The sequence below is a fragment of the Prionailurus bengalensis genome, chromosome F2 (assembly GCF_016509475.1).
Source record: "Prionailurus bengalensis isolate Pbe53 chromosome F2, Fcat_Pben_1.1_paternal_pri, whole genome shotgun sequence".
In the NCBI taxonomy this organism is placed as follows: domain Eukaryota; kingdom Metazoa; phylum Chordata; class Mammalia; order Carnivora; family Felidae; genus Prionailurus; species Prionailurus bengalensis.
Genome location: NC_057353.1, coordinates 6,190,429 through 6,312,324, shown reverse-complemented (window position 1 = coordinate 6,312,324; position 121,896 = coordinate 6,190,429). Strand labels below are relative to the sequence as shown.

At 42.4% G+C, this 121,896-nt stretch overlaps 1 protein-coding gene, 1 long non-coding RNA gene, 1 other non-coding gene and 1 pseudogene across 5 annotated transcripts; 2 read left to right on the top strand and 2 right to left on the bottom strand.

Annotated features, from left to right (window-relative positions):
• Positions 1-1,483: 1,483 nt before the first annotated feature.
• Positions 1,484-111,077, top strand: ATP6V1H (ATPase H+ transporting V1 subunit H). 3 transcript variants are annotated; one of them, XM_043601071.1, is made up of 14 exons: positions 1,484-1,738; positions 3,069-3,217; positions 9,701-9,803; positions 16,302-16,391; positions 21,426-21,539; positions 22,211-22,315; positions 25,417-25,470; positions 39,012-39,109; positions 46,870-47,062; positions 62,313-62,491; positions 64,866-64,991; positions 69,105-69,206; positions 86,309-86,422; positions 110,728-111,077. In XM_043601071.1, exons 2-14 carry the CDS (start codon positions 3,105-3,107, stop codon positions 110,786-110,788), a joined length of 1,452 nt encoding a protein of 483 aa, XP_043457006.1. In that variant the 5' UTR covers positions 1,484-1,738; positions 3,069-3,104; the 3' UTR covers positions 110,789-111,077. The 3 variants fall into 3 exon arrangements, with proteins under 3 accessions (XP_043457006.1, XP_043457008.1, XP_043457007.1); XM_043601073.1 differs by lacking the exon at positions 86,309-86,422 and having other exon boundaries at positions 1,502-1,738; XM_043601072.1 differs by lacking the exon at positions 25,417-25,470 and having other exon boundaries at positions 1,503-1,738.
• On the bottom strand, positions 19,042-19,777 carry LOC122496114 (annotated as a pseudogene).
• LOC122496185 lies at positions 41,886-41,989 on the top strand. Its single transcript, XR_006300721.1, has one exon. It is a non-coding gene; the product is annotated as a U6 spliceosomal RNA (small nuclear RNA).
• LOC122495411 lies at positions 47,067-51,353 on the bottom strand. The gene is made up of 2 exons (XR_006300439.1): positions 48,908-51,353; positions 47,067-48,666 (listed from the first exon to the last, which is right to left on the bottom strand). It is a non-coding gene; the product is annotated as an uncharacterized LOC122495411 (long non-coding RNA).
• Positions 111,078-121,896: the final 10,819 nt, after the last annotated feature.

Here is a 121,896-nt window from a genome sequence, read left to right as displayed (position 1 = left end):
TTAGCACTTTGCAGTATTATGTAGAGTTTTTTAAAAAAAACTTTAGGGCGCCTGAGTGGCTCGGTCGGTTGAGTGTCTGACTCTTGATCTCCGCTCAGGCCATGATTTCATGGTGTGTGGGTTTGAGCCCTGTGTCTGGCTCTGTGCTGACAGCATGGAGCCTGCTTGGGATTCTCTCTCGCTTTCTCTGCCCCTCCCCTGCTCTCTCTCTCAAAATAAAATAAAACTTAAAAAAAAATATTTTACTTTAGAAATACAACATAGACACGATGTAGGGCCCCTCTGAACATTTATACTAGTGTTTATCCTTTCCTCTATGTTTGTGATAGAATAATGGCCCCCTAAAGATTCTACTTTCTAATCTCTGGAACCTGTCAATATGTTAGCTTACATGGCAAAAGGGAAACATGGTGACATATGTCATTAAAGTTAAGGACCTCGAGATGGGGAGAGTTGCTTGCATTAGCCAGGTGGGCCCAATCTAATCCCATGAACCCGTAAAACCAGAGAACCCCTATCAGCTGTGTTGACTGAGTCTCAGAAGGCGCTGTGACGTTGCTGACTTTGAAGGTGGAGGGAGGAGGACATGGGCCAAGAAATGCAGGCAGATTCTAGAAACTGGAGAACACTGGGAAATGGATTGAGACCCACGTCAGGCTTCTGACCTGGAGAACTGTAAAAGACTAAATTTGTGTTGGTGTAAGCCAGCAAATTTGTGATAATTTGTTAAAGCAGCAATAGAAAAATAATACATTATATCCTGTTACTATGTGTTTATTCACAGTGCTTTAAGACTTGGCCGAAATTTAACATTTTTAGTAAAATGTCTTGGTTATACATCCCTCTGAGTGCTAATTACATATAACTGACTCTTTGCAGTACTGAGTAGTATTACTCATTATCTTAAGACAAACAGGGTAGTTGAGGCCTGGACTGGGGCAATCTTGCTCAAGTCAGGATTGTCAAATTTGCATTTTCAGTAAACACAAAGTTTTTAGTATAATTGCAAATACTACGTGAAATAGTATTTGCTCAATCTGCAACCCGAGGGCAACCTAACTTTTGTGACCCACGTCTCAGCATCAGTTTCATATTTAAAATTCGAATAAGAATGCCTGCTTCATGGAGCTGTTAAATCCACGTGGAAGTCCATCTATTTAAAAGCATTAAATGAAATATTTCAAAAGAACGGCGGTTAAGATTAAGTTTCGGCCTGATTCTCTGCCTTGGGCTGGGGACCTCGACCGCCCCCAAACGGGGCTCGGGGTTTCGGGGCGGTGATCCCCACGTGCCCACCTGCTCCCCTCCCTCTGGAGGGGCCAGCCTGGGCACAAGCTCTGCGTCCCTCCGGGGCCTGTGTCGCCGGTCGCGCGGACTCCGCCAGCCCACCTTGAGCGAGCCCCCCCCCCCGCCCCCCCTAAGCGCAGTGCGGCTCCCTGAGCTGTTTTGGATCCTCCGGGCTTCCGCCTTCCGCCTTCCGGGCTGTCACGTGCCTCCTCTCACGTGACCGGCCCTTCTGTCATTCCGCTGCCGCTCCGGCTTCTTTCCACCTGGGCCGCCCTCAACGTCTCCTGGGTGCGGGGACGTCTGCCCTTGCCGGGGCCGCTCCGGCTGGAAACCCCACTCGGCTCCGACTCGGCTGGCGCCCCCAGCCGGGCGGCGCCCCCGACGGCCCACACCGCCGCGTCCTCCTCCCTGCCGCCTTCGCGTGCGTTGTCGGGTCCCCTGGATTCGCGAAGTAAGCCCGCAGTCGCGCCGTCTCGTCTCCCGCCCCGGCCGGAGGGAGGCGACCCCCTGCGCTTTCCCCAGCTTCTCTGGCGCCTGCTGCTTTCTCGCCGCGCAGGCCCGTCCAGCCCTCTTGCGGCCCCGGGCTTCCAGATTTCTGTCCTTCCAGGCCTCAGCTGGGTTTACGGAACTGGAGCTCCTTCCCCGCGGGGGCAGGAATGGGGGTGGGGGGGGGGGGAGGACAGGTATACTGTATACTTTCCCCAGGATTGGGCCTCGGCCTCGGCCTGCTGCAGGTTCGAGTTGTTCGGGGACCCAGAGGGCCATCCGGAAGCACCTTCACCTACCCCGGGGGAGGCCGCTGCGCCTGAGTCCGCTCGGTGTTCAGGGTTCCAGCCTGACCCGGCCAGAGCCAGTTTTCCCTCCGCCCTACCTGTGTGTATTGCTTGGGTTGTTTAGGCAGCAAACCCTCAGATGTAGAGATTAAGTTCCAAGCTGACTAAGGTCATTGGGATTGCAGAATAGAATTTTGGGTATGGTTTTAGCTGCTTTGTGGCCGTGGCAGCGAACGTCTGGTCTGTGAACCAAAACGTGTATATTTCGTATCGAGAGAAAATCAGGCCTGAGCATTTACGCGTAAATTTGGAAGTGAGAAGTACGTGAAAGCTCATTATTGTAGGTTGTTGTCACCAGACCAGAATCCCATTGTTGCTTGTACCTAAATTGTAATTGGTATTTGTTCCAAAACTTCCTCCTAAACTTGATTTTGAAAATACTCTGAACTTTGGTTGAAGAAAGAAAATTACATTCCCACCTTAGGGTTTTTAATTTGAATGAGTAATTTTAGAAGGCACTTGTAGTAGTTGTTTTTTTTTTTTTAAATAATGATGCTTCAAAATGATGGTTAGTAAATGTAAAAATAAATGGTCTTCTCTCTACTGTACAGGTTCTTATTTTTTTCCGTGTCAGGAGAAACTTGTTCCCAGTTGTATACATTTAATCTGTATTCCTATTTTATTGAAGCCAGACTTCTGATGTTAGTTTGAAGAACTTAAAAGAGTTATTTTGAAAAACCTTACTGCAAGATTAATGCCAGTAATTAAAAAACTTTTCCTGGAAAAGTAAAAATCTTCAGAGAACACTTTTATGGAGCGGGGCATAATTAGGCAAGTTTTGAAATCTAATGATTTTCATACTTAGGACATCTAACATATTTAATGTTTGAGTTGAATGGGGAGAATAGGGCGATAACGATGATGTTGATAACAATAATAATGATAGCAGTAGTTGTTAAAAAATGGTAACACCTAGTATTCTCATGTTACTTTGCCTCAGAATTGCAGATCTGTTGAAAAAACATCCAAGATCATAACATTTAGATGACCAAAATGGATATCCGAGGTGCCGTAGATGCTGCGGTTCCGACGAACATTATTGCTGCCAAGGCTGCGGAGGTTCGGGCAAACAAAGTGAACTGGCAGTCTTACCTTCAGTAAGTACCGATTTGCTGTGAATCAGGGATAATCATGTGCTTTTGCATCGGACTTTTTCGTGATCATGCCTCAATGAGAGACGTGATGGAAAAATACTACCAGACATGGAAGAAAACACTTCCTCCTTTAGAAGTCTTACCTGCCGTAGGGAGACAGGATAGTGTGGTGGAAGGAGCTAGAGGCTCTAGCAGGGGAGCGGAGCCCCTCAGAGCCCTTTTGATCTTCCGTGTCTGGAAAGTTGTACCTTTTGAATGAGCGGGAGAGGTGGGAGGCGTGTTCATGGGATTTGGAGGGGGGAAGGGGATAGTGGGCAAAGCCTGCCAGACTGGCTCGTTGTGCCTGGGTGATCAACGTGGGGAAGCCGGTGTTGCAGCGTAGCTCATACAACTAGTAAAAGGTGTAGATATTTGAATTCCAAGACCTGGGTTTGAAGTCTGGTTCTTCTGTCTACTAGTTTGGTAATCTTAGGGGAATCATTTAACTTCTTTGCAGTTCATTGAAGTAAAATGAAATGGGGAATACGGATCTCGCAGAGTTGTTGCTGAAATAGCATATTTAAAGGATTCGCACAGTTGAATGTATGCAATAGTGTGTTTAATGCACTCTCCATAGATTTTAGTTCTTTTCCCTTCTTTCTTTTTTTTAAATTTTTTTTTTTTTCAACGTTTATTTATTTTTGGGACAGAGAGAGACAGAGCATGAACGGGGGAGGGGCAGAGAGAGAGGGAGACACAGAATCGGAAACAGGCTCCAGGCTCTGAGCCATCAGCCCAGAGCCCGACGCGGGGCTCGAACTCACGGACCGCGAGATCGTGACCTGGCTGAAGTCGGACGCTTAACCGACTGCGCCACCCAGGCGCCCCCCCTTCTTTCTTTTTTTAAAAATTTAATTAAATTGTTTTTGATTTACATCCAAATTAGCATCCAAATATAGTGCCTCAATGATTTCAGGAGTAGATTCCTTAATGCCCCTTACCCATTTAGCCCATCCCCCCTCCCTCCACCCCTCCAGTACCCTCTGTTTTCCATATTTAAGAGTCTCTTATGTTTTGTCCCCCTCCCTGTTTTTATATTATTTTTGCTTCCCTTCCCTTGTGTTCATCTGTTCTGTGTCTTAAAGTCCTCATATGAGTGAGGTCATGTGATATTTGTCTTTCTCTGACTGACTAATTTTGCTTAGCGTAATACCCTCTAGTTCCATCCACTTCCCTTCTTTCTTATATGTATTAAGATTTAGCATGCTGGTGTTCCGTATTTATTTGTAAAGTAAGGCTTCGTTTCTTCTTGACGATATTTTATCATATTGACTTCATATCTGTTTTGGTATATTTATAACAGTGATTTATTAAGGAAATTCAGTTCAGATTTTCAGATACATTTTGAAAAACAAATCGAGGAATCTTTAGATTTATATTTAGGAGTCTGCTGTAAGAGGCACATACGGCATACAACGATGATGCACTTATTTCGGTTAATTTAGTCACTCATTAAACATTTATTGTCCACCTTTCAAGTTTGAGGCCTATTTCGAGGCTTTGAGGCTTCAAAAAGACAAATATAGTCTGGTAGGGAAGTCAGTTATAGAAACAGATCATTTGGTATGTTAACTGAGAGAGTAGAAAGGTGCACCGGGAATGGTGGGTGCACAGAAAAAGGACAGCTAATCCTCCCTCCAGGAAGTTTTTCTGGAGGGAATGTTCAAACGTAGGGAATTAAAAGCAGCGTGCTGGGTGGGGAATAATACACGTTTTGGAGGCAGGCAGTGGGGTGGGCTGAGGCCGGAGAGGCAGCCGGGAGCCAATTGTGGAGGCTCCCCAAGGAGCACAGTTTTAAAATCCCTGTTGTAGGAATTGGGAATGACCGATGTTTGTAAGTGGGAGTTGGATGTCAGGTTGCCTTTTGGTTGGATTGTTCTACTGACAAAACGTAGAGGGTGGGTTTGTGGAAACAAACCTAGAGCTATGATAAGGCTGTAGCCGTATCCAGGCTGTTGGGATGGATAGGATTGGATAGATTTGAGAAAGTCTTTGCGATCGATTTAATCTATGAGGGTGAAAAAGAATCTAGGATGATTCTGGATTCCCACTTTAAGGGACTAGATTATTGTGGGGCAGGAGGAGGAGGGACTTTCTGATATTCTCTCTGTTCATCTATATCTGTATGATTTAAATTTAAATCCCGTGTGAAATTAGGATTTTGAGCTCTGTTTCCTAGTTTTAGTCCAGAGTGTGTTTGGACTAGAGAACAAGGGGTTTCATGTTTATAAAGCTTGTCCCTGTTTATAACCTAAATAGAATGGTATTATTATTAATCAGAAAGCACTGGCTGACTGGCAGAGGTTCCCTAGCATTGGTATCTGGAACATTTTTAGTTCCAGGGGGATATTTAAGTGCTTTCTCCCTGTTCCTCCTTTTCAAAGGCCTCTGTACTACTAAATTGTAGTCTCTCTCATTCTTTTTTCTGTCCTGTATTCTGCTGTCCGTCTCATGCGTTTCTTTTATAAAACCCTTCTACTTTGTACGTCTGTGCACAAATGTTCACCAAGTGTTAACCGTGTGCCTGCTGTTGAGCCCCACCGCCCTGAGACGTGCACTTCCGTCTGCTAGTTCCTCCCTAGATCACATGGCTCATTAACTCCCTTCAAGTGGGTGTCTGCCCGGGTGGCCTCAGAAAGGACTTCACTGTAATCTACCCAAAAGCTATCCTTTCCTCTGTTGTCACTTTCTAGCTCCTTACCCAGCTAAAGTTTTTTTCATAGCATTTAGTGTCCTGGCATTGTGTGCGTGTGTGCGTGTGTGTGTGTGTGTTAAAAAATTACTTATTTTTGTGTTTGTGTGTTTTTTGTTTTCCCCACTGCAGTCCAGGCTCAAAGAGGGATGTTTAATTCACTGCTGTGTCACCTGTTCTCACAGGTGCCTGACACGCAATAGGCTGCCTGTTGATCTTGGCTGGTTACATCATGAGTGAGCAGAGTAAATGTTGGGCAGTGGTGGAGACAAGTGTTTGGGAAAGGAGTACCATACTTGGTTGAGTCACATACTGTTTCATGTTACTTTCATGGCAGCACTGTGGCCTAAGGTTTTCTATCCCTGTCTTATGGAAGAGTAGATAGCCATTCAGATAGGTTAAATAACATGTACATACTGATGTAGGTTTTAACTAGCTGATTAAAATGATTTTTCTTTCTTTCTTGTTTTTTGTTTTTGTTTTTGTTTGTTTGTTTTTAGAGAAAGAGTGTGTGAGCAGGGGAGAGGGGCCTAGGGAGAGAGAGGGAGAGAGAGAGAGAGAGAATCTTAGGCACACTCCACTCTCAGCGAGGAGCCCAGTGCAGGGCTGCATCCCACGACCCTGGGATCTTGACCTGAGATGAAATCAAGAGTTGGGTGCTCAACTGACTGAGCCACCCAGGTGCCCCTAAAATGATTTTTCTTGAATGCCTCTACCTTGGTGCCAGGTGGAACTGCCACTCAAGTTCGCAGTGACTGATACGAAGGAGTAAATGTGGTCGGATGTGTGCTTGAGAAAGCTGGCTGGCGCTAGTAAGAGGGGTGTGGAGGAGGGGTGGATTGGAAGCAGGGAAACGTTGGGTGGGTTGTTACCTTAAGGCTGAGCTATTCCAGAGGCAGGGAAGTTGAGAGGAGGGCGGTATTAGGTGGGGGGATCGTTAGGACTGGTGCCTGAGTGGCTGTAGGTCATGAGAAAAGGGACCCCCGTTCCTAACTTGCTAGGTTATGGGACTGTCAAAAGAAGATTCAGAGACAAAAGAATTTAAGCAAGGAAAGGAAAAGGTTACTTACAAAAAAGGAAAGAAATTCAGACCTCGGAAGAACTGGCTTACTGCAGAAAACCACACTTATTTAAGTGGAAAAGAAAGCTGTGAAATGGAAAGGTCACCAAAGGTAACCTTCCTTGTACAGTTTTGTCGTGGGAGAACACCACAACTTTTTCTCATGATTATCCTATAATAATATGCTTTGATTTGTTGGCATGGCAAAATCCAGGGGTGAAACTGTTTTAGCTGGGAAGTTCAGGCTTATGAGAAAGACCGTATGTATTTTGGGGCCAGAACTGGACCTTGTTATCTTGGTCTACCCCAGGGTACGGAGTGCCTTTTTTCCTGCCTGGTGTATGACGTGCTTAGCCACAGGGGAAACAGGGCAAAGTGTCTTTTTTTTTTTTTTTTTTTTTTTTTAATTTCATTATCCCATTAGCCAGGCTGGGATGGAATGTGGGTAGGGATATATGTTAGTGACCTCTGCTGTGCCCCTCAGGGTCTAGGGTGCTTGTGTGCTTGCTCTGTGGGAGGAGAGGTCCCCATGTTAAGTGGGGACTGTGGGAGGTCGGCCTGGGCCGCAGCTCAGACTGGGCCTGAACTCAGCAGCACGGAGGGTAGCCGGGAGCACTCAGGGAGGATTCAGGGAGTGCAGATGAAGACAGCCCCCCACAGAGCCTGAAGCACAGGGTAGGAGACAAGGAATCTGTGAAGAGCACTAATGAGAAGTGGCCTGAGAAGGGCAAGAAGAATCTGGAAGCTCAGGACGAGAGGGTCAAGAAATGGCCACGTTGCCACCTGCCTCAGAGATCTGGAAAGATAAAGACTGGAAATTCCCCTCTGGGTTGGTAAGGAAGGGATTGTTGGAAAAATCCAGCAGGTGAGAATAGTTCACACACACACACACACACACACACACACACACACACACACAAAGAGCACATGCGAAAACAAAGTTACAGTGCTTGCAACTGAAGAACTGAAGGGCAGCAGATTCCAAAGTCCAGAAGCAAGTGAAAAGTATATGAAATAGTGTTTAGTAATAGTGTATATAAAACCCAGAAAGGGATAAAGTAAAACGCTGAGATTTTGAATACTCAAAAGTCGAGATCTTCTCTGGAGGAGGGTCGGGTTGTGGGGAGGGGTGTCAGGAAGTATGAAAGTTCAGCTCCCTTGTCTCGGGGAGGGCCCGGCTCTGAGGACCTCACCTTCCCAGACTCCCCTGTGTGCTCAGAAACCCGTTCTCTTCAGGACTTTGCCTGAGTCTGGGCTGGGCTCCTAACCTTTCGAAGCCTGTGCCCCCCCCCCCCCCCGCCCCATCCCTGGTCTCCCCTGGGAGCGCTGCCTCCATTAATCTCCTGCACCCCAATCTCCGTGTCGAGACCTGCCACCAGGAAGCTGGCCCAAGACTTCTGAAAAAGGACTCCCATTTCTGTAACTGTGCATATGGTGAAACCTGCCTCAAATTCAGTGTTCCTTGGTTGGCCTTTCGTGGAACAGTAGCCTCTCAACATACTCCGGGGCAGGGGGTGGGGAAGGGCGGTTTTTTAAACCACTCAGTTAAAAGACATCTATTGATGCTATTTGAACGGCAAAGCATATTACATTTTTTTATTTTAAACTTGCATTTCTGTCGTGTTTACGCACGTCAGGTGGTGCTTCTTGCTTTCATAACCGCTCAGTGGAGTCGGGCAGATACCATTATAACGGCCATTTTATCGGTGTGGCAAACATTGGTCAGAGGGATAGAGACCTGCCGAAGTTTCACAACTGCAGTTGGAACTCTTCCTCAGACTGGCACAAATTCCACACTTTCCCCACCAGACTGATGGTCCGACAAGGTCGGCGTGTGTCCCGAAGTGCCCAGTGTCAGAGACTAACAAGGATGTTTTGCCGACACATCTTTTCGCAAGGAAGGGTCAGACACGGGTTTGCCGTGGCACGTTTGTGTCGTTGATGAGTGTGTCTGTGGCGAGGCTGGGTTGGAAGGGAAGGTGACGATGGTCCCGTGGTGATGATACTGAGTGTATCTCAGTATGACTCTCTTGATGGGAATCTCACTGAAGGAAAGAAGTTGGGAGAGAAAAGGAAGATTCCAAGGACGGAGCTCGGAGAGAAGTCTTGCGCCGCGAGGAGCCACTGAGGAAGGAACCCCTGAAAGAAGTGGGAGGAACACCGGATAGTGTGGGGTGATTGCTGTTAGGACAGCGTGTCAGGAGGGAGAGGTTATTTTTTGAGAGAGGGGGAGGAGCTCATTTTTCTGCCGGAGGCAGTGATCGTAGAAGTTCGTGTAGAGTGGCTTTGGTCTTGATGGAGTGGAAAGCCGAGTGAATTGGGTGGCTGGGAGGGGGGTAGGGTGAGACTTCGGACGGTGCTAAGAGGCGTCAGTTATTCATTGCTTCCTACGGGCCAGGCGCCGCTCTAACCACCTTATGTGGGTAATTTAATTTCATCCTCCGATCAACCCCTACTGGCAATGTGGACGTTGTTTCCATTTTGCAAATGAACTCACTCAGGTCCAGAGAGGTTGCATGTTCCATACCTGGTGGAGCTAAGCTTGCACCCGGGTCTGTGTGATGCGGGGCCTGTGCGCCGACCCCGGTGGTTAACCACCGAGGAGAGAGGAGAAAGATGGGGAATTCCTGTGTCCCTTCGTCGCAGTGTCAACTCAACTCTTATTGAAAAAAACCAACTTCCTCTTACTTTCTAGGGGGCAGATGATTTCTGCTGAAGACTGTGAATTCATTCAAAGGTTTGAGATGAAAAGAAGTCTTGAAGAGAAGCAAGAGGTGCTCCAGACTGAAGGCAGTCAGGTGATGGATATGAACATATTACGAACACCTTCCTGTGTCCCTGAAAATTCGAGAACAAAATTTTAATGACTTGGTGATATTTCCTTGTAGGTGTGCATCATGATTTATCTAAAAATCCTTTTTTATTGGAAGACGTTTAAATACTTTCCAAATCCTCTTTTTTGGAAGACATTTAAATACTTTCCAGTTTTGTTTGTTCATTTTGGGAAAATGTTATGTTGGGTGTGTTTATTCAGTTTATTCCTCCACCCTTTTTTACATGTTTTTCATGGCACTTTCCTTATGGTTCCACACATAGGGTTTTTCTTTTTAATTTTTCTTTTTCTTTAAATTTAGTTAACATACAGTGCAACATTGGCTTCAGGAGTAGAATTCAGTGATTCGTCACTTACGTACAACACCCAGTGCTCATCCCAACGAGTGCCCTTTTTAATACCCATCACCCGGGGTGCCTGGGTGGCTCCTTCGGTTAAGCATCTGACTTCAGTTCAGGTCATGATCTCATGATCCGTGAATTCGAGCCCCGCATCGGGCTCTGTGCTGACAGCTCGGAGCCTGGAGCCCGCTTCGGATTCCCTGTCTCCCTCTCTCTCTGACCCTCCCCCATTCATGTTCTCTCTCTGTCTCAAAAATAAAGAAACATTAAAAAAAAAATTTTAGTACCCATCTAGCCCATTTCCTACCCACCTCCCACCGTTCAACACTCAGGTCTCTGTTGTTAACAGTCTCTTGTGGTTTGTTTTCCCCCCTCTTCTCTTTTTTTCCCTTTTTCCCGTGTGTTCATTAATTTCACATATAACTGAAATCGTATGGTATTTGTCTTTCTTTGATTGACTTATTTCATTCAGCATAATACATTCTAGGTCCATCCACATCATTGCAAATGGCAAGATTTCATTCTTTTTTGATGGCTGAGTAATATTCCATTGTGTATATATATCACATCTTCCTTATCCATTCATCAGTGGATGGACATTAGGGCCGTCTCCATAATTTGGCTGTTGTCAGTAGTGCTGCTGTAAACATTAGGGTGCATGTACCCCTTTGAATCTGTGTTTTGTATCCTTTGGGTAAATACCTAATAGTGCAATTGTTGGATCGTAGGGTAATTCTATTTTTAGTTTCTTTTTCTTTAAAAAAAAATTTTTTTTTAATGTTTATTTATTTTTGAGACAGAGAGAGACAGAGCATGAATGGGGGAGGGTCAGAGAGAGAGGGAGACACAGAATCTGAAACAGGCTCCAGGCTCCGGGCCATCAGCACAGAGCCCGACGCGGGGCTCAAACTCACAGAGTACAAGATCATGACCTGAGCCGAAGTCGGCCGCTTAACCGACTGAGCCACCCAAGCGCCCCTCTTTTTCTTTTTTTTAAAGTTTATTGTGAGAGAGAGAGAGAGAGAGAGAGAGAGAGCACACACACACACACACACACACACACACACACGTGTGTGCGTGCAAGTGGGGGAGGGGCAGAGAGAGAGAATCCCAAGCAGGCTCTGTGCCCTGAGGTGGTGTCTCATTGTGTTTTGATTTGTATTTCCCTGATGATGAGTGATGTGGAGCATCTTTTCATGTGTCTGTTGGCCATCTGGATATCTTTGGAAAAGTGTTCATGTCTTCTGCCCATTTCTTGACTGGGTTGTTTGTGTTTTGGGTGTTGAGTTTGATAAGTGGATAGATACTGGATACTAACCCTTTATCTGATATGTCATTTGCAAATGTCTTCTCCCATTCTGTCAGTTGCCTTTTAGTTTTGCTGATTGTTTCCTTTGCTGTGCAGAGTTTTTTATCTTGATGAAGTCTTAACAGTTCATGTTTGCTTTTGTTTTCCTTGCCTTTGGTGATGTGTCTAGTAAGAAGTTGCTGTGGCTGAGGTCAAAGAGGTTGCTGCCTGTTTTCTAGGATTTTGATGGTTTCCTGTCTCACATTTAGGTCTTGCATCCATTCTGAATTTCTTTTTCTGTATGGTATAAGCAAATGGTCCACGTTCATTCTCCATGATGCTGGCCAGTTTTCCCAACACCGTTTGTTGAAGAGACCGTCTTCTTTCCACTGGATATTCTTTTTCTCATTTTGTCAAAGATGAATTGACCGCATAGTTGTGGGTCCATTTCTGGGTTTTCTATTCTGTTCTGTTGGTCTACGTGTCTGTTTTTGTGCCGGTACCATACTGTCCTGGTGACAACAGCTATCTAATGTAGCTTGAAATCCAGAATTGTGATGCCTCCAGTTTTGTTTTTCTTCTTCAGGATTGCTTTGGCTACTCGGGGTCTTTTGTAGTTCCATACAAATTTTATGATTGATTGTTCTAGCTCTGCGAAGAATGCCGGTCATATTTTAATAGGGATTACATTTAAATGTGTAAATTGCTTTGGGTCGGATAAACATTTTAACAGTATTTGTTTTTCCGATCCATGAGCATATGGAATGCTTCTCCATGTCTTTGTGTCCTTTTCAATATCTTTCAGAAGTCTTCTATAGTTTTCAGAGTATGGATTTTTCACCCCTTTAGTTAGGTTTGTTCCTACATATCTTATTATTTTTGGTGCAGTTGTAAATGGGATCATCAGGGATATTGGCCTATAAGTCTCCTTTTTAGTGGGGTCTTTGTCTGGCTTTGGAATCAAGGTAATGCTGGCTTCATAGAATGGGTTTGAAGTTTTCCTTCTATTTGTTTTTTGGAGTGGTTTGAGAAAAATAAGTATTAACTCTCCTTTAAATGTCTGATTGAATTCCCCTGGAAAGCCATCTGGCCCAGGAATCTTGCTTGTTGGGAGATTTTTAGTTACTGATTCAATTTCTTGCTGGTTATGGGTCTGTTCAAACTTTTTCTATTTCTTCCTGTTTCAGTTTTGGTAGTTTGTGAGTTTCTAGGAATTTGTCCATTTCTTCCAGATTGCCTAGTTTGTCGGCACATAATTTTTCATAGTATTGTCTTATAATTGTTTGTATTTCTGTGGTGGTGTTTGTGATCTCTCCTCTTTGATTTCATGATTTTATCTATTTGGGGTCTTTTTTTTTTTGATAAGTCTGGCTAGGGGTTTATCAATTTTGTTTATTCTTTCAAGGAACTAGCTCTTAGTTTCATTGATCTTTTGTACTGGTTTTATTTTTGTTTCTATATCATTTATTTCTACCCTGATCCTTATAAATTACCCTTCTTCTGCTGGTTTTAAGCTTTATTTGCTGTTCCTTTTCTAGCTCCTTTGGGTGTAAGGTTAGGTTGTGTATTCTGCTTCCTGAGATAGGCCTGAATTGCAGTATACTTTCCTCTGAGGACTGCCTTTGCTGCATTCCAAAGGGTTGGGAGTGTTGTTTTCATTTCCATTGGCTTCCATGTATATTTTAATTTCTTCTTTAATTTGCTGGTTAACCCATTCATTTTTTAGTAGGATGTCTTTAGCCTCCATCTATTTGAGGGCTTTCCAGATTTTTTCTTGTGGTTGATTTCAAGTTACATAGTGTTGTGATCTGAAAATATGCATGGTATGAGCTCAATCTTTTTGTGCTGTTGAGGGCTGATTTGTGACCCGGTATGTGATCTATTCTCAAGAATGTTCCAGGAGTGCCTGGGTGGCTCAGTTGGTTAAGTATATGACTTCAGCTTGGGTCATGATCTCATGGTTCATGAGTTTGAGCCCTGCATCAGTCTCTGTGATGACAGCTCAGAGCCTGGAGCCTGCTTCAGATTCTGTGTTTCCCTCTCTCTCTGTTTCTCCCTCGCTCATGCTCTGTCTCCCTCTCAAAGATAAATAAATATTTTTTAAAAATTAAAAAAAAAAAGAAAGTTCCATATGTACTTGGGAAGAATGTGTATTCTGTTGCTGTAGGATGAAATGTTTTGAATATACCTGTTAAGTCCATCCGGTCCAGTGTGTCATTCAAAGCCATTGTTTCCTTGTCAGTTTTTCTGCTTAGATGATCTGCCCATTGCTGTAAGCAGGGTGTTAAAGTCCCCTACTATTATTGTATTATTAATAATGAGTTTGTTTATGTTTGTGATTAATTGATTTGTATATTTGGGTGCCCTCAAGTTGGGGGGCAAAAAATATTTACAATTGTTTGATCTTCTTGATGGATAGACCCCTTAATTACGATATAACGCCCTTCTTCATCTCTTGTTCCAGTCTTTATTTTGAAGTTTAGTTTGTCTGATACAAGTATGGCTAATCCGGCTTTCCTTTGATGTCCATTAGCATGATGGATGGTTCTCTGTCCCTTTACTTTCAATCTGTAGGAGTCTTTAGGTCTAAAATGAGTGTCTTGTAGGCAGCATATAGAGGGGTCTTTTTTTTTTTTATCCATTCTGATTCCATAGGTGTTTTGATTGGAGCAGTTAGTTTATTAAAATTCAGAGTAATTATTGAAAAATATGAACTTAGAGCCATTGTGTTGCCTGTAGAGTTGGTGTTTTTTGGTGATGTTCTCTGTTCATTTCTAGTCTTTGTTGCTTTTGGTCTGTTTTGTTTTGTTTTGTTTTTTCTCTATTCAAAGACTCCCCCTTAGAATTTCTTGCAGGGCTGGTTTAGTGGTCACAGACTTCTTTAGTTTTTCTTTGGCTGAGAAACTCTTTATTTCTCCTTCTATTCTGAATGACAGCCTCGCTGGGTTAAGGATTCTTGGCTGCATGTTTTTCCCATTCAGCACGTTGAATATATCCTGCCACTCTTTTCTGACCACGCTTCTGTGGACAGGTTTGCTGCGAACCTGATCTGTCTTCCCTGTAGGTTAAGGACTTTTTTCCCTTGCTGCATTGAGGATTCTGTGTATTTTGTGAATTTGATATGTCTTGGCTATGGTCTACTTGTTGAATTTAATTGGGAGTTCTCTGTGCTTCTTGGATTTTGATGTCTGTGTCCTTCCCCAGATTAGGGAAGTTTTGCTTACATAAACATTCCCCGACCCTTTTTCTCTCTCTTCATCTTCTCAGACTTCTGTGATACAAATGTTATTCCTCTTTAATAAGTCATTGAGTTCTCTAAGTCTTGTATCATGATCTTTGGCCTCTGTATCCCTCCTCTCTTCAGCTTCACTATTTTCCATAATTTTGTCTTCTGTATCACTCATCTGCTGCTCTGCCTTGTCCATCCTCGCCGTCATGGCATCCATTCGAGATTGCATTTCTGTTATAGCATTTTTAATTTTAGCCTGACTAGATTTTAGTTCTTTCCTCTGTAGAAAGGGATTCTCTGGTGTCTTCTATTTTTTTTCAATCCCAGCTAGTATTCTTACAATTGTGGCTTTATTTTTAGTTTATTTTTATTTTTTGAAAGAGGGGGTGCAAGTGAGTGAGGGAGGGGGAGAGAGAGAGAGAGAGACAGAGAGACAGAGAGAGAGAGAGAGAAGCAGGGCTCATCCAAAGTGGGGCTTGAGCTTATCTGATTCAGGACTAGAACTCAGGAACTGTGAGATCATGACCTGAGCCAGTCAGATGCTTAACCGACTGAGGCACCCAGGCTCCCATAATTGTGGTTTTAAATTCTATTTCAGACTTTGTCTGCATTTCTGAAACATTTTTTAGAATATATTCCTAGAAGGGCAATTAAGTTTCAAAGTAAGTATTATTTTTAAAGTTGCTTAACTGTTTTTTTTTTTTTTTTAGAAAAAATTTTCCACTTTGTATTCTTTTTTTTTGAAGATTTTTTTTTTCAACGTTTATTTATTTTTTGGGGGGACAGAGAGAGACAGAGCATGAACGGGGGAGGGGCAGAGAGGGAGACACAGAATCGGAAACAGGCTCCAGGCTCTGAGCCATCAGCCCAGAGCCTGACGCGGGGCTTGAACTCACGGACCGCGAGATCGTGACCTGGCTGAAGTCGGACGCTTAACCGACTGCGCCACCCAGGCGCCCCGTCCACTTTGTATTCTTACTAGAATATAATGCAATTCTGCTGTCTGTCAGATTTTCTGATAGTGGGTGGGGGGGCTACTGATGACTGAAGGAGCTTATACATAACTCAGCCCGATTCTCACAACAATCCTGGGAAATCTGTGAGGAGACATACTGATGGCTACGTTTTTTGTTGAATTCCAGAGATTGTCACACAGTTGGTAAGATGTAGGATGGGGACAGGTCATAGCCTTCTGATTCTAATCCCTAGTACTCTTGTCGCTGGAGTCTTCTGCTTCCCAGTAAATGCAAAAACAAAACAAAAATAAAAGCCAAAATCAATGATAATTTTTGGTTGTCTTCATAGCTTCATGTTTACGTTATCATGGGCAATCAAGAGTTATCGTTGCTAGGTCGATTTAAAAGTAGTAAATGTTTGGAAATTTATCACTAAAAATGATCACAAGTCTGATGCAAGGTATTGTATGTTCCTCCCCTACTTCATCACAATATTTGTAAAGCATGTGCATTTTCTATAATTGAAATCTTTTAGTTAATAGCATTTGTGTTATAATTTGTGCAAGAGAAATATTTTACTGAAATTCCATTACAATGCTGTGTTTGTAGTTGAAAATGAGAGTTCACATTACTTTCATTTTTTTTCCAGTGTGCTAAAACATTTATAAATTTGATGACTCACATCTCCAAAGAACAGACAGTTCAGTATATACTAACTATGGTGGATGATATGCTGCAGGTAGGTATATTCTTTATTTAATCCATTTGGTGACTTCGTTGTTTTATATCCTGCGCGGTAACAACATTTTTGTACGGTGTCACTTATACTGTGGATTTCTTCTGAGTTGGAATTGCTAGTAGTGTTAAAGATGGGAATGCCTCCACACAGGCTCTTTTTGTTGTTTTTCAGGATGTCCAGTAAGTAATTTGTATTTTTTTCGTAATACCTCGGAATTCTTTGTTCAACACCAGTGATATTGGGTAAATCATTTGAGGCTCTCTGGGTGCTCTGTGTCCTTCCAGGCAATGTGGCTTCTTCTCTTTCAGTCATTCAGCAGATTTCGGTGCCCCTGCCGTCCTCCAGGCCAGTGCCAAGCGCTAGGGGTTCAGTGCTGAATGTAGGCAAGGGGCTTCCTCTCAAAGATCCTGTCTCTTTGGAGAACATTTTGCTTATCATCTGAGACTTTTCCAGTTGCGTAAAGTTCCTATTTACTTTTACTGTCCCCGAACACAGAGGGGCCTCCCTTATTCATAGTTTTGTATGTTCCACCAGAGTATAGTCTAGATTGAAATTGTTGGTGTACAGAGCAGTTCTTTTCGAGAAAGGCCACCTGGGCCGCTAAATCCAGTGCCTGACCACTTCTTCGGGACTTGAGGAACGGTGCCGGTGTGGTTGCTTGTGTGGAGCATTGTTCTGTCAGTTTACAAAGAAACACTTACTGATGGCCTGCTATGTGCCAGGCGCTGTACGAATTGTTAGTGAAGGTACAAAAGTTAAGAAGAATGGTGTTGTCTACCTAGGACCCTCATTTATAGGAATGTAGTGATTTTATAATGCGGGTAAGGATCCGTGTCCAGCCTGGGCTGATGCAGGCCTGTCTGAGAATGACTTTGGTCTCTCTCAGCGCTTTTTTCTTCCATAGAGTTAAGAAAAATGAGGAATGATGTGGTCTGCCTTGGTTATCCTGCTTACTGGATAGGATTGCACCTAGAATGAGCAGTCTTGAGTTCGCGTGCAGACTTTGCTTTTATTTATATGTGTATACGTATATACAACACACACATGCGTGCACACACAGATATCCTCATTTAAAAAAAATTTTTTTTTTTTCAACGTTTATTTCTTTTTGGGACAGAGAGAGACAGAGCATGAACGGGGGAGGGGCAGAGAGAGAGGGAGACACAGAATCGGAAACAGGCTCCAGGCTCTGAGCCATCAGCCCAGAGCCTGACGCAGGGCGAGAACTCACGGACCGCGAAATCATGACCTGGCTGAAGTCGGACACCTAACCGACTGCGCCACCCAGGCGCCCCTCATTTTTTATACATATATCTGTAAATTAGAAACCAGGAGTTCACACTATCTCCAGTTTGATTTCAGCTCAACACCAGAGTTCATTCGAGTCTGCCCTTTCCACGTTCGTAACTCTCTTCTGTGGCAGTGAGATCGTGATCCCTTCTTATCCTTTGTGTATTTACTTGTCTGTTCCGCCCTATAGCACAAGGAAAGGAGTTTCAGAATTGCTGACCCATACAACTGTGAAAAATGAGCCCTTTAACTAGAGTTCAGTATTTGTTTGCAGTACTTTTTCTTTAAGCCGAGAATATGTAGTCAGAGTATTGTATTCAGAATAGTTATATTATTTTTCTTGAAATACAGTTAGAGTCACTTGTGTTTTTGGGTATTCTGCTTATCTTTTTCTCGTTCTTGTTGATTTTTATTATTTTTGATTATGTAAAACACCAACATGCTTCCAGAAGTCAAAACTATATAGAAAAGATACAGTCAGAGAAATGTCACCAAACCCTAACTCCCCATCCCTGCGTTCCCACCTATCTCTTGTTAGGTAACCAGTATCATAGATTTCTGGTTTTATCCTTCCTGGTTCTTTTCTCCTCCTGCAGAAATAGTCAGATACATGTAATATGTTTTTATTTCCTTCTCTTTCTTTTTTTTTTTTTTCAAATGTTTATTTTCAAGAGACAGAGCATGAGCAGCGGAGGGGCAGAGAGAGAGAGAGAGGGAGACACAGAATCCGAAGCAGGTTCCAGGCTCCGAGCTGTCTGCACAGAGCCCGCGCGGGGCTCAAACCCAGGAACTGTTAAGGTCGTGGCCTGAGCAGAATTCGGACGCTTAATGACTGAGCCACCCAGGCGCCCCATATTTGTGTCTCTTTCTTACAGAAAACATGTAGTAAATATAATCTCTTGTATTTTGCTCGTCTCACCTAACAGAATATGCCAGAAATCATTCCATGTCAGTTCATAGATATTTCCCATATTCTCTTTTGATAGCAACAGAGTACTGTTTTGTTTTGTTTTTTCTTTTAAGATTTTATTTTTAAGTAATCTCCACACCCAGTGTGTGGGGCTCAAATTTCCAAGACCAAGCGTCACACGCTGACGGCCAGCCAGGTGCCCCTCAACGAAGGACTCTTTTAGTGGATGTACCGTGGTTTACTTAATAGTCTCTGATGTGATGGACATTGAGGTTGGCTCATATACATATTTATTTTGGTTTAATAAAGTTTTTATTATTTTTTTCATTTTTATTTTTTTTAAGAAAGAGCAAGTGAGCAGGGGAGGGGGCAGAGGGAGAGAAAGATAATCCCAAGCAGACTCCACTCTCAGTGTGGAGCCCGATGCACAGCTTGATCCCACATCCCTGGGATGGTGACCTGAGCCAAAATCGAGAATCAGATGCTCAACTGACTGAGCCACTCAGGCGCCCCTAAAGTTTTACTTTTCAAAACGTCCATTGGTTTGGGCCTCCTCATGAATCTTCACCAGCAGCTGGGACATCCCTGACTTTGGTGTTTCTGGTGTAAATTACTTGGGCTCTGTTTTGAAACCAGTTAAGAAGTCCTCTATAAGGAGCCCTTGAAGGACTTCCCTCGCCAGGGAACCACGACTTTCAGTCTCAGCTAACAACTAGGGTTTATAACCTTTATAGTTGGGAAGTTATTTGGGGTCTGTCATGTGTCAAACGAGACAAGGTTATTGGGCATGTCCCAAACTTTGCCTTTGGACCACGTCTTTTTGGCTTTGCCTTCAGATTTGTTCACTGGGTCTTTGTCTTTCTTGGCCAACTTTATGGTATCTTCTTCTTCTCATTGTCCTTGGGTGGTACCACAGAGCTGGGGGGAGCACCCTTGCTAAGATGTTGGACGAAGAGTGGTTCCAACGTTTTGTAATTAGAAATAATGAGGCCCAGAATAACCTTGTGCAAATGTATTTTCAGATGGTCAGGAATGTACTTCATGGTAAATGGCTAGAAATAGGATTTCTGCGTAGAAGAGAACTACATACGTAGTTTTGTTAAGATATTGCCGTATAATTCCATTTTGCAGTCCCACCGACGTACGGGAACACCTGTGTCTCTACAGCCTTGCCGACAGAGGGCATAGTCAGACTTTCACATTTTTGCCAGTCAAGATGGATCTAAAGTTGAACACCTTCAGATGTATAGTTTTATTTCTTCTCCTTGTTGGCCTGTTTTTACGAAGTGTATGTGGAGGGATGAGACTTAGGTAGCTGACGTTATCCTCGGCTATTGATTAAGCATATTTTATAAATTGATTTTATTGGTACAATTTTAGTAACCTTGAGAAATTTGCACATGACCCCTATCGTTTGATTTCTTGTGCTGTTTAAAAAATACTGTAATTATAAATGTTATCCTATTTTTTTTTTTAATTTTTTTTTCAACGTTTATTTATTTTTGGGACAGAGAGAGACAGAGCATGAACAGGGGAGGGGCAGAGAGAGAGGGAGACACAGAATCGGAAACTAGCTCCAGGCTCTGAGCCATCAGCCCAGAGCCTGACGCGGGGCTCGAACTCCCGGACCGCGAGATCGTGACCTGGCTGAAGTCGGACGCTTAACCGACTGCGCCACCCAGGCGCCCCTGTTATCCTATTTTTAACCAGTCATTTCATTCTTTAATATTTCTGGGTAGAATACTTTCGGACAGAATTGCTTGCTTTTCCTTATGTGTTTAGTGTTGGGCACATAATTTTGAAGATGACGTTGTTTTCTGTGCTCAGCTATCAACAGGAATTGTTAAATGCCTTTGAGAAGAAGGGCTTTTCCCATATTCTCTTAAAGGTTTGTAGCTTGAGTACCTAGAACAGTGATGAATGGAAGATGCATTTTTAAGCAGGAATTGAAACCACAAAGGACTAGTCAAGGGAGATGGGTTTTAAACTTACTTAAAATGTAAAAAATAGTGTCTCTTCTTTCTGTATGTAGGGTCCTTGGTTTATTTGTGTGCCAATGATAATTACTGTTTTAACTTGAGAAGTAATCCACTAATGGAGTAAATGATGACTTCTGCAAATTTTGAATCCCTTGATAAAATCATTACCATACCTTGCAATTGTTATTCCAAACTGTGATGACTCATTACTTAAGGAGATATTAGTCTGCTCCCCAAATAGGTAGGTAACTGTAAGCACAGACCAAAATTTAAGCCAATGTGTTTAAAAAGAACTAAATGATCTGAAAATTGTTTGTGTTTTTTTGTGATTTTACCAAATATTGCTACTTGGCAACCATATTCATTTAGTGAATCAGAAAGTATATTTCAGCCAGTGAAACGTACAGAAAACTTAGGTGAGAGGTAGCGTTTGCATGATTTGAACTAAGAATTAGTTGTTCCTCAGATCCTGTCTATCTGCCTAGTGTTCCATGCTGTGTTTTGCTGTCTTTATCTGCCCTGCTTTTCTGTCGTGATTGTCAGGAGCAACCCGATTTTATTGGTGTGGAGACAACATTGGGAAGCGCAGGTCAGAGGTGCAGGCTCAGAAGTGTAACTTAAATTGCTTTTCCCCGCATGGGTGCGGTCTGCTAGCTTGGCTCACTTGATTTAAAGCTAATCATGATAATTAAAGGTATTTTGAAGTATCTATGCCTGCCCCGTCACCACCCCCGACCCGTAATAGCAACTGGCAGAAGAAGACACACTGATGGGATCCAGAACGAAAAGTTGAGAAACAGTGCACAATAGAGAGATGCATTCTGATGAGTGATATCATTTCTTTTCTTGTTTCAGGAAAATCACCAGCGGGTCAGCATTTTCTTTGACTATGCTAAGCGCAGCAAGAACACTGCCTGGTCCTACTTTCTGCCGATGCTGAACCGCCAGGATCTCTTTACTGTTCATATGGTAAATTTTGAATTGATTAAATTTCCGATCTGGGGAAGAAACACTCTTGGGCTGTTTATGACTTAGTAACCTTCCAGTTCCCCCGAGGAGTAATGGCTGTGATGTTAATTTTTCAAAGCAGTGTTTCCATTGATGTTTAGTAATCTGGGGGTATCGGGAAGACAGAGGAGATGGGATTGCTCTGAGAGAGTTAAAGTTTTGTAGAGTATTTGTTGAGCTCATGAGCATGAAAGCCTTTGGTAATTGCATGTGCAAAGAGCTTTTGATTGTGACAGGATTAACCACATTTTGCTATAGAAATTAAATTTTGTTTAGTTGTTTTTTTAATGTTTATTTTTGAGAGAGAGAGAATATCTTTATTTTTTTATTATTATTATTTTTTAATATCTTAAGCAGGCTCCACGCTCAGCACGGAGCGTGACGAGGGGCTTGATCCCACGACCCTGGGATCGTGACCTGATCTGAAATCAAGAGCTGGACCCTCAACTGACTGAGTCACTGAGGTGCCCCCCAAAGTATATTTTCACAAGTGAAATCCAAACTTATTTTGGAGGAGTTGGGTATTAAAAAAAAATCTTGCAGCAGAATGGTTATAAGAGTCCTACTTTTTAAGGTATATGATGTGATTTTTAGAATCAACATGGCATTCAAGGTCATTTCTTATTTTTCAGGCAGCAAGAATTATCGCAAAGTTAGCAGCTTGGGGGAAAGAACTGATGGAAGGCAGTGACTTAAATTACTATTTCAATTGGATAAAAACTCAGCTGAGTTCACAGGTAAAAGATACTTTTTCTAGTATCTTTGAAAGGAATGTGACGCCCATATACAGATTCTTATGGTAATTGTATAAATGGTAAATAAATAAAACGTTATATTAAAATAATGCCATTTTGAACTACTCTTAGGTATGGTAGTATGCTTCACTTTTTCTTTCTTTGACCACGTTCAGCTCAAACTTTTCTGTCTTTTCTGCCACTTGGGGTTTTCCATTCATGCTTTTCAGTGGATGAGGAGGATCTTCCTTCCTGGGGGCTAACCACCATCACACAGGCGGGGGACCGGAAAGGACTTGCACGGCTCCAGAGGGGGACTCATGTAAGGCTTGCAGGAAGTGGAAAGAAACAGTGTAGCAGGAGACGGGGTGCAGGCCCCGAGGCTAAGAGACTTCAGGTGCAGCTCCCACGTCTGCCATGGGACCCCAAACCTCCGAGATTTGTGCGGGAAATCTTGGATTTGGGGAGAGCTCTTCATTAGTTTGTAGCTGGGATCATTTATGTCCTTCTGGTCACAGAGTCACGGCAAGCTGTCGACCAGTTACACCAATAAACAGAATGGCGCCAGGTGCCGCCGCCAGGGACTTTTAAACTGCAGACAACCCGTTGCAGATCAGGGGTCAATCCAGTTATTCTGGTCTTGCCCAAGAGTCCATACAAGGCTGCCAGGCGCCCCCCGGGTAAGCCTGGAGCTGCCGGGTCTAGCTGCGAGGTCACCGTTACTGTGGCACCGTCCCAGATGCACCGTATCATCGTGGGATTGAACATTTGGGCCTGAGGTTAGACGTGAAGCCTGCTTGTGGCCATCTTGGTTGCTTTCAGACCTTTCTAGCTCTACTTCCCCATGGAGGAAAACAGCTTGCTGGTTGAATGACGGGAAGAATGAAAGGTTTTCTGTTTTTGTCGTCATGGTTCCCTAGAACAGGCAAAAGATAGGACAGTTATGGTGGCTCAGTGGTTCTTTCCTTTAGGCTTCAGTGACTGATAGCAGTGATAAGAGGGAGACTGGGAATGGTTCGCAGAAGAGGGGTGAAGCGAAGGTGGGTGGGGGAGGAGTACTGTGGGGGAGAAAGGGTAGAAGAGAACGAGACTTTGGCGTGGGGATGGCTCCCGTGAAGAATGGGACCAGGAAAGTAATACTGGTAGTGTTTTGTCTGTGTTATAAAGGTCTATTTGAAATAAAGTTTTGGAAAGTTGTAATTCAGATTTCAGGTGACATTTTAATAGATTCTAATTTGAGGCATAAGAGAGAGACACGATGACATTTTCCTTGGGTTTATTTTTTTGTCTTATCGTTGTTTGCCTTTTTGGGGAAGTTTAATTAATTGCCTTTTATATTTGGACAGGGATATTTTGGAGTGTCTTGAACACGATTAATTATTTTTTATATCAGTAGCATAAATTTTAAGTCTTTTTGGCTTAATTTTTAAAAGTATTTTTTCTAAGAGCCACAGATTGGCAAGTTTTACTGAGTTTGTGAGGTATTTAAAAAACACACTTAGAACACGAAAAATAGGGAACACGAAAAATAGGTGTGCAAGGATCAGATTTTAAATTTCTAAGCGTATGGCATTTGGGATCCGAACGCTTAAGCTTCCCCTCTCCCCTCCCTTTTTTTTTTCTTTTTTGAAATTAGTCCTTCCTTTGAACAAACTTTATTTGTTTTAGCGTTAGCTTTATGGTGATGATAATGAGGCTCTATTGTAACTGGATTCATAAAATGAAAATTGGTAGGAAGAATGTATACAGCAGTTTGCCACTAACATTTTGGGTTGCTTCATGCTAGATTTTTCCTCGCAAGAATAACATTTATACCATGCCTCGCAGATGATTTGTCGCTTCTGGAATGATTACGGTTATAACTGTGTCCAGGAAATATCCTTATCATCGCTAGTGGAAGCAAAATATTTCAGTGTCTAGAACAGTTTTCATTAGAACTAAGCTTCTTGGTATTAGATGAATGCTTTTCTTTATCTTTCTGGTGCATTCTTTTTTATCACCTAGTCTTTGGCTTTCTTTGGTTATGGTATCGCGTTTCTGCTCTGCACGTCCTGCTACGAGGTGACTCTTCAGAGTGCCAGGCCCCGTCTGGCTTTGCTTCTCAGAGTCTGGTCACTCCTTCTGCTAGGATCTGAACTGCATTGTCTTTCTTGCCACGGGCAGACACTTCTTCCACAGCCTTCTATCAGGGTCCAATTACCGACTTCTTGTTTAAAGAATGAAACAGGATTATTTGGGATTCTATTTGCTACTTTGCTTAAATGTCATGTGATGGCACTGTATCTGGAAGGTCTCTTCTTTTCTATCGTCGTTAGTGTTTTCTCTCTCATAAAAAGGACCACAGTTTCATAATTTTAATAGAAATAACATTTTCAAAAGTCCAGAATAGTTGCAAGTTTGGGTTTTTGGTTGACTTCATAGTGACATTTAGGAACTTTTTCTCTTTTGGTAGTTTAAGCATCGTAGATAGGTTGGAGGGCTTCATGCCTGGCATTTAGTACATAATAAATAAAATTGGTTTGAATAAAACTGAATAAAAATATCCTTTCAGAAATTCATTACCACTTTTCTCTTGCACATTTAGCTTTTGACCTTCTACCTTTCCTTTAGTCATTTCTGTAAGTCATTTAGACATTATGTAACGTGTGAATTTCTGATTGTCATTATAAACTTACTAGCATTGCTATGGATAATCTAATTTTAAGTTCTGTGTAGTATCTTCCCATTAATTAGGCACCTGTTTTGAAAGCATTGCCACAGAAAAGAGTGTAGGTAGTTCAGCTTAAGACAATCATCTTACCTGAAAATCAGTTCAATAAGTAAATCCTGAGATTGGAAATTTGCACCAGCTTCACTTAATGAAATTTAGCTGGAGCTTAGTATTCAGTTTATTATTGTTCCTTTTTTAATTATTAAGTTATCTGGGAGAGTGTAATATTTAGAGTATTTCATGTCGCCCCCATGCTTTTTATTAGCTGATGATATTCCATTAAGTAGGGTTAAGAAAAAAATTATGAAATTTGCTTAGCTCCCTTTTGTAAGCTGATAAATTCAGATAAAAATTAAAAACAAAACTAAGTAATAAGTTATTTATTTCGTAATAGAAACTGCGTGGTAGCGGTGTCGCTGTTGAAACAGGAACAGTCTCTTCAAGTGATGTAAGTATATTCCTTCTTAATTCACTGGCCTCCTAACACCATGAACATAAGTTATTTTGAGTCATTTAAAATTTTAACAATGTTTTCTAGCTCCGCAAATGTACATCTGTGGATTTGATATCGCCTCCGGTTAGGGTAGTAGCATTGTAAAAATCGTATGTGTGTGTACATAGGCACACGCACACCATTTATAAATATTTATGGTCTCTTGGGAGACTGGAGACTTGTTCTTCCTTGCTGCTCTTCTTTTCGGGTCACTTCATCTCAGACCTGAGAATGAAAGCAAGAGTCTGAATTCAGATCCACAACTGGAGTGAATAATTGTAAAGTTGCTGATGTCGAGCTTCAGTTGTCTGATAACCTCTCCAATATCTGTCTAACGGATACGTGAACAGTATGTCAAGCAGTGGAAAACAGTTCAGTGATGGCTTTGAAACTCGTTACTTGCACTGTGTTTCTCAAGGCTTTATGTAGGGCTACATGGTGGCCAGAACCCCCACCAGCCCCCTTGTTTTTTTTGGCCAAACTCTCCCCACATTTTTGTAGAGCCAAAAGGTTAGAGGTTGAAATGAATCCCGTCTCCCCAAGTTTCCTTCTTGATTAGAATTATCTTCCCCACTTGGGAACAGCTTATCTTTGTTGCACTCAGAATAGCTCAAGAACAGGCAATGAGTTTGGACAAGTAAGGGCCGGCCTGAGTAGAGCCGGTTGAGACAAAGGGAAAAAGAAACTTAGAAATGTAGGTGAGGCGCGTCTGTCTTCATTTGTTGGAAATATATCTGGGGAATTGGAAAAAGTCTTTAGAGGACAGTGTCTACAACCTGCCTATAGTACCTAAATGAAGCTCTGTGGAAGCCATCTAATGTTCCTACTGATTACCAATACGCCCATAATCTGCATGGGATGTGTTTGTGTGCCCTGAGACTGTAGATGGTTGCGGAACCCATTTTCAAAGCCAAGAGCAGGGCTTCTCTTGGGGCATGGGTTGAAGGATTTGACAAGTAGCATGTTAGGCCAGAAAATAGCTGTTAGCCTTCTGAAATGGAATCAGAACAAGGTGAGCAATCTTGTGGTCAGAGTGGGCTAATAAGCAGGTGCTAGGTTAGAAGTCCAGATATTCCGCCATAAGCGCATGTTTAAATTGAGAGTCTTTATGACTTGAATTTCTGCCAGTTTGAACTTTTGAAAAGTTATTTAATTCATGTGTTAGACTTACTGGTAAGTTTTTTTAAAGGTGTTTTCAGAATCATGTATCTTACAAACTTACTTGCTTGTTAATGTGTTTGTAACTTATTAAAGCTTACATAATGAGTTGCAGGCTCTGGTGACATGCATTCTCATTTTGTTCTTTTCTGTCCAGTGTATTGGGGGAAAAGAACTAATTAATTCAGTTGGCAGCATATTAGTCAAAGTGGTTTACCTGGTAGACTCCTCTCCATCCCTGCCTAACAGAATTAGCATCGGGTAATTGTGAGTGAGGAAAAGAAGGCCTTTGATTTTGACCTTTTTCCCTTTCATACCCTTCAAACTTGAGCACACTTGCTGTCTCTTCCTGAAAGTTCCTACTTTTTCAGATGGCTATCAGTTTGGAAGGCAGACTTTACTAAGTTGAGCATAAGGTGTTAAGCTTTCGTCTGCTACTTGCATTTTAATAGGGGAATCTGGGTTGGTAACTAATGTTTATTGAGCTCTTACTATGTGTTCAGTACTGCTTTGCTCATTGGGCATCTACATCTCTTTGATATTCACGCTCCCTCTCGGATGTAGGTCTTACCGTAAGCCACACTGTATAGATGTGAACAGTGAGGCTGCACGGAATGGCAGCACCGTCTTGCCCAAAGTCATTCAGCTAATGAGTGACAAAAACCCCGAAGAAAGGAATTGCTTGCCAAGGGAATTCCTTTTGAGGCAGTGGAAGGGGAATTGGGTCTGGGGGCATCCTCCACGTTGCAGAGCCTGCTCAGACTTGTAAAAATATGGGTAGTATATCTTAAAATCCCTTTAGGTTTTCTGAGCATAGAAAAGGTTTGGGAAATTGCATTACATGATATTGCCACTTGATGTCAGTATAAAACACAAGTTTTACACTTCAAAATGTGAACTACGAATGATCTAATAGTCTTCTCTCTTAAAATGGCCACGGAAGCCTCATCTTGAGTTATAAGTGGGTTATTACAAACATTTTTGTTTAAATGGCATCACATAAGTGGGCTTGCCTTAGAATGCATTATGTTGTTTTTTCCCAAATATGAAAATGTTAACCAACATCAGATCTTACACACTCACCTTCTTAAACTGTTTGGTTCTTTACTGGCTCTTGAAAGTGAGTACTCAGTCTTCTGTCCTTCTGAGGGAGCCACACAAGCCATGGAAGTTGGTTGGTGCTGATGTCCTGATAAAAAGGCACATACTGTGATCTGTCACGAACGGCAAGACTTAGAAGGAATCTGGGAATTTCGTGTTTGTTTGCTCGTTTTCTTTTCCCTCTGTCTGCCTTCACTTGCACCCGTGTGTGAGGGAGCAGGGTGACTTCTCATTTGGTCCTGATCTCTGGCCATTTTGTTGTAGATCCAGTTTAGCATTAGTTATTGCTAGATGAACATTGTTTCACTGATGGGAGTAAGTAACTGCAGGAAGTTGATGTGTTCTCCTTATTCCTTATTTCATCTTGCCTTTTAACGTTCTGGATCCATTCTGTCCACCCGAACTGTCCATGATGATGGAACTGGCCATTGTGGGAGCCACCGTGTGGCTCTCGAGCACTCGGAAATGCGGCAAGCGCGACTAAGAAAGTAAATTTTCAATTTTATTTAGTTTGTTAACTTTTTTATCGAAGTATATATCACATACCATAAAATCCACCCATCTGCGCAGTTCAGGAGGTTTTAGTATATTTACAGAGTTGTGCAGCCATTACCACAATCTAATTTTATAACATTTCAACCCCTCAGAAAGAAACCGTGTACACGTTAATAGTCATTCTTCATTCCTGTTCCTTGCTCCCACCCTCTAGCAAACACCAGTCTACTTTCTGCCTCTCTCTTCCTCTTCTGGCCGTTTCATAAAATTAGAGCGTACAGGCCGCGGTTGTCTGTGACTGGCTTCTTTCACTTAATGTAATGTTTTCAAGATTCATGCATGTTTTAACACATATTTATAATATTTGAGAATGAGAGAAACGAAATTTAGGTTTTTTTTTTTCGGCTTTTGGCAAGATTTCTTAAATTGTCTTCGGTGGTGGTTCTAATATCCTCATTAATATGAAATTCGTTTTACTCTTGTAATTTAATGCTGTGCCCATGTGACACTTTTCAGTCTTCCGCAAGAGGTAGAGTACTCGGTTTAGTTCTTCACCGCTTCATTGTTGAGCACATCAGAAGTATCCCCGAGTAGCTGAAATGAGTCAGGAATTCCCGTGTCACGAATCCATACGGTTTGGGCCTCTTAATTTAACTGCGGTCTGCTCTAGCTGGTGAGTCGTGAGGTCTGTGAGGACCCAAAGTAATTCACAAAGGATGTCTGTGTAAGTTTGACCTGAAGCGGATCTTGGAGGATTTTCATTGTTCAATTGCCTTTTATCTTCCTGCCACCAAATTAATACATCTTACTACACACTGGGGACCCTTAAAATGTATGCACAGAATGAACGTTAAGGAGGGAAGATAAGAATCTGTGCGTTTTGTTTCTCTGATCATATTTTTGGAAGGATTATCCAGAGGTATATTCTGGCAGTACAAAAGAAAATTGAGTGGTAAGGTATTTCAGTACAAGACTTCCTTGTACAAATCATTGTCAAAGCATAGCAATGATTACAACAATAAGTAATCTAATCCTGTACGTTAGATGTGTTCTTGGAAGTTGTATACAAAGCAATAATTTATAAAGTAATATTTTCTCAAGTTCATAATGATTTTTCTGCATAGTAAGGAATCTCGTTGGATGACTAAGCAAATTAGGTTGAAAGCAATGCTTGAAGGAGGTTGAGAAATTTGTAAATTAATAGTGAATTGTGTTTTTTTGGTAAAACTTAAGTCTAAGACTAAATTATCTCAATTTGGGCATTAATTTAATCTAGGTATTTTATGAGTATTGACTAGAAGGTCTTTTTGCGTAAGCCAACTTCAAGAGGATTTTTGCCCTTCTGTATTTTAGTTCCTGCATATGAGGTAATAAAAATATACCTTACCATTGTTTTGCGCCTTGCAGAACTGATGTGAGTTCAGATTTGAGTAGCAGATGTTTTCCTTGTAATTTGTTAGGGCTGATATTTCCCTTTATTGATGATAAAACAGTTTTGAAGAGTTTAAGTGATTTGCCAAAGATAATTTGGCAAAATTCTTGATAGGCAAAGCCTCTCCCCTTTTCCTTTCCTTCCTTTGTCTTTTTTCTTTTCTTTCTTTCTTTTTTTTTTTTAAATTATGTCTTAACTTACACAAAGTAAAATACACAGATTTTAAATGTTCAGCTAAAAGAATTGAAATGTCACATGTCCTCGTACTCAGCACTTCCTTTGGCTCAACTCTTACCAAGGTTGTGGTTATCATGGAACCTTGTACCATAGATTGATTTTGCCTAATCTTGAACTCTGTTGTATTGGAATTGTATTCAGTATGAACTCTTACGTATCTGAATTCACTTGCCAATATTGTGCCAATGAAATTCATTCATATTGCATTTAGCAGTGATTCATTCTTTTTTTTTTTTTTAAGTTTATTTATTTTGAGAGGAAGAGGGAGAGGGAGAAAGGAAGAGAGAGAATGAGCAGAGGAGGGGCAGAGAAAGTGGGAGAGAGAGAGAGAATCCCAAGCAAGCTCTGTGCTCCATACTGAGCCTGATCCCACGACCCTGAGATCGTTACCTGAGCTGAAATCAAGAGTTGGATGCTTAACAGACTGAGCCACCTAGGTGCCCCTAGCAGTGATTCACTCTTTTTATTGCTGTGTAGGAATCTATTAAATGAATATTTTCTATTCTCTTGTTAATGGATATTTGGGTTATTTCTAGTTTTGGGCTGTTGTGAGTAATCTTGCTGTGAACATTCTTGTACATGTCTTTTGGTAGATGTAATCACTGGAATCACTTATGTCTGGAACACTTAATTCTAGGATGGAATTGCTGGGTTGTAAAGTATATATAAATTAAGTAGATACTGCCCATCCGTGTTCTAAATCAATTTACGTATCTGTCAACAGAGAATGAGAATTCCAGTCGTTCCATTTCCTTACTGACATTTGGCATTGTGTTGTGTTATTTCTTAAAGCGAACGTCTGTGATAGAGTTAAAAATCACACACATAGGTGCACATACTCGTTTTTAGTTCTATGAGGAAGAATTCATGTAATTGTTATGAAGCATTAAATACTTTTCGGACTGTTGAAATGGGCAGTCCTCCATTTCATGTAAAACTGGCTTCTGGAATTTATTTCATTCAATTTTGTGTTTGAAAAGTTCAACTTAGTGCTTCACCAGGTCTGCTCTGGTGTACATTTCACTGTCTGTGGGACAGATGCCTTTTACTGCAATACAGACGTGTTATTTCAAGTGCCCATGATTCCAGGATTTAAGTGAATATTATCTTTGCTCTTTCTTATTTAGTCTGTACTTAAATCCCAGCATTATAGGGGGGCACCTGGGTGGCTCAGTCGGTTGAGTGTCCGACTTTGGCTCAGGTCATGATATCGCGGTTTGTAGGTTCGAGCCCCGCGTCGGGCTCTGTACCGACAGCTCAGATCCTGGAGCCTGCTTCGGATTCTGTGTCTCCTTCTCTCTGCCCCTCTCCCACTTGTGCTCTGTCTCTGTCTCTCAAAAATAAGTAAACGTAAAAAAAAATAAAATTAAATCCCAGCATTATGAAGATTAATATTAAAAATGTATCTATAAACATTTTATAACAGTTTACTTGGTACAATCTCACCGTAGTTTTTATGTTTATCTTTTGTTGCCAATTTACTTTGTAACTCCTCAGTTTTCAAATTAGCTTGTAAATCTGCAGAGTATGGATCCCTGAGACCATATTTGCCAGGAAGGTGAATTTTATCTGTTGCTGTTTTCCCTTTGCTGTGATTATTCCACCACGATGTAGGAGAGTTTGCATTTCAGCGACATTGGAAAATTTACCCAAGTGATATTCTCTTACATGTGTTGAGAAGTAAACCTATTTCTCTATACCAGTGAGGTTTGCTGCAGTGAGAGGGCTTGTTGTGGCCAATTCTCAGCCCGGGATGTCTGGTGTAGCACAGAGAACTCTAGCTTAAGCATAAGAGAGTGGACTCCTAGTGCCAATCCAAGATTAACTCGCTATTTTAATTTCAACAAATTATATCACCTTTTTAAGCCTCATTTTGAAAAATTGGTATCATAGTATTTCCCTTTTATTTTTAATTTTAATTTTTGTTTGAAGGGGCTTTGAAAAATACATGGGTTAATAAATTGTTTTTATTAAAAATTCTTAATTTATTTTTTGACAGTTTTTTTTTTTAAGTTTACTTATTTATTTTGAGAAAGAAAGAGAGACAGTACAGGGGAGGGCTAGCAAAACCCAACATGGGGCTCTATCCCATGAACTGTGACACCATGACCTGAGCCAAAATTACCTGGCTTAACTGACTAAGCCACGCAGGCGCCCCTACCTTAGCAATTTAAATGGCAACTATTATCTGCCTAAGTGAGTGCTTTTATCATAAATATTTTCTAGTAAAATAGGATGATATAAGGTGCAGCCAGAATTGACTAGCAATTCATATTAGTTCTTAAATTGAGATAAAAGAAAATACTAGACAATTTCATAAGATCCATACTACCAAACAGATTCAGTTTTGGCTCCAAAAGGAAATAGAATAATAGTGCTATGTTGTATGTATTTCTGCAGTATTGTTATCAGCATAATATTTTGGCCAAACTTTCAGTTACTGAACCATCTCTGTTAGAGCCCCATTCATTTGGAATTTGTGTAAGATAGGACGTTTGTTTGTATTTCTCGTTTGTTCGTTCAATCAAGAAATAGGTATTGAGGTACCTGGGTGGCTCAGTCGGTTAAGCATCTGACTCTTGATTTCGGCTCAGGTCATGATCTCATGGTTTGTGAGCTCGAGCCCCGTGTTAGGCTCTGTGCTGACAGTGTGGAGCCTGCTTGGGATTCTCTCTCTCCCTCTCTCTTCTGCTTGCTTGCTCTCTCTCTCTCTCTCTCTCTCTCTCAAAATAAATAAACTTAAAACAAAGAACCATGTATTGAGTGCCAACAGGTACAGTGCATGGTTCTGAAAGAGTAGCACTGAACAGGATGGGCAGGACTCCTGGCTTCACAGGCCTTCATTTTACTCAGGGAGGACAGCATTAGACAAGTTAATTAGGCTCTTTGATTATTTTAGTACCCTTGTGGCAAGGCTTGTAGGAAAGGAGCACGGGTCCACGAGGGGGCGGGGGGGGGTGGTCTCATCTGGGGCCAGTTTGCTCAGGCTTCCTGAGGAAGCAGGGGATAAGCCTGCGCCTCCAGTGGAGGGAAGCGTGTGGAGAACATCGCAGGGGAGGGAGAGCAGGTGGGGAGATGAGGCAGGTCCAGGACATTCAGGGCCTTAGGGATCACAGAGGGCTTTAGAACTTCTCCTTGGCAGGGGAAAGAAGCCACGGAAGCATATTAAGAGGGGGAGTCACATGGCACAGAGCAGCCACGGGAAGGAGGCCAGCCTGGCACCGGGCCTGGTAAGCAGTGCTTACCAGAGCGTCAGCACTGCTCCCTCGATGGCTGCACGCCTTGCTTGTTTACTTTCCTGGGCTTCTGTCACTTGTCTCCTCAGCAGCAGGTGCCTCCAGAGATCCTGTGTAACAGAATGGAATTGCTGGGTTGTAAGGTATATGTAAGTTTAGTAGATGTTGCCAATCAGTGTTAAGTCAATGTACAGCTCCATCAACAAAGTATGAGAATTTCCACATCTCCCTCTCTGCATTTCCTGTTTCCTTTTCTTTTTTTTTTTTTTAATTTTTTTTTTTTAATTTTTTTTTTTCAACGTTTATTTGTTTTTGGGACCGAGAGAGACAGAGCATGAACGGGGGAGGGGCAGAGAGAGAGGGAGACACAGAATCGGAAACAGGTTCCAGGCTCTGAGCCATCAGCCCAGAGCCTAATGCGGGGCTCGAACTCCCGGACCGCGAGATCGTGACCTGGCTGAAGTCGGACGCTTAACCGACTGCGCCACCCAGGCGCCCCTCCTGTTTCCTTTTCTTAACAGTATTTTTGTTGCATTGGATTTGTCAGATTCCAGTGCGCTCTGTAATTTACTGTGTGTGTGTGTGTGTGTGTGTGTGTGTGTGTGTGTGTACTTTTCCTCTTTCTGCATTGGACTGTAAACTCCCTGATGGAAGGGATTGTGGTCTATTTGTTCATGGTCATGTGTCCAGTGCAAGAACAGTGTCTTGCACATAGAAGGCACTCAGTAAATACCTGTTGAATGAATATTGAGTATAGACCTGTAGAGTCTTTCTGGGGAATAGTTGAGAACTTAGAAAGATGGAGGCCTTATGTCCCTTACTAGTTTCTGACCGTGCAGGCAATCTGAGGTTGTAGCTGTCAAGCAGTTTTTCTACAACTCCAAGGGCAAATGGGCTTCTTCGTCTTTGGTTGGATTCTAAGGACAAATACATGTGAAAATAAAGTGGAATCCCTTCTGCTTATCAGATAATATAAGCAACCAAATAGACGCTGTTGAATTAGGGAATACTTCTTCAAAGTTGAGAGAGCACAGGGGGGTTAAAATCTTTATGTAAATGGTTAAAAATGCAGTAGATCTCTATGTATAAGATTAAATGGAAAAAGAAACTTGTAAGTGAAAGTTATAGTATAATCTTATTTTTTTTTTCAAAAAAGAACGTATAATGCATAGAAACTTGCTACAGTATTACACAGAATATCTACTAACAGTGATTACATCGTAGGAATGGTACTGAGGGATGAGAAGAGGGATGTTTTCTTTCATGCTTGTTCTGTATTGATTGAATTTTTAATCCTAAATATGTGCAAAGAATTTCATGTAAAATTCAGGTCGATACAAGTCATATTAATACACAAATATTAATGAGATTCTGTACTATTTGTCTAGTTTCTAACTGTACCTAGTACCCGGAAGCAGCTTACATAGTGATGGTGCCTGTCACCCTTGGGTGTTCCAAGCATGGGGTCAGGAAAGGTCAGCTGGAAAAGCGAGGCTCTGGTACTGCTCCAAGGGACGGCACGGAGATCTCTTTCTTGTTTGATTCTCTCTTGTGGCATTTCTGTGTGGAAGGAGCAATCTTTGATTACCTCAAACACTGCTTCATCAGCGTCTGTGATGGTGGTTTGTGATAACATCCTGCAAGATAGACTGTTTCTCTGCCTTTCGCTTCTTGTTCAGTTTGTCTTTGTTTGAAATCTTTTGACATTTCAGGGTTTCCTAATTAGCAACTGCAGCTTTTTCAAGAATACTTTTTATTTATTTATTTTTAAGTTTACTTATTTATTTTGAGAGGCAGGGAGGAGCAGAGAGAGAGGAGGGGGAGGAGAGAATGAATCCCAAGCAGGTTCTGCACTGTTAACATGGAGCCTGATGTGGGACTTGATCCCACGAACCATGAGATCGATCATGATCTGAGCTGGAATCAGGAGTCAGATGTTTAACTACTGAGCCACTCAGGTGCCCTGAGAATACTTTTTAATGTCCTGATAGAATCGGAAATGCTAGCAGAAAGAAAAATATATACAGCAGGAAGATCAAGATTGTGTTCACATTGAACCGTATGGAGGACAGTTGTACATTTCTATAATTATCACAGAAATCAGCTTAAGGGAAATGACAGTATGGAATTTGGGGGCTTCTATATTTTGTCCTTTTTTAAAGAAACAGTATCTTGGTAGGCAGAAAACTAAAATCACTTCACTTGGACAAAATATATGTTAAAACTTCAGGTTCTTGGGTGCCTGGGTGGCTCGGTCTGTTAAGCATCCGACTTTGGCTCAGGTCATGATCTCATAGTTCATGGGTTCGACCCCACATCAGGCTCTGTGCTGACGGCTCAGAGCCTGGAGCCTGCTTCGGATGCTGTGTCTCCCTCTCTCTGCCCCTCCCCAGCTTGCATTCTGTCTCTCTGTCTCTCAAAAATAAATAAACATTGAAGAAAAAAAATTTTTTTAACTTCACGTTCTGCTTTTTTCCTCTTAAAGCCAAATGGCGTGCATGTGTGCGCGCCCCCCCCCCCCAATACTCACACAAAGGGCAAGAATAGAGTTTTATGTGTGGCACAAGGAAGCAATTAATTCCATCTGGAGAAATGAGAATACAGTAGTAGATGCAGAAGCAGATATGTATTGAATATTGAATGACGGATACCACCGAAAACTCTTTCGTACATGAACTAATGAAGTTATACCCACATTCCATGGGATTTGTCCTGTTATCACCATTTTATAGGTAGGAAGCTCATTCAAGGTCACGTGGCTTGTAAGTGGCTGAGTGTGATGGGCTGGCGCGAGAGCCTTTGTTCCTCACGCTCATGCTGTGTATTACCGCCTTCCGTTCATGGCGGAGGAGTTAACAGTTGGTCTAAGACTTGGCAGCAGGTGAGCCAATGCAGACGGAGAAGAGAATGGGGAGAGAGCTGTGCAGTCAGTAGTCGGAGGTAGAGGTCTGGTTCTCAGGTGAAAGTAACTGTAGAAACTCTTAAGGTCACTGGTGATCCAAGCATTATTATTGTCATTATTAGTGGGTGATAAGATACAAAAGTAAAAATTTGGTGACGATTCTTTTAAGGAACGTTTCTGGGGGCGCCTGGGTGGCTCAGTCGGTTAAGCGGCCGACTTCGGCTCAGGTCATGATCTCTCGGTCCGTGAGTTCGAGCCCCGCGTTGGGCTCTGTGCTGACAGCTCAGAGCCTGGAGCCTGTTTCCGATTCTGTGTCTCCCTCTCTCTGGCCCTCCCCTGTTCATGCTCTGTCTCTCCCTGTCTCAAAAATAAATAAAACGTTAAAAAAAAAATTAAAAAAAAAGAAACATTTCTGTATTGGGAGATAGAGAGATGCAGAGGTTGGTACAAAGTTTAGGGACTTTAAGGTGGGAAAGGATTGAGTATATTTAGAGGCTGAGGAGAGGAAACCAATCCGAGAGACCGAAGGTGTAGGAGAGGGGTCTGATGGACGACACATCACGTGGGCGGAATGGGATGTACATGTTGGCTGGGGCTGAGGGTCATGGACAGGAAGTTTTCCCGTCTCCTAGGCGAGAGAGGGGCAAGAATGGCTGTAAGTATAGTTCAGTTTTTGGGGTGAGATGTTGGCAGCTGGGGAATCTCTTAAGTAATGGTCCATATATTTTCTCATAGTGCTGAGAGTGAGGGAAGAGAGTGGGACAGGTTAGCGGTGAATGTGTGAGTGGCAGAGAGAACAGTCTAGAATTGCCTGACGGCTTTGCAGGATTGTATGATTTTCTTTAGCAGTATTGAATTACCTTTGTCTGGGACTAGAGACGGTGATTTGTTGGCTTGATCGAAGCCTTATTTAGAAAAAAAAATGGTTGAGTAATTTTTATACATGAGAGTAATAGGGCAGTACAAGTGACAGGTAAGGAAGTGATATAATTTGTTTAATTGAAGGCAGTAATTCAATTATCTGCCAATGTTGCCTTTACTGTATACTTTGAAAGTGATTTTGGGACTGGCATTTGGACTCCCTCATTATGTATAATAGGCGTGAGTACAGTTTTAGAGCCAGGATCTTTAATATGCGCATTTATAATATGAATCGGAAGCTGTATGACAATGAAGAATCCATATTTGAAATGTATCATGTATTTCAATGTAGCATAGTAAAATGGACAGGAAAATAGGCTTACAGTGAACCAAGAAATTTATGTGTTGAGGGGCGCCTGGGTAGCTCAGCTGATTAAGCGTCCAGTTCGGCTCAGGTCATGATGTCACGGTCCGTGAGTTCAAGCCCCGCATCGGGCTCTGTGCTGACAGCTCAGAGCCCGGAGCCTGCTTCAGATTCTGTGTCTCCCTCTCTCTGACCCTCCCCTACTCATGCTCTGTCTCTCTCTCTCTCTCTTTCTCTCTCTCTCTCTCTCTCTCTCTCTCAAAAAAAAAACCAAAAACCAAAAACCAAAAAAAACATTAAAAAAAATTTTTTTTTGTTGAGAGGAAGTTGATGATAAATGGAAGAGGAGAGAGTGCCCTAGGTTGCATTTTTATTCATTATATGCGGAAACCTTGCTTAGGCTATCCCTCTAAACAAGAAAAATGGAATTCATCTTTCAAAAAGGATTACTACCTTCTGACTAAATTGGAAAAATAACGTGTTTTCCCATTATGGAAGATTATTTTAGAACTGAAAATTCACTTTTTTTTTTTTTTTTGGTCATTTCTGTTAATGTTTTGAGTTTTCAGGCAAATTGTATTAATGGATATATCGTGCTTTTGGGAAACCGTTCACTACTTTTAAAATCTAAGATAACGTTTTCTTGATATCCTTTGATACTTCCACCAAATGTACTTATATCGTTGTGTTTTTGTGATCGAATGCCTGGAATTTCTTTGAAGTGTTAGGTTTTAACGAACTTTGAAAACACAGAGCCTAGTAGCAGCGTGTATATTAGGTTTTGTGAATTTCTATAACATCCGTGATTCTCTCCATTTTCTTTTCTTTTATTAGCATGTTCTTTAAGGCTAGAGTGCAGCTTCCTCTGCTCTCTCTGTTCTTCTAGATGGGGGGCGGGAGGTTCATGGTAAATATTTGGACAAGAACCCAGGCCGAGTGTTGCTATTAGCTTTACTAAAATGGAGGTGCCTGCATTGTTCCTGGGGGTATTATTCCTGTCTATCTCAAGTTCCAGATTTAACCTCAGTTTTTCTAGAACAGTGCTGTGGAACTGATAGCTGTTAAAAATGATAGAGCACCTTTTTCAAATGTTTCGACTTCTTATGTGCTGTATGGTGGTTGTTTTTTTGAAGTCCGCATTTATTGCATTTCTGTGCAATGCCTGGCTCTATGCTAAAGGCATTACTTAACTTAGTCCTAACAACACTCCTTCGGGATGTGTGGGGTGTCATCCTCATTAAGGACAAAGGTTATCGAGTATTGGGAAGGTTCAGTGACTTACGTCTGTTTAAGTACAGGCCCATGTCCAAGCGTAGAGTTTTATCTTTTTAATCTTATTCAACATTTCTACGGTTATGAAGAGCAGTATTGTCTCTACGGTGCCCCCGGTCAGGGCTAAGTGAGACATTGCGAGATAACACTTACCAAACCATAACAAGGAAAGGGTTACTTTTTTTCCTTGATTTCCCTGTGTGCTGAGTACTCTTGAGCTATGTAGGTTTAACCTGGCAGAGAAAAACAGCCCCATCTCTAGGAGGTAGAGAGAAAAGCAAAAACGAAGGTTGGTTTTTGAAGGTATATTAGGGGCTTTTGGACGTTCTGATGATAAGAACCTCTAGCTAAAAAAAAAAAATCCAGACTTTCCGTGTATGCACGATCCACGCCTTTAAGTGCTCTTCAACCTGAAACCTTGTCCTTCTGCTTGTGTAGAGTTCTCAGTACGTGCAGTGCGTCGCCGGGTGTCTGCAGCTGATGCTTCGGGTCAATGAGTACCGCTTTGCCTGGGTAGAAGCGGATGGGGTGAGCTGGTGAGTGCCCTTTCGCTTTTAACGTCGAGTAACATTTAAAAGCTTCCCTCCTTGACATTTGCAAAGAAATTAATGCACTGAGTCATCTAAAGGGAGTTTTTTGTTTTTTTTTTTTTTTAAGGCTGTTTAGCAGTGGATTATGCTAACCTTCATGGAAGTCCGTAACTCCTAAATGAAATGTTTCCCCTCCCCCTCACTTGGTCTGTGCTATTTGTAAGAGGTTAAGGACTCTTAAAAGCCTGATGCTTGACAGAACAAATTCTAGGTACTCAGAATAGAAAAACAAAAAACAAAAAACAAAAAAACAATTATAAAATATCTTGTGGTAAATGCAGGCAAAAATCAGCAAGAAAAGGTCTTATCCAGAAAAATGAATGTGACCCATTCTTTGTAATGCTGTGTAATTAGCCCATTCTCTGTGGGGTCCTAATCTGCAGGCTCAGAAACCTTGAGGGGCTGCCCTCTCAGGTTAGCAAATGTACTTATATGAGAACTCCCCCCAACACCAAAACAAACAATGCTCTCTTTTACTACCAGAAAGTCTATTTATTTATTCATTATGGGAGATCTCATGCTTTTTTTTTTTCTTTAATGTTTATTTATTCTCGAGAGAGAGAGACAGAGCGTGAGCAGGGGAGGGGCAGAGAGAGAGGGAGACACAGAATCTGAAGCAGGTTCTAAGCTCTGAGCTGTCAGCACAGATCCCGATGTGGGGCTTGAACTCATGAGCTGTGAGATCATGACCTGAGCTGAAGTCGGACGCTTAACTGACTGAGCCACCCAGGCGCCCCGAGATCTCATGCTCTTCAATTAGACGCTCTTTTGGGTTGATGAAGATGTTTATCTGTTGGAAAATGCTTCAGGAAGCTAGTTTGTCCGCAGAGGTTCGCTGGTGAGAAAGAGGACCCAATTGATCTCCTGCTGCTGGGCTGTCACACGACTAGGCTGGTGCCTCCATTTCCACTGTAGGCATGCACCTGCCAGAGGGGTCTTCCCAGCCAGTGTTTGCATGACACTTCCTTAGCTGGGTGACTTTCTCAAATGGCTTTCCTTATGAATTGCCTAGAATTGTCATCAACTACTCAATTATCATCGACTCAGTAAATTAATAATCCTTTTTTAAAAAAAGTTTATTTATTTTGAGAGAGACCGAGCACAGTGCGGGAGGGGCAGAGAGAGAGAGAGAGAGAGAGAGAGAGAGAGAGAGAGAGAATCCCAAGCAGGCTCCATTCTCAGCATGGAGCTTGATGTGGGACTCAGTCTCACGAACTGTGGGATCATGACCTGAGTGGAAATCAAGAGGGGGACACTTAACTGCCTGAGCCACCTGGTGCCCTAACAAATTAGTAATCTTATATTAACATGTAAAATTTCAATCTTTTTATACTTATTTAGCCTTCAGTATGTCAGGAAAAACAGTGATCACAATTTGCCATGTGGACAGTTTTCAAAAATATATATATTTGGTCATTTTATGGATAATTGATAGACTTATAAATAAAACAATAGTGAAAAACAACCATTAGAAATTCTGTAAGAATTTTTTCATGGTAAGTCTTTTTGTAGTAAGTGAGTTTTGGTGCACCAACATCATAAAAGATGAAAGAAAACCATCACATATCCTTTTAGCAAAATGGAATGGTGCAGGCTCTTGTTGCAAAATATCGTTGGAGGCTTTCACGTTGAACAGCTAAATAGGTGAGAATACCCTATTTCCTTTCTTTGTCCTTAGAAACATATTTTCACTTATTGCCTCTTGAGTTTGAGAAAATGCATTTATGATACAGTCAGCTGAAAACTCACAGTTTGAGGTTTCACGTATGTGACCAATTTTATCATCATTGTTAATAGAATGCCGTCTGTCTCTGCTTTCAACTTCTGATTCATCTAATAATTATGAGACACCTTCCTCAGGTAATTGTCATTATGGATGGAAAATAAAAAGTTCTGAATTCTTTGAATTTGCAGTGTTCACACAGTGTCAGGAGACTCAGCGGAAGGACTCAAGGGACCCAGCATGTAGTCATTCTCACGGCTGGGATTTATTTTTAGAGACACAGTGGATCAGGCCGCGTCTGGAGGAATCCATGTTAGGCTTCCGTATGTTCTCTCCCCGCAGTAGTGGGGGGTTGCACGGCCTACTTTTTCCCCAGTGGTGAAAATGTAGCAACATTTGTGTGACGTTTCTGCCCAGGAATCCCTGTAGAGAGTAAACACCTGTGGTTTTCAAATTTTTTTTTAATGTTTATGAGAGAGAGAGAGAGAGAGTGCGCGCACACAACAGAGCATGAGCTGGAGGTGGGGGGGGGGGTCAGAGAGAGAGGGAGACACAGAATCCGAAGCAGGCACCAGGCTCGGAGCTGTCAGCACATAGACGCGGGGCTCCAGCCCACAAACCGCGAGATCATGAGCTGAGCCGAAGTTGGACACTTACCGGACTGAGCCACCCAGGCACCCCAAGCACCTATGGCTTTTATTGGAGGTTTATCAGACACCCTCTGCCTACCACGCAGCAAAATTCCAGACTCCAGAATATATTGTTTAGGTGCAGTAAGCCATCTCTGTCATTTAGGGAGAGTTTTGTATCAGTGTAGGAAGTTGTTTACCACTAAAGTTCCTGGAAGCCAGCCGAAGGCTGACTGTGGACGCGAACTTTCCTAAGAATAGCAGTTTCAGGACTACGATGTTGCTTTTCTTATTGCGCAGAAACCTAAAGGTAGACTACGGAGACGGAGACGGTGTTTCCAGCCTTTTTACCTTCGTTTCGAATGATGCAGTGCTCGCCTCAGCAGCACACATACTAACATAGGAGCGACACAGAGATCAGCTTGTCCCCTGTGCAAGGATGACATATAAAGTTGGAAGAAGGATGCAATATTCGGGGCAATGGAGTAGAAAGGATAATTATTTCGTTATTATTATATCATCTTCCTAGGTGATTGCATCATTCTCCGATTTTCTTATATTTTAGTCTTTATTTTTAAGCATAGTTGGGAATAATGAATGTATAATGATGCAATAATATTTAGGATAATAAAATACTGTAATTGTTCAAATTACGGGCAACCTAAAAGCACTGAGATCCCGTAAGCGCATCTTAGGTTTATGAATGGATCCAATAGACCTGTATAGTGTTTGAAGAATAAATTGAATTTCATTCTGTTACATACAAAATAGATTTTTTTTTGTTCCCTGGAAGATCTGGAAAACAGAATAAAAGTCGTGAAACAGCAATTTCTACACATAGTTAGAATTGCTCAGAAAATAAACCCAAATACCGAAGTTAACCAAATGTGGCTATTCTAATTACTGCAGTATTTCGGAGGACAGTAAGCAGTATTATTAACTGTTTCAGTTAGCAACAAGCACAGGGACACATTGTGTTCAGCATATCCATTTTGACATACTAATGACTGCTCATTAGATTTAAAGTAATCAAAAATAATAGAGACGTTTAGGTTGAGAGAGGGCGTTAATCAAGGTATAACATGTTAACTTGCTGATAGTATAGCAATCTAAAAAAGTCACTTAATCTTTTCACCTTTAAAGAAACAAACCATGTACTTTCTACTTGTCCATTTCTTTTGTTTAGAATTGAAAGGTTTCTTTGTTTCTTTTCTTGTTTTTGGAATTCCTCAAATCACAATTAGGAGTCATGTGAGGAGAAAACCTCAAGTATAGCCTTTCTGGAAGAACGGACCATAAGAGACTCTTAATTATAGGGGACAAACTGAGGGTTGCTGGAGGGGAGGTGGGTGGGGGTTGGGCTAGATGGGTGGTGGGTGTTCAGGAGGGCACTTGTGCTGGGCGCTGTGTGTTACCTATAATTGATGAATCATTACATTTTACTTCTGAAACCAATATTACTCTATATGTTAACTGACTGAATTTAAATAAAAACTTGAAACAAAACAGAACTCCAGAACATTTTTATCTGTATAATTTTTTTTATTTTTTTTGTTAAAAAGCCTATTATGTGAATGATACAACACTATTTCTGGCTATTTATATTCCTATGTAAGACTGAAAATATACTTTGCATTATCTTGCATATTGACTTCACTAGAAAGTCTGAACGTTACTATTGATTCATTAAATACTGGAGCTAAAAGAGGGCTTTTCTAGGACAATTGCCTCCACAGATTCAACTGGAGTTGAAGTATTTTATAAGTGTAAAGTAGTATATAAGAAAGTCTGACATAAAGGAAGGTAATTTTTATTTTTTTTTTACTTTTTTTAGGATTAAAAAAAATTTTTTTTAATTAAAAAAATTTTTTTAACATTTATTTTTGAGAGACAGAGACAGAGTATGAGCGGGGGAGGGGCAGAGAGAGAGGGAGACACAGACTCTGAAGCAGGTTCCAGCCTCCGAGCTGTCAGCACAGAGCCCAACGCGGGGCTCAAACCCACAAACTGCGAGATCATGAGCTGAAGTCAGACGCTCAGCTGACTGAGCCACCCAGGCACCCCTAAGATTTTTTTTTTTTTTAAACATCAGAACATTATTAGGTGATGCTGTGTGATAAGGTGTGAGGTGCTCGTGGGTGTAAAGAGCATCAGCCAGCTAAAAGTGCACAAGTCAGCCAGTAAATCCGCTGTTTGGTCTCCCTAGCCCTGCACTGGCTTGATTTGTTTTTTAAGCCTTAATTAAAAACACAGGATACTAACTAATAATTTTGGCCTCATGGACCTTGGCCTTCTATTTTGGATTTGACAGTAATTTGTATTTTTTGGACTCTTTGCGTAATGGTGCACTGTATATTATAGGGAATACAAAGAAACGTATGTGGTCTCTTTCCTTAAAAAATTATAATCTAGTTGGAAAATATTAAATAGCAAACCAAGGTAGCATTTAGGATCCTATAGCATCATTGAGTAACTTTTTCAGTGACTTTAAAAATAATATTAAGCTCCTCGGTTTGAGAGGGGTAGTTGAGAGATGGGGATCTGTACTTATCCATTCTTCAGGTCTCTGCTCAAGGGAGAATCCTTCCCTTGAATCCACTCTGGGAATCCTGCCTCCCCACTGGACTCTGAGCTCCTTGAAAGCATGGGTAGGGTCTGTTTTTGCCCCCCATTATGTCTCCCACGCCTTGCACTGTACCTGCCACGTAGATTTTCAACAGATGTTTGTGAAATTACTGTATTCAGGTTTATCTTGGGCCTTTGTGTCCTTGGAGTCCCCTTAGCATGCCCTTGGACCTCCATTGTCTTTGGAGTTAGGGTTCCCTGCCCCTAAGGGAAACCCTTCCTTACTCTGGTAAATAGGAACTTTATTTTGCTTCATTGGAGTTCTTTCGGTGGTTACTATTTGGATGTAGAAGACTTACTTATTTTTTCAACACAATCCTGTACAGTGTAGACACATATTGAACTCTGAAATTTCTCTGCAGCGTTCATCATTGTTGATTGCTCCTTCCTTTGAAAGCTTTCTGTCTTTATTTCAGCGACAATGCGAGCTGTTTTTAAGCCCTCTGGTCACTTACAGTTTTTTTTTTTTTTTTTTAGAGATAATTTAATATCAAGAACTTGTTAATTACAAACTTGTTAACTAGGTTTCTGAAAACAAAAAAACTCTCAAGTGTCAGAGACAGTGGAAGGTACAGACACAACCCCTAAAGTTGGGGAACAGATAAGAGATTGGAATTACTAAAATTCATACGCTTCAAGGAGTCTGTGTAAACTGAAGTTTAAACCAGGGCTTATGTCCCTGAGCTCAGAGGAAGGGCCTCATAGGTCAGGGACCTAAATGGCTGGTGTTGGTATCGCTGAGGGTGTGCAGTGAGGCTGTGCGGCCAGCGCTGTTGCAAAAGGAATTCAGCCGGTGCCACGGAAAAAAAACGGCTGCCGCTGCCCCGGTGAAGAAATGTAGCTGGAGTGTTACCCCCCCCCCCCCCCCCCCCCCCCCGGGAGCAGGGAGCCAACAGGACAAAGCCTCTTGTTCCTCTGTCCTGGCGGTCAGCCCCTAGCGGCTCTTGCTGGCAGACCCAGCTGGCAAAGCAGAACTGTGGCTTCCGGTTCCAGCCACAGCGTCACGGAGCAAAGTGTGGAAGGCTTCCCTTCATCAGTGGAATAATCAGAGGGCAAAAGGAAGCTGGGTACCGGGGTACTGATGGGATAAAATGACTTTATTTTATGTAAGATATTTTACGTGATGTATCCTACTGACATCAGTATTAAAAGCAAGTCTTAAGTAACAACTCAAAATAGAAAAGATGTGAGGGAGAAATCACGCATGAGAAAATGAAGGGCAGTTCAGCGAATTTGTAACTGTATAGGAAGGAATCCTAAAGATGGGAAAATGGCACAAATGCAAGCCTTCCACTAAGCTAGCGGTTGTAGATTGTGAAGTCAGATTTTAAACATTTCTTTCTTTCTTTTAATCGACTTTTGGGAGCACTTTTATGTTTACAGAAAAATCGAAAGTGCAGAATTTTCTTATCTACCTGCCCCATAGTTTTCACTGTTAAGAACGTCTTACATCAGTTTCCTTCAGTTGACGAGCCGATACTAATATACTCTTACTAACTAAGGTCCCTGTTTACATTACGGTTCAGTCTTTGTGCTGTGCGTTCGGTAGGTTTTCCTCTTAACCCCTTAAGGAGTTCCCCTTAACCCCTCTGGTCATTTTTTAATGATCTAATCTGGTAGTTTCTCTTCTTTCTTGTTTAAATGTAGGCATTTCCTGTGGAAATTTCCTTAGTTGTTTTCCTTGATGTAATCTCTTTCATTTCCATATAGCTTTCCCAATTTCCTTATCAGTAAAATGGGAGGTTGAATGAGAAACTTCTGAGGTTTGGGGCACCTGGATGGCTCAGTTGGTTAAGCTTATCAGACTCTTGATTTTCGGCTCAGGTCATGATCTCACGGTTTGTGAATTTGAGCCCCTCATCGGGCTCTGTGGTGACAGTGTGGAGCCTGCTTGGGATTCTCGTTCTCTCCCTTTCTCTTCACCCCTCCCCTATTCACACCTCACTCTCAAAATAAATAAACTTAAGAAAAAAAAAAAAGAAGCTTCTGAAGTTTTACCCCCAATGGGCTATGTCCTATTCAGGCTCATGACAGTTTTTTTTTTTTTCCAAAATCATCCTGTTTTCTCTGTATGAGTCTCCTAAATATTTTTAAAGCTAAAAATGAACCTCTTGGTTACCCAGACTCAAAATCTTGGTATACCTTAGGACTTCACCAAGATGTACAGCTATTTGTGTTACCAAGTCCTTTTGATTGTAACTTCTTTAATGTCTGTCCGTCGGTCTTACCATTTCCTCTGCTGTATTATTGCAAATTTATGTTTCATTTCTTACTGCTTTCCAGCAGCAAGTGCTGCTGAATGCTGAAATCTTAAGAAAAAAGAATTTTTTTTTTTTAAACTTTAGAGGGAGTGTGTGCAAGCAGGGGAGAGGAACAGAGAGAGAGAAAATCCCAAGCAGGATCCAATGCCAGCACGAGCCTGATGTGGGGCATGATCCTGCAACCCGGGGGTTGTTACCTGAGCCGAAATCAAGAGTTGGACCCTCAACTGATTGAACCACTCAGGTGCTCCAGAAATCTCGTGACCTTAGGGAAGACTTAAGTGAGGCTGTGCTGGAAGTGGCCGTCTATAAGTAGGCGCCTAACTTGCTTGTTATTTCTGGCAGAAAAGAAAACGACATAATTCAGAAGGGCTTGTTCCAGTAGTGCAAAAAGAGAATAGGCAATTATTTCTTCTCTCTTGTTGCACGGTTGTAGTAAATGTTTTCTTACTATGTGTTCCTTTTCAGCATAATGGGAGTTTTGAGTAACAAGTGTGGCTTTCAACTCCAGTATCAAATGATTTTTTCAATATGGCTCCTGGCATTCAGTCCCCAAATGTGTGAACACCTGCGGCGCTATAATATCATTCCTGTCCTGTCTGATATCCTTCAAGAATCTGTCAAAGAGAAGGTGACAAGAATCATTCTCGCAGCATTCCGTGTAAGTGTTTTGTGGGGGTTTTTTTTTATGATGTGTGTGTGTGTGTGTGTGTGTGTGTGTGTGTGTGTACGTGTGAGGCATTTTCCCTGTGGAGTATATATTTGAGGGCTTTTAGCAGGCGGGAAAAAACTGATTGTTCTCCGTGTAGTTATCAAACTATGGGTGTTGGTGAACATAGAGGCAAACCTCACTAATGTATATATATTGTGGGATTGAGGCAAAGCCATATAATAGGATGGGGTTGGGGAGAAGCCATTAAATGGATAAAATATATGAGTTATAAAAAGCTCGTGGGAAATGTCATTGTATGATGTTCATGTGGACGAAATCCTCTTTGGTTGCAGTGTGTTCCAAGAGACCGTTGAGGAAGTTTTTTTCTCTTAAAGGGCCCTTATTTTAGTACAGAGTTGTAGTTCAGATTCTGGATATAATTATATATATATATGTATATAAAACTCCCTTGAACAGATGAGGGAGTTGAGAACGAGATGGGGAGCTGAGCCAGACTCTGAAAGCTAGGTCTTCTGGCTGCCAGGCAACTTAACACTGAAATAAAGTATTGTTAATTGCCTGCCCAGACCCAGTGCATTTGCTGTCGTAGTTGTGTGTCGATTATTTTGTTGGTCACCTTAGGATTTGTTGGGCTTCTGAGGGGTAGCTTGGCCGACCCTAGCGTCTTTTAAGGATGCCACTGGAGAGTAATAATAATGGGCTGTTCAGAGACCGCTCACTCTGTGCCATGCATCATTCTAAGACTTTCCATTTGTCAGCTCATTTAGTGCTTACTGCTGCCCTAGACCATGGCGATTATAGTTTTCATTGTTAGTGTGTTGGTCTTCTCATTTTACAAACGGGGATACTGAGCCAGAGAAGGCACATTGCTGGTGGGCATGCGAATCCAAATTAGCTTCGCGATCTGCTTTTAACTAATATTTGCTCTTACGTTTTCCTTAAATAAACGACAACAAACCAAAAATAAAAAAGTAGTACAGATGTATTACCTACATTTAAAAATAGCATACACATTACGTGTGCCAAACATAGTTACTAACATCTTTCAGATTTTTCTAAGCACACAGAGAGAAATACATAATTAGGCGTGTAATTTTGTTTTATATTTAAAAATAAAATGGCATCGCATTATAAATATCGTCCCGTGACTTTATTGTTGACAATATGCGATGAATATGTGTTCATTTTCATACACATGGTTCTCCAGTAACTTTTAATGTCTGTATTCTACTGTGTTGATGTAAAGTGGTTTCTTTAACGAGTGTCCTATCAACGGGCATTTGAGGTGCTTGCAGTTTCTTTTACCTGTCTGTCCACTTCTGTCGGATATAGTTCATTTTTTTTTTTTTAAACGTTTATTTTTGAGAGACAGCGAGGGGCAGAGAGAGAGAATCCCAGGCAGACTCCGCAGGGCTTGAACCCACAAACCCAGGTCAGGTGAGATCATGACCGGAGCTGAAATCAAGAGTCAGACGTTGAACCAACGGAGTCATGAGTCACCCAGAGGTCCCTCTGTTGGATATAGCTCTATAGGTGGAATTACTGAATCTAACAATAAACGTTCACAGTCTTGATAGGTAACATCAAATCACCTTTCATGGGGCGCCTGGGTGGCGCAGTCGGTTGGGCGTCCGACTTCAGCCAGGTCACGATCTCCCGGTCCGGGAGTTCGAGCCCCGCGTCAGGCTCTGGGCTGATGGCTCAGAGCCTGGAGCCAGTTTCTGATTCTGTGTCTCCCTCTCTCTCTGCCCCTCCCCCGTTCATGCTCTGTCTCTCTCTGTCCCAAAAATAAATAAATGTTGAAAAAAAAAAAATTAAAAAAAAAAAAATCACCTTTCATAAATCTGCAAGTTTACAGTTCCATCAACTATATCTTGAGGGTGCCTGTTTTTCCATTCTTCCACTGGCATTTAATATGATCTTTCTTTTCATTGTTACCAAAGATGAGGTGAAAAGTGAAATCATTTAAAGTTTGTATTTTGTTAACAGTGAAGCTGAGCATTGTTTAATACTTTTTATTAGTTATTGATATTCCTCCTATAAATTGCTTACTGATAGCATTGGTCACCTTTAAAATTTTTAAACCTGATGTGTAGTAACCCTTTTCTAGGTGTTTGTAGTTACTAATAATAATAACTAATGTTTATCGAGAGCTTATTTTGTATCAGGTGCTGTTCTAATTGCTTTCAGTGTGGTGCTCATTTAATCTCCCAAGAACTCCATGCGCTGGGCGTTAGGCCACAAGTGGTTAAGGCGTTTGCCAGAAAAGCTAGGAAGCAGCAGAGCGGGACTTCAGTCTCAGGCAGTAGGACTCATGCTCTTAACCGTCGTGCTAACCTGTCTTCGATGCTGAGGATAATAAATGTTACAAGTTATTGGGTGATTTGCATGTGTTGACTTATTTAATCTTCATTATTATCCAATTATTTTATTATATGTGAGGAAACCAAGGCTTAGCAAGTAAGTAAGCCTCAGTTAGTAAGCATTACGATTGGAATTCCAGCGAGTGCTGTCTGCTCCAGAGTCACCACTCTGTCATCTCCTTTTTCTCTTTTCTTGGCGCATTTTCTCAGGAATCTTTAGCATTAAAGGAAAGAGACACCACGAAAAGGAGAACTGTAGGTCACATGAGAGAGGAATTCTGATTCCCTATTTGAAAATACATTCTTTAAAAAAAAAATTTTTTTTTTTTTAACATTTATTTATTTTTGACAGAGCACGAGCAGGGGAGGGGCAGAGGGTGGGGGACACACAGAATCCGAAGCAGGTTCCAGGCTCCGAGCTGTCAGCACAGAGCCCGACGCGGGGCTCGAACCCACGAACTGTGAGATCGTGACCTGAGCCAAAGTTGGATGCTTAACCGACTGAGCCACCCAGGTGCCCCCAGAATACATTCTTTTTAATGTAGGAACTGTTCTGTGGCCCTTGAGAATTTACTCTTAAGAAACAGGGGAATGTGGTGCCTCACACTGGCTGTGCCATTAGGTTTTCTAGCAAACTGTTTATGTGAGTGGTCACGTCCAGATACGGTAATAATCAGTTCTTCAGTCAGAGCAGGTTGTATTAATGAGACTCTACTTTGAGGTGTTTTAGTAGCTGAATTGAATGTACCTTTTCTGCTGCTTGAGTGTTTCATCATCCATATTCTTATTTCTTTAGTATTTCATCTTTACTAGATGAAAAATTCTAGAATTAGGATCTTCCAACAGTCTTCTGTTGGAGGTGGAGGGTGAGAACAGGAGGTTTTAGGAGAAGCTTCAGAGAGGAGAAGGCTTGAAGAGATTTTGGAAGGATGCCTAGGAGTGTTTTAGTACAAAGTTGGAAAGAGGTTGATAAATGTTAACAAAGAAACTGACTTCTGGAATTGTCAGTAATTTGATCTTGTAGGTTGATTATTGCCCCCCGCTCCCACCCTGAAGCGAATGTTAAAGGAATAAATGGAGTACATAAGTCTGGCTCTTTTTCTTTTTTCTTTTTTCTTTTCCTGTGTGAGAGAGAGTGTGCTTAAGCTGGGGAGGGGCAGAGGGAGAGGGAAAGGAAGCATCTTAAGCAGGCTTCATGCCCAGTGTGGAGCCCCACGCTGGGCTCGATCTCACAAGTGTGAGTGAGATCATGACCTGAGCCAAAATCAAGAGTCGGTGGCTTGACCGCCTGAGCCACGCAGGCTCTCACAGTCTGGCTCTCGAAGATACGATCCTGGTTTGTGGCCACCGGCTCTCCGAAAGGACAGACCTGCTCTGTAAAACGGAGCGTTTGCTCTGCTGCTCTGTAGTACCCTTCTAGGCACTGGCCTGGTGGGGCCAGCACAGACCCTTCGGCCCCTGTCGCTGACTCACCCTAACGTGTGTTCATACTCTGGGGGCGCTCTGGGGGTGTCACCAAAGCCCGGGGCCTCTGAGCGAGGCTCCTTGAGATCTGCTTGTGCTACTTTATTGTGCGCTGTGCCTCCTTGGATGGACGTGAGGCAGGGCTGGCTGCTCTTTTCAATTCTGTTCATTTTGGTCGAATATGAGTTACTTCCTTTCAACTCAATATATTTATTTTTTGGAAAGCTTAAAGCTCCTCCTATTTGATTTGTCTTCGTTTTGATCTTCTCCCTCGTTTTTCCTTCTTCTAGTTCTGCTGTAGTTACAGGAATCTTTGTTTTATTAAACTTCCCTATTCCAAATTAAGCACCTGCCATGTAATAAGCAAATGGAAAAAAATTTGATCTTCTTCCCGTTTATAAAAATAATACGGTGTTATGGTTAAAAAAGATGCTATGGAAAAATATGAAGAAAAAAGTGTAAATTAAACATAGTTTCACTCTCAGATATGGAAGCCTCTTGTTCATACCCGTAACTTACGATCTTTGTTCCCTTCCCACATCGGGGAGCAACCCTGGATGCATTGCAGTGGGCACCGAAAACCCGAATGGTTGGAGGGGCCCGGGTTCTCCTCTCTTCACGGTTTGGGCAGATCGCGCTTGGCACCAATTTCTGCAGAGAGTGCGTGCACTCAGGTTGGTGGTGGTGTGTGTGCCCGGCATGCACAGTGGAGGCCGAGTTTGCTGGGCCGTCGGGCCGGCCCCTCTGCCTTCGGGAAGTTCGCTTCGCGTCTCCATGCTTCCGCTTTGTTCGCGTGTCTGGTGAGAGTGATATCATCTGTCTCCAGTCTCTCCTCGGGCTGTATGCTCCTATGATAATGCCCTTTGAAAAACTAAATGTGGGCTAAAGAGCAGACCCTCAGTAAGTATTGTGACTACATGAGGGACCGAACAAAACACTGAGGTAGGAGTAGAAGAGCCTTCTATAGGAGTAGACTGGTGGTACTGGATTTAGTGATCTTTTTACGGGTTTCTTTATGGACTGAGAAATTCCTTTTAAAGGTTTTGGCTGCTTTGCTTGGTTCCCATGTTTAAAAGTGTAACAGTAAAATTCTACAAGAGAATATCTGCTTGCAGCTAATTCTGCATTGACAATGAACTCACCCTAGAGTGTCCTACATTTCGTCTTCATGAGTGTGTTAAGATTACTGATTATATTAGGATTTCATTTAAATAATCCGCTTAACAAAACACTGTGGGAAGCAAGACTACAGGGAGAGAGTCCCAATTTTCTGTTAGTGCATGGGCTTTTTTCTAAATTGGAAGCTGTTCCTAAACTTGTCGTGAAAAAGGTCTTTTTAGAAAGTAAGATATATTTGGTGTTGCTAAATTGTTAGGAAAGTTAGTACCCTGACTCAGTGTCTTTGCAGTTACATTGTCAGAAAGATGTCTTGGATTATTATCATTATTATTTTTCTTTGTGTGACTTTCTTTTCTGTGAAATGGGTCAACAGCTGGCTAAGTAATTAACATGGAAGTGAATAGTATTTTTCAGTTTATGTCTACCTATCCTTTTTTGTATGTTATATTTTCTTAAGTTAAAATATTTACTGTTCCAAATGTTGATGATCGTAAACATTTATCCTAAATTATTTTTTCTGATCATTTGGTGATAAGGGTGCTTGTCTCTTTAAGGTAAAATACAGGTGTGGGAGAGAGAGCTGCTGTAGAGGTCAGGGTCTTATTTTAGCTGCTCTGTTCCACAGAGTAGATTTCTATATTGATTTTCATTTTAGACCATTATTGTGTGAGATAAAAGGGTCATTGGAAGCAGCAACCGTTAATATTGTTATGTCTTAGAAGAGAGGTGTTAGTTGACGTTAGTTGAATCCTACCTTTGAGATCCTCCCTCTGTCTCCTTGTCCCTCTCCTTCTCCCACCCACTCTCCTGTCTCTTCCATGAATTATTTATTCACCTATCAAATGTTTCCTAAAGGCGATTATGTAATAGGCAGTGTGTTGTTAGTTACCGAGCGTGTGGAAGGATGAGTAACATAAGATACGTTTTCTCATGATTTCGTTTTGTATTTAAACGCTCATCTTTATGGAGTGACTTCGTGAAGTCACCATGAAGAATGTTTACAACATAAAAGGCTCAAAAAGTCCCAGAGAACTAGAGAGCCAGACTGAGGCTCTCAGTTTTGTTTTGTTTTGTTTTTGTGTGTGTGTGTGTGTGTGTGTTTTAAACCTAATTTGGGACTTCTCTAGCTTATCTGCTTTTTATGGAAATTTGAGAAGTACAATAGTGTAGCCCTTTTTCTGATTTTCCTTTCAGTATGGTGTATTAGGAAGAGTGTATGCTCTGGGGTGGATGGATGCAGGCATGAATTTGGCACTAGGCTGTTGGGAGAGTGGCTTGAACTCTTAGAGCGGATTTCTCCATCTGTGAAAGAGTAATACTTAACTCACTTCAAGATTAGGTAAGGATTCAGTGAGGTAACAGGAGCCCGGCAGTAGTAAGCATAAAGTTTTGTATTTATTTCCCTGCCTTTTCTGCCGAGGAGAACATAGAGTGATAGCAGTGTGCCTGTTTAAATCATCTACCTCTATAAATTGCATTCTTGCTGAGTTAGTGTTGAACGTGGGCAAAGATCCAGTGCTGACCTGTTTGATTCAGAAGAAGCAGCATGGGGGCACCTGGGTGGCTCAGTCGGGTAAGTGTCCAACTTCGGCTCAGGTCGTGATCTCACAGTTCGTGAATTTGAGCCCCACGTCGGGCTTTGTGCTGACAGCCCGGAGCCTGGAGCCTACTTTGGATTCTGTGTCTCCCTCTCTCTCTGCCCCTCCCCTGCTCATGCTCTGTCTCTCTTTCTCTCTCTCTCTCAAAAATAAACAAACATTTAAAAAAAAGCAGCATGAATATTTTATTGATATGTAACACGATTTGAAAATTTTATTTAAATTATATTTACAGTTTTAATTTTGTACCCACAGCACATGGAACTAATTACAAGGGTGATTTCGGGGCTCTGTCTAATTTTAATTTCAGATTATGTAAACTAGACCCAGTCTGTTGGCAGGACTATTAGATTTTTAGACCCTGCTGTGCTAAATTTGGGACGGTACAGTCATTAGGAGAATATACAGAGGGCTGGAAATCAGAAGAATGTCTTTAGATATCCAGAACTTTAATGTACACAACTGAGTTAAAATTAAGTCATTAGAAAGGACATAGTAAACCCATTTGACTTAGACCATCAGCAGGTGAAAAAATGACGTGTCCTTTTTTCTTTATCATTCTCAAATTCATAAAACCTTTAAAAAAATTCACCGATGAGGTCAAGGATGATCTAGTCATGTATTTTTTCCCACATCTTGAAACCCAGGCAGGAAATTTTTGTGCTGAAGGCTTTAGGAAGCTTGCCGAGCTGCTGTGAGCTGAAAAAGTCTAGCAGCTGCTAATTATTTTGTTTCCCATTTGGCTCGGTGGATTTTATTTTTGAAAATGTCAGTCTCACTTATTCATAGTAGGTGCTGGACTTCAGGTCTCTGCAAATGTTATTCTATTGGTTAAGTTGATTTGTCAATCTTTAGCTCCTAAAATAAATCAGCATGTTTTGAGCTAGTAACTGAAAAGACACCGAAGATCATATTTGTGGTCTAGAGTTCTACATACATTGTGAGTTTTATTTCTCTTTTTGGCTCTGCTTAGTCAAGAGTCTACGTAGTGTGTCAGATAATAAGAGAATTTATATTTTTACTTATCTTCCTGTGCAGGCGGTTCATAGTTGGAACCCTTTCGGGGAGGTCCACCCTAGTTTGAGTGTGTGGGGTGCTGTTTCGCCCAGAGCTTTGGCGTGGAGGTATCGCTATCAAGAAATCGTATTCCCTTGGGGCGCCTGGGGGGCTCAGTCGGTTAAGCAGCCGACTTCGGCTCAGGTCATGATCTCACGGTCCGTGAGTTCAAGCCCCGCGTCGGGCTCTGTGCTGACAGCTCAGAGCCTGGAGCCTGTTTTGGATTCTGTGTCTCCCTCTCTCTGACCCTCCCCTGTTCATGCTCTGTCTCTCCCTGTCTCAAAAATAAATAGAACATTAAAAAAAAAAATTGAAAAAAAAAAAAAAAGAAGTCTTACTCCCAAGTCTGTACCTCATTCCCTGTCTCAGGAACTTACGCATTACTCAATAGATACCAGGTCTGGTGAGGTATAGTAAGATTGAGTCATTTTTTCATCTTGGGCTGAGTCTTTATACAGTGATACTTCAAATATGGTGTGCGTGTGAACCGTTGCTTAGCTGCGTATAGAAAGGAAGAGTAAACAGGCAGAAGCTTACAGTACCTTGACGGAATAGTTGCATACCTGTCGAATTTAATAATACAAAATTTGAGATTACGTTGTGCATGTCTTTTTAAATTCATTTTTCTGGAGATTCATTTTTATGTTTTATACAAGTATTTGCACTTCCATGGCTGGAAGGTCAAAAGCAAACGTAACTGGCCTTCCCCAGTTTGAGATGGTTTGAGAGACCCTGCTTTAACATATAATTTCACAAGGCTAGCGGTTGTGGCGAAGGAAAGATCTGAGTTGTCACGTGATTCCACTGCACTCTTAGTGAAGTCGAGATTTCTGCACCGTTGCTTGGACAATGGCAGAAATTACATTTGCGCTTTTGATTTTGTGGAGGTGAAGATGCCATTGAATTTTAGGGCTTTTTAAAAAAATGTTTATTTATTTTGAGAGAGAGAGAGAGAGAGAGAGAGAGAGAGAGAGGGAACACGCATGTGTGCATGCTTGAGGGAGAGGGAGAGAGAGAATCCCTGACACGGGGCTCAGTCTCATAACTGTGAGATCATGACCTGAGCTGAATTCAAGAGTCGGCTGCTTAACTGACTGAGCCACCCAGGCACCCTGAGTTTTGGGGCCTTTAAAGAATAAGCTCCTGCCAGATGGTCTAGGTTTGTTTGGGCAAATTCAGTTTTTGTTTTTGGGTTTTTTTTTTTAGTGTTAATTTATTTTGAGAGAGAGAACAAGAGCCAGGGAGGGGCAGAGAGGGGGAGAGAGAGAGAGAGAGAGAGAGAGAGAGAGAGAATGAGAGAGAGAATCTCAAGCAGGCTCTGCACTGTCAGTGCAGAGCCCAACATGGGGCTCAATCTCTTGAACCTTGAGACCACGACCCAAGCTGAAATTAAGAGTTGGACGCTCAACCGACTGAGCCACCGAGGTGCCCCACAAATTCAGTTTCTTATTTCATGATCCATTCGTTCGTTTTCATTCTTTATTAACGAAATGGAAATGAAATTAAACGATGTTTTGAAGGGAAAATGATCAGGCTCATTGATTTGACTCAGGATGGAAGAAAAGGGGAGAATCAAGTATGACCTAAGTTCCAAAGTTCCGTTATCTTGGAGAACTGAGAGGAAAGGTGGTATTAGAAGAACACAGTAGTGCTGCTGTTAGTTATTATATTGATTGTGTTGAAGTTATTGTTGAAATCGTGAGTTATGATAATACCTTCATTAGGAAGTTTAATTCTTTAGTCAGCAAATATACAGTGAAATAACAAAGGATCATATGAGCAAAAGTGTTTTGATATGTTTCTTTTTTAAAAATTATTTTTAAGATTTATTTTTATTTTTGAAAGAGAGAGAGCGAGCGAGCATGCATGTGTGAGGGAGGGGCAGAGAGAGAGGGAGACAGAGGATCCGAAGTGGGCTCGCAGCTCAGGGCAAAGAGCACGATGCGAGGCTTGAACTCACGAACGGTGAGATCGTGACCTGAGCCGAACGAAGTTGGATGCTTAAGTCCCGTGTTTTGATGTGTTTCTGAAGTTAGAAGAGATAGTAAGAAAAATAACTGGAAAAAGCAACAGAAAACTTTGTAAAATAATAGATAAAGTCTTTAAAAAGCAAAGGAAGAAGGGAAGAGTATCATAAAGGAAGAGGTTATCAGAACTTAGGTCTCCCCCCAGCTTAAGGTCTTTAACTGAATTTCATTATGGTCAGGGAACATATTCTAATAAGTTTCAATTCTTTGAAATTTGAGACTTGTTTTAAATAAGACTTATGGTGTGTCACGGTGAATGTGCCATGTGTGCTTTAAAAGAATGTATATTTTGCAGATGTATAGTGTTCTGTAAAATGTAAATTAAAGCAGGGTGGTTAAGAGCGTTTTTCAGCTCCTCTCTGCACTGATGTTTTGTTTAGTGGTTCTATCAATTGCCAAGAGTGGGAGTTGTTAAAATCGCCAGCTATTATTTATGGATTTGTCTGTTTTTCCCTTCAGTTTTGCCAATTTTTGCTTTATGTATTTTGAAGCTCTGTTATTAATACATCTGTGTATGTTACATTTTCCTGATGTAACAGGAAAATTTCCTTGAGTCGTTGTGAAATGTCCTTTATTATTGGTGATGCTTTTTCTCTTGATAACTACTTTATTTGGAATTAATATAGACAGGCCAGCTTTCTTGTCTTTTCTTTCAGTTTCTTTTCTTTCTTTTTGACGTGCCAGCTTTCTTATGCTTATGGTTTTCCATCTTTTGATTTCAGCCTGTCTACGTCTTATATTTAAAGTCTGTCTCTTTTAGACCACATATACTTGAGTCTTGAATTTTAATCCCCAAATCCTCTGCCTCTTAACTGGAGCATTCAGTTCACTGGCATTGAAAATAATTATTGGTACAGTTGAATTTAGGCCTACCATTGTACTATTTCTGTTGGTCTTAATCTGTTTTTTGTTCTTCTTTCTTTCATCCTTGCCTTCTCTTGAGGTAACTGAATCCCTTTTAGAATTTCATTTTAATTTTTCTGTTGACCTTTAAATGTTCTTTGTAGTGTTTCCTTTTTTTAATTAAATTTTTTTATTAAAACATTTTAAAATATTTTTATTTTTGAGAGAGAGAGACAGAGAGAGAGAGCGCGCGCAAGTAGGGGAGGGACAGAGAGAGAGGGGGACACAGAATCTGAAGCAGGCTCCGGGCTCCGAGCTGTCAGCACAGAGCCTGACACGGGGCTCGAACCCACAAACTGTGAGATCATGACCTGAGCTGAAGTCGGACCCTTAACTGACCGAGCCACCCAGGTGCCCCTGTAGTGTTTATTTCTTAGAGCTTGTTTTGGAAGCACAGTATATGCATCCTTAACTTTTCCCATTAAAGTTAACATTGTACTCTTTTATGTAAAATGTAAGAACTTGAAATCATACAGGTCTCTTCTTTTTTATTCTATAGTTGACATATAAATATATTTACATAGGTAAAAAAAAAACCTGTATTACAGTCTTTAACTTTTCCTTTAAACAGTCTTATTTGTATTACAGAAGTGAAGAGGGAAAAATATTCAACTATTTACCATATCTGTTGTTTCTCCTTGTGTCCTGAAGGTTCAGCTTCCCATTTGGCAGTCTCACTTCTGTCACCTGCAGAATTCCCTTTAGCTCAGGGCTCATCAGTCTGTAGTAGCTCATGGGCCAGTTCTGGCCCACCATCAGTTTTTGTAAATAAAACTTTATTGGAACACTTCTGTGCTTTTTTTTTTCTTCTGTATTTTGTATGCCAGCTTTTGCATTATAATGGCACAATTGAATAGCTATGATGGAACCCTCAAAGCCTAAAGTATTCATTATTCGGCCCATTTTAGAAAGTTTGCCCACCCATGCTTTCGCATGCCTTCTACCACAGGTCTGCTGGTGACCAATTAATTTCAGTATCTGAAAATTGGTTGTTTACCTTTATTAAAAAAATCGAGATATAATTGACATACGACGTTTTGTTAGTTTCAGGTATACAGCATAACACTTTGATATTTGTATATATTGTGAAATAATCACCCCAGTATGTCTAATTAACATCCATCACCACACATAGTTACAAATTTTGTCTTGTGATTACACCTTGTAAGATCTACTTTCTTAGCACCTTTCAGATATACATATAGTGCTATTAACTGTAGTCATCATGCTGTACATTGTATCCCTAGGACTCCCTTATCTTATAACTGGAAACCTGTACCTTTTGGTCCCCTTCACCCATTTTGCCCACCTCTCATCCACTGCATCTGGCAACCACCAGTCTGTTCTCTATATTTATGAGTGTGTTTTTTTTTTAATTTCAGTTTTTTAAAGGTTCCACATATAAGTGCGTTCATACAGCATTTGTTTTTCTCTACCATTTCACTTAGCATAATGCCCTGAAAGTCTATCTGTGTTGTCATAAGTGGCAAGATTTCCTTTTTTTAAATGGCTGAATAATATTCCATTGTGTATATATACTCCCATTTTCTTCCTTTTTTTAAAAAATGTTTTTAGGGGCGCCTGGGTGGCGCAGTCGGTTAAGCGTCCGACTTCAGCCAGGTCACGATCTCGCGGTCCGTGAGTTCGAGCCCCGCGTCGGGCTCTGGGCTGATGGCTCAGAGCCTGGAGCCTGTTTCTGATTCTGTGTCTCCCTCTCTCTCTGCCCCTCCCCCGTTCATGCTCTGTCTCTCTCTGTCCCAAAAATAAATAAACGTTGAAAAAAAAAAAATTTAAAAATAAAAAAAAAATGTTTTTAATGTGTATTTATTTTTGAGAGAGAGAGAGAGCGAGAGAGAGAGAGCGAGTGCAAATGGGGGAGGGGCAGAGAGAGAGGGAGACACAGAATCCAAAGCAGGCTCCAGGCTCTGAGCTGTCAACACAGAACCCAACGCAGGGCTCGAACTCCTGAGGCATGAGATCATGACCTGAGCCGGAGTTGGTCGCTTAACTGACTGAGCTGCCCAGGCACCCCTGTGCCCCATTTTCCTTATCCATTCATCCTTTGTTGGACGCTTAGATTATTCCCGTGTCTTGGCTGTTGTGAATAATGCTGCAATAAATATGGGAGTGCAGATGATCTCATTGATACTCTGTTTTCATTTCCTCTGGATAAATACCTGGAAGTGGAATGGCTGAATCATATGGCAGTTCTATTTTTAATTTTTTGAGGAACCTTCATAGTGATTTCCGTACTGACTGCACCCATTTATTATGTTCTCATCAGTAGTGAACAAGTGTGCACTTTTCTCCATAACCTTGAAACCACTTGTTATCTTTTGTTTTTTGAGGTGATATTCCATTATGGTTTTGATTTGTATTTCTCTGATGAGTCGTGATATTTTTATGTACCTGTTAGTCGTTTGTATGTCTTTGGAAAAATGTCAGTTCAGATCCTCTGCCCATTTTTAAATTATTTTGTTGTGGTTGTTGTGGAGTTGTATGAGCTCTTCATATATTTTGGATGTTAACCCCTTATCAGATAACATGCTTTGCAAATATTTTCTTTCATCCACCAGGAAAACTTTCATTTTTTAATTTAATTTATTTTATTTAATTTATCTTATTTTATTTTAGTTATTTTTGCTGTGCAGAAGCTTTTCAGTTGGATGTCACCCCACTTGCTAGCTTTTGCTTTTCTTCCCTGTACTTTGGTATCATATACAAAAGATCATTGCCAAGATCAAGGTCAGGGAACTTTTTCCCTTTTTTTGTTTGTTTGTTTTTTTAGGAGGTCGACAGCTTCAGTATGTGTAAGTCTTTAATCCATTTTGAGCTAATTTTTGTGAGTGGTGTAAGACAGGGCTCCAGTTTCATTTTTCTGAATGTGATTATACAGTTTTCCTAATGTCATATATTGAAAAGACTATCCTTTCTGTATTGAGTGCTGTTTTATGTATGTATATATTTTTGAGAGAGAGAGAAAGAGGTAGAGAGAGAGAGAGAGCAAGCAAGGGAGAGAGAGAGCGCACATGTGCATGAGCAGGGGAGGGGCAGAGAGAGAGGGGGAGAGAGAATTCTAAGCAGGCTCCAGCACTGTCAGTGAGGATCCCTATGTGGGGCTTGATCTCATGACCTGTGAGATTATGACCTGGGCTGAAATCAAGAGTTGGACACTTAACTGACTGAGCCACCCAGACAGCCCCTCCATTGAGTACTCTTGGCTCCTTTGTCAAATATTAGTTGATTGTATATGTGGGGTTTTATATCTGGGCTCTCTATTTTGTTCCATTGATCTGTGTGTCTGTTTTATGACAGTGCCATACTGTTTTGATTAATAAAGCTTTGTAGTGTAGTTAAGCCAGGAAATGTGTTTGTTCTTCTTCCAGCTTTGTTCTTCTTTCTCAGGATTCCTTTGGCTACTCAGGGCCTTTTATGGTTCCATACAAAGTTCAGGATTGTTTTTTTTCTACTTCTGTGAAAAATGGAATTTTGGAATTCCATTGGAATTTTGATAGGGATCGATCTCTAATTTACATATGCTGAGCTAACTCTCTTAATGTGTTTGTTTAGCATAATTACTAGGAATATAATTTGCTTGCAAAAATAAATTTAAAAATTTCATATTTTGGTACAGTTGACTTGGAATTGTCATTACAGGATTAGTGTGTGTGTGGGGGGTGGGTGTGTGTGTGTGGAGGGGAGGCATTTGACAGGCCGCCTTTACCATCTTGGTGAAGGTAGCTTTCTTGAGAGCTTGTCTGTTTTTGTCCCTAAGCCTGAGCATAGTCTTTGCTTAGAAATACTGGTTCATTCAACGAACAGTTTATTTTTATAAATAGAGTTGAACAGTGTAGGGGTTAGGGGAGCTGACCCCCTGTGCTGTCGGAAATCCATGTATATCTTTGGACTCCCCCAAAACTTAATTATGAATAGCATACTGTTGACTAGAAGCCTTACTGATAAACAGACGATTAACACATATTTTGTATGTCATGTATCTTATGCTGTATTCTTACAATAAAGTAAGCTGGAAAAAAAACTTTTAAGAAAATCCTAAGGAATAAAAATGCATTTCCAGTACTGTACTATAATTATCAAAAAAAAAATCTGCAGAAGAGTGAACCTGCACAGTTCAAATCCGTATTAAGGGTCCAGTATATTTAGGATTCCTTTGCTCTTTTCATAAGTATTCTTCTAAGTAGAAAAATTACAGAAGAAAACGAGGGAATTTGCCAGAATGTCACAAAACTTTTTTGATAATTGTTCAGGCAATGTCCTTTGTGCATTTGCAGGTTGATGAGAGGGGAAAGGGTGACTGACTGAGAAACTCTAGAGATACTTGAAGAAACATTCTTCCTTAGCATCCCAAGTACTAGGTGGCCAACAGATGAGAAGTTCCCTGGGTATGCTCAGAAGCAGGGCTGTGAGAAAGGATCTGATGGGCTTAATTGTAAACACGTCCAGTGTTTCGAGGCCCCTCTGGTTCCATGATTTTAAATGTGTGGTTAAGCCAGTAAGTAAGCAAGCGAGGAATAAGAAACACGCTTTTGATATGGGACAGGTGCTCAGGAAAGAGATGAGGATTTGTGATATAGTCTTCGCTTAAGCTGAGAATAGAGGAGGAGAGAGGGCGCAGGAGGTAGTGCAGGGGTCTAAGACTATCACATAAAGAAATCATACGGTTTTCTCACATGTTTGTCTAACTCAGAACTTTTTGGAGAAATCGACCGAAAGAGAAACTCGCCAAGAATATGCCCTGGCTATGATCCAGTGCAAAGTTCTGAAACAGTTGGAGAACTTGGAACAGCAGAAGTACGATGATGAAGATATCAGTGAAGATATAAAATTTCTTTTGGAAAAACTTGGTGAGAGTGTCCAAGACCTTAGGTATGTTATTTTAAAAAATTCTCACAGGCTGGATATATTGGGCCTCGTTGGACTTTCCTAGTATTTTCAGAAAGTCTAAATTTGTTACTAACTATAAACCCAAAAGATTTCACTGAAACATTATGTCTTCTGTTAAGAATTGGGAATATGGGGGGTGGGGGACAACTGGCTCATCACCATGGTAACAGTTGGTTAGAGCTTTGTGTTACGTCTTCTCTTTTGGGGAGGTTCCCACCCTTCTCTTGTCTGAAATCTGACTTAATCCCACAGGATGTTGGTGTCACTCTGGAACCCCTTAACAATCTCCCCCTGGTTTAGAATCTTTTTAAACAGTACTCGTTAATTTTTGAAGGATGTTTGGCCATAAACGGAAAGAGTATTTTTTTCCCTGCTTTTTTGAAGTTCCTATTGTGTTCTTTATTTTTGATATTAAAAATTACACAAATGATGTACGATGCAGTAAGAGAAAAAAGAATCCTTACATAGTTCTAGAAGGGACTCCATACCTCTTCCACCTAGTCATCCCCGCCCCCACTTTTGTGTTTGCTTCCAGAAAAACCTTCCTAGCCCTGCTCCCCTGACACGTGTGTGCATGTACACACACAAACGCATATACAAATGAGGTTCTACATATTCTTCTGGAACTGTTCATATTTGTTTAATAATGTATTGATCTTTCCCGTTAACATATATATCCTTTGTTTTTAAACTACTGATACATTTTTAAAAGGGAATTACTGTGTAGGAGTAGATCTTTCTGTGTAGGTGGTTTGGGTTTGGGAGCCAGGCTGAACCCAGTTTGAATTGTCTGGCCACTTTGTCCACACTTGGCCTTGACAAGCTTCTTGACTTTGTAAAGCCTCAGTTTTCCTTTTGGTAAAATAGCAATAAAAATTCTAACCTGGTAGGATTTGTTGTGAGGTTTCAACTATCCAGCAAATGCCTTCGGTGTAGTATGTGTTCCAGAAATGTATTTACCAGATAATTCAGTGCAGTTCTTAATCCCAAGGCCCAAGTGCTGCTGTAGAGATGGGATGTGTCACCGAGACCAGTGGTCTATCATGGGCGTTGTAGAGGGAGGCAAATGAGTTTTGTCTTTCTGTAATTTCAAATGTCAGTAACTGGATTGTAATAAACTAGCCTGGCCAGCAGTAGACTTGAAGTTTTTACAAATTTTATTAAGTTCATTTTTATAAATCTGTTATCAGTTCTTCTGTAATAATGATTTGAGATCTCTTAAAAATGAACAAGATTAGTGATACTTAGCTTTCTAAATTATTTAATCCATGTTAGCCAATTATTATTATGTATTGATTCTTCATGTTGAGTTTGGTAATTTGAAAAATCCTGCTCTTCACATTAAAGCCAGTCAGGTGATGGGTATAGGTAAAAGAGCTTTGTCTCTGTTTTTGCTGTTAAAGGTTTAGGCTATTCATGTTAAACAGCATTAGTTTATTTCTTACACTGATTGGCCTTATATTAAAGTAAATTAGTACTTTATTTAATAGAACACTCTATTCAACTTAACCAGTAAAATTCTGGCTATACTGAATTACCAGTCAGTATTTAAATGGCTAAATCTTTTTCAACTTTTCACTTGGAAGGATGTCCAGCCATGTCCTTTTAAGTTTTCACTTTTCACTTAGAAGGGTGCCCAGCCAACCATTGGCTGACAACACTAAACACTTTGTATAGAATGAAGCTTTGAATAATTAAGTTACTTGATACATAGTGAATGATTTTTTTAATTGCATTGCACTGCAGTTTGTTTTATGCAGAGGTTTTTGTTTTTAATTTATAATGTTAACTTAGTGAATTACCTTTACAGTGTTTGTAATCACGTTGTGCGATATTATACCCGTATGTGTATTTTTCATTGCATAATACACTATAGTGGTTTATGACATTTATGGTATTGGAATATGCTATTTAAGTAACATATTTTTATATAGATTCACATTAACGCATCTAGTGGTCTGGCAAATACAGTATTTTAAGTGGCGTGGTGGAAACTCTGCTAGATTATCAGACATTATACTGATTTTACTTTATTTATTAGGACAAAGATTTTGAAAGCAAATGCTCCTTTCAGTAAACCTCATTTTGAGCACTCCAGTTTGGCAGGGGTATTGGACCTTAGGACCTTGAATAAATTTCACATGGTTTATTAAAGATTATTTAAGCTGTTTAAACTTCGTTTAGTGGTAGTTTGTTAATGTACAAAGGATGGTCAGTCTTTGCAATTAAATCATCAGTGAAGAATTTTTGTTTTTCTTCTCTTGAGGTATGATTAAGATGGTAAAAATGTCTTGCTTAATTTTGGAGCAACTCTTAGATTTTTCTTAACTTTGAGATCCTTAAAATTTTTTTGTAGCTCATTTGATGAATATAGCTCAGAGCTTAAATCTGGAAGACTGGAGTGGAGTCCTGTGCACAAATCTGAGAAATTTTGGAGAGAAAATGCTGTGAGATTAAATGAGAAGAATTATGAGCTCTTAAAGTAAGTTTTAAATTTCACTTCACACTCTTAATACCTGTTGTTCCACCTCCTTGCCAATGTACTTTTGTCACTAGTGATAATAAATTTTAAAAAATAATAAAAAATTTTAGTTATTTCATGATTTTAATTTGTATTTTCTTCCTTCCTTATGTGGTTGAATACCTTGTCATCTGCTTATCAGTCATTTGGATATCTATTTTTCCAGAATTGGTTGTTCAGGCATTTAAAAAAATTTTTTTAATAGGAGATCTGTATGTATTCTGAACAAGAGGTCTTATATCTGTTCATCTCAACTGTTTTCTTCACTCTTTGGTTTTAGTGTGGCTCCATTGATTAATTTTTTCCTTTATGGCTAGTATTTTTTTTTAGTGTCCTGGTTAAGAAGTTTTTCCCCATATGGGATCATGAAGATGTATTTCCAGGTCATCTGCTGGAAGATTTACTGTTTGAACCTTTCACAACTAGATCTCTATTCCATCTAGAATTGGTTTTGGGTAAGGTACAAAGTAGGGGTCAAGATACAGTTATTTTCATTATGTAGATGTCTAATTGAACCAACACCATTTTTAATAAAAATTTTTTAAATGTTTATTTATTTTTGAGAGAGAGAGAGCGAGAGCGAGCGAGCACAAGTGGGGGAGGGGCAGAGAGAGGGGGAGACACGGAATCTGAAGCAGGCTCCGGGCCCTGAGCTGTCAGCACAGAGCCCAACTTGGGGCTCGAACCCACGATGCTTGCATCATGACCTGAGCTGAAATCAAGAGTCAGATGCTCAACATACTAAGGCACCCAGGTGCCGCATTTTTTGGGTTATCTTGTCACTTACTTGATAGAGTCCTTGGAAGCACATTTAAAAATTTTGATAAAGTCCAGTTTATTATTTTTTTTTTGTTTCTCATGCTCTTGGTGTCCTACTGAAGAATCCATTGCCAAAACCAAGGTTTTGAAGATTTACTCCTCTGTATTCTGTAATATTTTTATAGTTTTAGCACGTACATTTAAGTCTTAAAAAAATTTTTTTTTTATGTTTATTTTTGAGAGAGGGAGAGAGACAGAGTGTGAGTGGGGGAGGGGCAGAGAGAGAGGGAGACACAGAATCCGAAGCAGGCTCCAGGCTCCGAGCTGTCAGCACGGAGCCCGACGCGGGGCTCGAACTCACAAACCGTGAGATCATGACCTGAGCCGAGGTCGGATGCTTAACTGACTGAGCCACCCAGGCGCCCCACATCTGAGTCTTTGATCCTTTCGAATTTTATTGTACATGATGTGAGGTAAGGGTCCAACTTCATTCTTTTGCATGTAGCTATCCAGTTATCCCAGTAACATTTGTTGAAAAGACTATTTTTCCCCATCGCATTGTCATGGTATCCCTTATTGAAATTCAGTTGACGGGTGGACACATGGGTTTATTTTTGGACGTTTGGTTTTGTTCTGTTGATCTACATGACTGTTCTGATACCAGTATCCTTACTGTCTTGATTACTTTTACTTTGTAGTGTGTTTTGAAATTCAGAAATGTGAGTCTTTTGCCTTCTTCTTTTTTTCTGTATCGTGTTTAATCAGTCTCCCATTGATGGATATTTAATACTATTGCCAGATTTTGCTGTTAGAAATAATGCAAGAATTCCTCTCTCTCCCCTGCGCGCACACACACACACACACACACACACACACACACACACATATCATACTGTAACTTTTAAAATGAATAGATTTAAATTTTTAGAATGTTAGGTTTACAGAAAGATTGAGGGGAATGTACAGAGAGTTTTCATATATTCTCTCTTCCCCTATTATTAACATCTTGCATTAGTGTCGTATGTTTGTTACAACTGATGAACCAATATTTATACATTATTTTTAACTGAAGTCTGTAAGTTACATTAGGGCTCACTTTTTCTGTTGTCTAGTTCACTCTGTGTTATATGCTCTGTAGGTTTTGACTGATACCACATGTCCCCTATTACCGTGTCGCCTAGAATAGTTTTGCTGCCCTAAAAATTTCCCACGTTCCACCTACTCGCTCTGCTCTTCCTCCCTCTCCCTGAACCTCTGGCAACCACTGGTCTTATTTCTATCCTGTAGTTTCTCCTTTTCCACAATGTCCTAGAGTTGGAATTAGATAGTATATAACCTTTTCAGACCGGCTTCTTTCCCTTAGCCATGCACATTGAGAGTTCCTTCATCTTTTTTTGTGGCTCGGTAGCTCATTGCTTTTTATTTTCTCTTTGCTTTTTATTGCTGACTGTCCCATTGTACGGCTGTACCATGGTTTCTGCATCGAAGGACGTCTTGGTTGCTTCACGGTTTTGGCAATCACTGTGGATAAAGTTGGTCTAAAGTTCCACGTGCAGGATCTTTTTTTTTAAAAAATTTTTTTTTTTCAACGTTTATTTATTTTTGGGACAGAGAGAGACAGAGCATGAACGGGGGAGGGGCAGAGAGAGAGGAAGACACAGAATCAGAAACAGGCTCCAGGCTCTGAGCCATCAGCCCAGAGCCTGACGTGGGGCTCGAACTCACGGACCACGAGATCGTGACCTGGCTGAAGTCGGACGCTTAACCGACTGCGCCACCCAGGCGCCCCCACGTGCAGGATCTTATGTGGACATAAGCTTTCAACTCACTGGGGTGAATCTGAAGGGAGTATGGATGGCATGGTAAGACTCAGGTTTGGTTTTGTAAGAAAGTGCCAAACTGCCTTTCAGGGTGGCTGGACTTCTCGGCATCCCCGTGAGCGGTGAATCAGCATACCCGTTGCTGTACGTCCTTGCCGGCATCTGGTGGTGCCCGTGTTCAGGGTTTTGCCATTTTCGCAACGAAGGTGGATAGTGTTATCTCCTTGTTTTCCAGTGATGCGTGATGTTGGTCATCTTTTCGTTTGCTTATTCGCCAGCTGTTTTCTTTGGTGAGATGTCTGTTCGGGTCTTTTAACCATTTTTAAATGGAGTTGTTTTTATTATTGTTGAATTTTAAGAGTGCTTCGTGTACGGCTCAGCCGTTTGTGCGTCTGACTTTGATTTAGGCTCAGGTTTTGATCTCACAGTTCGGTGGCGCGCTCTCTCTCTCTCTCTCTCTCTCTCTCTCTCTCTCTCTCAAAATAAATAAATAAAACTTTAAAGAAAAATACTCATTCCGATTGGTTGTCCCAGTTATGCTCTGTTTGTGGAATGAGTTGAGAAGTTTTCTTCCTATTTCTGTGCCCTTGAGCAATGTCAGTAACACGAGTCACCTGTTCCCTGAATGGTCTCCCTTCACGTTCGCTCCGAAGTAGATGAAGGAGGTCTCTCCCAGTGGATTGGATTCTGGGGGCGTGCACCCGCCCCCCCCCCCCCCCTTCACTGCGGAGGACACATGCGCCCCCTGGGGGCGATGAGTCCTCTCCCTGCAGGTCCTCGAGGAGGCAGAAATCTGCTCCAGCTCCCGGCAGAGGGGAGCCTTCTGTGTGTCTGGTTGGCTTCCGTTGTCACAAGCACTGTCGGGCTCGGCAGTGGTGACACTCTGCCCGTGTGGCTGCTGTGGAGAAAGTCGGAGGACGGCAAGGGAGCCGGGGGTGTGAATCTGGGCTGCCGTCTTCTCCGAAGACGTTCGCTTGCTATGTTGCGTTTAGTCTTACCTGTGAAGTTCAGGTTCAGGTCCTTCGTGAGACTTGGAGAGAGAGGGAGAGAGGGGATGTGTGTGCTCGGGGCGCACCTTCCGTCTTGATCGCAGCTTCGAGTAACTTCTTCATACCGACGGAAGGCTTACACATGTTTAACTTTCAGAATATAGTTGTCAAGGATTCAGTGGTTGTCATGTATTAACTCACCATTAACTCAGTGTAGTTGTCTGTCTTGAGAGAGCAGGGGAGGGAGTTCCTGGTATTTTAGGAATTGGGTGAGGTATACATCGTGAATCTGAAAGTAACCTGTTACATATGTATAAAAGCTGAAACCTCAAACTTATGTGTGATTTATTATGTGTAGTGCATTGTGCATAATAGTAAGATCTGTAGAAAATACGACTATATTTATAAATGCCTGTTTTCAGGAGATACTTGCATTATACCTGTGCTCTGTTGTGCTGTATGGAACAGCTAGAAGTCAATCTCTCTTTGGATTACATGTATTTCAGAATTTTGACAAAACTTCTGGAGGTGTCCGATGACCCACAAGTCTTAGCTGTCGCTGCTCATGATGTTGGAGAATATGTGCGGCATTATCCACGAGGCAAACGGTAAGGGAAAAGCCATTAACTAGTGTTTCCTGCACCATTCAGCTTAAAATCCTAACTAATGTGCTTACCTTAAAGTAGATTAGTTTAGCAGAGGTGCTAATGGAGTAAGGGAAATCAAGATGGCCATAATATGGGGCATCATGGTAAACCTTGTTAAAAACGGGTAGTATAAAAGTATCCGTACAACTGTAATACTACTGTGTAGTGGCCAGCAGAGGTCACATTAGAAATTTTATGTTCAGGATTTTCTTTGGTTTTTATAATTGACATTTTTTTTTTTTACGTTTATTTATTATTGAGACACTGAGAGACACAGAGCGTGAGCAGGGGAGGGGTAGAGAGAGAGGGAGACACAGAACCCGAAGCAGGCTCCAGGCTCCGAGCTGTCAGCACAGAGCCCGACGTGGGGCTGGAACTCACGAACCGCGAGATCATGACCTGAGCCGAAGTCGGTCGCTTAACCGACTGAGCCACCCAGGCGCCCCGGTGTGTATGATTTTAATTCAGTAGCCATTTTGTGTCTGCTGGTTATTTTTCGACTACTACCGGTAGCTGCAGAGCTGATGAGACATTATTATTGAACTTGTCAGATTCACAGTGTTGAAGAAAATATAACAGCCGTAAAGAAAAGTTGTAATAGATGTTACAGAAGCATGTTTTCCAGAGTATTGAAAAGAGAGGAATTCATGTGGGAGGAGACAGATAAGGCTTTACAGAGGAGATGATGCTGGCTACATAATTTAAGATCACTTAGACACATTAACAAAGAAAAGACAGGCTTTTGGGGGGAATGTGAGAAACTAAGGTACCAACATTATATCAAGGGAGAAAAGTTTAAACGATATACGAGGGCTGTTTGATGTTATGTGGAAAAGCGGAGTAGGCCTTGGTTTGAATTATTGCTCTTCTGCTTGCGAATTGGTTTCCTAATCTATAAAATTGGGGTGGTAGTCCTATTTCTTTCTCATGAGGCTGATGTGAGGACTGAATGAGCTAACCCAGTACAGAGATGAGCAGTGCCAGTAGCTACATGGTCGGTACTCGGTAAGTGTTAGCTACTTTCATTACTGTTATTGTTAGCATTTTACATTCATTAAAGCCATCTATAATGAGACATAGAACAGCGCTTGTCTTATTTATCACAAAACAGTGTCCTGTGGGCCCAGAACGTCTTAGAATGTGAGCAGAAATTGACAAGAGCCACAGATGCGATTGCATACCTTAACGTTCCGCAGTTACTTCCCAGCTTCCTCTTTTTCCTTGTAGTGCATAAATATTTAAATCTTTTTTCTCAAATAATTTTTTGAAGTTTATACGTTTTGAGAGAGACAGAGTGGGGGAGGGGCAGAGAGCGAGGGGGAGAGAGAGAACCCCAAGCTCTTCTGGGGGGTAAATGAGAGAAGAATTAGGCGTGTGTGTGGAAACGCCTCAGGATATTGGTACTTACCCTAGGGAAAGTGGGACATTATTTAGTGTAGCTCCTGGAGTACTCGGCGTTTGAACTGCAGAATGTTTTCCTTCTGACCCAGCAAACCCTTGTGACTGGTCTTGCGTAGGACTTGATTTCAGGCGGACTTCAGAGGCAGACGGCATGGGTGTGGCGGATGCAGAAGTCTGTGTGGTAAAGCTCTCCGTTGCATTTTTCAGGTGTGTGATTGTATTCTTCGGCTCCAGGGTCGCTGCTTGGTTCCATTTATAAGTTCTGTTTCTTTATTGTCCTTTCGTTCGTGTGTTATTTTTCTAGTTTTGTTCCGTTGTCTGTGTTCTCTTTCATTTCATTAAGCTTCTGTAAGATGATTATTTTGATCCTTTGTCAGGCAAATTTAAGATATATCTTTCTATGGGATTAGAAACTGTTCGTTGCCTTTGGTAGTGTTAGACTTACCTAATTCCTTGTGGTCTGTGTAGCCTTGCATTGATGCCTGTGCATTCGAAGGAGCTAATACCTCTTCAGTCTTTAAAGACCATTTTCAGCAGTTAATGGCCTCTTCTCTGTAGTCTGGGTTAACGGATGGGATTACCTCTGGAATCACATTCGTGCTGGGTCAGAGCGGGTTATGCGCGGCGATGGGTCTGCAGCGGGGTCCACGGTTGGCAGGTTGGTTGGTCCTCAGGTGTCTGGGACTGTCTCCAGTCCCTTGTTCAGTAGGGTAGTGCTGGGACAAGGTCCACTTCAGGCTCCGTGGCTGCGTCCGTAGTCAGCTGTCCTCTCACCAGGTGTGTGGATGGGTGCACCTCCTGCCAGGTCCCAGGAGGGGACCAGTCCCTGGTCACTGGTGGGTACCTGGGTGGGTCCCAGGGTAGGCCCGGGCTGTGGCTGAGAGGGGCTAGAACCAAGCTCCAGGGCTATTTCCGGTTTCCTGGCTGCGACTGAAGTCTGCGTACTTCGCGTCGGAGGCATGGATGGGCATTCGTGCCACCAGGCCCCTCGGGTGGGTTGGACTACTCCCTGACTTTGGCTGGAGGAACTGGGGCCGAGTTTAGGACCGTTTCAGGGTCTCCTGAGGCACAGAGGTGAGTGTCCCCCCACCAGGTCCCTATGTCGGCAGGACTGCTTGTGACTGCAGCTTGGAGGGAATCGAACCTAGTTTAGGACCCTTTCAGGATCTCGGGGGTGCAGGTGGGTTACTGCTCACGGACTGGCTGGGAAGGGCTGGAGCTGAGTCTAGGCCTTTTCAGGATCTCTGGGAGCATTGTCAGACGTCTCCTGCTGGGTCCCTGAGACTGGCTGGCCTGCCGGTAGACTACTTCTGTGATAGGGATAAAGCCACCTATAGGACCCTTCAGAATCTTTAGGGGTGCAGGCTGCAGTCTCCTGCTGGGTCTCTGTGCCAGCACGAATGTTTGGGGACTGGCCAGGATGGGCTGGAGACCAGTTACCGTGCCCTTTCAGAATTCGACAGAATCTGTTGGGTCCCAGCGGGTCCCAGACCTCAGCAGAGAGGGGCTGAAGCCTGTTGAAGAGCTATTTCAGATCCACACAAGTGGGACTGAGGTTTGCGTGCCTGTTAGCTGACGGACGGGTAGGTGTGACTCCTCCGGGGTCCCTTGGCGTATTTTGTTGGTGGCAGAACCAAAGCCATTGGGACCGTAGCAGAATTTGCAGGGCACAGAGCTGTTTCTGGGCCTGTGGCTAGGACCACAGTCAGTGAGTGAGCTGCCTGGGTGTGAGCCTGCCTTCTCAGAATGTCTTTCCTGAGTTGGAGAGTGCACCAGGTAGCATCCCGAAGTTCCCATGAAGGTGCTTTTTCCATGGTCGGATGCCAAATTATTGCTGTTGAAGAGGGGAGATGCATTTGAAGGATGTCTTTTATTTAGCCATCTTGCAGACGTCATTCCTATAGCCCATCTCTGCAAGTTTTACAGCAGTGCTCTTGTCCTTCTTGTCACTTGACCCTTCTAGACCAAAGCTTTGCGTGCATTTAGTCACTGACTGGAAAGTGGTGAAGTTACAGCTGCTGGGCTGGGACACATGGATTTGGTAGCAGTGGAAGGGTAACAACCTTAGCACCTGCAAACAGAAAAATACCTCATTCCCCAGAGACACAGGGGAGGGAGAATATTAATCTTTATTTTTCAGTGAATTTTCCCTAGAGCTTTCCTCCTGAAGATCTATGAACCGTTGCACACTTTATGTTTAATTGACTGCTGCGTCTGTCATCTACCTCCAGGGAGCGCTGTCACGATTTCATGGCCATTCCCTTTAGCCTTATTGAGAAACCTATTGGAAACGAAAGGGATAATAAGAGGTTTTGCACCTCCCAAGCAAAATACCTGTCAGTAGCTCTTTATGTCAATCCCTCAGCCTCCCTCAGCCATTCCAAGGGGCAGATAAATGTCACCCATCTGCTACCAGAGATAAGTAGGTCAGTCTTTCCTAAAACCAGGAGTAGACTCAGCCATTTGACTTGAACTGAGACCCCTAAGGTTTATCATCCATCTGGGAAGCCACCCGAGGGCACCATCAACTTCTGCCTTCACCTGGTCCCCGCCTCACCACCACCGCCGATGAAGATCTCATTTGGGTGGCCCAACAATTGTAAACACTTTCTTTGCAGAGGCCATGAGTATCAACCCCTGGTGTTATACTTCCTGTATGAAGGCCAGGCATTAACTTGCTTCCCTTCCCAAAACTTACACATTAAGGGTAGTCATAAGGAGCCTTTTATTTAAGGAAACGCTACCAGTTGATCCTGTGGTCCTTATATGAATGTGGAGATTTCTATTAAAAGGAGCTACCTTTGCTGATTCAGTGGGGTTTCCCAAAAAGAAGTGATCAGTGATACCGTATGCCTTAACACTGGAAGACACTCAAGTTACCTTCAACTCATTGGCCAAGTTAGGTGACAGAATTGCTCTAGACTTCCTTCTTGAGCCAAAGAAGAATCTGCACATTTTTAATGTGTCCATTTGTACCTGGTTTAATGCCAAGTATAAAGGTCAATACAGAAACTTAAGGGGAAAGCCATTGAATTTTAAGTAGACCTTGGTGCTTTATGGCATTTTTTCAGCTGGTTAGGCCTAGGACCTTGGGGGACATGGATAAGATCAGGACTGCAAGGTTGGCTTTTTTCTGGTGCTATTTGATCTCTGCTTGCATCAGCCGGATTATTCACAGTGACCAGTGGAGTGACGTATTCAGGTAAATGTGCCAGAAAACAAGATAATGTAGAAATAAGGGTATTTGCGGGGAGGTATTTATCTCACCTTTCTGCCCTTCTTGCATATTGAGGCACTGAATGCCCTTTTCAAGTAGATGTCTTCCTAGGAACAAAGGATGCTTACTGTCCATTATGAGAGTTGTGGGTTCCCTAAGTTCAAGGTTCCTCTTCTTTACACTGTGTGTGCAGGGCTCATTTAGCTCTCTTCAGGTTTTCCTACGGAAATTGTGGCTTGGGGAACCAGCACAAAGTGCTAATATTCTTACTGCTGCTGTTACCTTGAGTAACAAACTATCAGTCTCTGACCCAGGAGTCTCATGTCTTCTACCCGCATTTATGAAACTGTGGCGGCTTTACTTGCTTGCAAGTGGGATGAAAGCCAAGACCTTTTGTAGTTCTTAACACTGTGATATTAAGAACTATCTAACATTAATACCATTTAAAAATAGCCTATTATGAAAAAATTGAGGATCTTTAGATAAGATAAAGACAAATTTTACTCATATATATATACACATACATATATATACATATATACACATATGTACATATACATATACACACATATATATACATATATATATATATATACACATATAGCTAATAGCCAAGGTCCCTAGCCCATCTAAGATATGTTTTATATGAAAAACAGATGATAGATGGATCCTTCCTAGATATGTAACTGGGCTTATTTATAGTACTCTTGGAAAGGGAAGCTAAAAAGCAAATCTAGATATATCCTCATTCTAAAATCATAAAGCTGGTGAAAAACTTAAGAACTTAACCTTCTTACAGTAGCAAGTTGTTACCACCAGCTAGTGTTTCAGATGTGTCTTATGGATACACTGTTTTTACACAACATCTGCTGCTGCTCCCAAGCCTGTTGTGCCTTCACATAATCCATCGCTGCCATATCCCTGCTTTTCTCCCTTTCCTACTGTCTTCCTGGTGAGGGATTGTCTCGCACTCCAGGCTTTACCTTCTTCAGGCTGCGTTATCGCTGGTGGTATCCACTGTATCCCTCCTCAGTGCTGAAAGGCTACCTAAGAGTCTTTTTTTTTTTTGCCTGAAACTCTGGCATGCTACTGTTTTTCCTATCCTTCCAGTGGCTTTCATGGACCCATGGACTAGTATATATATTGTTTTTTGAAGCCCCTCACCAGTATATCTCAGAGTAACTTCATTTCTGTACGGTTTTCTGCTCCCTCTTCTTTGAGATATATTTTCAAAGCATTTTCTTCTTTTCACATAGCTCCTGAAGACTCTCATTCTCTTTGAATCTGCTTGAAAAAATATAGCATTTTCTCTCTGTGAAGTCATTCCCACATCTTCCTACATGGGAGTGTTTCTCAAACTTAATAAATAGTCAGTGGGTTAGCAGACCCATAATTTGAAATAAATATTTTAAAAATTAATCATTACTCAAAAAATCTAATTCACGTTTAAATTACTGATAACTCTTTGGTGCCAGTTATAGACATTATTTTGTGTGTGATCTTTTTACTGAGGTATCGATAACAATGCTTGAATCATACACACTTTCTCTATGCACTTTCTTATTGTTTATTGCTACTAAATTTGAAAAACTGTTAACTCACTGCAGTAAGTTGGCAGGAATGGCTTCAACGGTTTAAAGTCTCTTGAAGATAGTTCTGGATATTCAGATCGTATGTGGATTCAGACTTCTCACTGAAGTCTGCTTTAATAGTTCGTGTACCAAGTTGACCAAGTTCGTGTACAAGCAATGGAATGTTGCTATGTGTGAGACAGAGACAAAACAACTTTGTGGCTGCATTTGGCCATATAAAAGTATTTCTTTAAACTCAGTTGTAGCTTGTGGATGTGGTTTTTAACTGTAGTTCTCATTGTTTTCCTCCATGAATAAAATAAAAACATTAAGATTTGGGAAAAATTCAAACTTTCAGGGATGTATCCATTTTTACCACAATGCAGTCACCGAAAAGTTACATTGGTATCTCAGATTTGACGCTGATATTTTTATTCGTGTTTTTAACCTATTCAAGATGACGACTGCATTGCTAAGTTACTTAGAATAATGGAAAAGGATCTTTACTGGTGTCGTCGCTAAAAATACTGTCTTATGCGTCACATACTGAGGAAACCAATGGTGATCATTCCCTACTACGTAAGGAAAAATCATGCCAGCAGGGAAATTGAATAAGTTCTTTCCAAAATACAAAAGACATGCTTCCGTTTAGAAAGACAGTCTTAAGCGCCCCGTGTTTTTCTTCACTCAGTGGTTGTAACTTGATCAAATTCACACTTGTTCTTTTTGACACTAACAAGATCAGTAGGCACGTTGTTGTTCCAAGGCAGTAGTCAAATCTCTTTCTCCATGGAGCAGTAACTCTCCCTGCTACACATAACTAGTCCTCTGTCAGTGGTGAGCCCATGAACTTCGTGTCCCGATTATGCCCTCCAAAGATATCTTTGGAGTATGTCCTCCGTACATGCACGGTACCCGTGCTAAGCTAGTGGGCACCACAGACATCAGCACAGAATTACACAGTGGTTAAGTGCACAGACTAAACTTGTCTGCTTAGGTTCAAGTCCCAGCTCTGCCACGTGATAACTGTGCAACTGTGGCATGTCATATAGCCTCCGTGTGCCTCAGTTTCCTTATCTGTAAATGTGAAGACCAAATGAGTACATATGTAGTGCACTTAGAACAGCACTCAGCACATAGTAATAAGTACTGTTTAGGTGTTTGATAAAGTAGTGAAATGGGTAATTTTGTCCAGTTGTTAAAAGCATCTGCTGTCCTGCATGATAGCAGTTTCAACTGACTCTTGAACAACACTGGTTTGAGTTGTGTGGGTCCACTTAAGTGTATTTTATCTTACGATTTTCTTAACGTTTCCTTTTCTTTAACTGTGTTATAAGAATACAGCATGTGATATAACATACAAAATATGCGCTCGTTGACTGTTATTAGTAAGACTTCCAGTCAGCCATAGGCTATGAGCAGTTACGTTATGGGGAATCAAAAGTGGTATGTTGATTTTTAACTGTGTGGGGCGTTGGTGTGCAAACCTCCCCCAGCCCCGTGTTTCAAGGCTCAGCTGTACTCTTCTCCACTATATGTTTTTGACATCATGTGATTTTAAACATTACAAAGAAAGGAAATGTGGCTTTCTCTAAGAACAGGATGTTCTTTGTGGTGGACTTTTTTCCTTTGGTGGGTTTCTTAGGAACGATTTGTACCCTTCATCACACGGCAGGAATGTCAGAACGTTGTCTCATTTTGAACTTTGTCCCTTTCTCCATCTCACACAGTAAAATCAATCAGGTGACAAGGTTTCATATCAGAAATGTTTTGGAGGCGACAGGTGAATGTCCTGCTGGTCCGGTGATAAGTATTTCGGTACTAAATACCCTATTTCCTGCCTGTCATTTTCTTTCATCACACTCAGATTTGTCTTTCCAAGCACATTTACAGACGATATTCAAAACGGGGTGCTGTTCGCTGCTGTTTTACATATTTGTTGTTATTTTCACGACTCCTTTTTGTAGTCTAAAGAAACCCTTTTTTTAAAAAAATTTTTTTTTTCAACGTTTATTTATTTTTGGGACAGAGAGAGACAGAGCATGAACGGGGGAGGGGCAGAGAGAGAGGGAGACACAGAATCGGAAACAGGCTCCAGGCTCTGAGCCATCAGCCCAGAGCCCGACGCGGGGCTCGAACTCAGGGACCGCGAGATCGTGACCTGGCTGAAGTCGGACGCTCAACCGACTGCGCCACCCAGGCGCCCCTAAAGAAACCCTTTTGATTCAATAGCTTGTTTTTGTAAATTTGGGTGGAGAGCACAACATAACAGTAATTCCCCTCCCCAGCTGCAAAGTTAATAATCGTTGTCGATAAGTGGAAATAGCATGAAAAGTAAGGGCCCAAATGAATTTGCCCCGTCAACTGTGCCTGCCAGTTCAATTCTTGTAAAGGGTCCACAGAAACAAACACAGCTTCTTTTTTTTTTAATATATTTTTTTTTTCAACGTTTATTTATTTTTGGGACAGAGAGAGACACAGCGTGAACGGGGGAGGGGCAGAGAGAGAGGGAGACACAGAATCGGAAACAGGCTCCAGGCTCTGAGTCATCAGACCAGAGCCCAACGCGGGGCTCGAACTCACGGACCGCGAGATCGTGACCTGGCTGAAGTCGGACGCTTAACCGACTGTGCCACCCAGGCGCCCCCAAACACAGCTTCTTAACCTTATTTTTCAAATGTGTATGATGGGGTGCGAATAAAACTGTTCCGGTGCTTTGTCCTCAGAGGGCACCAGACCACCGGTGGCCCTGACAGACGCCCAGAAATCGCACTTCGATGACTAGAGCCCGAGAGTTGCTCCCGGGAGAGCGTGCCCCTTTGCCTGCAGAACTCGGTGGCACGAGTGGGGGCTAGTGTGATTGCTCCGACCAGCAGAACGTCGCACGGCACGCCCTCCTAGGGCTTGTGCTAGTGCACCCCCCACCCTCCCCCCTTGCCTGGCATGCCGCAGCGAACACGTCTCTTTCCTTTCCTTTAAGGAGTGCGGCATCTGAACGGTCTTCCTAGGGGCGCCTGGGTGGCTCAGTCGGTTGGGCGTCCGACTTCAACTCAGGTTACGATCTCGCGGTCCGTGAGTTCGAGCCCCGCGTCGGGCTCTGGGCTGATGGCTCGGAGCCTGGAGCCTGCTTCCGATTCTGTGTCTCCCTCTCTCTCTGCCCCTCCCCCACTCATGCTCTCTCTCTCTCTCTCTCTCTCTCTCTCTCTCTCTCTCAGAAATGAATAAACGTTAAAAAAAAATAAATAATAAATAAATGAACAGTCTTCCTATATCCGAGGAAGTTCCCGCCGTCCAAGGCACATGCTCCCCTTCACTGTAGAGGATAAAGGTGCCAGCACCGGCCACATGCCTCCGGCCTAGCTCAGCCGACCCGATCCCCCTGCCCTGGACTTCCAGCAGGAGTGAGGGCTGGAGGGCAGTGGGGATAAGCAGGCATCGCCTCCAGGCAGCCTCCGTGGCCAGGCCCCACGAGGAGGGAGGCAGCAGCACCCGGTGTCTGGGTGCCCGCGGTGTGAACGTAGGCTCCTGCGCCTCGCCCGAGTAGCACACTTGCCGGGCTGCTACTTTGGTAGCCTGATTGCGATTCAGTGTGGACGAGCCTTCACGCTTGGCTCCCCAGCCTTCCGAGCCGTAGCTGCCTCTCAGGGAATTCTTTCACTGTTTTAACTAGGTAGTCAAGTTTCTGTGTCTGCAGGTAGAAATACTGACTGATGGAGGAGTTCTTTTTTTAATCTGGTGAGCCAGTACACTGCCATTAAAACAGAACACAAAAACGTGTCCGATTTTCTGTGCACAGACCAGTGTCCCGTACGTGTACTCATTCTGTAGCATCTTCCAGTGTGTGCATAGAGATAACCTGGTTGTGTCCCCCCGCCCCACCGGACTGTGAACTCGGAAAAAGAGAAACTCTGTCCGACGAGGCATATTGTTCACCACGCAGTAGGGCATAATAAATTCGAGAGAAAGAGCTACCAAAAGCATTCCTCATTCTTTTAAAATGCACACTTTTGTATGAGGTAAGTATCTCTATTTTTCTTCGTACAAAGCCTAACATGGCACATACGAATAAAAGTTAGTAACGTGTTCTGAGGGTGGCATTAACTTTTTATCAGTAAAACCCAATTAATTTTTCTCTTCTAAATGAGAATTATCACGAAAAGTAACATTCTTCCTATAGGAAACTTGAAAAAGACAGAAAAGAATAATAAAGAAAAAACAGTACTGCAGCCCTGAGGTAAAAATAATGGTTTATTTATTTTTGTTTTTTTTCCCTCTATGCATACATTTTTCTCCCAAAATGTTGATTATAATATCTCTTGTGACCTATTTTTATTCATTTTTTTTCGTATTTCCCATCGACAAATTTTTAAAAATATAAATAATGCTACCTACAGATAAAAGTATTCCAATTTGCTCAGATCTTACTAGTGGCTATTTGATATGTTTCCAGCTTTTCATTATTATAAAAACACAGTGAACGTCTTTGCAAACATTTCTGATCATTTCCTTTTTTCCTGGTCCCTTAAATACATTCCTTGAGAGAAAGTATATAAGTACTTCTGAGATCTTAAAAACATTATTAAATGTAGGGCAATCCAGGCTCCAAGCAGCCGCATGCGAGAATAGTGTCTTTACCACCCTCGCAGCAGCAATGAATGTATTCATTTCTCTTTAAACTCTCACAGGGGAAACTGGTACCTGGTGCTTTTCAATTTGTATTTTGATTGCTTATGTGATCTGTGGGGAATTTAGTTGCCACATTTACGGCAGACATTTTAAAAGTTTGCTGTCTACAGTATTATTCTGTTCATAAGATTTTTATCATGTATGTTTCAGTTACCATATATTGAAATTCATTAATTCACTAGGCATTAATGTTTTACATTCCAGTGAAAACCTTTGTGGTTTCTCTCGCTACTTTTATGCTTAGAAAGAACTTGCCCATTCGGAAGTCTGATAAATATTTTCCTGTATTATTTTTGTTTTTAAAAATGTTAAGGGGAACAAACTAGAATAATACAAAATAGTGAACAGAATAGTGATTTCTGTGCCGTTAAACTTGTAGACTCTAGAGGGTGTATTGTTACATGGACGTGAGAGTACCTACTTGCGTGTAAATGAAATCATACGTGCAGCTTAACCATTTTTAGAATATGTTGTGGAATCATAATATGTTATAATGTGTTACAGTGTGATATGATTGCATTAGCCACGAATTGAATGCTAAACAGTAGAATCCTTACCAGGGTCTTTTATGTGACTATGTTAAATATTACAGAATTACATTGAGAGGACAAAGACCTTTACGACAAACAAAAATGGTTCTGTGCTTTTTAGGATTTTTAAAGCTTACTCTAAAATTGCGTTTCTGTGTTTCACCAGCTGGTACATTCCTTAAAAGTTGTTAACCAGTACTGAGCTTGTTAACCATATATTATAATATTCTAGGTCTTTAAAGCCTAACATGCTACCAACTCAACTTGTTTGGAAATACAGTTAGCAAGTTTTTCCCTATTAGGCAATAGCTTGTAAACAAAGTGCTCGGATCTAGTTCTAAATCAAATCATTTAAATATCCTGTCTTTTTAATGATGTCTTGTGTTAATATATTAACTGGGAATCCTCTTTTCTCACCATTTTTTCACACGTCAGTGATTTTGGACATCCTGTATAATCTGAAAGAAATTGGTGTTTCAATTAAATTTAGAAGACGGGAAATGTCTGTCTCTTTTATAGCAGTGAGTTTCAGTGGGGTGGAGGTTGTCTGTCCAACTCTGTGAGACCTGTTGGAATTTCCAGAGTGGAGGGCAGTAACGTTTATGGTTTGAAAATGATATAATAATATAATATGAATACTTAATAATATATATGCTTAATAATATAATATGAATACTATGAAACAATATAATAAATATAATAATGTACATTATTAAAAGCCAAAATCTTCAAAATTTACTTGCTACTGGTAATATGAGAAGATAGTATAAAGGGGCAAGGGTTTAAAATGTCAAAAAACCACTTTATAGAAGGGTAGGCGGCACATTTGCTGTGAGGATTACATGAGGCAAAGACTATGAAGTGTCAGCAAGCTGACACCTATAACAATGTTACTGTTGTTGTTATAAATGGTATATGATCTCTGTTTTTTAAATCCATCATATTTCACATACAATATGGCAGCTTTCTGAGATTATATTTCCTCACATACAGTTGATCCTCGTTTTTTATGCATTCTGTATTTGTGAATTTGCCTATTGGTTAACATTTATTGATAATCCCCAAATACTCATGCTTTCGAGATCATCTGTGGACGTGTGCAGAGCAGAGGAAGGAACGTTTGAGTTGCTGGACGCACAGCTAGGCAAACAAGGCGATACTCTGCCTTCTTGTCTTAGCTCTTGTGCTGTAAGCCGGTGTCCTTCTTGGGATTCGTTTAGTGTCATGTATTTTGCATTTTCGTGCTTTTTGTTGGTGATTTCACTGTGTGAAATGGCCCCCGAGCATCGTGCTGACGTGCTGTTCAGTGTTGCTAAGTACAAGAAGGCTGTGATGTGCCTTATGGAGGAAGTACATACGTTAGATAAGCTTCATTCGGGCAGGAGTTCTAGCGCTCTTGGCCGTGAGTTCAATGTTAATGAGTCAACAACGTTGGTTAAATCAGTGTCTTCAAACAGAAACGTGTAAAACAAGGCTTTGTATCGACAGGTTGATAACAAAGTCGTGACCAGAGGCTTGCAGGAACGTAATCCTGTATTTCCCCTAGGAGTCTCAGTATTCACTAAATCAGGGTTCATGGTGACTTTAAGAGAACACAGCTACCATAAATAATGAGAGTCGGCTGTATTTTCTGTGTTGGAGGTATCCAGAGGGGGCCCGGTAAAGAATTCCTTTCCTACTTGCCTGAATTCCAAACTATTTGAGATACTTGACAACGGAGATAACAGATAGAGGCCAAACTAGAATCTTCACCGATAAAGTCACTTTTGGAGAATGTGCTGTGCCTGCCTGGTACCGAACCCATTAACCCCGGGGGGCACTGGACAGCGTGGAAGAGAAAAGAGGGAGCGGATGAGTGTCTCAGAGTCCTGCTTCCAAACTCTCGAAGCACGGAAGTCCCTCTGAGAGGGGCAGACGGGGCTGTTGGGTTAAACAGCAGGACAGAGAAGCCGGCCCTGCCAGCCCCCCCAAAGTGGCTCATCCGTACCCACACAGATCGGGCAGCTGAGTAGGCAGTTTGCAGTGAAGTAAGAATGGCTTTGGATCTGTCCCCCCAAACCCCTTTGAAACTCACTCTGTGATGATAATCTTTCCATGCCTTTGGATGAAAGCCTAGGTGGGTTGTAGTCCTTTCCCCCTCATGCCGAGATGACAGCCCCGTGATCGTTCTAAATCACGGAAAGCGTCTCGTTGAAGACACTTAGCAGTCCTTCTCGCTGCGTACTCACAGGAAGGACGTCTCTCTTTGCGGTGCCCTCAGCAGGTACAGGCCCACAGTCCCTCCTCTTCCTGGCTCTGTTTCCCTGAGCTTACCTGCCGTTGCCTCAGTCTTCCTGAGGCCGGTGAGCGGAGAAGGCGGAGGCGACGGGGCGAAGCGGGGGTTTTCTTGCTTGCTCTTACTGATGGCTGCTTCATGTTCCCCCCCCCCTGCTGGATGTCTGAAGCTGGTAATTTCTCTTGGGAGCACTTTTTTGGGTTCGTTGGAGGCCCCTTTTCTGGGCCACCCACCGCAGCCCCTGTGCTTGGGCCGAGCCGCCGTGAGCTTCCTCCGGCTCGTGGTGCCACTCAAACTTCTTGACACCCCAGGCTCTGGGAATGTCGGCCGATCCTGACACAGCCCCCTCTTCTTTGCGGCTGTGGGTTACTGTGACCTCTCGGGCTCATGCCGCTGTCAGGCACCAGACCACTGTCCTCCCTGCCTCTGTGTGTGGTTTGCTTGGCGTGGGGTTGGAAGCCGTCAGCACCTTTTTCTTTTCTGCAGGGCAGGGACCTACCTCGGGGCCCGTCACGTTCTACAGAACACTCAGAAATCGTCCTTCCCCTCCTTGGATCCTTTAATGTTGGAAATAGAATTTAATCCCTAAGGGGATTAAAAATCACGAGAGTTCTTTATAAATTCTGTATGTGACGTTCTCTCACGGTTTCCCGTTAGTGTCTCATATCTGTTGATTTGGCATCTCAGTAGGTACTGAGGCAGAGGAGCTCATATTATTATTGTCATCTTATACACGTGTACGTATCCGTTTCAGCAGTTCCAAAAAATTCGCCTGGTTACAAAGACGTCGGGTAAACTGATGCCCAGTTAAGTCATCAGAGTAGGCAGGTCCGTATTTTGCAGCGCGGCAGTGGGGGCGTCTTGCGCATATGTGAGAGGAAGGCACGTTGGGCCTTGTGACTCTCTTCTTCTTCAGTGTCACTCTTGACTTGCGAATTTCTCTTTTAAATCTCCGTTCTCTATGGTTTATCCCGATGGCCAGCCTAGACTACTCACAGCTCTTGGAAGAGTTCATCACGGGAGGTGCAGAGATGACAAGGCGGCAGGTAGTGAGTGCTGTGTAAATGTTTGCTATTATAATTATTTGGAATTCTAGTAACAGTGTGCTAGAGCAGTTGAGGGAGGGTTATCTTCACTTTGGCTGCAGTAAAGGCCTCTGTTTTTTGAAGGCTTACCAGTCCTTTAGTGATGTCATTTGGAGAAAAATAAACTGGGTGATAATAGACATTGTTGTTAATGTAGTACATATTAATAAAATGTAATAATGTGGCTAATAGATGTTTGACGAGGGCCTTCTGTCTTGAGCCCTTTGGAACAGAGGGTAAGCAAAACCACGCATAGATTTGCCTTTCATGGATCTTCTTGTATAATGAGGGAGACACATGTAATATTTTTTTTTCTTTTTTTTTTTTAATTTTTTTTTCAACGTTTATTTATTTTTGTGACAGAGAGAGACAGAGCATGAACGGGGGAGGGGCAGAGAGAGAGGGAGACACAGAATCGGAAACAGGCTCCAGGCTCCGAGCCATCAGCCCAGAGCCTGACGTGGGGCTCGAACTCACGGACCGCGAGATCGTGACCTGGCTGAAGTCGGACGCTTAACCGACTGCGCCACCCAGGCGCCCCATGTAATATTTTAAAAAGTCATTCAGGTACACAGTTGCAGCTCATGAATACAATGAAAGGAAGATACGGAGTGCCACGAAAGGGCATATTTGGGGGATTAAAGTGGAGAAAGAGAAGGCTTCTTTGAGGAAGGAACAGTTGAGGCAAGATCTGAAAGGTGAATAGAAGTTATGTGTCATATGAAGTGGGAAAACTTCTGGGAGAGAAAGCAGCATGTGCTAAGGCCCTGTGGCTGAAGGACCTGAAAGAAGGTCAAGGGAGTCTGTGCAGAGAGCACAGGTAGGCGACCGTGCTCTGTGAGGCACTTGGACAGGAAGTCCAGCCCAGATTGTGAAGAACCCAGTCAGCCGTTGTTTTGTTTTTAATCAGGGCAAGTGACAATTCAGATTTTTGGCAAGGTCACTTTGACCACAGTGAGGAGAATAGGTTGAAGGGGAGCAGCCCCTGCGTCCTCATCACCCTCACCGTGATCACTGTCATCATCATCATAGCAGCGGGCATGGGCTTACCGTATTGCGGGGACCTGGGCTTTACGGCCTTTGGGCTTAATACCATACCGTGAAGGAAGTGTCCAGGTTCCCTTCATTTGCCAGGAAGGGATTGACTAGATTAAATGACTCAGTGGAACATATCGGAGAAAGAGCAGAGCTGATGTTAGATAAAGTGATGTGTTAAAGCAGAGGACCTGACACATGACAAGCGATTAATGTTCGGTTATAATTATACTGTTCTTTCCCCCTCGATGTCAATACATTTTTCAAAAGAGATGTTTTAAAAAGGAAGTGTAAAAAGGTATACAGATAAAAGCCGCTCTCTCACGCTTGCCCCATCTGCCCATCCTCGGGACCGTCTTCCTCTGCCAGACAGGGTTCCTAGTGCCTTATCGCCGACTGTGTGTGGAGGTGCTGCTCTCCACCGACGGTGAGGCTGCGGGCTCCACGTTGCCGGGTGGACGTAGGAGCCCCCACAGCTGTCCCCGCAGCCACACCCTCGCAACAGCACACAGAACCTCTTTCTGTTCGTGAAGCGAATCGCGTCTTCACTTCATTTTTGCATCTGTGGTGACCGGGGGTTTCATGGTGGTAGGGGACACAGCGACAGAAAGCAGTGTCGGCTGGCAGTCCTCTGGGTGCCCTTGACAGTCGGAACTTCCTCCTCTGTTTCACTGGCCAGGACATCATGTGGCATATCGCATCATTGTAAGAGAGGGCGGCTGTCTTAAAGATGAGTCTTTCTCAGGAAATTAACATGGCTTCCACCAGGTGCTTTTTAACCCTGTGTTCCCTGCTGTCTGCATCTGAGCTGTCTCCCAGCACGGCAGCCGGTGGACTTGATAGTGACCTGATACGGGTACAGACACTAGATGGTGTTTAGTATACCGGTTTTAAGCAAGCCACGAATACCGGCAATGAAGAAGTTGTAACACTCGGCAGCTTAGAAAACGGTGATCGAGAACAGGAGCCAGAAGACTGCAGCAGGCTGTGAGACACCCAGGTAGATGAGATGTGCCTGGAATAGGAAACGAGACTGACAGCCGGATTCACCAGTGGGCATTCAAGAGAGAATATCTTGGAGTACGTTGAATCTGTGATTCAGGAAAAAAAAAGTTTCAAAGACGTGTGTTGGTTTACTTACATATTATTGTAACTTTCCTCTTTAAAGTCCCTTGTCACTTTGCTACACGGGCCTTCTGCTGGCTGACAGTGGGAGCTGGGACGTAATTGCCGCATCTTCACAAAGTGCCTTCTGTTCCGCAGGGTTATCGAGCAGCTTGGCGGGAAGCAGCTGGTAATGAACCACATGCACCATGAGGACCAGCAGGTTCGCTACAACGCTCTTCTGGCCGTGCAGAAACTCATGGTGCACAACTGGTACGTGCTGGCTTTTTCTTCCCCCTCCCCCACCGAGCCGCAGCATCTCACTTGCACCTTGCAAAGTTCTTACGCGAACGCTCTGATGAATGATGGCTTTTTAAATCAGCACTTTTGATCAAATACCTAGAAATATGTTTCGGCCGTCGAGGGCAACGACGTCATTTTTAAGATAGCAACTGCGTTGATGTTCTCAAAAAATGAGTATTCAAAGTACTAATGTCAAAAACACTTGCAGAAGTAACTAAAAGGACATTCGCGGCTTGAGCGAATCAGTCTTTTTTGGAGTTGAGGGGAATCCGGTTGGATTACTGATCAGAGGCTTTACAATTTCACACGGCTTAACTCTTTAGAATATGGTTAACCTGAACAGTTTTACGTTCACGTGAAAACACTACGATTCAGCTCTCACATTTCATTCATTATAGCCTTTTGCTTTTGAAATGACCACAGTCATGTTTTTCTCTCATTAGTTTTTACTTTTCAAATAAAAATTGTTGACTTTTTTGTACCCACTTAAGATAGACCGAAGAGTGACTGTTAAGATAGAACGGTGAGCCATTGGTGTCCGTGATGGAACCTACCAGAATTCCCTTTGCCATGGCTAATTTTAGCTGCGGGTTGGGTGTTTAGTGCCTTCAATGCTCTACTGAACAGTTCACATACCTCTCTGTTCTCCACCGTTTGGAAGGATGCTCTGGTGGTGGGCTTTCGTTAAGGCGCTGTGAACAAATACACGTTCCCTGTTACTGACGGTAATGCTACAAGTACGTTCAAAGGAAAGAATGAAAGGTACATTGGTAGGTGTGCATTTGAGAGACGCAGGGAAACACAGTATAGGGGACCGTCCGGGAGCGCTGCTGTGGCATCTTATTTTACGTATTATGGTCTCGCCACTGAAGCACTTTTCTCATAAATACTGACACACATGTACGCATTCTTTCAACGATTCTTTTGAGCACTTACTTGGTACCCTGTTACTTTAAATGCCGGGCTATGGATATGATGGAGGTAGGTGCAACTTCGCATAGGATGGATAGAGAAGGCCTCTGGGAGTGGGCCAGAACAGCTAGGCTGACACCGTCGTGATAAGGAACCAGCCGTGCAAGCCAAGTTATTAGGGGCAAGCGCTTCAGGTAGAGGGAATGAGAGGGGAACCAGCCCTCGGCTTCTTTAAGAGCAGTGCCTGGAGACGTCCTTGGTTGTCTGGAGACAAAACAGGGGTGCTGATGCTACTTGTACAAGTTGCTAGAGGCCAGCCGTGCCGCTAAACATCCTGTAGTGCACGGACAGGCCCCCGCAGCGAAGAAGCGTCCTGCCTGCCGCGTTAACAGCACCACGCTGGAGAGGCTGTAATTGGGAGTGGTATGAGGGCCGGCATGGGGAAAAGACGGGCAAGGCGAGATTGCCAGGGAACCGGTCGCGTAGGGGCCTGTAGGCCACCATTTGACTCTTTCACAAGACGAGTGGAAAGCCATTGATGACAGTATTTGATTTATGTTTTAAAAAGATCTCTGAGGCTACTCTCTAGTGAATGGATTGTGGAGGGGTAAGTGTTGAAAGCAAAGAACCGTTTTAGTGGTTCTCACTGCGGTTGAGAGTAGAGATGGCCGGTGGCTCGGATCGGGACACTGAAAGTTGAGATGACAAGCCATAGATGACCTTGGATAGATGTCAGAGCCCGTGCTGGCGGCACTTGATGGACTGGAAGCATTTTTACTTGTTTTTGTATCCTCGGCTCAAGAAGAAAGGGATCAAAGCAGAGGGCACTCAGAAATGGTTTTTATCTAATATTTAGCAGGAGGAAAAAACTTTTCAAGTCTGTCAGTAAAAAACAGAACATTAGACTGATTTTCTCTCCTTGTTTCACTTTACCATGAGCCCCGTTTTCAACACAAATGAATTACTTAGTAGTTTTGTATCTCTTGGTACCTCTTTCTCGAAATTGAAGAATGTTGGCATTTAGTAGAGTTCGAGGCTGTTGCAGCCAGCACACTTACATTTGTCTTGTGTGAAACACACTTTCATTTTCCCTTTTTGTTGATAGTAGGGTTGCTGAAGTATAATTCCTGTTTTGTTAATAAAAAAATTCATTAAAAAATTTTTTTAATGTTTCTTCATTTTTGAGAGAGAGAGACAGAGTGTGAGCGGGGGAGGGGTAGACAGAGAGGGAGACACGGAATCCGAAGCAGGCTCCAGGCTCCGAGCTGTCAGCACAGAGCCTGATGCGGGGCTCAAACTCACAAACTGCGAGATCATGACCTGAGCCGAACTTGGACGCTTAACTGACTAAGCCACCAGGCACCCCTAAAAGAATTTCATTGTAATAGTTCTTCCTGATGAAGTATTTATTGTTGGGCTTAGCTTTTTTTTTTTTTTTTTTTTTTAAATGTGTATTTCTGATATGGGAGGAAAGAGGGGTGTGAGATAAAATGACCTTTTTTCTTTGCCAGTAGAGGAAATTTTTTGGTTGAGAATTTTTGTTGTTTCAGTGTTCATGCATTGAAGGTGATTCATTTGCAATTGGAATATTTCCTTGAGTTTAGGAATTTGATTTAGTTTCTTGTTACATTTTTCAACGCATGATTACAAAAGAAAAAGTAAACATCTTTATAGTTAGACACTGGTTTCTTAGCTCTCTGACTAGCTGATGAGCAAATATCCTTTTCCCCCCTAATTATGTGCTAAGCTCTTGTAACTTTGTTTTAATTATGGTAAATCTCCTTGAACGGAGAAGCTTAATGTCAATATTTTCTTACACTTTCTCTTTAAAGAAATTTCCATATGAAGAGAAATTTTGTTGTGACATGTGTATCTCCATGTCTCTTTGTGCTAGAGAATGAAAATGGCTCAAGTAAATAGCAGTTTATTTAGAATATCAGATTAACGTGAGTTCGAGTAGAATGCAGTTTGGAAAGTCAGTCTTCTGCAGAGGGTACCTTCCAATGTGAAAAGGATTTTGAATCTGTATCTTTATGCAGGTATATCCAGTTTGTCTTACTAAGTCGTGCTGGCAGAGACTGCCTTTCAACTTGCCTAAAGTAGACGCTCCCCCCCCCCCCCGCCCCGCCCCCCAATATGGTACTGGTGTGCTAAAGATGTCTGCTGATTGAATGTTACAAAATTTTCTTGGAATTGTTTATTCTCACATCAAAGACAAACATGAAAACAATTGTCTTTGTTTCCTCTTAGCATTTTGTTGGCTTTACTTAAAATGAGTTTCTGTAAATGATGATGTTGGTACTATATAGTGAAATAAACTAGCTGAAAATAGTTAAAATATAATCATAGATTTAACAGTGGGAGGAAAGTCTGCCTCAGTGGTAACAGCAGCAGCCTCCCATGCCATTTTCGCATGCTTCTGTGGACTTGTTTTGTTCCTGGGCCACACTTTGAGACTCCCAGCACACTCTGGATTTTCTTGTACTCGTCTACCCGAAATGATTTTCAGATTTCTTAAATACTGCATTACTCCGTAAAGCTTCTGTTTATGAGTCTAAGTCATAATTTTGGATATAGTAAAGTTAATATTTTACTATTTTTTTTGTTTTAAACATAAGTTTAAAATTACATTTAAGTATAAATCGGACACTCGTGAGATGATAGAACTGGGCTGTCAGTGGATCTTGATTTTGATTCTGTTTTAGGGAGTTACATGTTAAGTTTTTGACAATGCAGAGGTGGATTTGAGCTTACGTAACGCGGGAGTATAGAGTTGTGTATCGTGTGAAAATACTCCATTCTTTTTCACGATCGTGTGGTTGATTTCACAGTTACATCATGAATTTTGCTGGTCTTGGAATGGCTAGGGTTTCTCCCCTTCTACTTGACACCTGCATTTACGTGGAAAATGTAGTGTGGAAATGGGTATGGAAAATCCTCCTCGATGCGGATGGGGAGCAGAATGGTGGGGGGCTGGAGTGGAGCTGCCAGGGAGGGAGGGGACGCTTGGCGCACCCTGGCGTCTCCTCAGTTCAGGGGGTCTGGAGCGGGTCAGTCGCACTTACGGCCCTGCTTCCAAATGGCGGGCAGCTCTCTGACCTTCCCGTACCCGCTGTGTATTCGTGGTGTGCTCCTGTTCTTTGAGCAGCGCTGGACTTGTATGTTAATAAACTTGCCAAAAAACATATAAACAGTGACAATGTACTCTACAGAACTTTTATATATACCCTCGGGTTCTACTTTATAACTTAACATCATAAAATATCATCATTTTCTCCTACAGGATGATCTTAAATGTAATCAGCCTCTAATTCAGAAGCCACAGTATGTGCATATGGACAGCTCAGGACTTCAGGAAAGAAACACTGAATTTTGTAGGTAGAGGATCTTGCGTAGAATTTTCTATTATTCCTAGGTTATTTTTCAAATTTTTTTTAAAGCAGAGTCATAAGTTTTAAGTGGTGTTCTCCCCAGATACTTTATGTATAGGTAAACAATGTTACAGAGGACTCACCAAGCCAAGTGTATGACTGATACTACTTTGTTCTCTGATGTTTATGTCTGCTTAGAATATTTTAGTTATTCAGTAAGTATATAGCCATAAATCCGGTGATTAAAATAGCTACTTATGAAGTGAACTGAAGGAAAAAACCCTTATGTGCATTAGCCTTTTAGCATTAATTGTCATGTTACTAAAATATTCCGTGTGATTTTTAATAAACATACAACATTTCCAGGTTTAACATTTTCCAGGTTTAATTTAGAAATTGTGGTCACTCATTGGGTGCCTGGAATTTTCCATATTATTCTTACATTTTTGGTGGAAGAACCTTTGAAAATGTCTTTGGTATCATATGTTTTGTGTATTTTTTGGAAAGAAATATAACTCAATTAAAAAGTATATCAAAACCAGTTCCAAGAAAAGAGGAATTCTTTATAGCCAATTGTCTCACCATCCGATCGAATAGCTCCCAGTCTGCCAGGTAACCTTGCTTCCACTTTGCTAGTTAGACAGAGCTATTTTGAGGCTGTACCAATTTGTCTGGACACTATGTACCACTTAATTACAATTGATTTGGAGATGCTAGCAGGACATAAATCTGAAATTGTTGCAAAGTACCAGCCTAAATAAACATTTGGGAAGGTCAGTAGTAAGCATTTAGACAGTAAAGAATATAAAAACACTGATGGATAATGGAGTCTGTGTACTTTATAATTAAGTATAAAATCAAATGCAGATTTCACGCATAAATGCATGTGACTAGTGTAAGTATCTGTGGATCAAATTCATGTTGCGGTTTTATTTGATTAGGATTAAAACAGACAAACAGCTGGTTGGGGTTTGGAAGGGTCAGTTAAACATGAACAAAAGAAAAGTCTTGCAAGGGAAGGCAGAGAAAAATGAACTAACTTGCTTTGCTTTTAAGTGCTTTTTCTCCTTTCGGTGGGTGGGACAGTTACTTTTGTGGTCACATGAATTCATTTCATGGGCTGTGTGTGTGTATGTGAAATAATCAATAAAGCTCAATAGAATACATTATGCTAAAAACTAATTAAATAATAGGGGTGCCTGGGTGGCTTAGTCGGTTAAGCGTCTGACTTTGGCTCAGGTCATGATCATGGTTCATAGGTTCGAGCCCCATGGTGGGTTCCGTGCTGACAGCTCAGAGCCTGGAGCCTGCTTTGGATTCTCTCTCTCTCTCTCTCTCTCTCTCTCTCTCTGCCCCTCTTTTAATTAAAAAAAGAAAAAAAAAAGAAAGGTTAAGCAAACTTTCTATTTACTCATCTAAGAGATTTAATTACTTTTTTGAATTATTTTATTGGTTTCCTTTTAAGTATGTTATCCAGATGTTGCATCTTGATGGGGGGGGGGGGAATCTCATGGATAACAGAAATGAATTGATAGGTTTTCTTACAACTGAAATTTTGAGGAATTGACTAAAAAAAAATGATGATAAGCCTGTCATCTTAACAAAGACAGATTTAGATGTAAATATCCTTTAATTACATTTTTTAATTTTTTTTAATTTTAATTTTATTTATTTTTTTCAATATATGAAATTTATTGTCAAATTGGTTTCCATACAACACCCAGTGCTCATCCCAAAAGGTGCCCTTCTCAATACCCATCACCCACTCTCCCCAATTACATTTTTTTTAATTCAAAGAAATTTTAATGTTTTATTTATTTTTGAGTCAGAGACAGAGCATGAGTGGGGGAGGGGCAGAGAGAGAGGGAGACACAGAATCCGAAGCAGGTTCCAGGCTCCGAGCTGTCAGCACAGAGCCAGACGCGGGACTTGAACTTACAAACCATGAGATCATGACCTGAGCCGAAGTCGGACACTTAACCCACTGAGCCACCTGGGTGCCCTACATTTTATTAAATTTGCGTTTTAAAAGAATTACGCAGTGATGCATTGGGTCCCTACTAATATATCTAACCTCGTATGAATTAAATAATGTTCATCACTAGTCCTTACTTGTATTTTTAAAAGTGAGTTCAGTGAAAAGCTACCAAAGTGTCAGTACAGGGCTCAGAGGTGGTCCCAGAAGATCAGGTTTCTTACACCTACACACCATCAAAGCTCTAGCACGTGTCCCTGGGCTTCTCTGTACCTTCAGAAGATTCTTGCCCCACTTTCCTTAAGGGCAGGTATTGGCAGATGCTTGAGCGAAAACGGTGTTTTGGAGGACGGTGTTCCCCACCTTGCCACACAGCCCAGAGATATCTTGCGAGGAAACATTTTAGCATTTGGCTACACCGTGCCGTTCGTTCTCTGTGTGGCCAGTTACTTGTCCAGTGGAGGGGTCTTTGCTGGTATCCCTGTAACTGTTACTCTCGTCTCTAACTTAGGCGTGGGCGAGATGCCTGTTAGATGAGCGAATATGTGCTAGGATAGATACGAAGTAGAAAACCCTGGCACCGCACACGGGTTCAGTGCGGTGCCACGAGGGCTGTGACGGAGGCGTGAGCGCGTGTCACAGGAGCCTGGGGACCGTGCCTCATCCTCCCGGGCCTTCGCGGGGGACGTCTCCTGAGGAGGCGACGCCTGGGGTAAGCCTGAGGGTGACGAAGGAGTCAGTTGGCGAAGCTGAGTCTGCAGCGTAGGGAGGACTCGTAAAGAGACACCCTGGCGTGGGAGGCCCCAGTGGGGTCCCCGGGACGGAAATCGGGGGCCTGGAGGGCCTGACCTATGGCTCAAGGCCACCTCTGAAGTCGCGCGCCTGGCCTTAGCATTTCAGGGAGACTCAACACAGCCACGGTCATGTGAATGAACACTGGTGTTATTCCTTCTCGGCTTTGGGATGTGGTTCCCACCCTTCCGGTGGCAGAGGAGAAGGCAGGTAGGAAAGGAACCAACGCTTTCCTTTCTTTCTTTTTTGTGACTTTTTAATTGGAAAGAATGTAGTGAAAGGTTGCAGGAGCAGAACAACGAACCTCTGCGTGTTTCACCCTGTTTTGCCACTTGTGGACGTTTTGCTCCATTGGTGTGTTTCTCCCTCCCTCCCTCCCTCTCCCCCTCCCTCCCTCTCTCTCTCTCTCTCTCTGTCTTTCTCCCGCTCCCTCCCTCTCCCTCCCTCTCTCTGTCTCAACTGTTTGAGAGTAAGGGGCAGACATTATGACCCTGTGGCCCTAAATACTTCAGCACCTGACTCCCAGGAACTGGCTTTCTCCTGTCACCACAGCACAGTGACACGCCGCTGTCCCACAGCTCACACTGCCCCGTCCACTGTTTACACTGGTGTCTGTAGCAAATACGTTGTGTCCAGTCCAGGGCCGTACACTGCATTTTGTTACTGAGTCTCTTTCGTCTCATTTAAACAGAACAGTGCTTTGGTGTTTCTTTGTCCTTTTCAGCAGCGGTATTTTTTTTTTTTAATTTTTTTTTTTTTCTCAACGTTTTTTTATTTATTTTTGGGACAGAGAGAGACAGAGCATGAACGGGGGAGGGGCAGAGAGAGAGGGAGACACAGAATCGGAAACAGGCTCCAGGCTCCAAGCCATCAGCCCAGAGCCTGATGCGGGGCTCGAACTCCCGGACCGCGAGATCGTGACCTGGCTGAAGTCGGACGCTTAACCGACTGCGCCACCCAGGTGCCCCTCAGCAGCGGTATTTTTAAAGCCTACAGGCCAGCTGCTGTGTAGAATGTTCCTCACTTTCAGTTTGTCTTCGTTTGCTTCCCGATTAGCTTCAGGGTATGCATTTTGGCAGGAACACCACAGAGGTGATGTCATGTTCTTCTCAGGGTCTTTATCAGGAAGCTCTTGAGTGGATTCAATAATAACCCTGTTATTAGCGGTGGCAGTTTTCACCTAAAGTGGTAGTAGGGTTCTCTGCTGTAATGAACTTCTTTCCCCTTAGTAATTGGTAAGTAATCTGTGCAGAGGTACTTGGAGACGGTAAGCACTGGTTGTGTTTACCAACAAACTTCCACTCATTTTTAGCATCTGGTGGTGTTTCTTGCAAGAATCAATTATTACTGTAAATGATGGCAAAATACCTTTTGGGATTTTATTTTATTTTTTTAATGTTTATTTTTGAGAAAGAGAGAGAGAGACAAACAGAGCATGAGCAGGGGAAGGGCAGAGAGAGAGGGAGATGCAGAACTTGAAGCAGACTCCAGGCTCTGAGCCGTGAGCACAGAGCCCAGTGCAGGTCTCAAACTCATGAAACACGAGATCACGACCTGAGCCAAGTCAGACGCTTAACCAACCGAGCTACCCAGGGGCCCCTGGGATTCTAGTTTTTATAGGTGTAATGCCTTTGGGGGCAGCACTCTGTACTCACCAGTGTGTAGGAAACTGAATCTGCAGAAGAAATAACCTAACAGTCAGTGAAGGATCTCATGTGGGTTGTACCGGCCACCGGAGGAGGAGGAGGAGGGGGAGGAGGGGGAGGAGGGGGAGGAGGGGGGAAGGGCCAGGCACTTGAGGTGCCGGAACTCCTGAGCCAGGAGGATTTTGTCTTACATCCAGTGCTCCTTTCCTTCTAGCATCCAGCTACTGTTTGATAAGTTTCATTGCACGTAGTGAGCTTCAGAGGATTGTGACTTGGTATCAGCTTCCTATCTCAGTTATTATTTTCTGAAAATGACATATCTTTGATCTCTTCTTGAGTGTTTTTATGATAGCATTATAAAGCCATTGAAACAGTATCTCCAAACCATGCCTTTCATCAGACATTAGTAATAGAGGTTTTATGTGGCACACCAAGAATGAATGTTCCCCACCATTAATAGTTTTAAGAAGGTTTACTCATAAGGCGTTTAGAAAACAGATATCTGTTTCATATAAATGAATGAGATGTCTTAATTTGGTGAGTGGTTATGTGTTCATGGTTAGTGTGTTCGTAATGTTAGGAAAGTATAATTTTGAGACTACTTTTCCATTTGCCTAATTTTTTTTGCCCACATAAGAGAATTTCATGTTTATGTATGTGTGTATACGTGTGTATACATGTGTATATATACCTATCTTCTAAGATACCTTTTGCATATTCTGCGTGTTCAGAATCAAATATATCCAGTTTATCATGTTCTGACAACCTGCGACAATTTTGCTATTTTTCTTTCAACTATAAGTTATTTTAGGTAAGAATATGTGTCCTAATTATTGTTAACTTATATTTTTGATAAAATTGAAGGGTGGTAAACATTTATACTTAGATGGCAATAAAAAATCTTCGCAGTGTTTTTGTAGATTATCAGTAGAAGCTGCATGTTTAAATAGAAGCTGCCCAAGAAATAGTATCAGTGATAAAATTGTAGAAACAAATAAGCCACTAGAAGGTTCTGCCAGAGCATAACAGGAACGTGATTGGTGCTAGTATACTAGTGAAAGATCTTCATACACTAAGATCTGAACTTCTGTGCCTGCTTTACTTCACCAGGCATGGTTTGTTTGCAGTCAATAAAAACCTACTTAAGCCAGCTTAAATCTAAGAAACTCTCTTAGAAGGACGTCAGCGTAGCTCACAGAACCCCACGATGGGGGAAGTCACACAGTTTCACCGAAACCGGGAACCGGAAAGCTGGCAGGAAGCAAGGCCACAACATTCTCCACCTCCCTTTCCTTGTGGCCACACGGTTTCTCCCGGCTGCAGCTGCCTGCTTCGTTATTTTCTGTAGACTGGCTTTTCCGCCCAGGGTCCTGTCGGGGTTGCCCCTCGGTTGCCAGCTAACCCTCCAGTTGAGTTTTCTACAGCGAGCTGGCGCAGGGTGCCTCTGCCGAATCCCTTGCTTCCTGCTGGGCGTGTTCCTTGGCCACTTGTCTCTTCCTCACCTGACGAAGAAAGAACAGGATTCAAATGGCAGCGAGGGTTTCTTTTTTGTGGATCCGTGAGTTTGATGTCTCTGCGTTGCATCCAAGAAGAAGTCCAAAAGGTAGAAATACAGGTTTGGAGTTCCAGAGCAAGATGGGAGCTAGAGTGATAGAGCTGAGTAATCAGGAGACAAGGGATTGAGTCGTGGCAGTAGATGAGATTACCCCCCAAAAGCATGTGTAGAGCCGGACCTCTTCACCTAGGAGGTGTTTCGGCTAGCTCTCTGCAGTTGGATGCCAACCATGTAGAAGTATTGTCTGTGGGGAGAGTCCACACTGTTCATCAGATCTGCAAAGGGGTCTGTGATAAAGAGGAGGGTAAGAACCACTGTTAGAGAATGAGACGAAAATAATAAGGGATCGACAGAAGAGGAGTAGAATTTTACACGAGGGTGGGGGTGGGTGAAAGATTCTAAGGAGAAATGGCTACAGGATTAGGAGAAAACCAGAAACACATACGTTAGGGAAGCAAATGGAAGAGAGTGTATTTCAAGCAGGATTGAGTCAGGGGTGGGCGGTGTAAAACACGGCCGAGGGGACCAGGAAGAGGAGGAACAGATAGTTCCCTTGGATGTGGCTGCAAGAAGACCTCTGGGGCCCAGGGCTGGGGCTCTTGGTGGCCTCCAACAGGCAGATTGCCCCAGGGATGGTGAAGAAGTAAAGAAAGTCACGGTGGTGGTTGTTCCCTCTAGAGGGTTCTTTAGGAGAGGGAGGCGGGAGGACAGTGCTTAGTGGGGGCCTGAGGTAGACGTCGGCTGTTTGTTGTCATCGTTTGCTTTAGCCTAAAAATGTTTCAAATGCAGTCAGAAGGGAGTTCGAGTGGGAGAAAGTGACGAAGGGAGGGCCCTGAAGAGGCAGGGTGGAGTCGTTACTCGGAAAGGTAACTCGGTGGGCATTGTCAGACCTCCCTTCCAATAGCCCCTCTCAGGATGAGATTAAAACTCTCGTGGGAGCCTGTTTAGCAAATAAATCTTTATTGAATTGTTAATTGGGGAGTGTAGGTATCCAGTTTGTGCCGAATGCATGTTTTCCCCATTGCTAAAGATTTAACTTTTTATTTCCAGACTTTTGAATTTGAAGGTGTGGCGAGGTGCTGGTTAGGAAGCAGTGCCACTCTTTTTAGTTTTTGTTTTAGAGACAGAGTGCGTGAGCAGGGCAGAGGGGCGGAGGGGGAGAGAGAGAGAGAGAGAGAAATGTATACTTTTTAATGTTTATATGAGAGAGTGAGTGAGTGTGCAAACGGGGGAGGGGCATACAGGGGGGGAGGGGCATACAGGGGGGAGGACAGAAGATCTAAAGCGGGCTCTGTGCTGGCAGTGGAGAGCCTGTTGCAAGGCTCAAGCTCATAAACCGTGAGATCATGACCTGAGCCAAAGTCGGATGTTTCACCAACTGAGCCACCCAGGCGCCCTGTGTGTGTGTGTGTGTGTGTGTGTGTGTGTGTGTGTGTGAGAGAGAGAGAGAGAGAGAGAGAGAGAATCTTAAGCAGGCTCCACACTCAGCACGGAGCCTGACATGGGGCTCCGTTCCATGACTCTGGATCATGACCTGAGCCTAAATCAAAAGTCAGGTGCTCAGCCAACGAGCCACCCTGGTGTGCGCCCCCCACCCCACCCCTGGAAGCAATGCAAGTCTTTAAAAGCGTTCAAAGTATTCCACACTGTTATCAGTTATTGGGTGGGCTGGATAGATAACAGATGGAGGAGAATTAACATTTTTTTGAGGCAGTAGCCGGAAGGACATTATCTTTTAAGTCTTCACACATCTCTCTGCAAGATGGACATTACTGTTCTCGGTTTTATAGATATGAAGTCCGGAGCATAAGGATGGCTACGTGACTGCCCAAGTTTTCCCATTTATGGAAGTTAGATTTGAATATGCGTCTGTGTAACTCCAGATTCCAAGTTTGTTGTCACTCTGTCGTGCTACTGAGTAGAGCGTACTTGGGAGCCCCATGAGTGTGTTCTCTCCCATTACACCTGCACAATAGGGCACCTCCTAACCAGACATCTGGTAGCGCTTTGCTTTGGTGTTCAGGTGACACTGCCGTACCACTAGCTCACCTTCTGTCTCCTCTCCGCCTGTTTTCATTGTCAGTGTCAGTATCGGTCACTGCCCGCCCCCTCCAGCTCCTTGCTGTTTTGTCTCTGTTGCTTCCTCAGTGCTTGGGGACGAGTTGTGTTTGCTGACTGAATTAATTAAAGCAATTTTCTTTCCTTTCGTTCCTTCCACACCCTGGCTTTTGTGCAGGAAGGTTGGTAGTGTGTAGATCTTACCCAGCAATCAGATGCTTCTTTCCTACACACAGGAACTTGTGGATCAGTCCCAGGAGGTTGATTCCCTGGCCTTCACCTTTTTCTTGCTTCGTTTGATCTCTGTCTGCTGCCTCTGGCTCTTTGATGGTGAAAAGAGACTCCTTTTCATCCTCATTTCCCGACTTGATGGGATTTTAGGGTGATGATTCTGTTGCTACTGGAAGGGCATCTTCCCAGATCTTTATAGTAGTAGACTGGATATGGGTTATAAGTATTTTTTTTTTTAATTTTTTTAACGTTTATTTATTTTTGAGAAAGAGAGGGAGACAGAGCACAAGCAGGGGAGGGGCAGAGAGAGAGGGAGACACAGAATCCGAAACAGGCTCCAGGCTCTGAGCTGTCAGCACAGAGCCGGACGCGGGGCTTGAACTCACGGACTGTGAGATCATGACCTGAGCCGAAGTCGGTTGCTTAACCAACTGAGCCACCCAGGTGCTCCGAGGGTTATAAATATTTTAATAAGGTAAATATAGCTCTCATCACAGCCTTCAAGTTTTAAAGACTAAATTAGCACTGTTTGCTTCTTTTGGGGTATCTTGGCTTCTTAAGTCATGTGGGTGATTTCCTCTTTTGGTTAACCATTTTGTTTGTTGTGCCCATTTAATGGCAAAGTCAAGAAAATGAATTATATAACTTATATTAAATAGGGTAGTTTAAAAACCTATATTAAATATCCATTAAAAGTTTTTTACAAATAGTTGGGGTGCCTGAGTGGCTCAGTCAGTTGAGCGTCCGACTCTTGATTTCAGCACATGTCATGATCTCACAGTTCCTGAGTTCGAGCCCCGTGTTGGGCTCTGTGCTCGCTGTGCAGAGCCTACTTGGGATTCTCCTGTTTCCCTCTTTCCAGTCCTCTCCTGCTCTCGCTCTCACTCTCTCACTCTCTCTTTCTCTCTCTCAAAAATAAATAATAAACATTAAAAAAATTAAAAAAGTATTTTTATAAGTAATTATTTTTAACCTGTCCATTTCAAGACCTGTTTTTAATTCCCCCAAGTAACTGTATATGTTTTGTATTTTATCATTTATCAGCATACATTTTTAAAATATCTTTTTTTCACTTATAGTCGCTTTGAAGTAATGTTTCTCATACTTCTCTTATTATTGGTTTTGGAGCTTTAGGATTTCAAGTAGACAGCAGTTATTTGTTGGATGATAGCAGAATATGTTCGTTGTTTGGGCCTTTGTTCTCCAAATAATATTCTGAAGTTCCTCTGGGTAGCATCGTAGAATAATATCTATTCACAATTTGGTAGTCACGGTTTACTATAACCTTATTGATCTGTTGTCTCTGTAGAAATAAAAAAAAAATTAAGTACCTTGGATTTATAATATTAAATATATACTTTAAAAATGGGGGCTGTAAGAATAGACTTTTTATACTGTGACAAATAGAGACCAGTTTCCTGAAATAAATTGTTCATTTGAAGCTTTAGGACAGAAACATGGCACACCCAACTTGGAGAAAATTACTAGGAGAAATTATTTTACCTTATTATCATGTGAAATAAATGATCGTATTTAGCAAATATGATAAATTATAGGCATATAGATGGATTATTAAATATAAAAGCAAATGTATGGGTTTGCCTGTGGAAACAGAATATTTACTATCCAAAGTGTTTGTGTTTGCAGCATAACACTAGAAAATAGCTATCAGAGTACTCTTTTTTTTTTTCTTGAATGATTTTTGGCATAGTTTTGAGTATAAGTTGTGGGCCGAAATGTTTAAAACAGAATTTTGATTTACTCTGCATTTTGCTAATGAAAAATTTCACCTTGTGTTTTCTCCGCTAAATGATTTCTTATCAGTGGTTAATGCTCTTCAGACCAGATTGTTCACAATATCATGCTTCCCAGCTGTTTTTGTTTTCTGCTCTCCTGTCTCTTTGCTTAACTAGTCTTGAATAATATGCTAGTTTCTCGGTTGGAATAGATGATAGTGTTACATGGTCACAATTTGCTGTTTTCCGAGGTGCTCAAGGTTTTCTGTCTTGTTGGTTGTTAAACCTAATTTTGTTACTTCTGGCTTGACATCTCAGTCAGCCTTTCTGCTCCTCTCTGCATGGGTGAGAATTAGAAAAGGCAGTACTTAAATGCTGAGCTGTCAGGTTGAGATGGTGACAGAGACTGCCACATATTGAAGCAAGACATTGAGGAAGGTTTCAGAATTTCAGTATTTGGAAAAAATTTGAGTTCTGCCCTCTGTCTGGATTTATTTAAGTTTGTAGGTTAACTGTTAGCATATTTTACATGCTGGACTAATTGAGCTAGTCACATACCCTTGTGTTAAAGCCAGTGTATATCTCATATCTAGTATAGATACTGAGGGTTTTTTTCAAGAGGAGACATAATGGGAAGGATAGGTTCTGCTAATGATGTGACATACCCAAAATAACAATGGTTGAGACACAACAGATGTTTGTTCTGAACAGGGTCTCGTGAAAGGATGGGGGTAGACAGTCCTCAACTGTAAGTACGAAGGGATCCAGTCTTCTTCCAGCTCAGGATGCTGCCATTCCTAGGGTGTAGCCCTCGTCCTCATGACAGTGGGTGGTGGTGGATGGACCAAGCAACTGAAAGCCTCCTGGAATGTGCCCCCTAGCACTTCTCCATACAACAACGACTCCTCCAACAGCAACAACTCCCTGTTGGCCAGTACTCAGTTACGTGGCTGCAAAGGAACTGGAAAGTGAAGGCTTGACTAAAATCACATGTCCTACTATAAAGTTCAGTGGTTCTATTATTGAGGAAGAAGGAGAGAAAAAGGATACTGGAGACTGAGTAGAAGTTTCTCTTCCAGAAGTTAAATCTGCTATATAATCTTATGTATAAAATTATCAATATTTGCATTGATTTTGACTGTTGTTTCAGGACCCATATGACCTACCTCCACTGGCATAGATAATTGAGGAGGCTGTGATTATGTGTGGGGTTCATGTTCTCTTAAAATCCCTTCTTCCTTTTAAGAGTTTTAGGAAAATTATTTGTAATCCCTTGAAAGCTGATATTTGGTAATTTTTATGGGACAGGAATTGCCTGTGCTTTTGATGTTTTGATGTTTGAAATATTTATGAACTAAAACCAGTAAAATAGTTATACTACTATTACTGATTTATTAGCTGAACAAATAGCCAATTATAGATTTTATTTAAATGAAATGTATCTTAATTTCAAAACTAATTTTTGGCAGTGAAGGTTGATGATGATAATTGGCAACTCCATTCATCATGTACTTAAAAGATGTATATTGGACTTCCAAATTTGAACAAAGCTAACTTTACTGGTTACTTTTTGGGAGGAAAGCTAGACTGTTCATCGAACAGGAAGCAATTTAATGCCACTCCTGTAGCAGAGTGTGACAAGCACATGCTTCACTGTAACACTGTGGGGAAGGGCTATATGGCCATGTGGAGAGTGGGCCCAGTCCAGGCCTGGGAAGGGATATAGGAGCTCTTGGCAGATTAGGAGACCAGTGAAGGGGAGGGGGAGAATAGGGAGAGGGTGGGAAGATTCCAGTGAGAGAGTTATGTATGCACATATATTGAGGTCAGAGAGATCCTGACCCATTGGGGGAATTACCACTGGTTCCGGACAGCTGGAGTCTGGTTACGAAGCTGAAAATACGGTTGGAGACATCATAGTGGCCGGGTCATGACAACCGTCTTTGCTGTGCTAGGTTTGAACTCCTTCCTGAAGACTGTGGAAAACTACAGAGATTAGTAAAAATAATCGCAGTGTCATTTTAGGAAGACCATTTTAGAGACAATGGGGGCTGGTGGATTTGGAGCCTGGAGGGAAAAAACACCAGTGAGGAGACTGCAGATTCAAGCCAGGCGGTAGGTTATGAGGATGTCCATGTAGAGAGGCAGGGTCAGGGGTTGGAGAGAAGAGAATCTGTCAAACCTGGAGATAAGTTGGATGTGAGGGGAATATAAGAGGGAGGAGGCCAGCGACACCCCCCCCCCCCAAGGTTTATGGTTGATGGTCTTAGTTACAAAACAGAACGAGACAAGCAAACCAAAAACCTCTTATGTCCTTGCATGCTGTATTCCAAATTTCGGTCATCTACTTGATGCTCTACATAGCTCTAAGGTCCATTTCCGGTGATTATAAATTCACATTGGAGGAACAACTGGCCCACATGTTTTGGTTTATTTTAGTCTCTGCATATGTTATGGAGAAATGGTTCTCTAAAGAATAATTCTGTAGGCTTAGGAGATCTTTTAAGCTTAATTATAAAGCTAATTTAATACACTTTCCACTACATATCATTAAAATGTTGAATTTGCCTTCTAAAATATTGTTTCTTTACCGTGGATTTAGTTGAGCCTTCTTGTGTTATAAGGAGACTCTAATTTGAAATTTAAAATAATTTTAAATTTTGAGCATTCTGCTAGTAATGAACTGGTTTAGATTATGAAGTATTTGGTAGGTTTAACTGCTGGCCTCTTTGTCTCATCTGGTGTTTCAGAACATTTCTTGTTAGGAGAAAAAGGCTTTCTCTTTCGGGGTCTAACTTTCCTGTAGTGTAGGATTCTCCAGCTATTTTTCATTCAGCAATTACTGACATCTTAGAATATGCCAGGCACTGACCTAGTACTTGAAGAAGGTAAATTGACATTCTGTCTACTCTCATGCACTTAAAAGTCTTAATATTCCAAATATAATTCAAGACAAAGGAGTCTGTAATAAGCCTTAAATATGGACTTGGCTTATATACTATTCATAACTAATATAAAATAAATTTTCTTCTTAAAAGTCCTTGTAACAACACAGACCTTTCTCCCACACTGCGTGGTGCATAACTAGATCTGTATGTGATGTGATCATTTAGGATGACTTCTGGTTTGTGGTTTCTGCATGAAGGAGCTTGGAAGGTCCTACTGCATCCTGACAACAAGTAAAGAGCTCAACAGACTGAAAAATCAATAACTCTTTTTGGATCCATAGGAGAGGGAAGGACATAGGGCTAACGGCAGCTCCCAGGATTGGAGAGACAGAGAAGCACGCACAGGGAGTTTAGGCATACTGGGGCAGACCCGTAAGCAGAAACCAGTGAGAGAGCCAGCACCTGGGTAGGAAAACCTGGACTCTGCTGAATTTCAGGAGGCTCAATGTGGACAAGTCTGAGAGTTAAAAACCCCAGGGAGACCCAGTCATAGTGAGTCCTTACCATACAGTGAGGTTTATCTTCAAAAGCTAGACCAGGATCCCACAGTAAATATCTGAGAAAAGTCCCCTCAGGCTTTTGGCGAGGGCAGAGGAAAGGGAACCATCTCAAAATATGCCAGAGCACTTTGTACTTAATAAGGCCTACCCTCGAGGGAAACTGGCTAACTAGATAGGCCTTACCTGCTGGGATATTATCAGTGTCTAGCTGGCCTGGGGAAGGGAGGTAACCAGCTCTGTGTAGCTCACTCTGGCCATCCTGTCCCACCCAAGGGGGTAGAAGAAACCTTGAGAAACGCTTGTGAAGTTCACAGTCCAGAGGCCATAGCTCACTAAAAGACCGAGATCTAATGACAGGATGATAGAATGCTTCCCCTTCCTGCACCTTACCAAAGGCTTATTTACAGGAGCTCTTTTCACCTAGTACATCATGTCCAACTTTGAAGAAAATATGACAAGGCATACCAAAAGGCAAAAGGCACAGTTCGAAGAGACAAAGTACGTATCAGGATCAGCCTGGCAGTGATGTTGAGATGATCAGACTGGGAGTTTTAAACAGCTATGATTACTATGCTAAGGACCGTAATGGATACAATAGCATGCCAGAACAGGTGAATAATGTAAGCAGAGAGATGGGAATCCTAAGAAAGAACCACAAAGAAATGCTGGAGTTGAGAAACACTATGATAGAAATGAAGAATGCCTTTGATGGGTTTATTGATAGACTGGATGTGGCTGAGGAGAGAATCTCTGAGCTCAAAGAAATATCAATAGAAACCTCCAATACCTAAAAGCAAAGAGAACAAAGACTGAAAAACCCAGAATAACCAAGGACTGTGGGACTTCTACGAAAGGTTTGATCTATAGATTGATCAATAGAATCAACCTGATCTGTAGAGTCAATGCAACCCAAATTAAAATCCCAACAAGTTATCTTGTGGCTATCAACAAACGTATACCAAAGTTTATATGCAGAACAAAAGACCTAGAATAGCCAACACAGTAGTGAAGGAGAAGGACAAGAGGATTGACGTTACTTGACTTTAGGACGTAACTACAAAGCTACAGTATTCAAGACAGTGTGGTATTGGTGAAAGAATAGACAAATAGGGCAATGGAACGGAGTAGAGAATCTAGACATAGACCCCTACAAATACAGTCAACTAATCTTTGACAAAGGAGCAAAGGCAATACAGTGGAGCAAAGATAGTCTCTTCAGCATATGGTCCCGGGCCAACTAGACATGCACATGCAGAAATGAATCCGGCGTAGACCTTACACCCTTCACAAAAATTAACTCAACATGAATCATAGACCTGAATGTAAAACGCAAAACTATAAAACTCCTTGAAGATAATATAGGAGGAAACCTAGATGACCTTGGGCACGGTGATGCCTTTTCAGATACAATGAAAGAAATAACCGAGAAGTTGGACGTAAGTTAAAAATTTATGCTCTGTGAAAAACGTCAAGAGAATTAGAAGATGAGACATAGACTGGGAGAAGATATTTGCAAAAGACACATCTATTACCTGAAATGTACAAAGAACTCTTAAAACTCAACAATAAGAAAACAACCTGAGAAATAAATGAGCCAAAGATCTTAATAGACACCTCACCAAAGGAAATACACTGATGGTAAATAAATATATGAAAAGATGCTACACATCCTATGTCATCAGGGAAATGCAAATTAAAACAAAAATGAGATGCCACTACACACCTATCAGATTAGTCAAAATCTGGAACATTGACAACACCAAATGCTGGCCAGGGTGTGCAGTGACAGGAACCCCCATGTGGTGTTGGTGGGGATGCAAAACAGCGCAGCCACTTTGGAAGACCGTTTGATGATTTCTTATAAGACTAAATATATTCTTACCATATGATCCAGCAATTGTACCTTTTGGTATTTACCCAAAGGGGCTGAAAACTCATGTCCTTACAAAGACCTGCACAGGGAGAGTTATAGCAGCTTTATACGTAAAATTTTTAAATTTTTTTATGTTTATTTTTGAGAGAGAGGGAGACAGAGTGTGAGCAGGCAAGGGGCAGAGAGAGAGGGGGACACAGAATACGAAGCAAGCTCCAGGCTCCGAGCTGTCAGCACAGAGCCCGACACAGGGCTTGAGCCCACGAACTGTGAGATCGTGACCTGAGCCAAAGTCGGACACTCAACCAACTGAGCCACCCAGGCGCCCCTAGAAAAACAAACCTTAAAAAAAAAAAGATGCGAGGTCATGATTTTCAGGTCACGATCTCACGGTTTCTGAGTTCGAGCCCGCATCGGGCTCTCTGTACTCTCAGCACGAAGCCCTCTTCGGGTCCCTTGTCCCCTTCTCTCTCTGCCTCTCCCCTGCTCACCTGTGCATGCTTGCTCGCTCTCAAAAATAAGTAAACGTTAAAAAAAAAAAAAAGATGAAAGGCGTGTCTGCTGCCACTCCTGATGTTTTGAGAGCTCGATGCGTTGCGTATCATGACCATTTGTTAGAAAAATGAGAAAGTGTGTGAGACACGGCTGATCTAATGATAAAGCTGCTGGTAATAGGTAAAGAGGGACTATTCTTGAAAATAAGCTAGAGATAAAGAAACTCTGGATATTTAGATTTTATAGCTGGTTTAAATGATTTGATTGTTGGAATTCCTGTGTGAAAAATAACTTCGTTACTGCAAATTTTGCCTAAATTGCTTTTATAATAGACTCTAAGGCAGTTGCTTTTAAAATGCACATTTTTGTTTCTTAGGGCCAGCACTCACATAAATCGATTCTACTTTTAGAATCACTGACCTCTTTAGAGATACTGCGACCCTATTGAGATTTGAATTTAGATGCCATTAGAAAATGAAGTGGCGAGTGGTCATGAAAATGCATTTGAGAAATAAGCTGAGGACTCGCGTTGTGATGTCCTTAAGCTTTTTATTCTCACGTCTACACAGTAACATGTCCTCAGCTAGTGGGAGGTCGGATAGTGTACCGTGAGGCGGTATTGTATAGCGATGAAGACTCTGAGTTTGTAAATCAGACGGACTTGTGTACAAACACCTCCTGCCAATAACTGGTTAGCCTAACATTATAGTATGTCATTTTCATCGCTAAACTCCAGTTCCTTTTCTATAAACAGGGGCTCGTCTGTAGCTTTTATGAATCTTATCGTGGAGAATAAATAAGAAAATATATGTCAAGCAGTGAGGGCCGTGCTTCGTACTAAACAGCAGGCACTGGGAAATGGTACGTGTTGTGGAGATCACTGTTCCCAGGTTGGGATTTTTAAAGTATTGTGGGGACAGTTTGTATGTTCTTAAGTTTGGAATTTGACCCTGTTTCTGGGTTTCTAACTGTAAATTAGATGCAGATGGCAGAGGGCACGGTGAGTTTTACATAGTTCTGTAGTTACACAGGAAAACCAATTCATAAAAACGGAATTTGCTTTGTGTGCGGTCATGATAAAAGCTGGAAGAATGAATAACATAACTGTAGTGAGCTGGCATTAAAAAAATAATTACGACAGGCTGGTACAGAATATTTCGATTTTATTTTTTCTCTTTACCAAATAGAAATCTGTGTTGCAAGCCAATATAAAGTTCGTATTTTCAAAAAACAAAAACTGTTTTCATACATTCAGAGAAGGATATTTCATTCATGATTTATGTTATACCCACGAGTTTTCGGACAGGATAGGCAGAAGTCAAGAGAAATACAATTATGACTCAGTTGTAGGTTTAATAATTATTCTAATAAACTCACAGAAAGATGTGATATATAGAATTCTAGGTCCTTTATCATTTTAATTATGAAAATTTATACACCAAAGGAGACTAAAGAAAGTAATACACAGATGATAGTAACAGTGGATTTTCTACTAAGCTTTTTGGCAGCCAAGGGAAAAAAGGAAATAAGGGTGGTTGTAGTTTTCGTAGATTAAGATGTTTGTCAGGAGAAAATTCACTTTTTTCCTGGCACTAAATTATATAGATGAAGTTCCCATGTGTTTATTTTTTTTTTAATTTTTTTAACGTTTATTTATTTTTGAGACAGAGAGAGACAGAGCATGAACGGGGGAGGGGCAGAGAGAGAGGGAGACACAGAATCGGAAACAGGCTCCAGGCTCTGAGCGGTCGGCACAGAGCCCGATGCGGGGCTCGAACTCACAAATGGTGAGATCATGACCTGAGCCGAAGTCGGACGCTTAACCGACTGAGCCACCCAGGCGCCCCTTCCATGTGTTTAAATTATATAGGCAAAGCATGTTGAATATCACAGTGTCTTCAACTATGTTTTTTTTTTCTTCTTTGTAACTGCAGTTTTAGAGAAAGAATAAAAATGTTTGCTTAAACAGCCCTAAATATAGTGAAGGTCTGACACTCCATTGTAATATGGTGAAGGTCGTTCTCTTCTAAGGGTTCACGTATGCCAGGGGATGCCCCCCGGTGCCCGGCTGCCCATAGCTGGGAGCCCAGACACGAATGCCCTCTCCAGACTGCCTGTTTCAGGCAGGTTCCTTCACAAGCGTTTCTCAAGGTTTCTTCTACCCCCTTGGGTGGGACAGGATGGCCAGAGTGAGCTACACAGAGCTGGTTACCTCCCTTCCCCAGGCCAGCTAGACACTGATAATATCCCAGCAGGTAAGGCCTATCTAGTTAGCCAGTTTCCCTCGAGGGTAGGCCTTATTAAGTACAAAGTGCTCTGGCGTATTTTGAGATGGTTCCCTTTCCTCTGCCCTTGCCAAAAGCCTGAGGGGACTTTTCTCAGATATTTACTGTGGGATCCTGGTCTAGCTTTTGAAGATAAACCTCACTGTAGGGTAAGGACTCACTATGACTGGGTCTCCCTGGGGTTTTTAACTCTCAGACTTGTCCACAATACATAAGATCTGGACATCTTGTAATAAATATTATATCGTACCCCTCATCTCTCCCTCCCCCCACAACACAACACAACCCAGCCCACTTATGCAGTCATACGTGGTTCCTAGTTACAGGCCTCCCCAGAATGGCACCATTGATAGTGACCATAAACTCCTGCTTTTTTTCCTGTCTAGTGAAACGTATAGGTGGTTGGTTTCCCTTTTTTCCCTTGCATGACTTAGAACTACCGACTTGACGGTTGGTTGGGCATAAGATCCCCATTGTCCACGTCCTGTCAGGGTAGCTCCTGGTGGGCACAGGAATATGTTATATGCTTTAATATGACACACAGAATTGGTAAGTCAGTGATGAGAACTTTCACGGAAGGGTAAGAAAAGCACACAGACCGTCTTGCCCCGGTAGGAAGTTTCAGTCTGCCCCGTGGTATTTTCAATCCTCCTTCACCTTGGTGAGACTTCCGGGGGTCCCTGACACCTCACCTGCACCGGTCCGCAGAACTCGCTCTGGTCCATGCCCTGAATGCTGCTGCTTGTTCTCAGTCCTGCTTCACAGCTCCGCTAGCCTTGGGCTAAGGCCGTGACAGCGGCCTGTGGCCTGCGGCCGTGACTGTGCAAACCCCGCCTCTCTCCCCTCTCTCTAGCTCTGTGGAGAAAGGCAGGCTCACATTTGCTGGGAGACGCCGGTGGCCCCCGTAGGTCGTTTCCCGGAGGTGCTTGGACGGGGAGAGGTTGGGTGCCAGCCGATGGGTTGAGGAGACGACGCTAGGCCTGTGTGTGCCCGCGGCTCGTCCCCAGCAGGTGCCCGCATCCCACGGCCTCTGGAACCTGCACGTCCCTGAGGGGGTGCAGCCGGGACGTAGGCCCAGGCCTCTATCCAAAACTCATGCTGTTTCCTTTTCGTGGCAGGGACTCTTAAATGTTCTTTACAAAATGTCTTCTGTTCAAAAACAATAGTTTGGGCACGTCGTTCACAGGAAAGTGGGAAAGAAATTGTTTCTGTCCTGGACTTAACAGTGATGCCTGTATGTAACGAAGAGCTAAATATACACCTGCTGCGGGTGTGGATTCAGCTCATTTCTTGAAGGCGAATGTGATCTAAATAGTTCAGCAACCACTGCTCTAAGCTGCAGTGCCCCCTGTAAAATGAGAATACTCCTTCTCTGTTCCCGTGGCGACTCTGAGGACCCAGCGTGACCATCACTGTGAAGGTTCTAGACTATGTTGGTGCAGAGACAGTGGCTGTGCTACAAGTTGTGAATCTTGGCGTTATTTTCACCCCTGGGTGTCGATACTTGTATTCAGTAATACGAGGACACCTGTTGTTCGTGTATTGGTACACCTCTGTGGAGTCATACTTGAGTGGGTTTTGAGCTTTGCAGATTGTGAATGTGGCCGAGCTCGGAAACAGGCCTCGTACCCAGACGGGGAAGGAGGCACCGCCTTGTAAGTGTGTGCACAGCCACCTGGCGTGCGTGACGACTTGTGCATGGTAAACAGAGCGCTTAAAATTCATACAGTACGGGCACTTTTCAAATCTGGAAAGGATTAGTTTTCGCGAGCTCTTTTACTAATTTGTAGTTATTAAAGGAAGTATAGATGACATTGTATGTTATGCTTCGATTTTGAAAGAGATTCTCTGTCATTTAAATTCTAATTGACCTTGTCCTTTTATTCCTGCTGTTTTAGGGAATATCTTGGTAAACAGCTCCAATCCGAGCAACCTCAGACCGCTGCTGCCCGGAGCTGAGCATGCCCTCCTGCCTCAGAATCTCCTGCCTTCCCATTCTGCCTGGGGTATGAATCTCAGTAGTTAGGGGCAGGAACAAATAATTTTTTATTTTACTTGCGATTTTCTTCTGTTGTGTAGCTTTTCCCAATGCTGATTTTCGTTAGACATGTTTGCCCATGAAGTTGTATAAAAGTAGGTGTTTTCTGTAGCTAAGGAAAAGATTACCGTTACCCGTACTGCTTGTAATTTCTGTATTTATTGTTCTCTGGAAATGAGTATAGTTATTAAAGGACTCTCGCTTCAAAAATGTTTTCCTCTTGTTCCTTACTTGGACTTTAACAAAAATCACCTGTTGTCCCAGCCAAATTGAGAGAATTGTTGTTGCAGAGTAGTGAATGGTAAGTACATGTTTTGAACTTCTGTGTATTTCTGTCTGTCCATCCATCCACCCATCCACCTTCCTACCTGATCATCCATCCGTCCCTCCACCCACCCATCGATACATCTCTCCGTCCATCCATGCACACATACACATTGCAGCAGTCCTCTCCTAATATTTAAAGAACTTTAAAATTCTAAACACATTTTTTAACATAATGCTGTGGTCCAAAAGATTTGCCTGTGGAGCTCAGTGAAGAATTTTAGCTTTTAGCTTTTAGTTTTAGAATATTTCATTGATTTCCTGTACCTTCATTCTTGGGTTTTAGTACCACAAGTCTGTTTTGTTTTCATACTTTTTGGCTTAAATGTTGCCAGTAGATATTTATTTCTGTTTTCAGCAGCCCTCCCTCCTCTAAACCTGAGACTTTTGTCTTTAAATCTCGCTCTGCGTCTCATTTTTCATTCATTTCAGTTGTGTATTCGCAGCAGTTCTCTGAATGCCAAGGTGTTTGGTAAATGTAGGGAGGCTAATAAACTATTTTGATAGCTTTTTCCTCTTGAGGAAAGATACTCATAGGACCCATCTCCTGTGTGAAGATTGAATATTATTTTATTTTCAGCATAGAGGTCCTATCGAAAAAGTTAGTTAAGATAATGGATGTCTTTCCTGGTTAGTGAGTTCATGTGACTTGACCTCGTATTTCAAAGAAAATAGGAAATCTGAATCCAAGAGAGAGGCTGTCAGCCCGGAGCCCAGTGGAGCCCAATGCAGGGCTTGATCCTACGAGCCTCGAGGTCATGACCTGAGCCAAAATCAAGAGTCAGATGCTTAACCAAATGAGCCACCCAGGCACCCCTTGACTGAAAGTTTTTTAAATTGCTTAGACCTAGATATTTTTACTTCCCCAAGTATGGAAAAACCAGAGACAGAACTTCTCTCTGGTGGTAATTACAGATTCTGCATTAGCAAAGGATCAGTTTTTGTGTTAATAATGTACCAGTGGTCTATAAAGCTGTTAGGTTTTTTAAGACATTCAGTTTCCTGAAATTCTGGTAATGAGACGTTGCAGTTTTCTTAATCTCTTAAGAATACACTGATTGTGGGCCGCCTGGGTGGCTCAGTCGGTTAAGCGCCTGACTTCGGCTCAGGTCGTGATCTCAGGGTTTGTGAGTTCGAGCCCCACGTCAGGCTCTGTGCTGACAGCTCGGAGCCTGGAGCCTGCTTCAGATTCTGTGTCTCTCTGCCCCTCCCCTGCTTGTGCTCTGTCTTTCTCTGTCTCTTAAAAATGAATAAATGTAAAAAAAATTTTTTTAAAGAATACATTGATTGATGCCATACATTCGGATTTTAGCTTCATTTTGCATAGGTCTGTGGTTCTAAAGTAGATACAGTGACAGTCATTCAGATGGAAGTTGTTAGTGCTTTAATTCCCAAGAAATGCTTTTGGACATGGGAGGCATTACTCACATGTCCTTGTGTTTGAATTATTATCCCATATGTTAAGATGATCTCTAAGCATCTTTTTCTCCTTCAAATTTTTACATCCAGCTCATAGAAGTTATTTCTAAGAGTTGTAAAAACAATCACTTTCTTTTTGCTTAATGATTTTGATTAATATCCGATGATTAAATCTGCCTAAAAATTTAATACCACTTGTCTGTTCAACTACACTGCCAGCACCTGACAGAGTAGACTTATATATCTGACAAATAAATCTTAGTAGTTAATGCTTATAAGTCTAGTCAGGCATACATTTAGTGGAGCAAGTTTTGTTAAGAATTTTAAAAAATCTTTAAAAATAGCCTAGACAAAGAGCACAGTGACTACAAAATTTGTTACTGTATCTAAATAAACACTATTTACACAATGTCAGTTACAGGATTGAATCATTTTATCATTTTCTTTGTACTTATTTTTACATATTAATCTTTTAAAATACTTCCGTGTCTCATTGACTATTAGTCTGTTCTCAATTTGTGAGAAATAATTTCACTAAAAGTTGAATATTTTAGAAAAAAATTGGTGTAGAATTCAGGTATTGGATTTTTTAAAAACTTTTTTTAATGTTTATTTTTGAGAGAGAGAGAGACAGAGTGTGAGTGGGGGAGGGGCAGAGGAGACACAGAATCTAAAGCTGGCTCCAGGCTCCCAGCTGTCAGCACAGAGCCTGACGCGGGGCTTGAATTCACGAACTGTGAGATCATGACCTGAGCTGAAGTCGGACACTTAACCGACTGAGTCACTCAGGCGCCCCCAGCTATTACTGGATTTCATATTGAGGGCACAATAGGTTCTACAATATTTGATGGGAAACTCAACTAAATAAACCAGTTTCTAAAATATCATCCATTAATCATTTGTAATAAAATTAACCTGGGGCGCCTGGGTGGCGCAGTCGGTTAAGCGTCCGACTTCAGCCAGGTCTTGATCTCGCGGTCCGTGAGTTCGAGCCCCGCGTCAGGCTCTGGGCTGATGGCTCGGAGCCTGGAGCCTGTTTCCGATTCTGTGTCTCCCTCTCTCTCTGCCCCTCCCCCGTTCATGCTCTGTCTCTCTCTGTCCCCCCAAAAAATAGATAAACGTTGAAAAAAAAATTTTAATAAAATTAACCTGAGTAGATATGCACAGTATTTTATCAAAAACAAACCAAAAAACAACAACCAGAAAAACCTTCTGATTTTCAGATCTTGAGAGGCACACAGATATTCACATTAAAGGGAGAATGAAATTGGGGTACCTGGGTGGCTGCATCGGTCGAGTGTCTGACTTTGGCTCAGGTCATGATCTCCCAGTTCATGGGTTCAAGCCCCATGCTGGGCTCTGTGCTGACAACTCAGGGCCTGGAGCCTGCCTCAAATTCTGTGTCTCCCTCTCTCTCTCTCTGCCCCTCCCCTGCTCGTCTCTGTCTCTCTCTGTCTCTCAAAAATAAATAAATGTTTAAAAATTTAAAAAAAAGGGGGGGAGTGCAATAATAGCTTGCTTGTTTGGAAAACTCCTTTTGGGGATCTCGTTGACCCTCATATTTTAAAAGATGTGTGGGAAGTATGTTGGCAGGTGAAGCTTGTTCCCACACACTACACAAGGCCAGTCACAAATATCAGATTTAATAGAATATATCCAATTAAAAAAAAAAAAATCTCCTTCCCTTCCTATTAAGGGACATCAGAGTAATTGAGGTTAATTTTCATATTATTAAAATTTAAATAATTTTGTAACCTCTCAGATCTTGGAAAGCTCAGAGCCAAGTTTTGATGTTTTTGATATATTTGATGGTTACTTAAAAGGTTCTCTGTTCTCATTCTTTGTCTTTGAAAATAGAGAATTTTTGAGACTAAATTTTGAAACTACTCAAAGATAGTAAGTAGGTGTCAAAGTTATTTTCCAAATCTGAACCTTATGATGAAATCACTTTTTAGTTTGAAATTTCTCTCTTACTTTGCTGTACAAAATGTTCTGTTCTGATTCACAGATGTGGCTCCTTCAACTTTCTGAACAAGGTTCCAATGGAAAAGTCATTTCAACTTTCTGAACAAGGTTCTAATGAAAGAGGAATGAACTAGTAATACGTTACTTCATTTATGCAAATCTGACGCCTAGTGCACATTCTCTTTCTGTTTTTAAAAGAGGGTGTTGACTATTCTTCCAAAAGTAGAATAAAAGTTACCTTCCAGTAATGGTCTAGGCTGTTGTCTTTAACCCCTCCCAAAGGAAGAAAGTATCAGGGAACTTGGTTGAAAGAAACAATGTACAAAGATTAAGGAATAACAGTGTAGCAGGTTGAAAAATATTTTCAAGAATAGCACAAAGGTCTAAGCGGGTGGACATGGAATTACACTCTTGGAAGGTTCTTACATTATACGTGAGGTGGTGTAACATTAACACAGGCTCTGATGAATTAAGGATGCATGTATAATTCTCTAGAGCAACCACAAAAACCATAAGCTAAGAGGTATAACTGGAGAGCCATTAGTGAAGATAACATGGAATACTCAAAATACTTGATTAACCCAAAAGAGGGCGGGAGAAGAGGAACAACAAGGGGGCACAGAAAGTAAATAGCAAGAAAAAGGTCTTAACAGTAACAATAGCTACATTCACACAAGGGGTCTGGACTGTTCTCCCTCTCTGGGCCACCCCCCCCCCCGTTCTATATACATCTAGAATTTTAACTGTTCAGTGCTATCAGGAAACCCGTTGCTTCCAGTTGCCAAGATTTGGGAAGAAGGAGCGTTCTGGCCAGGGGTTGAATTCTATCCCCTCCTCTCATCTACCCCTTTGCAGGCTGTTACTGGAGTAGGAAAGCAGAAATTGGAAGTCACTTACCATTTGTCCAGCTTCCGAAATTTTCTTGAAAGTGTTGGCTATGATCTCTTTTGTTCTCTTTGTGGGCTTATTCCTTTTGAGTTGTTTTTTTGTTTGTTTATTCCTTTTTAAGTTCTTTGTAGCCTTTCGAGGGTAAGCTTGGGACGGAAGAGAGCTAAATGTGTGTGTTTGAGATACTCACTATGTTCAACCTAAAGTCCCAAAGGTAGCATTTGTTTTCAGTGTTTTATTTAAAAATTCTTTTAATGTTTATTTGTTTTTGAGAGAGAGACAACATAAGCAGGGAAGGCGCAGAGAGAGATGGGGGCCATAGAACCCCCAAGCAGGCTCCAGGCCCTGAGCTGTCAGCACAGAGCCCGTGGTGGGGCTCCAACCCACGAACCATGAGATCATGACCTGAGCCGAAGTCTGACGCTTAACCGACTGAGCCACCCACGTGCCCCCCAAAGGTGGTATTTTTAATCAAAGTTGACAGGTAAAGTTCATCTTAGGCTGAGATTAAATTGGGGAGTAAGAGCAGATGTGCTGGGGTGTGTGGACTCAGAGCTGGAAGGATTTGAGAGTCTGTGGCAACAACACTTCCCCTCTGAAGTGGTGAGGATTCAAATTTGTATTAGTGCGAAGGATTGAAAACAGACTGTAATCATTATATGGGATTATTTTGGCTGGCATCATAGGCAGATGGGTGTCCTGCCTCTTCTTGATTAACACCAGTGGCCGGCAACCTGCTTTATTGGAAGCCGCTCCAGTTAGAATGTTTTCTCCCTCTGAGCCAGTATCAGCTTGTAGTAATTTTCAACATTTGAGCCAAGTATTTGGGATAACAGGAGTTGGTCCTTTGGGTTCAACTTACTTTTAAAAACATTTATTCTAAAATAGTAATTCCTTGTCATCTAAAATAGTTCTGTTTGAATACTAAACATTTTCGATCCCATTCTGACCTAGAAAGGTGAAGCAGACGTGTCGTGTCGTCTGACCCTCCCCCCAGGCAGCCTCGTCACCAGGAGGAGCTGCCTGGAGAAAGGTTGCAGAAGGAAGTGTCACAGAACCACTTGAAAACAAGGCATTTGCAGGTGTTAGAGCCGGCCCTCCGAGGGCCTGCCTTACAGAGAGAGCGCTCGTGCCCTTAGTCACTGCGAATGGAATGGTCTTGACTGGGGCTCTGCAGGGATGTTGCCTTGGTGATGCTCCGGGACCCTCTGCACAGGCACAGCTGACTGAACCTGCGGGCAGCAAATGGGGAGATGGCGGTGGGGGGTGGCAGCCCAGTCCTGGGGTCTGGCAGGACCGTCCTGGCCGACCCAGACCTGTCTTTTGAGATGATGGATGCAGGATGGATAGAAGTAACAGGCAGCGAGATGATTAGGACAGAAGAGTCAGCTAGAGAGAGAAAGGAGAAGAAGAGCAGACAGGTGAGGGGGGTGACAGCTGGGTGGGAGCAGCAGGGAGGAAGATGGGGCCAGTCGTCATCCTGGTAGAAAACCGGCGTCCTGGGGACCTGAGGCGCTGCGCCGGCCAGGCCCTCCCTGCGAGCTGGCCTACTGGCTTGCTGGCTGGGCTTCTGCCTCCTTTGCGTCCCAGAGTGTACTTCCTGTTCCCGTTCCAGGGTGTACTTCCTGTTCCCGTTCCAGGGTGTACTTCCTGTTCCCGTTCCAGGGTGTACTTCCTGTTCCCGTTCCAGAGTGTACTTCCTGTTCTGGTCCCAGAGTGTACTTCCTGTTCGCAACTCCGAGTGTACTTCCTGTTCTCGTCCCAGAGTGTACTTCCTGTTCACATCCCAGAGTGTACTTCCTGTTCGCATCCCAGAGTGTACTTCCTGTTCTCATCCCAGAGTGTACTTCCTGTTCTGGTCCCAGAGTGTACTTCCTGTTCGCATCTCAGGCCATGGGTTTTCTTCCACTTAACTTGGGAGCTTTTCTGCAGCCCTCACTGACAGGGCATCTCCCTTTTCTCCTCTATGTCCTCACCATTCTACAAGCTGCAACCCTACCTGTTTCGGTTGTCATTGATCACAGCTGTGCACTCTTTTTTCTCCTTCCCTCTCCAACCGTCACCACTGTCATTGCTCTCCTCCAAGTTTCTCTTTTCAAACATTTCCCCCACATGTGGACAGGCAGCCACGAAAGCATCTACAGAGTGGGCTCCTTGGGGCTCCATTGACATTTGAGATGAAAGCAACCCATCAGGATCTGGGGTAAAAAGTTGCAGCTTCCTCAGTGAGGTCGTCTCTCTAATGAGTGGGGGGGGGGGGCACATTTTCAGGGGATGTAGAGTTTCAGTGACATTGAAGGGAGCAGCAATAGAAAACCTATGAAAGCATTTAAACTGTAAGGAAGAGGAAACCCGCACCTCTGTAGGGGTTACATCTGTGCTGGGACCCACCCGGAAGACCCGTCAGGGCAGAATTGTTAGGATATTCCTGTAGGATGGTGGTAGCGGAGGGTGTGGCTCTCGCCCAGGGCTGCGGGTGCTGCTAGGAACGAACGAGATTGTGTAGAATCGGCTGGTGGAGGGTTGGGATCCATGGAAAAATCAGAGGTGGGAAGGGGAAGTGGCACATGGGGAAATGGAACGCATTTCAAATGTGGCCCTGTAGCGGGGACTGTGGCCCAGAATTACAGGTTTTTGTCTGGCACCTTGTTGCTGAAGAGAACAGTGGGGAGGCAGCTGAGGAGTCTAGGTGTGATACGTAGATGGCCGGACCGGAGTCTAGGGCATTGTCAGAAGGCTTATGCCCATTTCAAAGCTGTGAGGTGCTTGGGAAGCAACAAGAGCGTGCATGCACTTCAAATCCATGGTTTTCCAGAACTGGTAGTGTGGAAAAGCCATGGGTTAAAGAAAATAAAAGGTTATGGACCAGAGCTTTTAAAAAACCTGGGTCATTGTCTTAGGAGACCTTTGGAGACCTACCTCTTTGACACTAAGAGCCCTTTGCGTGTGTCAAGCTCACCTTTTCCAGAGGCAGTTACTGGATGTGCCTCATTAACCGCGAACATGGAGAAAGTACCCTACCTCCACGCTGTCTTTGTCCCACCCATTTCTCTGCATCTCACATTCTGGACTTTTTTGTATCTTAGGGCCTGCCCATCATGCTGAGTCCCAATGCTGGTGGACACCTGGGCATCTTCCCTAATAGCGGATGGATGAGGCTTAGCTGTTAGGATGTTGTGAACCTGTATATATCAGGGGAAATTACCCACAGAGAAAAGTCAGCCATCTGTCCCTCTGAAGAGGATCGAACTCTGGGAAAGTAAAGTATGTAAGTATCTATTTCTGGAATCCCAGGAAGAGGTCTGGAAATGTATTCTAAAAGGTCAGAAATCAGTTGTTAGCGTTTAGGGATATCAGTCAGTGTTAACCTAAATCAGAAAGACTGACCCAGGGCCTTTAATGTGAAAGTCTCACCTTCTGTTCCTTTCAGAGGTAGACACTATTCCCCCTCCTCGTTTGAAGAGAATAAGTGAAATGGGCTGAGAGGGGGCTGAGGCTATACAAAGCCCCTAGTGGATTCTCTAGTCTGGCTTCCCTTATCTTGGCAACCAAGAAGGCCACATGTTCCAGCCTTTAGAAATAAGGGAGAAAAATAAGAGTCTGGAAAAGGACACGGGGGACAGGTGGCCTTCGGGGAGATTGCCATGTGTAGAAAAGACGCTGTCCCATAGGGCCAGTGAGAGGGTCCCTCAACTGGTTCCCTTTCTTCAAGCCAAGTTAGATGAAGTTCCAAAAGTTGTGTGTGCTGGGAGAACCATTTTATTTCCCGTTTGGATACTCCCTGAACTGCTGCACTTACTGATTTGCCCCTTTGCTACTGGACCTGAGAAGAGGGCTCGATGAGAGGTGGGGGGACAGTTTAGCTCGGCAGGAAGAGGTAAGGGAGGCAGGTGAGATAGGAATCGCAGGTTTGCTGGTGATTGCCTCAGCGTTGGAAAAGTAGGTAGATCAAAAAGTAGGTGGAGCTTCTTTGCGTGGTGCCACCAGGCAGGGACAGCTGAAAGACACATCATCTCTCGCCAGCGACCACTTTATACATACGGGAGCTGCGTCCGCCTGTATCCCACAAGAATGCCGAGGCAAGTGTTAATCTTACTTTACAGACAAGAAAACCATAGCTAAGAGAGGTAAGGATGTAGCAAGTCACAAGGACAAAGCCAGAATTTAAACTCCAGTCAGTGGGTTCATAACACTTACCCTGTAAAGGATCTTTGTATCTGGAGTATATATCAATCACTTTCTCATATTTGTTGTTTTTGTTTTAATGAGACTCATTACGTTTTCCGTGGAAAACATTATTATGTTTACAGACTTTTGGATTATTTTAGATGAAGTAGAAAATCAAATATACTCCTTTTCCTCTTAAAAGTAGAGTAAGATTTCTACTTCTTCCCCTGAAATGTTAACTGCCGTGGGAATTAACTTTCATATTAATTACCTCTTGCTGTACAGCAATATTACCGCGAAGGCAGCAGGCTGAAATAACACATTTATTATGTGACAGTTTCTGTGGGTCAGGAGTCTGGGCACGGCTTAGCTGGGACTTCTGCTTTAGAGTTTTACAAAGCTGCAGTTAGGTGTTGGTCAGGGTGGTGGTCTCGTCTGAAGTTTGGGGCAGTATCCACTTTCAAACTCACATGGTTTTGGGAAAAGTCCAGTTCCTGGCATGCTGTCAGCTCCTTGACGGGGGGCCCTCTCCAACTGGTCATACACAATATGACAGCTTGTTTCTGCAAAGCCATCCAGGTTTCTCCTGGAGATGAGCACTACAATCCTACGTAACACAATCACATACATGTAATCATACACACCCTGTCACCTTTGCCACATTCTGTTGGTTAGAAGGAAGTCACAGGTGCCATCTACACAAGAGTATGAACACCACCAGGACGTGGGAGTCAGGGAGGCCACCCTGGAGCCTTGCTTTCCCACCACAGACAACTAAAAAAGCGGACAAAACATAAGAAACAGCTCTTTCGGGCGGTGGGCGACACCCAGTGCAGGTATATGATCCCTGGGATAAAGAAACAAGGTACTGCCTGGAGGCTGTTGCCGGGACCCAGCAGGTAGACTAGTGATTCTGCTCAGCTGAAGGCAAACGTCAGCATCTGCAGGGACCAAAGCGGCTAGGATTTGTGGGCAAACTGCTGGAGAGGAGGGACTTACATAGAGCAAACTCTGAGGATCTAAAGAGGGATTCCTTCAAGGCTTTGGCTGGATACTGGTTTGTACGGGCACAGGGTCCCTCTCCATAGGGCTGAAAAACAAGAAGCCCAGCAGTTCCCAGAGCTCGCGCAGGGCGAGTCCGTGTTCCCTCTTGCAGCGGGGAGAGAGCTCTGATACATGATCAATCAGGATCTTCAGCAGTGTGACAAATTAGCTGTGGGGATAAATTAGCTCTAGACTAAAGGCTGCTCTAGCTAGCCCTAACAAGGCTTAAAAGCAAGCTTTCAAACTTCCTCAGGAACCCGTGTGCCCACTTCTTTTAAAAGAATGCAGTGAAATTCAGCATGCAGCAACATGAGAGTCACAACATCTGGCATCCGATTAAAAAATCACAAAACCTGCAAAGACAAAAACTATGACCCACAATCAAGGGGGAAAAAAAACCCATTCAATGGAAACAAACCCAGAAATGATAAAATGAGAGTATTAGCAGAAAAGGATTTGAAAACAGCAATTGCAATATGTTCTAAGGCTCAAGAATGTAGACGAAGACATGAATGTGACGAGGAGAGAAATCAAAGGTGTTAACAAAGACCTAAAAGGGGCTCCTGGGTGACTCGGTCGGCTGAGCATCCAAGTTTGGCTCAAGTCATGATCTCGCAGCTCGTGGGTTCGAGCCCCGCTTCGGGCTCTGTGCTGACGGCTCGGAGTCGGGAGCCTGCTTTGGATTCTGTGTCTCCTTCTCCCTCTGCCCCTCCCCTGCTCATGCTCTGTCTCTCTCTCACACAAAAATAAATAAACATTGGGGGGAAAAAAAGAAAGACACAAAAGGAACTTCTGGAGAAAAAAAGATAATATCAGAAATAGAAGACACACTTGATTGGATTAACAAATGCTAGACACCTCCGAAGAAAATCACAGGGGTCCTGAGTACACAGCAATGGAAACTCCAAAATGAAACATGCAGAGAGAAAAAACTGAAAAGAGTCTGAGGGGGTTATGGGATAATATCAAGGGTTCCAACATACATGCAGTTAAGCCATGAGGAGAAGGACCATCAAATAAGAAATAATGGCTACGCATTTTCCACACTTGATGAAAACCATGAACCATAGACCTAAGAAGCTCAATGGTCCTCAACAGAAAAAGATATTTAAAAACACAAATCGCCCTAAATCTACTACAGAAATTGAATTTGTAGGTGAAAACATTCCAACAGAGAACAGAAAACTCCACTCCAGTGAAGGCACCTTCAGCTGCCTTCACT

Bases quoted from the DNA above. Each gene is read 5' to 3' on its own strand.
- ATP6V1H (XM_043601071.1), top strand. From the start codon at position 3,105: ATGACCAAAATGGATATCCGAGGTGCCGTAGATGCTGCGGTTCCGACG. The intron at 3,218-9,700 runs GTAAGTACCGAT...CTTACTTTCTAG, and splicing joins AACTGGCAGTCTTACCTTCA to GGGGCAGATGATTTCTGCTG. The intron at 16,392-21,425 runs GTAGGTATATTC...TTCTTGTTTCAG, and splicing joins TGGTGGATGATATGCTGCAG to GAAAATCACCAGCGGGTCAG.